This window comes from Adiantum capillus-veneris, chromosome 19, assembly GCF_014529385.1.
Source record: "Adiantum capillus-veneris isolate H3 chromosome 19, ASM1452938v2, whole genome shotgun sequence".
Lineage (NCBI taxonomy): Eukaryota > Viridiplantae > Streptophyta > Polypodiopsida > Polypodiales > Pteridaceae > Adiantum > Adiantum capillus-veneris.
In genome coordinates, this window is record NC_140949.1 from 21,951,225 (window position 1) to 22,095,403 (window position 144,179).

Consider the following 144,179-nt stretch of genomic DNA (forward strand, 5'->3'; position numbering starts at 1 on the left):
CACGAGACGTCATGTGATTAGAGGCACCTGAATCCACATACCAAACATCATCTTGGGTGGAATTCTCTGCAGTCATTGTATTCATTACATGTTGCATAACAAACATGCGCTCGTTTTTGCTGTCATCTGCATCTCTGCTAGTAGATGCATAGTTGCCCTGTTCTCTCTTTCTACTTGCTTTTCCCTTTGGACAGTCACGTGACATGTGACCTCTTTCACCACAAGTCCAACATTCTCTACTATCTGGAGTATGTTGCTGCCTGCTTGATCCTGCACCACGACCTCTTTGACTCCCCCTGCCTTGAGACTGGTTTCCCCTGCCACCTGTATTGTTTTGATTTGATTGACCTTCCAGAAATTGGCCCCTGCAACCCCTTGGGCCTCGACCACGACCTCTACCTCTACCTCTGTTGGAGTTAGAATAGAAGGCCTGTTCAGAATTATTTCTGCCATGAGAAGAAGATGTGTCAAGGTTCTTCTCCTCAAGAATAAGCATAGAAATCAAATCTTGGAACACGGGGATGTCGTCTCTTGTATTCATGGAAGACCTAAAATGTACATACTCATCTCCTAGACCATCCAAGCATGCACGGACAATGTCATCGTCTTCCACTGAGACTTTAATAGATCCAAGAGCCTCAATGATACTCTTGATCTTCAAGGCATAATCATTGATTGAGAGGTTGTTCCTCTTAACCTGATTTAGCTTCGACTTTAGTTGAAGCTTCCTGGCCTTGGTGTTCACCTCGAACACTCTGCCTAAGTTTCTCCATGCAATGGCGGGGGTTTCAGCATCCTGTAGATAGCCCATCATGCCATCTGTGATGCTCATAGACAGCCAATACATCACTTTGCTCTGGCCTTGTTGCCAGTCCCTCAAAGCTTTCCTTTGTTCTGCTGTAGCATTTGCCTCGGGAATCTCTGGTTCCTTTTCATTGTCTCCTTCTACATAGTCCCAATAACCTTTTCCTTTTAGGAAATTTGTTATTCTTAACTTCCATGCAGGGTAGTTATTTTTCTCAAGCTTCTCAGTAACAATCTGACTGAAACCGTCAGACATCTTGAAGCACTAAGACAAAATAGCTGCAATCTGCAAAAACCTGCAAATCTGCTGAACCTGCTATCGTGGTTCCTGTAACGCTTTCTACACTTGTACAGTAAATCTCTGTATACTGCACTTTGGAGACTTGTTCAAAAACTTGTGCGAAAAACCCCTAAAAAAATTGTGGCATCTGGTCGTGGATTGCGAACGAAGGGATTGTGATGCTCTTGCACTCTTAGCCTCTCTTGCCTGCACCAGGCTCTGATACCATGTAAAGAATGAGGATGCAAGAGAGCTACACAAGACAAGAACAAAGCACACAGAGATGGAAAGCTTTTTCTTCTTCTTCACAGAAAAGAGAGTACAAAATGACTAAGTGCTAAAGCTGAAAAGTAGCACATATGTACATGCGGTCACTAAGTGTGAACTCGCTAGAAGCGTACTAGGCTGGCACTATAAGTGTAGTCCAGCTGTAGAATCACTGGCAGAGATCCTCCGTGTCGGTCACCTAACGCGCCAGTGAGTAAATGCCGTAAGCGGCCAAGACCCGTAGTGGATGCCAGCTCAAGGTGTAGAGCTCGACATCTCAACAATTAAGCTGGACAAGCGCTTGGGCCACGTTCCCACCTCAAGCACAGCCTTGCCTAAGGTCAAAGTAATTTTAACACTAACCTTTGGAGGTCTTTAATGAATCTAACCCTAAGGACTTTAAGCTCCATTAGCTAGACTTTCTCTCTGACAAACTATCTCTCATTTGGACCCCTTTAACCTCGGCCCCGTGTTGAGATAGAATCCAAAGCACGTCTATATTCTAACCCTTGTTCCCGTTTATTCTCCCACATTAAATGATCAGTTTAATATGAGAAAATAATTCTGGTTGGTTAGATATTAGATTTTATGACATTACCTCTCTCTTGAAATCATAGTCGTCATCGACTATGAGGTAGAAGAGATAAAGTTTTATTCATTAGTCCATGTTTCTTACCGTGTAGAGGATCCCTTTTTACCCTACGAAATCATTTCAAGATGGATGACAAGTCCATTTGGGGCTTGGGAGACTTAGCTGCCACAAGCATGTCTGCTCTTCAGTCCATTTCATTCTCCCAAAGTAGAGTGACAAATTCTACTTTATGTTTGAGAGACTTCGTCATCACAAACATCATTCTAAGCATGCATACTACTTAAATTTGTGCACAATAAAAACAGATTTAGTCTTATAGGACAAAAACATTGATCATTTAAAATAAATATATATATTTGCTTACTCTAATGTAGCATTGTAAGCATTCACAAGGTTGATACTATCCTTAAGCTGTATTCCTTGCATCCATCTAGAATCTTCAAAAGGATAATTTATGAAGTTAATAAGATATCGTCGGATAATCTTACCATGTCGTAGTACCTTGTCTTCATGCCAAAGGATAGCTTTGAGTTGTAGCATCTCTTCTTGGTCTTCGGTTTTTGGAGGGTCTTGAATAATCAGTTCTCTTGGTGGATCTCCTTTGCAGGGCTTAAGTAGGCTCACATGAAAATCGTTTTGTATAAGCCAATGGTTGGGCAACTTGAGTTGATAAACCATGTCATTGATTGGCTTCAAGATTTGAAAAGGACCATAGTATCTTTTTGCTAGTTTAGCATAATACTTTTGATGGTCCGTAGTATATTTGATTGTCATTTGCCTCAATCAAGCCTTGGGAAACTTAAGTAAGACCCAATCATTTTCTTTGAATGTTAAGGCCCTTCTGTGCTTATCAGCAACAGCCTTTTGCCTTTGTTGAGAGATCGATAAATCCTCCTTAATCTTTTGGAAATATTCTTGTAGGTCACGGCTATACTCATCAGCAGCAAATATCTTCCCATGAACTTTAAGTAGTAAGGGACTTTTAGGTCTTACCTCTATGATCTCAAAAGGCGCCTTTCCCATAGTAGTATGGACAATATTATTGTACACATAATCTACAAGAGGTAAGTACTTTTTCCATTGTGAGCGCTGATCTACTTCTGTAACATTAGTCTTTAGTAGATCAAAAATCGTAAGATTGGCTATCTCACTTTGGCCATATGTTTGTGGGTGATAAGCCGAAGAGAAATTCAATCTTGTACATAGATTTTCAAAGAGACCTTTTAAAAAATTACTCGTCATTCTAGGATCTCTAACTGACACGATGGATGTTGTCAATCCGTGGTGTTTGAAAATATGAGATATGAAGAGGGTTGCCATTTGGTGTGCCTCAATAGTCTTTTTGACAAGAATAAAGTGTTCTTTGCTTGCTAAAGTTGTTGACTATTCTCCATATTCTTATATTCCCATGGATAGACTTGGATAATCCAAAGATAAAATCCATGGATAAACTCTCCCATGGTGAATTAGGGATTGGCAACGGCTGGAGTAATCCAGGTTGCTTCCCTTTATCATACTTGGTCTTTTTGGCATACCACACATTTTGAAACATACTCTTGTATGTCTACTTTTATGGTAGACCAATAGAAGTACATCTCTACTCCTCGAAGAGTAAGTTGATTTCCTCTATGCCCCGCATAGAAAGGAGCATGGGATTCATACATAAATTTCTCATGAAGTGAGTGGGTAACACATAGCCTATTTCCATGAAGAAGATAGCCATCCTACAAGGTGAATGGTTAGTCTTTCTTCCCCAATGCAAGGGATGACATTATGTCTCTAAAGTCGGGGTCAATAGCATACTCATCTATCATAGAAGACATATCATTGTGAGTTGCTATAGACACAGCATTAACTCTTTTCTGTCGTGAAAGTGCTCAGTCACTTGATTATGCTTACCAGCAATGTGAGTAATATGAAAATAAAATTGCAAAACAAAATTTTCCTACCTCATTTGCTTGTCGAAAAGCTTGGTTTGCATCATGAAGTACTTGAGACTTTGGTGGTCCGTCGCAAAATAAATGGAGTCCCCAGTAGATAGTGCTTCCATGTGTCTAGGACATGTAGAACAACTAAAAGATCTTTTTCATATATGCCCAAGACTCGTCCATCGGCATTGAGCCTTCGGCTCTCATATGCTATGGCATGCCCTTCTTGAAGCAAAATTGCTCCAAGGCAACACCACAAGCATCACATTAGACCTCAAATGGATTTGAGAGATCCGGAAGCATAAGGATTGGTTGGGAGGTAAGATTCTCTTTGAGCTTGTCAAAAGCATTTTTCTATTTAGCAGTCCATGAGTACTTAACATTCTTATTTGTTAAGTCATGTAATGGTCGTGCTATTTGAAAGAATTTGGCTATGAAGCGTCTATAGTATGCACACATACCAATAATGCTTCTTAGTCATGTATATTCCTTGGATTAGGCCATGATTTTATTACCTCTAACTTTGATGGATCCATATAGATACCATCTTGAGAGATAATATGACATAAGTATTGAATTTCTTGAAGGAAAAAATCGCTATTCTTTTGATTGATAAAAAGCTTGTTCTTCCTCAAAGCTTGAAAAATTACCTGGAGATGTTGCTTGTGCTCCTCCAAGGATTTGGAGTAGGTGATGATATTATCAAAGAACACTCCATTGAATTTGCGATAGGGTCTAAATATTTTCTTTATCAATCAATTGAATGTGGTCGGTGCATTAGGCAATCCAAAAGGCATGACTAGATATTCATAAAGACCAAACGTTGTACAGAACGTGGCCTTTAGGATATCTTCATTCACTATCCTTATTTGATAATACCACTTTTAAGTTCAATTCTATTGAAGTAGGTTAAGCCTTGTATCTTATCAAACAGATCTTCTACCCGTGGCATGGGAAATCTGTTTTTGATAGTGATATGATTTAGCACTCAATAGTCTACACACATGCGGTATGTACAATCTTTCTTTTGCACTAAAAGGACTGGAGAACAAAACGGAGAGGATCTAGCCCTCACCATCCCTTTTTCTACCAATGCTTGTACTTGCATCATGATCTCCTCTTATTGAGATTGCGAAACTCGATAACGAGGCTTGTTAGGCGGCGAGCTTCCTGGTAGGAGCTCAATTCGATGGTGATCATCCCATCTTTTTGGAGGTTTCCATAGGGATATCATCGATGAACATATCTTGGAATCCATTTAGAAAATTAGACAATTCTAATTCTTCTTGATTCCTAACACTTTGCTTTGTTAAAACATTAGCATCATTTAGGGACTCTTTAACAAAGATCATGTATGCAGAAACAGATCTTTTCATTGACTTAACAAAATCAAGTGAATTTACAAGTGGTATAGTACGATCGGACCCACTAGCATCTATATACATGCTCTTTTCCCTGTAGGTGAATTAGATTCTCCTTCCAGGAAACTTCATTTTAAAAGCCATGCAGTTGAACCATGTTGCCCCTAGGATGACATCCTCATGTTGGAGAGGAGAAATGAAAAAGTCTTCTTTGTCGACATAGCTTTGGACATGAAGCCTCAACTTCCCAATTAAGGGAGTAACGGAGGCTTGTTGTTCCTTGAAAGCTCCATCGGTAGTTACAGTATCGCCCATCTCGAAAGCTTGAATGCCCAACTTAGTAGCCAACTACATTGATATGAAGTTGTGAGTAGAGCTAGTGTCAAATAGGATGAAGGAACCATGCTCCCTAACCTTTTCCCAAGCATAGAATAGAGGTGATCTCCATTGCAATGATCATCCTCTTTTGGATCTTTGATTGTGGAAGCTCTAGGAGTCTCCTTGCGGGCATTTCTCTTGGGGCAAGAGCGATAGCCATGTCCTTGCTCCCCACACTTAAAACATTTGTGGTCCTTATGAAAAGCTTCAAGCTCTTTAGGAGAGAGTTTATTTTTACCTTTGTAAACTCGCTTCTCCTTCGACCGATTGTTGTTGTTGTTGTTGTTATTGGCATTGCCTTGGGAAGAGATTTGGGCATTTTTTTCCCCCTTTGCATCATTTTTGTCTTTGTTTTCCATGGGCTTCGCATTTCTTTTAGCCCCTTGTTGGAAATTGATGCACGAAGCAACCATAGTGTGGTGGACTACTTTGGTGATAGAACCAGGCCGTTTAAGTTGACATGCTCAGCCATTTCTTCAGGCAATCCCGCACAGAATTGTTGCTTTTTCTCAGTGAAGTCTATCTTTGAAGACAGTAGCCTTGAGATGTACATCCCAAGACTTGTCCACATATTTGTGGATAGACTCGTTGGAGAGTAGCTTCAAACTCCACCATTCTGTAAGCACTTTGTCCTTTGCATCCCTTGCAAGGAATTGCTTCATGATGGAAACTCATAGAGTTTTCCATGTCTTTAGGGCATCACCGTTGCCATGCAGGCTAGTCCACCATTGACGAGAAAATTTTTGAAAGTGCATAGCTACATGGTGTAGCTTGGAGGACTCCGTGAAGCCCTCGTCTCCAAAGGCCGCATCAAATTGTTGGATGAAGGCCAATACTTTGTCAATAGCACCAAAGGTGCCATCATAGGTGAGAAAAGAGATACTCTTTTCTTCCTCTTTGAATTTCTTGAGCTTTTGAGACCTTCACCTCTCCTCTCCTGTTGTATTCTCTAGGAGAGTATATGTTTCTTTCATCGGAAGAGGAGGAAGGTGAAGAAGAAGGAGAAGAGGGTGACCTCTTTCTTTCCTTTTCTTCCTTTGTTTCCTCTCTTCCCTTTTGAAGTGACGAGGAGAAGGACTATGGGTTTGACCGTTTCCTTTTGAGAGGAGTTGGCGATTGTTTGGATCGCCGTTTTTGTGGAGCCACATCTTTAGAGGAACTTAGGGATTCCCTTCTTTCTCATTCTTTGAATTCCTCTTCTCTTATGGGAGAGAGCCTTCTTTTGGGAGTCTCATCAAGAGGCCTCCTAAGCTCTCTCTCCTCTTGGAGAAGAAGGGAAATCCCATAAGCACAAAATTGTTGTGAGTAACTTCCGTTTGCAAAGCAGGGTTGCCCATAGCTTGTTGCAACCAAGTAACAAGGTAATTAACAAGCATGGGGGCATCATCATTAGCACCTCGTATACAAAATCAAAGTTATCAATGTTCATTCTACTCTCTCGGCTATTGTCAACCATGCTAATTAAACTTATGTATAGATTAATTTGTGTTTCGTTACCCTCAAAAACCTTAGTCACTACTCTTCTTTACCTTTGAAAATTAGTTCTCAAACAGCCACACCCGTGGTTTAGACACTGTTGATTGCAAAGACTAGTGGAGAGGGTATAACATTGCTCAGTTGATTATGGTTTCCTGTTGAGCCTGCGTGTAGCTCAATAATGGTTAAGCCAAAGGCAAGCCCCGAGATACTCCATTATTAAGACTATAGTTCTCAACGGTGTACCTTGAACTAAGTTCTTCTCAAACAAGATAATAGATCCTTGTTCCACTTACCCTATTGCAATAAACATGTCCAACCTTATATGAACGCCTTAAGGATCTCTCCTATTAAGCAAGAAAAGAGAAACCAATAGCTCTGATACCAATGTAATGGAAATAGTCTATGAACTTTGAGAATAGCAAAATCAAGAAAATTAGAGTGAGGATTTTTATGAAGCTATCTTGAGAACATAGAGGGTGAACTTAATAAGCGGTAGCAACATAATCATTATACTTAATTAGCTTGACATAAACAATAGTTTAGAGAGAGAGAGAGAGAGAGCTTTACAACAGTTGAGGACCATGGATTTATATGGAGCCAATAGGCTTTTGTATTATAGATTCTCCATCAAGAGAGAGCTTGTACAATACAATCTTTGGTGTTCCTTGTGACCTAGGTGATGCAATGAAGATGGAAAGCCTCATCAACCACGAGCATAACATAAACTTTGTAAAAGCATCAACCATCCCCGGCCTCAATCCCAAAGCTTCAAACACCTTCAAAGGTGGAGAGAGCTAGCCGGAAATGAGGGTAGAGAAGAGGAAGAAGTAACATACGAGAAAGATATAGTTCCTCACTTATCGTCACTCTTCTTGCATAGCATAGCATGATAGCATAGTAATGATGATGAAGAAGATGGCAAGCTTAAGCATTGGAGCATGGCTCTTGGTTGGATTTGCATTTCATAGCCAAGAGTGTTGGTGTAGGCTTTCAACTTCTCAACAATCTTGGAGAAGGAGATGGAGCTCTTGCACTTTGGACCTCACATAATGAGAGTGTGTGTGTGTGTGTTGTGGGGGGACGGAGGGGGAGTATACCCCCCAAGCTAGCTCCTAGCTTCCTTGGTCAACCCCCCCTTCTAGATCATGAGAAAATTTGATTGGACCGCTACAAGCTTAGCTAATCACAAGCTTTAGTTAGATCAAACAACCATGCAACCCTTGGGACAAGTGTCCCTCTTTTCCCTTTGAGAGAGAGAACTTGATAAATGTATAAACAATTAATTCAATTAGCCAAATTATCCTTGGACCCCTTGAAAGACCAACCAATAAGCTTTAGACACACCATGAGGACAACATGGAGAGGAACTTGACAAGTGTCCTTGTTGCTTCTTTAGACCAAGCTTGCCTTGTATGAGGGTGTGTGTTCTCTCTCATGCTCCTACAATGAGGCCTCACCCCCCCTTAAGTAGGAATCATGTTTAATTTTGGGAACACCTTGAACCCCTTAAGCACCTTAGCACCTTAATCAGCAAGCATGACAAGCACCTCAAGCACTTTAGCAGCAAGCACAACAAGCACATCAAGCACCTTAGTCAGCAATCACGACAAGCATCTCAAGCTTGGGCCGGGTTCCGACCTCAAGCAGAGTCCTAGCTTGCCTAAGGTCCAAGAACTTTTAACACTAACCTTTGGGGAGGTCTTTAATGAAGCTAGCCTTAAGGTTTTGAAGCTCTATTAGCTAACCTTACTCTTTGACAAACCATCTCTCATTTGAACCCCTTTAACCTTGGCCCCGTGTTGAGATAAAGAAAGCTTCAAAGCTATGATCCAATACTTGAGAGAGATTGAAACATACATCTCATCCAACAAAGATGATGCAACCCCTACATAGCCGATATAATTCAGGGAAAAATCCTTTCAAAATTACGACGACTAATATAACTACTAACATAATGCAAGGCCATTTGAAAAAGGACCTCCAAAACAAAATAAAAATACCTACTACCAATGTACAATCAAAAGATGGGGCCACAAAATAAATAGATGGCCACCTCCAAGGCCAACAATTTTAGCATGAAACTACTGCCTGGGTTGGCCTAGAAAAAAAGAATTATAAGAATGACTACTTTGTGAACATAGGGTCTCTTTGAAGACCCATGCAAATAGAATATAACAAGATCCAACAAAATGTACCACCCCCATGACCATTTGTATGTTGCTTATACTGATTCAAGATTGAGAAAATTGAAGTGTTCCAACACTTTAAAGCTGGAGAGAGGAAAAGTGGGTATTTTGAGTTCATAATCTAGAAAGTTAAAAGAGGGTGTAGACTAGAAAGAGTAGAAGAGAGAGATTTTAATGTCGTAAGAACAATCCCAAGAGACCTCAAAGATCAATACATCAATGCACAACATCAATACATTCAGGCTTCACACCTGCTTTTGGGAATGCACTTTGTTAAAACGCGCGACAGGTCTTCTATGATATATCAAAACCATCCATACCACAGAGATTGTTAACTTGTATTTATTCAAGTACACAAAATCTGGTGATCTGCTGAAATAGAGAAAAACTGTTGATCATCTTCATTAGTTAAGCTCGTCAAAAAGCCACGACGCTCGACCGCACTGCTATGCAGTAAACATGCTCATCATAAACCAGTCCTTTACATGGCTCTCACACACAAATGTCCTGAAATGGCACAAGAAGCAATCCATGCAGTGCAAAATATATCTTGATGCACACCTTTAGAGAGCTCCACATCTAGGCGAACTGATTCTCGTTGTTGTAGATCCCTCTCTCAAGCTCCAACATAGACATGGCAGAAATCTGACATAAAATGTGGCCATTGGATCTTGATAGCAGCATAAAGATGGTCATGTTATCTCTGGGTCTGCTGGCCGCTCCTTGTTCACGGTCTTTGAGAAAGTGGTCAGGCATGGTGCATCACTTACTGAGTAAAATTCTTCACAAGGCTGCCTCCATGTATGGAGTGCAGCTTCAACCCATCTGGGATGAACCAAATGACGGTTCTGCTCTTGTGCCCATCTTGCTTTGTCTGTACCTTTGTCAACTGCCACTACATGCGTGACACTGGCATTCAGAGAATTGGAGCAAATCGCACCAAGACTTTCTGCGAGCCGCCATAATGGATGCGTCTCTGGTGAAGAAAGTCCGGTTGGAAATATTCTGCTAAAGACCAATACACATCCAGCAAGCACCCTCGACCTGATAGTTCGTAGAATCTGAAAAGCAAAAGAGCAAAGGGAACTATGCACCTGAGTTTAAAAAAATCACATTATCATCACGATAATATGTTACAGAAAAATACCTTTCTCACATCTTGTTCCCCCTCATATGTCTGAGTTCCTCCTTTTGCATCCTGTAAGTCACAAATCGCCTTTCAAAACAACACGAGCACATTTCCAGATACTAAATGATACAATAAAAGTACAAATTGACGAAAGCCAATTTATCCTAGGCCAACATTAGGGAGTACACTACTGAGGAGATGTAGGAAAACTCTGACATAGCATACAATTAATAGACAGACAACTCATCATGCCTTGCCCTCTCTCATGTAAATATTTAACTTGGTCTGACAGAAACAATATGATATCTACAGAGAATACATGTACTCAAGAATAACTAGCATCTCAAAAACCTGTGTTGACATCTCTATATTCAGCCTATGCTGTCCGAGAGCGATCCATATACACCCTTGTCAATCACCTGACAGATTCTGCTTTTTCTTCATCAACCGATCCAAGACAATTTGGCAATAAAACGAGAGCATCACCCTTTATTGTCAGGTTTGTAAGCTAGCGTAGGCAAGTTATCCAAGTGCCAGTTTGTCTATCCATTCAGAGCACTGCTTTGGAACCTTAGTCCAAAGCAGTGCTCTGAATTTCACTCCAATTTCAGCTTGCACTTCTACTTTTGAAGACAATGGAACTGGATAATCAGCTAGCAATATTTGGGGCACACATTATTTCACAGTTAGCGATACCAAAACAAAGGTTCCAAGCAAATCAGGTAGAGCATCAAGTTATACCTATGCAAGTTTATACCAAGGACATAAGAGAATGCAAAGAAGACAATGATAAGTGGGTGCTCTCTATGGCCTGTCCTCGAAATGAGGCTAGATGTCTCTGCCATTAATAGCAGAATCTTTTAAAATATAAGACATGCACCTGATAATATCCATCAAAAAAGGCCGTATGTATTTGGCGTAGTAGCTTCAAGGTATTAGCCAAGGTACCATCATCTTCACTCTCGTCTTTCTCTGCTTCCAATAGAGATGCACTGGCAATTCCGAAGTGTTTACAGCTTGAACCAAAGAAGTGATACCGTTCCATCAAGATAAGATTGTCTTTATTCCTTGGCCAGACCTATGAAAATGTAGTAGACTAACCATGTTAGACATCAATCATAACACCCTTGTACGTACTAATGGCGTTCAACCAGAAATTGGAATTCACCTAACAAGGGAAAAACATGATTCGACAAAGTTAACTAACCGCCTCAGTGTCATCCAAAATTATGACTGCTGATTCTGCACCCAATAGAACATCTAGATCTTTTGTGGTTCGACATGTGCTTTCTCCTTGGGAAATGACACGGCTTCCAAACAAATGGCCCAATGGGTCCAGTATTTGTGCTATTGTCTGTGCATAGATTCTCTCACCCATGGTGTATAGATGAAGCTCAAACAGCCTGCTAGCTTCTTTGAGAAAATCATGCACAAAAGGACGCAACTTAGTCCACATTTGTAGACTGTGAAGATTGTAAAGGCCAGTTTCTTTACGTAGCTCAGGTGCTGCAAAGAATACACACATCTCAGCAAATGAGTTATCTTCTATCAAGAAAATGACAGAACATGCAATAGCAACATAATAAGGGGTCTGAAGGGTAGAAAGAGAAGCAAGCATGCTAAAGATGCAAAACACGTAATAAAGCAGGACATAAGCATGTTAAGGGTCCTACATATGCTTTCTTTCACCATGTAAACAGCTTGCAGGTAAGCATCCTCATCTGAAGTAACCTCAATGAATCTTGCTGAATTTAGAAGAGTGTGGTCGAGGTCCAGTACGAGATAGAGTTTTTTCCTAAGAAGGATCTTTTCGAGCTCATTGCTTCTGATTCTATCTGCCTCTTGATTAGAGACCTCCAAACCCTGCGGTAGAACCAATAATCAAAACTTTTAAGGTTAACTGGTATATGTCTACTCAAACAAAGAAACTTTCTAAGCAAGCAAGAATAATCACGGAAGAACAAACAACAAAAACTTTCTAAGAAACTCGTACAAACCGCATGAATATATCGCAGGGCCACATTCCGCTCATCAATGATATCATCAAGCGTCTTTAGAAAGCCACATCGAATACATAGGCCATGTAGATACCCAGGATGGGGCGGACAACGATTTGCATCTATGTTACCTGATATAACGACAAATAAAGTGAGATAATTGACTGCCAAATCTCCAACACGAATGCTTATGAATGCCAAGAAATAAACATACCGTTACACTTATTATCAGCAACAACTTTGCTCGAGAGTGTATGTCTCAATGAGTCATCCAAATCACTCTCATAATGTTTCCGTTTTTTTGTATTTCTGCAAAACACAAATTAAAATCTTCTTACTACACTGAAATTCTCTTTTTTTTAAATATACTTTAAAACATCAAAAACAGCAGAAACAAGTCAGTTCAGAAGCAAGAGATTGAGGCCTAAGCACACAAAAGTAACAAACAAAGAAAAGTCACCATCGAGTCTATCAGACTATCACAGCCCTACAGAAGTGCTCTTATCTTCCAAATTTGTCCACCATACGCAAATCATAGTAAAGAGAGCCTAAGTGGCTTTATCACCCTTTTAGTGTTGACTCAGAGCTCCAGGATCTCCATTTCACTCTTAGCTGATTTTTCTCTCTCCTGCTGATTTTCTTCCTCTGGCTGTTTTTTTGGGAAATCATTGGCACTCGAAATTTTCAGCTGTTTATGGGTTGCCCACCAGCTGGGATTCATAAGGTTGATTTGGTGCTTTTCTAGTAGGCATTTTTGACAGCCCTTGGCACTTAGCACCACAAAAAGCAAGGCTAGGTAAGGTTTGTGTGTGCAGGGGCGTCCTGTTTAGGGCTCATCTAGCTCTCATAAATCTGCAAATGGAATAAAATGCACATGCAGGGCCATTGTGGCCATACAACCATGTTGTGCAACCTAGAATGCCATCTTCTAGTGAGGAATATATCCAACAGAGTAAAGTTATCGACCCAAATCGCTTTGAGTATTTGATTACCCAATATGAAGATGGTCAACCCATTTCAATAATTAAAAGTACTCTTCCATTTGGCTATGGGGTACAACCATGGAGTTATCTGGAAGGCCTATTGGTAACTTCTGTTATTTATTTTCTGAATAAAGACCGTCATGATGTTCATGCAAAGGAACCTGTTGAAATGCCAATCAGATCCTCTTCTCTACCACCCCCTCAGCCCACCCCTCTCGCGGTCCCCCCCCCCCCCCCCCCCCCCCTTTCAGTCAGAAGAAATTTGGCCCTTCCCGCTGCAGAAATTCTGAGAATTCAGATATTGACTGCAGATTTGGAGAATTCAGAAGCACAGACTTTCAGCAGAAGTTTCAGAGTTCTTAGAACTGCAGAGAGTGCAGATAGGTGTGGAATAAACATTTATGTGTGATGTGGGTTCAGAATTGCAGAGATTGTCGACAAATGTGGCATAAAAATGTATGCATAATGTGGAAATAACTCTCTACATAGTGTCTCTCGATCTCTTCCTCCCTCTACCTCTACCTCTCCTATTGCGGTTCTCAAGCATGAAGAAGCAAATTGACAAGGACGACCCTCTAGACCAGGCCATTCAAAAATGCAAAGAAGAAATGTGCGAGACCGTCAATGTCACGTGCGCACTTCACTTGTGTTAAGTGGACATGCTTCTAATACAGTCTAGCGTCAATCAGAGTAAGCTTAGAACCTAGCATGGTTACATACCCTCTCTTGCACAGAATAACATTTCAGCTTGTGGGTGTTTTACCGCAAGTGAACCACCCTTTAGCTTCGTATTTTTTAATAAGTCTTTTTCAGCTTTTTATTTGCCTGGTTGTGAGGGCTGAATTGGTACTGCTTGACCCAGCCTTTAGAGGGTATAAAGGCAGCCCTATGCAGCGCTTAGAACCCAAAAAGCAGGGGGAGGAGAAAGGCCAGCGTTTTGCCTCAGACTTTCCTCAGCACTTCAGCTCAGAAAGGCCAGCATTCTCAGCCCAAGACAGCCAGCGTTTTCAGCTTTTGATCGCTATCAGAATACATCCCTTACTCTCTCCATGGTTGCAGATTCGAGCCATCGGCAGCGCTAGCAGTTTCGGCATTCAGCCATAGCCTCGTCGTCGTCGTCGACACACTACCCCAACACCTAGTACTGTCACAAGACGGGCACCACGTGCCAACAGAAAAGAACAGACTGATAGATTTTTAGCACTTCAATAAATACAGAACTGAGAGAGAGAGAGAGAGAGAGAGAGAGAGAGAGAGAGAGAGAGAGAGAGACGACACGTGACACGGAGTGGCGGGATTCCACCTCAGAGAGTATTGGCCCCAAACCTTGGCGCCCCTTTCGGTATTCTTTACATTGCATCAACACAGTACAAGCCGATACTCGAGACTCTGCACCTTCGCCAGGAAGCATGCCAGAGAATGAGCCCTAACCTCATATTTGAAAGCCCTTGGCTTGAAAAGCACTTACAGTGAAAAGCCTTCAAAACTCAAAAGCTTCTAGTTCAAAGGCAATACCAAAAAACTGCCAGTGCGTTTTGCGGAACTCCATAAAACTGCCACGTTAGCAATCAGCACAAAACGCGGAGCGTCCGTACAGTTGCCACGTCATCAGTTGTTGAGTGAGTTTGTGTGTGGATCCTACTTTATTTTACTTCCTTTATGTCACTGGGGCCCAATCGGACGGGGTTCCCATAAGTTGGTAGGACTTCTTCTTCTGTTACTTGTTCTTCTTAGGGTCTAGGCCCCTCGGTCAGCATCTACAAGTTGGCTCCCTTCTTCAGGGCTTTGACACGTCAGCAGTTGGTGACATCTCCCCTTCTTGAAAGACAGTAATCGTCCGCGATTATAGCATATCTGCAAAACAACTCAAGTTAGCTCAAAAATTTCCGAGGGACAATCAGTTTGCTCTTTTTGTTAAGGAGTTAGCTTCTCCTTTCGGCTGTTTTGATCAAGGAGTTAGCTTCTCCTTTCGTCCAGATCGGAACTCTCGATATTCCGGCGTAGTAAAATTAGCCATCACACCCACACCGTACTCATCTTCCACGGGTGTCTTGATGCACTAAAATTACATATACCTAGATGAATCAAAGATAAGCCCATATTCGCCCTTAGAAAAGTGCAAGGTATAGACCCATGGTAGTCACCCACAAGACAATATAACCATCAGCTCCATCATGCATACTATTGACTAAATACCACGAAATCCCCACTAACGTCGTCAGTGCCCAATAGTGGGTGTAGAACTTGGTACTAGCATATGCTCCCCAACACAACACACACCACATGCACACACACACACATGAGCATACATCAACACAAAGTTCAACGTACTGAGTTTCTGTCATGACTCCGAAGATCAAGGGCAGACTCCGCCATAATGAAGCCTAGCACTAAAAGAAGCATGAAATCCAAAAAATTAGCACAAAAATGAGGAAGTTGATAGGACATACGCACCACAAAAGATAGAAAGAATTAGCACTGTAAATTGGTCGTAACTCGGACGAAAATTTCACAATGTGAAGTCTGCATGTCCGCTATACGACCAAAAAACATACCTAGATGAATCCAGGATAAGCCCAGATTCACCCTTAGAAAAGTGCAAGGTATAAACCCATGGAAATCACCAACAAGACAATATAACCATCAGCTCCATCATGCATAGTATTGACTACATACCACGACATCCCCACTGACGTCGTCAGTACCCAATAGTGGGTGTAGCACTAGGTACGAACATATGCTCCCCAACACAAACGACACCACACGCGCACACACACACACACACACACACGAGCATACATCAACACAAAGTTCAACGTACTGAGTTTCTGTCATGACTCCGGAGATCAAGGGCAGACTCCGCCATAATGAAGCCTAGCACTAAAAGAAGCATGAAATCTAAAAAATTAGCACAAAAATGAGGTAGTTGATAGGACATACGCACCTCAAAAGATAGAAAGAATTAGCACAATGTCAATTGGTCGTAACTCGGACGAAAATTTCACAATGTGAAGTCTTCATATTCGCTATACGACTAAAAACATACCGAGATGAATCCAGGATAAGCCCAGATTCACCCTTAGAAAAGTGCAAGGTATAGACCCATGGAAATCACCCACAAGACAATATAACCATCAGCTCCATCATGCATAGTATTGACTAAATACCACGACATCCCCACTATTGTAGTCAGTGCCCAATAGTGGGTGTAGCACTAGGTACTAACATATGCTCCCCAACACAAAACATACCACACGCACACGCACACACGAGAATACATCAACACAAAGTTCAACGTACTGAGTTTCTGTCATGACGTCGGAGATCAAGGACGGACTCCGTCATAATGAAGCCTAGCACTAAAAGAAGCATGAAATCGAAAAAATTAGCACAAAAATGAGGTAGTTGATAGGACATACGCACCACAAAAGATAGAAAGAACTAGCACAATATCAATTGGTCGTAACTCGGACGAAAACTTCACAATGTGAAGTGTGCATGTCCGCTATACGACTAAAAAATATACCTAGATGAATCCAGGATAAGCCGAGATTCACCCTTAGAAAAGTGCAAGGTATAGATCCATGGTAGTCACCCACAAGACAATATAGCCATCAGCTCCATCATGCATAATATTGACTAAACACCACGACATCCACACTAACGTCATCAGTGGCCAATAGTGGGTGTAGAACTAGGAACTAACATATGCTCCCCAACACAACACACACCACATGCACACACACATATGAGCATACATCAACACAAAGTTCAGCGTAGTGAGTTTCTGTCACTAAAATTACATATCCAAGCAATCTCATGCAATTAGAAATATTCAATAGTTGGCACATCACAATGCAACACAAATGCTCACATCTGCATGTTACAATACATAGAAACATAAAGCTGCCGATGAACAATCCTCCCGCATAACCTAACAAGGTCTGGGCCGGGAGATATTCAACAACTCCCTCATCACTCCTCCCGCATAACCTAAAAAGGTCCGGGCCGGGAGATATAGAGGCCTTTTACAACCAAACGCCCCCCAGTCCGCCACCCTGTGTCGTTTGGAGGTGCTGAGAGGCACCAAAACAAGTTCAAAACAGATACCATCCATTTCAAACAAATTTTCACAAACAATACTTTCTAGCTATAAAGAAAAACAAATAGAGAGAGTTAATTCGAGGTTTTGTTCGAACAACCGAACTTTGAGGACGATTGGCTTGTCCTTTTGCATCACGGTGATGGTTCGGTTTCGAACCTCGAGAGTCGCATCATTCTTGTCGTGCCAAGGCATGCCCAAGAGAACGTCGCAATTGCCCAACTTCATGATGTGGAAATCAGCTTTTCCATGATAATCTTGAATAGTCGCTGGAAGACCACCAATGTGTCGTACTACTTTCTGAGTTTGCCCTGTGGCTAGCTCAGCTTCAATTTCTCCACCCTCTGCATCATAATCAAAGTGCATCTGCTTTAAGAATTCTAGATGGATGAAGTTCTCTGTAGCTCCAGGGTCAAAGAAAATAAGGGCTTTGAAGCCATTGACTTTGACATGTGCTCGATAAAATTCATTTGTACTCTCAAGGCGTATGCCATAAATATCAGGAACTAGTCCAATAGCGGGTCTAGCTCTCTTAGTAGGAGGTGGCGCTAGGGTTCTGTCGACCGTTGGTGTGGGCGTCGGCTCCTCTGGTCTATCAATGCGTTTGGGACAATTAGAATGGTTATGCCCTGTTTGAAAGCATCCAAAGCATCAGCATTCTTGTATTAAGGTGTCTCGTTGTTGAGGCGTCAAACGAGGCCTTTGCGGTTGATTTTCACGAGACTCGAGAATTTGTTCGTTGTTGCCGAGAGTTGTGCTATAGTGGCCGGAGATTCTTCTGTGGTAAACTCTAGCTTTACCTTCACCAGTTTGTAGTCGACCGCGGCATGGTCCATAAGTTCTTGCATGGTGGAGACCTGCTTGGATAGACAGTATTCCTACAATGGTCATGGTAGTTCAATGGTGTATCGTTCGCATTGGACCTCCAAGGGAACAGATCTAAAGGTACACGTCGAGAAACCTTTGGTTATGTTCGTCCATCTTTTCGGTGGCAAGCATTTTCAAGTTGCTCCACTCTGCCAAACTCTGGACTTCAAACATAGAAGTCATGTAACTACGTGCAAAAACTGTCTTGAAAGCTTGCGGTTATGTCGCGATTGAACTTCACCTTTGCATAGCATTACCTTTAAGAAATCCCGTTGCTCAAGAAATCTTGGATTCTTCTATATAGTTCCCTAAAGCATAGATGTTGTCAAATTGTTGTAGGAACTGCAATGTTTTCTTGCCATCTTTCATCCCGGAAAAGGTGAAAAATTTGACTGTCGTGCTACCATCTTTGAAATCTTTGGGTTGTTTAGGCGCATATCCCGGGTATGGATAATGAGGGTATCCATATAGGCTCCAACCATTGTAGGCTGGTGGCAGTGGTGGTGGTGGAGGCAAAGGCAGTTGCATTGGATCACGGTCAGAAGAAATTTGGCCCTTTCCCCTGCACAAATTCAGAGAATTCAGATATTGACTGGAGAAATTTGGAGAATTCAGAAGCACAGAGTTTCAGGAGAAATTTTCAGATTTTCCAGAAGTTTCAGAGTTCTCAGAACTGCAGAGAGTGCAGATAGGTGTGGAATAAACATTTATGTGTGATGTGGGTTCAGAATTGCAGAGATTGTCGACAAATGTGGCATAAAAATGTATGCATAATGTGGAAATAACTCTCTTCATAGTCTCTCTCGATCTCTTCCTCCCTCTACCTCTACCTCTCCTATTGCGGTTCTCAAGCATGAAGAAACAAATTGACAAGGACGACCCTCTAGACCAGGCCATTCAAAAATGCAAAGAAGAAATGTGTGAGACCGTCAATGTCACGTGCGCACTTCACTTGTGCTACGTGGACATGCTTCTAATACAGTCTAGCGTCAATCAGAGTCTAGCATGGCACCTTTGTGAGCCTCTTGCAGGACGTGCATGTCCAAGCCGGTCATAGTTGCCTACCCTCTCTTGCACAGAATAGCATTTCAGCTTGTGGGTGTTTTACCGCAAGTGAACCACCTTTTAGCTTTGTATTTTTTAATAAGTCTTTTTCAGCTTTTTATTTGCCTGGTTGTGAGGGCTGACTTGGTACTGCTCGACCCAGCCTTTAGAGGGTATAAAGGCAGCCCTTTGCAGCACTTAGAACCCAGAAAGCAGGGGGAGGAGAAAGGCCAGCGTTTTGCCTCAGACTTTCCTCAGCGCTTCAGCTCAGCAAGGCCAGCATTCTCAGCCCAAGACAGCCAGCGTTTTCAGCTTTTGATCGCTATCAGAATACAGCCCTTACTCTCTCCATGGTTGCAGATTCGAGCCATCGGCATCGCTAGCAGTTTCGGCATTCAGCCATAGCCTCCTCGTCGTCGTCGTCGTCACACTACCCCAACACCTAGTACTGTCACAAGACGGGCACCACGTGCCAACAGAAAAGAACAGACTGAATAGATTTTTTGCACTTCAATAAATACAGAACTGAGAGAGAGAGAGAGAGAGAGAGAGAGAGAGAGAGAGAGAGAGAGACAACACGCGACACGGAGTGGCGGGATTCCACCTCAGAGAGTATTGGCCCCAAACCTTGGCGCCCCTTTCGGTATTTCTTTATCAACACAGTACAAGCCGGTACTCGAGACTCTGCACCTTCGCCAGGAAGCATGCCAGAGAATGAGCCCTAACCTCATATTTGAAAGCCCTTGGCTTGAAAAGCACTTACAGTGAAAAGCCTTCAAAACTCAAAAGCTTCTAGTTCAAAGGCAATACCAAAAAACTGCCAGTGCGTTTTGCGGAACTCCATAAAACTGCCACGTTAGCAGTCAGCACAAAACGCGGAGCGTCCGTACAGTTGCCACGTCATCAGTTGTTGAGTGAGTTTGTGTGTGGGTCCTGCTTTATTTTACTTCCTTTATGTCACTGGGGCCCCATCGGACGGGGTCCCCATAAGTTGGTAGGACTTCTTCTTTTGTTACTTGTTCTTCTTAGGGTCTAGGCCCCTTGGTCAGCATCTGCAAGTTGGCTCCCTTCTTCAGGGCTTTGACACGTCAGCAGTTTGTGACATCTCCCCTTCTTGAAAGAGGGTAATCGTCCGCGATTGTAGCATATCTGCAAAACAACTCAAGTTAGCTCAAAAATTTCCGAGGGTCATTCCGAGGGACAATCAGTTTGCTCTTTTTGTTAAGGAGTTAGCTTCTCCTTTCGGCTCTTTTGATCAAGGAGTTAGCTTCTCCTTTTGTCCAGATCGAAACTCTCGATATTCCGGCGTAGTAAAACTAGCCATCACACCTAGACCGTAATCATCTTCCACGGCTCTCTTGATGCACTAAAATTACATATACCTAAATGAATCCAAGACAAGCCCAGATTCACCCTTAGAAAAGTGCAAGGTATAGACCCATGGTAGTCACCCACAAGACAACATAACCATCAGCTCCATCATGCATAGTATTGACTGAATACCACGACATCCCCACTAACGTCGTCAGTGCCCAATAGTGGGTGTAGAACTTGGGACTAACATATGCTCCCCAACACAACACACACCACACGCACAAACACACATGAGCATACATCAACACAAAGTTCAACGTCCTGAGTTTCTGTCATGACTCCCAACATCGAGGGCAGACTCAGCCATAATGAAGCCTAGCACTAAAAGAAGCATGAAATCCAAAAAATTAGCACAAAAACGAGGAAGTTGATAGGACATACGCACCACAAAAGATAGAAAGAATTAGCACAATGTCAATTGGTCGTAACTCGGACGAAAATTTCACAATGTGAAGCCTGCATGTCCGCTATACGACTAAAAACATACCGAGATGAATCCAGGATAAGCCCAGATTCACCCTTAGAAAAGTGCAAGGTATAGACCCATGGAAATCACCCACAAGACAATATAACCATCAGCTCCATCATGCATAGTATTGACTAAATACCACGACATCCCCACTAACGTCGTCAGTGCCCAATAGTGGGTGTACCATTAGGTACTAACATATGCTCCCCAACACAAAACACACCACACACACACACACACACACGAGCATACATCAACACAAAGTTCAACGTACTGAGTTTCTATTATGACTCCGGAGATCAAGGACAGACTCCGCCATAATGAAGCCTAGCACTAAAAGAACCATGAAATCGAAAAAATTAGCACAAAAATGAGTTAGTTGATAGGACATACGCACCACAAAAGATAGAAAGAATTAGCACAATGTCAACTGGTCGTAACTCGGACGAAAATTTTACAATGTGAAGTGTGCATATCCGCTATACGACTACAAACATACCTAGATGAATCCAGGTGAAGCCCAGATTCACCCTTAGAAAAGTGCAAGGTATACACCCATGGAAATCACCCACAAGACAATATAACCATCAGCTCCATCATGCATAGTATTGACTAAATACCACGACATCCCCACTAACGTCGTCAATGCCCAATAGTGGGTGTAGCACTAGGTACTAACATATGCTCCCCAACACAAAACACACCACACGCACACACACACGACCATACATGAAGACAAAGTTCAACGTACTGAGTTTCTGTCATGACTTCGGAGATCAAGGGCAGACTCCGCCATAATGAAGCCTAGCACTAAAAGAAGCATGAAATCGAAAAAATTAGCACAAAAATGAGGTAGTTGATAGGACATACGCACCACAAAAGATAGAAAGAATTAGCACAATGTCAATTGGTCGTAACTCGGACGAAAATTTCACAATGTGAAGTCTTCATATTCGCTATACGACTAAAAACATACCGAGATGAATCCAGGATAAGCCCAGATTCACCCTTAGAAAAGTGCAAGGTATAGACCCATGGAAATCACCCACAAGACAATATAACCATCAGCTCCATCATGCATAGTATTGACTAAATACCACGACATCCCCACTATTGTCGTCAGTGCCCAATAGTGGGTGTAGCACTAGGTACTAACATATGCTCCCCAACACAAAACATACCACACGCACACGCACACACGAGCATACATCAACACAAAGTTCAACGTACTAAGTTTCTATCATGACGTCGGAGATCAAGGACGGACTCCATCATAATGAAGCCTAGCACTAAAAGAAGCATGAAATCGAAAAAATTAGCACAAAAATGAGGTAGTTGATAGGACATACGCACCACAAAAGATAGAAAGAACTAGCACAATAACAATTGGTCGTAACTCGTACGAAAACTTCACAATGTGAAGTCTGCATGTCCGCTATATGACTAAACAATATACCTAGATGAATCCAGGATAAGCCGAGATTCACCCTTAGAAAAGTGCAAGGTATAGATCCATGGTAGTCACCCACAAGAAAATATAGCCATCAGCTCCATCATGCATAGTATTGACTGAACACCACGACATCCCCACTAACGTCGTCAGTGGCCAATAGTGGGTGTAGAACTAGGAACTAACATATGCTCCCCAACACAACACACACCACACGCACACACACACACATGAGCATACATCAACACAAAGTTCAGCATAGTGAGTTTTTGCCACTAAAATTACATACCCAGGCAATCTCATCCAATTAGGAATATTCAATAGTTGGCACATCACAATGCAACACAAATGCTCACAGCTGCATGTTACAAGACATAGAAACATAAAGCCGCCGATAAACACTCCTCCCGCATAACCTAACAAGGTCTGGGCCGGGAGATATTCAACAACTCCCTCATCACTCCCCCCGCATAACCTAAAAAGGTCCGGGCCGGGAGATATAGAGGCCTTTTACAACCAAACACCCTCCAGACCGCCAGCCTGTGTCGTTTGGAGGTGTTGAGAGTAACCAATGCTCAGACTTCTTAATACTCCTCCCGCATAACCATCTAGGTCCGGGCTGGGAGTCACAACAACAATACTCCCCCCGTAAACTAACCACAAGGGTTCGGGCTTCAATCATCATCTCTCACTACTCCACCCTGGAGTAAAATTACTAATCATTGAAACCAATATTAAAACCAGAGTCAAAACATTTTAAATCGGCACCAAAACAAGTTCAAAACAGATACCATCCATTTCAAACAAATTTTCACAAACAATGCTTTCTAGCTATAAAGAAAAACAAATAGAGAGAGTTAATTCGAGGTTTTGTTCGAACAACCGAACTTTGAGGACGATGTCCTTTTGCATCACGGTGATGGTTAGGTTCCGAACCTCGAGAGTCGCATCATTCTTGTCATGCCAAGGCATGCCCAAGAGAACGTCGCAATTGCCCAACTTCATGATGTGGAAATCAGCTTTTCCATGATAATCTTGAATAGTCGCTCAAAGAGCACCAATGTGCGGTACTACTTTCTGAGTTTGCCCTGTGGCTAGCTAAGCTTCAATTTCTCCACCCTCTGCATCATAATCAAAGTGCATTTGCTTTAAGAATTCTGGATGGATAAAGTTCTCTGTAGCTCCAGGGTCAAAGAAAATAAGGGCTTTGAAGCCATTGACTTTGACATATGCTCGACACAATTCATTTGTACTCTCAAGGCGTATGCCATAAATATCAGGAACTAGTCCAATAGCGGGTCTAGCTCTCTTATTAGGAGGTTGCGCTAGGGTTCTGTCGATCGTCGGTGCGGGCGTCGGCTCCTCTTGTCTATCAGTTCTTTTGGGACAATTAGAATGGTTATGCCCTGTTTGAAAGCATCCAAAGCATCGGCGTTCTTGTATTAAGGTGTCTAGGTGTTGAGGCATCAAACGAGGCCTTTGCGGTTGATTTTCAAGAGACTCGAGAATTTGTTCGTTGTTGCCGAGAGTTTTGGTATAGTGGCCGGAGATTCTTCTGTGGTAAACTCTAGCTTTACCTTCATTAGTTTGTAGCCGACCGCGGCATGGTCCATAAGTTCTTGCATGGTGGAGACCTGCTTGGATAGACAATATTCCTACAATGGTCATGGTAGTTCAATGGTGTATCGTTCGCATTGGACCTCCAAGGGAACAGATCTAAAGGTACACGTCGAGAAACCTTTGGTTATATTCGTCCATGGTTTCAATGGCAAGCATTTTCAAGTTGCCCCACTCTGCCAAACTCTGGACTTCAAACATAGAAGTCGTGTAACTACGTGCAAAAACTGTCTTGAAAGCTTGCGGTTATGTCGCGATTGAACTCCACCATCGCATAGCATTATCTTTAAGAAATCCCGCTGCTCAAGAAATCTTGGATTCTTCTATATAGTTCCCTAAAGCACAGATGTTGTCAAATTGTTGTAGGAACTGCAATGTTTTCTTGCGATCTTTCATCCCGGAAAAGGTGAAAAATTTGACTGTCGTGCTACCATCTTTGAAATCTTTGGGTTGTTTAGGCGCATATCCCGGGTATGGATAATGAGGGTATCCATATAGGCTCCAACCATTGTAGGCCGGTGGCAATGGTGGTGGTGGAGGCAAAGGCGGTTGCACTGGATCAGGGTCAGATTGCTGCACCATATTCCTAAAAACTCCCCCGATCGGAAAAGACGGCTGAGAAATTTGCCAGTTGGAAGCTCTCGTACTTTCTGATGCAGGAGGAGGAGGAGGTACCACCTCGGGCATCAGAGGGGGTAACATGTAGTTCAAAAACTGTTGAAAACTTTGCAGCATCGGAAGATTCTGCTGAGGATGCCGCGAAAGAATGTCGTGGAGTTCGTTGAGCAAAAACGGAAATATTTTGTTGAATCCATGAATTCCAAGTCTTGGGTTCTTTATGGCTTGTGCCCTGTAAGACACAACGATGAAGATGGGAGCGCGCCCGATGCGCGATGAAGTTAGGGTGGGAGTGTCTAATAAGTCCGGGGTCGGAGGCTGAAGATACCTCAATTAAAATTCCAATAGCTCCATCTGATCTTTTGTAGGACCGGTATGCTTTCAGCAAAGCACACGCCTAATGCTCCGCTACCACTTTTACAAGACGGGCACCAGACGACACATGACACAGAGTGGAGGAATTCCACCCTAGAGAGTATTGGCCCCAAACCTTGGCGCCCCTTTCGGTATTTCTTTATATTGCATCAACACGGTACAAGCCGATACTCGAGACTCTGCACCTTCGCTACGAAGCATGCTAGAGAATGAGCCCTAACCTCATATTTAAAGGCCCTTGGCTTGAAAAGTAGTTACAGTGAAAAGCCTTCAAAACTCAAAAGCTTCTGGTCCAAAAGCAATGCCAAAAAACTGCCAGCATGTTTTGCGGAATTCCGTACAACTGCCACATCAGCAGTCAACGCAAAACGCGGAGCATCTATAAAGCACATCATCAGTTTTTGCGTGAGTGTGTGTGGGTCCTGCTTTATTTTACTTCCTTTATGTCACTGAGGCCCCATCAAACGAAGTCCCCATAAGTTGGTAGGACTTCTTCTTCTGTTACTTGTTGTTCTTAGGGTTTAGGTCCCTCGGCCGGCATGTGCCAGTTAGCTCCCTTCTTCAGGGCATTGACATGTCAGCAGTTTCTGATAGTACACCTTGTGTTCGGCTTGGCTCATGCATAGCTCAGCATAGGGATCCGCAGTATCCCACAGAACCCATCAGGCGACAAAGAGGTGCATAGGTGAGCCGTCGTCGTCATTGTCGTCGACATAGAGCCCATCAGTACCTCGTCATCGACGTCGTCATCATCGCCATAGAACAAGTCGTCATCGTCAACATAGAACCCATCAATATCTCGTTGACGTCGTCATCGTCGTCGACATAGAACCCATCAGTACCTCCTCGTCGTCGACATAGAAGTACCCATCAGTACCCAGCAATACCCCGCAGTACCCTAGATACCCTTCAGTATCTCAATAGTACCCAACATCAGTAACTTCTAAATAAAATAGCATCATCATCTCAACATTTAGTCTTTGTATCAGCATTTGTGCAAGAATAAAGAAAGTACTTCCTTTGGCAACAGAGCAAGGGGGCCCTTGAGGGTTTGGGACTCGACATACTCTCTCTCTCTCTCTCTCTCTCTCTCTCTCTCTCTCTCTCTCTCACATTCAGTTTAGTTTGATTCCTTCAAGTGAAGTAAAGTCTCCCTCATGTTTGTGCGTAGTACTAGATCCGAGCTAAATCCTTAAACCCTTTCACTGCACTTGACAATCAACAAGATTAATTGCAGCTTCCTAGGCACAATAAAGACACTTGAAAAACGAGTGTCGCCTCAGGAAAGCAAGATAAACACACTCGAAGATTGTATGACGGACTAAGATGAGGAGATTGCACTACTCAAGAAGGAGCTTGCAAAGGTGCTCATACGGTTGGGCTGTAAATTCAGGTCATCAGCTAGCTTTGTAGAGATGAAATTGTCTGTACTGTCAGGATCAAACAGAATAAGAGCCCGTTGGTTGTTGATGCTACCCCATGCTTTGAGAAGAGCTCTTTCTTTTCCATCCTTGGTTGTATTCCCCTGTACATCTGGGACTGCATTGGAAGAGGGTGATTGCGGGGTTTTGGTAGGGCAATCACCCTTCATAGGTCCAATTTGTCCACACTTGAAGCATCTTCCTTCGCTAATGTAGGTTCTCAATTCAGCAGGAGAGAGATATTTCTCTTTCTTGGGCTGATTTGGCTTTGCTTCTGCATCGGAGGCGGTTCTTTTCTTCTTTTGAGAAGAAGAAGTAGAGGTAGACCGTTCATGGAGAGCCTTCTGCTTGGCATGATAGGTGCTTTGCTCCCTCTTCCAAGGAGTACCCTTGTCATGTATTCCATCAGCTATGCGAGCTGATTCCATAAGTATCTGCAAGTTGCCTCGAGGGTAAAGCTTCATAGCCTTTTGCAAGGCTTCATGCAATCCTGCTTCAAACTTGCGCATCTTCTCCAAATCTTCAATCTTTTTGAATAAGGTGACTTTCAAGAGAACGTCCCAAAACCTATCCACATAGCGTGGAACAGTTTCCTTCTCTGACTGTGAGAGTCGATCCCATTCTTTCTTTACCTCTTCCTCATAGTCTGCACACTCGAAGAGGGAGAACTTCAACCGATTAAAGAGCAAGTGCGGGCCATCAAAAAGAGGGAAGAGCAACATGAGGAAATGACGACTTCCTGGGTGGATGTTATCACAAAGACTCAATAAAAAGCAAATGAGAACAAGAAATGGGTCGAGGTTGCCAAGAAAATCCCACCATCATTAACTTGACGCTAGAAGCGGAGCAAAGGAGACGCGTGCATGCCTTACATGTGAGAATGTGTGGCCTTGCAGAAAAATATATCTTCATAAGTTCAGAATAGCCTGAACTCACGATTTATAAGACAAAGATAATGTGGCCGAAGAGGTAAAGGAACTCATGACTATGATGGGGGTCAATGAACGGACGCATACAAGAGCTTGGACAGTGGGCAATAAGAAAAGTAGAAGCAATGGGAAAAGTGGCCTTACAGAAAAAGACAATGTGGACGAAGAGGTAAAAGAACTCATGACTATGATGGGGGTCAATGAGCTTGGAGAGTGGGCAATAAGAAAAGTGGAAGCAATGGAGAAACCTCAAAGGAAAGGGCACTTATCCTTCCTTTTCCCTCCATGGAAGCAAAGGACATTTTAAAGAGTAGACCAACTCTTAAGAAGACGGGCATCTCTCTTGGAGATGACCTCACGATCTGGCAGATTTCCCATAGGCAAGAGGTAATGCCGGATATTAGAGCAGCAAGGAAAAAAGGTAAGATTGCCTTTTACCGAGATGGAAGGATGGTGATATTGGAGCGACGCTCTGCATGACGGGGCGAGACCTATGGGACCACACTAAAGATGGCACATGGAAGTGTAATGGGTCACTTCGTCTTGATGTAGGGGCATTTGAGGACGGCCTTATGGGAAGAGACATCGTCTTTTCCTCAGAGACACACTAGGCACCCGGATAGCTTATGCCACATGTGATATAGGTGGGAGACAGCTTGTCGGGCAGAGACGAGATCAAAGCACAGGGGCAGAGAGTCAAGTGGAGTAGGAGTCCTATTCAAAGAGGAGTTACAACCGCTTCTGCACATTGTTCAAAGAGATGATCAAGCTAGATACATGTAGGTGAGATAGAGAGGTGAGACAGGTAGATTCTTGTACATTGCTAGATGTTACTTTGCCCCCATTACATCAGTGTATGCTGCACCTAGAGGACGATCCCCTTCCTCTGCATTAGACAAGGACACATGGGAGATTTCCAGAGATGGTGACATCATTCTCTTGAAGAATTTTAATGCCCGCACAAGAAATCATCATACAATTTTTTATGATACCTCTGATGAGATACTGAGAAAAAATGATATAGGGCTTGACAGACTCTAACAGGATGAGTACACGCAGTACGGGAGATATTTGGTGGAGATGGGGAACTCACATGGATTGGCCATACTTAATGGTCTACAACAATTTCCTACAGCAGTTGGGTTTATTTGCTTCCCACATAGGCATGGGGCCAGCACAATGGATTTGTCATGGCACAGCCGAGCTTCATCCCTTGCATTCAGGATCTCACAGTAGGACCCAGACCACTGGGTGTAGCAGTGGATCGTGCTCTTTTGACACTTTCAGTCTCCTTTCACTACAAACCAGCTCAGGTGTCAGGAAGGAGGACACATATCTTCTATACATTTACACCGGAGACTAACCCTGTCTATACAAAGGAGATCTATGGTCGTCTATGTACAGCAGTCGGGCCACGACTCTCAGTGGAGGAGCTCACCACTTTATTGATTGAGACATTGCAATTTTCATGATGCAACAGAAGCATACCCACACAATTAGCCTGATCAGAGACGTCGTCGTGAGAGCATGCCTCAAAACGATTGGTAGGACAAAGAATGTAAAAAGACGAGAGCATAGCTTCAAAGGGATCTTCTCCAAGGGGTCATCCATCACACGGTCTCTGATAGCCTTCCGGCGCCTTGTGCGACAGAAGAAGCGAACGTTCCTAGCTCGCATGGAGCGAGACATATACCAGTTGTCCTTGCGCACTAAGCAGACTCAGGACATGCATGGCATCTCTTTCATGAGGATTGCCCTCCCCTAGTAATTACTTTCCCTAATGTATGGGGTCAATATGAAGCATCCTTATATACGGTCCCTTGACAGACACCCCTTCCAGATCCTCCTAAGCTATGCCCATCTACAAGTACCTTCTTTACCACTCAGATGGTAAGATGGCCATTGACAGGATGAGGACCAGGAGGACATATGATCGTGATGGTAAAGATATGCTGGCAAAGGTTCTTGCAAATCTGTTCAATCGTGTTATGTGTCAGGGTCTACCTGAGACTTGGAGATTGTCTACTATTGTGCCTATCTTCAAGGCAGGTGATCCTACAAAACCTAGCAACTACCGAACTATTATGATTGGACACACTGGGAGGAGCAACAATTGAGTAGATGGGTAGAGAGTGAGGGGGTGCAGGTAGTGGGATAGGCCGGTTACAGAAGAGGCTTCTCCATTCTCGACCATATTCTGACACACAGAGCCATCATCGAGGAGGGTAGGGCACATGGGAGACAGATAAGTAGCTTTGTGGATTTCCGAGAAGCATTTGACATGGTGCCGAGAGCCAGATTGATGCGTAGACTACAAAAGATGGGAGTGCCCAATGAGTTGATTCCATTGTTGCTATATGCTAATGATATTGTGTTGATATGTGAATCACCAAAGGGTATGAAACGACATTTGAATGCATTACATAGTTTTGCATAGGATAGTGGTTTGTCTATAAAGCTTGGTAAAACTAAGGTTATGGTGTTTAACACCACACCGCATTGGATCCGAAGATCAGCACCTACGCTCACTTATGGTCAGGAGACTGTGGAGTACATAGATGCATACACTTATCTTGGAGTAGTCTTCATTGGACCAAGGTTTTCTTTGAAGAGAGGAGCAGAGACTAGATTGATCTGAGCGTATGTGGTCTTGGGAGGATTGGAGAGGATGTGTTCACAGGTTCAATTCCACGAACCCCAAACAAAGCTCTCGCTCTTTGATACCTTGGTAGCTTCAGCTATGCTCTATGGGGTTCAGGTTTGGGGACCCTCTGTAGGTCAGGATGGGTGTAAAGGTATGGAGAGGCCCTTGGTATCTATGATCTCTTGGCTCATTAGAGCCAAGGCCTCCGTACCACATGAGATCATTAGAGCGGAGATGCACAGTTTATGGGATACTACCAGAGATAGATATGCCAGATTGGCCCTTGAATCCTAAAGACAGTTAGCTTTATAGGGGGACACATCATGCTGGTATGCACAGATGTCTTCATGGTTCCAGATACATGGCTTCAACATGGACAACTTACCCCCCTTCCAATACTCCATTGATGCACCATCGTTGTCTCTTACACAGGTGGAGATTACTAGACTCATCCATGAGGACCTGACCAGTTGGACACCAGGAGAACATGGATAGGAGTCAAGTACAAAGATGGCTTTCTATAAAGAGCATCTTCTCCAACTCAGAAAATGCATCATATATGTCAGTGCACAGTGTACTACGAGATATAAGGCCGCTTCCACTGTCTATTCAGAGACGGCTTCGGATCCTTCTCTAGAGTCGAGAACTATCAGGACCAAAGATGCCTTGGGCTGTATCTACTTGAGTTACACAGACACAAAAACAGTTTATTAAGGCAATCTCGAGAGAGACAACCCCAGAGACAGATTACCGATTTCTTTACACCAGACATTGGACAAATAGAGGAGCAGCCACCACTGCAAAGCTCACCTCATACTCACACCCTCGATACTCTCATTGACCGAGCATTAGAGCTAGGGAGAGCTAGGGAGATCGAGATGCCCGCGACTAAGGAGAGGAGCTTCACAACATCGACGGAGACTACAACAGACGATTCGAGCCATACTATCTCGACATCCAAAGTACAGATGAGGATAGACTCATGACCCATTATATCATCCTCTTGTCATGGGCACCCATTGTATTAGTGATCACACACACCCCACATTGTTCCAGCTAGTAGCACTCCTAGTCTCATTTTAGCATCTCTTTTTTGTACCCAGACATGGTATCAGATTCATTAGTTTGTAACGGTTTGAACTCATAGGTGATTTTGGCCTCTTGCATGAGTAATTATATCATTTAATTTACAGTCACTGGTGCAGGATAGACAGTTAGTTCAGTTAGTCACAGTTGGTCAGGAGTTCACACTGGACAGACTCTCGCCTGGGCAGTGACATGTGGCAAGTGTTACGTGTGGTGGTCCAGTGGACACGGTGGCCAGATCACCACCACCTCGGTTAGGAGATAGGCTTAGCTGGATTGGGATATCTGCCAGCTGTTGGGGCTCTTCACGAGATACATATGAGTGGTTGGTTCCAATCGTGGGTACGCATCATTATCCACTTTGTATGGTTTAGCGCGTCTAGTCTTGAGTTTTGGGTCTAGAGTCTGTCATCTTGAGTTATACACAGCAGGTCTGCACCATCCCTGCACATTGGAGCCTCGACACCCCCATTGTACCTTGAGTACTGAGCTTGGAGCCGCGTATGGTTCTTTGAGCTTGTCGAGTTCCATTGAGTTGAGTTGCAGCTATGTTTTAAGTTGTATCGTGTCTTGAGTCATATCCCACTTCTGTGTTGAGCCAAATTCCTGTGTGATGTTTCTTCTCTTAGAGTGAGTTTTCATGCACACTGCAATGAAGAGCACCCACTCTAGAGAGCACGACATCTTTTCCTCGCTACAGGTGCTCTCATTTTTGGCACGCCCGGTGGGACCTCAACCGAAATCTCACTCCATAAAAAGTCCAGTCGAGGAGCTATTGGGTTTCACCTCTCTATTTTGGTCTGCTGGTTTCGACTGGGTTGGCTTGGGCTGCTTCAGCTTGGTACAGTCTAGTTTCACCTTGTCCTGCTTAGTCTAGACCTGCTGGTCTAGTCTCTCGTCCTAGTCTAGTAGTCTCTTGACTTGGTCTAGTCCTCTCTCATCCAGGTCTAGCCAAGTGGTCCAATCACTCGCCTTGGTCTAGTGGCGTTTGGGCCAATGTCTAGTAAGTTACGGGTCTTCGTACCCAAGGCTTGGGTGGGCTTCTGGTTAATGTATAAGACATACAAGGCAATCAAAAGAGCGAACAAAGCCCACTACCAAGTCCTCTAAAGTACTACCACAGGAAGCGTCAACCCTTCGTGCCAAGCAGAAGTCCACCAACCCCATTACCCCTACCTTCCTCTTTAACCAGTTCTACACCTCCCCAATCCCCCCCATCAATAAACTTCTCATCCCCTGCGTTACACCTAGCTCCAGTGCAACAAGCTCCTGCACAGACAGCCATGGAGGAGCTCACAAGCATTCTAGATAAGGTGAGTATTAAGTTTCGGACTTTCAAGGGTCTCTCTATAAAGGATGCTCAGGACCATGCTCGTAGATTTGTATCCCTCTGAACAGAGAAGACGCCTACTTAATACTCTTTCCATCCACCTTGGATAGCTTAGCCAACAAATGGTACATTCAGTTTGCAGAGAACCAATTTACAACTTGGGCCACATCACGACGACAATTCTGTGAAGCTTTCAGGACAAGGGACTTCCAAGAGAAGGTTCTGGATGAATTGGCCAACCTGATGCTCCAACCAAATGAGAATTTTGTGAAGCTTTCACGACAGGGGACTTCCAAGAGAAGGTTCTGGATGAATTGGCGAACCTGATGCTCCAACCAAATGAGACTTTTGCAGAACTCATGACCAAAACCAAGTCTTTGGTCGCTAAACTTCCTCAACAACCAGGTGAATTTATGGTTAAGAAGTGGGTGGAGAAGGCTCTTCCCAAACCCTCTCAACAATAACTCAGAGAGAGTCTCCAACCTGACCCCACTCTAGAGAAATTTGTAGCAGCGGTTACTCGAATAGAAGGAGCTCGCAAGCTGTTCATCGACTCTCCTCAGGTAGAGACCAGCTCCGTCTTTTTTAGGAAGTCCGTTTGATCAAATAACCTCTTTACGCAGGAAATTGGATGCCCTAAAATTACAGCGAACTTTTCAAGAGGAGAGTTCCTTCTCTCTTAGACAGGAAAAGCCTCCACATCACGACGCTTTGGACCAGATCAAGCACGAGCTAGAAGAGCTCAGGTCTCATCAAGAGATCAAGGCTATGGTTTGGTGTAGCTCATGCCGCTCTCTGGGGCACCCTCCACATGAATGCCCCCTTAGGGTTTACTGCTACTTCTATGGAAAGTCTGGACACGAGGACAAGGATTGCTACTACCTACAGGGATTGCGACAAATACAGCAAAGTCTTGGTCCTAATGTTCAACAACGGCCACCACCTACATCCAACAGGAATCCAAACCATATACCACATTTGTTGACAGCCCCTCCCTTGCAAGGTATGCAAACCACATGCCACATTTGCTGACAACCCATCCTATGCAAGGTATGCAGAGTACTTTTCGCTCTCAGAGCTTTTATCATGCCCATGCTCCCTCATCCCCTCAAAGTTTCTATGCCTCCACCTCCAACTCCGTGCACCAGGAGCAAGGACCACCTTGCACGTGGACTCGCCGAGTGAATGGACCCATTTTCTGCTACAGATGTGGGGAATATCGACATTACCAAAGAAAATGCCCCTTGCTAGAAGGGTCCCCTCCCTTCCTTCATTGCCTGAAACAGTAAGGATTGCCCTAAACTTCGTGCATCCATGGCTTCGAACCCAAGTCAAAGCTAGAATGAATTTACCTTCTCAATTTGATAGCACTTAGCACCATTCCTTAGCCCCCCCTTCTGCTCAAGTGGTTACCCCTCAAGATAAGTTGGAGTTGGTAGAGGAGCCAGCGGGCATCCTCACTCGGGCCTAGAGAGCCGCTCTCAGTCTGAGCATTCCAGCACGTGTCCCTCTATGACGTGCTGCGGCTAGATGCGACTTTTAGAAGTGACACCCTTGCTGTTACTCAGTCGCTTTACCCCGGAGCAAGTCCTAGTGGCGGGCACCTCCCAGTGTGGCCATCAGAGTCCTATATGATATATATATCTAGATGAATCCACCCTTGGAGGAAAGTGCAAGGTATAGACCCATGGTAGTCGTCCCATCCCGCTGTTCCCCTCACTGATTCTAGAAGCCCTCGTCTCACCATGTCTGTCTTGGGGCGGCAATTCTCAGGAGTGATAGTGGATGGTGGATCTGGCCTCAACCTGATGCCCAAATGTAACCGGCATGTACAACGTAGAGGGCGGTACTATTTCAATTACCTAGCGAGGGCTGACAACACAAGTTGCCGACTTGATTTCGGCAACATAACGACGCAAAAACCCCTGCAGGTCAAAAGTACCTGGCTAGGGCGGATTCCCTCGGTATCTAGAAGCTTTCTGGTGAGCTGTCGCAGAAATTCAGCAGGTTGTAATTCTCTGTTTTTCCCTGTCGGGTGCCCATAAGCCTGTACACGCATCCCAAGGCTCTCACTAGGCTCCCCTAGTGTTCCCATGCAGTTTAGGTGCGAAACCCTAAACCTGCAGAAAAAACACAACGGGATGTAATTTCCTGTTTCGGATCGTTTTTAGCGGAGCGAACACTCCTACGCGTGTCCCAAGGGCTCCCGCACGCAATGGGAAAGTTCCCCTGTGAATTGGATGAGTTTTCACGTGAGAAAACTCTCCAAACTCGCAATCTTTCGCAATGGAATTGTGCATACCTGTGGGGGATTAGCAATTAGCTAATCCGGTTCCTGTTCAGAAGGCTCTTGCCTTCGCAAACACGCATAAACCCACAGAACTGTACATATTCATCTGAGTAGCCCAACTAGTGGGGCATTACTATATGTGCCAAAGAAGAGAAAGAGATGCACGAGAGCAAGTCATCGCGCTACATGAGACAGAGGAGAAGGCAAGCTTTTCATTAAAGCTTTAGACCGGCACCCACTACTCACACACACTGTAGGTCACTTGTATGAGCCAAAAACCAGCCCCAGCCTCAAATGGGCGCCTCCTCTTGCTGAGGTGTCCTACAGGCTGCTCTCCTCCTGCCAAGTGTCCAATTTGCCCCTTTGAGTTAATTCCCTAGTTCCCACTCACTTATAAAGTTGTAAGTGACTTGCAGAGTGGCCCAAATTCGTTCTGCGCACACAGGCTTCCATACTCGTTAGAATTCAGTGCTACTTGGCCCCACCAGTGCTAGACTGACAGGCCTGGACTCCCGATGTGAGAAACCTATTCGGTCCCACAGCCGTTTCACACTGGCCATGCAATGTCCACTTGCACCTTTTCAAGGGTTCTAGGAAAAACAAGTAAAAATAAAATAAATAAAAATATCTAGTACTTATTTACGGAAGGCAACAGGAAAAATACGCCTCCTGGTGTCACACCCCACCCTTGAAATACTGCAAGCGACCTTGCTTGCATGCCAATAATACATGCGGTATCTCCTAATATCACATATATTCTATGATGGGAATCCAAGATATACATGCTTCCGGAAATGTAGCGTTGGATGATTAAACAATCCCACCAACCTGGCTACGACACATATATCAAGTATAGAAGTCTTCTAGTGTACTCTCGAGCACAAACTTCTCTAGCTAAATTCTATATGGAAAGAGTAGATATAATTGCTTAACTACTATGTTGAGCATCATGAACTATGCTCTTGCCTTGCTCCAAAAAGGCTACATCAAGTCATTGTGGGTTCCATCTGAAAGGCTTCAAGATACAATTGCAATGGCTAAGGTGAATCAACCAATTCAGACTCTTCCATCCATTTGGCATCCACGATGGATAGTTCTTGAACTTCACCAAATAGCGTCTTGCAACCTTTCCTCTAACCTTTCTTTCTTGATGTGCCAATAAGGGTCTTAGAAGGCTGACATGAAAAACATTATCTATTTTCCAGCCTTCTGGTAGCTTCAACCTGTAAGCTACATCGCTGATCTTTTCGGAAATCAGAAAAGGACCATAATATCGCATGCCAAGCTTAGGAAACAAACATTCCTTGCCTTTTCTTTTCCTTAACCTGGCCTTTTCAAAGCGCAAAAGCACCCAATCACCAAGTGAAAATACAAGTTCACGACCGTGACAATCAGCAGCTTTCTTTTGCTTAGCCTGAGTTATCTCAAGAGCAATCTTTATCTTTCTATATCTTTCATCCACATCTTGTACATACTTGTCTACCTCAAATATCTTGTCCTTAGTCTGCAAAATGGGCGGGACTTTCTTCCCTCCTTCCACTATCTCAAATGGTGCCTTACCTGTTGATGTATGCACAGTGTTATTGAAAGCATATTCAACCAATGGGAGATGTTGTTCCCAAGTTGCCTTGTGCTCTGACACATAAGATTTTAGCAGATCCAGGACAATAGAATTTGCCTCTTCTGACTGTCCATTAGTTTGCGGATGAAACCAAAAAGAGAACTTTAGCGTAGCGCCCATATTCTCAAACCATGCCTTCCAGAAAAGACTCGTCATACGTGGATCCCTGTCATCACTGACAATTGACTGAGGCATCCCGTGATATTTAAAGATATTGCCCATGAATATCTTGACCATGTGTTCTGGCTTTATCTTCTTCCTCACTGGAATGAAATGGGCCTGCTTATTGAACCTACATATAATAGTCCAAATCCCATCATTGCCTGTTTCCGTCCTTGGACGATCAAAAATAAAGTCCATTGCTATGCTTTCCCATGGCCTATCAGGGATCGGCAATGCCTACAACAATCCCAGTTGCTTTTGCCTGTCAAATTTGACTTTTTGGCAAACTAAGCATGATCTTATAAATGTGTCAACATCTTGACGCAAAGCTGGCCAGTAGAAAAATGCCTCAACCCCTTTCATTGTCGCATCAATTCCACGATGCCCAGCATAAGGTGGAGCATAACTTTCCATAAAAATCTTTGGCCGTAACTGTTTAGTAGCGCATAACTTTCCATGCATCACGAGAAAGTCATTCTTAAGCATATAGTGCTCATGATGTTTCCCATTGACAAGCTCGTCATAGATCCTTGCAAAATCTGAATCTTCAGCATATTGTGTCTTCATTTCGTCTAGCTCACAATGGTACGGAATCGACACTGCTGAAATTTGGGGCTTTCGTGACAACGCATCAGCCACCACGTTCTTTTTCCCTTGCACATGCAGAATCTGAAAATGGAACATTGACAAGATGTTGCCCATCGCATGTGCTTCTCAAACAACTTCGTTTGTGTGAGAAAATATCGCAAGGTTTGATGATCCATTTGGACAACAAAATCAGCCCCTAGCAGATAGTGTTTTCAACTAGTGAGAGCATGAATTACTGCCAACAATTCTTTCTCATAGACTTGCAAGTTCCTTTCAGTCTTCAAAAGAATTCTGCTCTCATATCCGACTATTCGGCCATTCTGCATTAGAACTGCGCCCAGCCTATAGCCACATGCATCACACTGAACCACAAAAGGTTTCGAAAGATCTGGCAAAATGATTACCAGATCTGAAGTCAGCTTCTCTTTTAAGTGTTTGAAGGCTGAAATTTCCTTGGCTGTCCACTTGAAAGTAACTGCTTTTCTTTGCAGTGCATGGAGTGGAGAAGAAATCTCAGTAAAATTTCGGATGAACCTCCTGTAGTAGGAACATAAGCCTAGAATACTTCTAATGTCATGTACGGACCTCAAGTCTGGCCATGGTCTTATTGCTTCCACTTTGGTGGGATCCATGTGTACCCCATCCTTTGAAACAGTGTGCCCAAGGAAGTGAATCTCTTTCAAAAAGAATTCACTCTTCTTCGCATTAATGAGTAGCTTGTTCTTACGTAACTCATTGAAAACTACAGTGAAGTGATCCCTATGCTCCTGTTCAGACTTTGAGTAGACAATCATGTCATCAAAGAAGGTACCCACAAAGTTTCTATGTGGTCTAAAAATTTTGTCCATCATTCTATTAAACGTGGCAGGAGCATTTGTGAGACCAAATGGCATGACAAGAAACTCATAGAGACCAAATGTTGTCTTGAACGCAGTCTTATGGACATCTTCTGGCCTAATGCGTATCTGATGGTAGACACTCTTTATGTCTATCCTTGTAAATAATGACGCTCCCTCAAGCCGATCTCATCTATTCTCGGTATGGGGAACCTGTTCTTGATGGTATTCTTATTCAAGGCACGATAGTCAATGCACATGCGCCATGAACCATCCTTCTTCTGCACTAGGAGTACAGGCGAACAAAAAGGGGATGAACTGGGCTGAATAAGCCCCTTCTATAAAAGCTCGCTGACCTGACTCATAATCTCTTTCTGCTGGGCTGTACTAACCCTATATGGTGGTCTATTCGGTGGACTAGAACCTGGCACAAGATCTATGGTATGATCCTCAGGTCTCTCAGGAGGTAACTCCCCGGGCAAAGAGTCCGAAAAACAATCAATGAAACCACTCAAAAAAGTTGACCTGTCTTTATCTAAGGTAGACAAATTAGATACAACTTGAGGTACTTCTAGATCAAGTACGCAGAAAGATGATTCTTTATTACAGATGAAATAGCAGAAATAGAAACAACTGGAACAAACTCGCCTTTAAGCTTTACATCAAGGACATGAGTCTTTCCTCTATGTTCAAGGGTAATCTTTTTGTTGTAAGTATCCACCATAGCATGCAACCTATAACACCAAGGGATACCCAATAACACATTAAGACCCTCAAGTGGCATAATATGAAATTCTTCCGCATCGACATAGCTCTAAATGTGCAGACGAAGCTTCCCCAAAATGGGAGTAACAGGCTCTGAATGACCTGGGCATACCAAACATGCTTCCCCTGTCATACCCCATCTCCTTTGCACGAATGCCCAACTTTGATGCCAATTTTGGTGATATGAAATTTGCACGGGCTCCTGGATCAAATAAAACCAACACTGTCTGGTCTCTAACTTTGCCCCAAGCTCTGCACAATTCCGTGGCATCTATGTTTGGCTGGTCTCCAACCAAATCTGGTCTCCAACCAAATCTGGGACAAGTCCTGCACTCGGCTATGGCTTCTTCCCTTTATGGACTGACTTGTCGTCCTTATCCTGTGACTTCTTTTGTGGGCATTCATTTGCAAAATGTCCATATTCACAAATGTAGCATTTCTTGGCCTCCCTAAGAACTTTCCTTTCTTCAAAGGTTTTGCTAGAAAAATGCCTTTTTTGGCCTTATCCTTGTCTCAAAGAAGATTTAGACTGCTTCTTGGACGTATCAGCTTCTTCAGTGGAGGGCTTCTTTGTGGGAGCTCAGAAGGCTTTGCTACAACATTGCCCTTGGCTGAAAACTGTTTGCCTTGGAACCCTTTCTTGTGGCTACTAAATCAATCGGAATCTCCCTTCGACAGATTGCTGGCCACTCTTGCATTCTCTATCAACTTAAACATTCATGACAGTAGTCTTTGTATAGTAGCCCCTGATTTTCTTGGGCAATCCGCAACAGTACTTCTCAATCTGTTCTGACAATGGCACAAACCTGTAAGAGGTGACTCGCAACAGTGCGGCCCAAAACTATTTATTGTACTCTTCCAGATTCGCACATTGTTTAGCATTCAACTCGTGCCATTCTGTCATCACATCAACTTCAAAAGTGTTTGTCAACCATGCAGGCACAAAACGCTGTTTGAATTGGACCCACGTTGTTGGGGCTTGACCCTGGTTCAGCAATGCGGTCCACCATTGAAGCGCATTCCCTTTCAAGAAAGTGGCAGCTTTGCGTATCTTTGAGGATTCCGTGAAGTTTCCTCTAGCATAAGCTGCATCGAACTGTTGTATGAAGGTCAAAGCCTTCAATTGATCCTCAGTTCCTTTGAAAGTTTCAAACTTCACTTCCTGCCCACCTTCCTTGTAATCCTTAGGCTGACCCAAAGGAGCCACATTATCATAAACAGGTGCATGTAACAATGGTGCTCCATGATTGTTCATTCCAGCACTCGCATCAACTGGCCATAGGCACCCTGAAAACCTGGTTGGACACTCATGTTCGCACACATAGGGTTACCCATGTCTGTTTGCATTGTCCCGAACACATTCCCTGGCATATAACCTGTGGAAGGTCCAGCCATAGCTTGAAACACTGAACCACCTCCAAAATAACCAGCATAAGTATTAGGTAATGGAAGGGTCTAACGCATAGCCTGTTCATTACTCCCTTGACCATTCACAAACGGTTCCTGTCCAACTAAAGCAAGTTGCTTTGGATCATTGGACACCGCTAGTTGCTCAACCACATGGGCTTTCCCTCGAGCATCATGAGTCCTCTGCACATTGGAAATCTCCTTTTCCTGCAACGGCTCAGTCATGCCCTGTGTAGGAGGCTGAAAACCCTGTGTCGGAGCCTGTAAGAACTCCTGCATCGTTGGGTTGCTAGCTAATTGTTGAAACATGTCCATGCAGCAACGCAGTCGAGCTCTAAACAACCTATCCTCTTCTTGAGGAGTTGAAGGAACTTTCTCTGTGCCATGTGAGGAAGATCCCTCTTCACGTACTTGGTCTCTCTTCTCTGCCATAACGACAATCTTTGTGTTTTGCTTTCACCCACAACAATCCACACTGCTTTTTTTGAAGAAAAAGTGACTATCCCATCTAGAACCATGTAACCGGCCTGTACAACGTAGAGGGCGATACTATTTCAACTACCTGTTAACTTTACACAGAGCACTGAGAAGGAAAGAGAACACAGTTGCATCTAGCGACTAGAATGTCACTGCGCACACGAGACCGACACCCTGTAGGCCCCAAAGACTGGCGCCCCTTTCGGTATTTCTTTATTCAATTTAAGGTAGACGATCCGACCACTTAGTACACGCTTTCACAAAGCTGTCCAAACCTAGCGAGGGCTGAAAACACAGGTTTCCAACCTGATTTCAGCAACATAACGGCGCAAAAACCCCTGTAGGTCAAAAATACCTGTCTAGGGCAGATTCCCTTGCTACCTAGAACCTTTCTGGTGAGCTGTCACAGAAACTCAGCGGGCTATAATTCTTTGTTTTTCACTGTCAGGTGCCCAAAAGCCTGTACACGCATCCCAAGGCTCTCACGAGGCTCCCTTGGTGTTCCCTTGCAGTTTAGGTGCGAAAACCTAAACCTGCAGAAAAACACAGCAGGCTGTAATTTCCTGTTTTGGATTGTTTTTAGCGGAGTGAACACGCCTACGCGTGTCCCAAGGGCTCCCGCACGCAATGGGACAGTTCCCATGTGAATTGGACGAGTTTTCACGCGAGAAAACTCTAAAAACTCGCAATCTTTCGCGATGGAATTGTGCGTACCTGTGGGGGATTAGCAATTAGCTAATCCGGTTCCTGTTCAGAAGGTTCTTGCCTTGGCAAACGCCCATAAAACCCCAGAGCTGTACATATTCATCTGAGTAACCCAGCTAGTGGGGCATTACTATATATGCCAAAGGGGAGAAAGAGATGCACGAGAGCAAGTCATCGCGCTACATGAGACAGAGGAGAAGGCAAGCTTTTCATTAAAGCTGTAGACCGGCACCCACTACTCACACACACTGTAGGTCACTTGTATGAGCCAAAAACCAGACCCAGCCTCAAATGGGCGCCTCCTCTTGCTGAGGTGTCTTGCAGGCTGCTCTCCTCCTGCCAAGTGTCCAGTTTGCTCCTTTGAGTTAATTCCCTAGTTCCCACTGACTTATAAAGTTGTAAGTGACTTGCCGAGTGGCCCAAATTCCTTCTGGCGTACACACACTTCCATACTCATCAGAATTCAGTGCTACTTGGCCCCACCAGTGCTAGACTGACTGGCCTAGACTCCCGATGTGAGAAACCTGTTCGGCCGCAGCCGTTTCACACTGGCCATGCAATGTCCACTTGCACCTTTTCAAGGGTTCCGGGAAAAACAAGTAAAAATAAAATAAATAAAAATATCTAGTACTTATTTACGGAAGGCAACAGGAAAAATACACCTCTTGGGGACACCGATTTCAATATGTTAGCTCTAGGTCTACAGCCTACTCGCCCTGCTCCCTTTACAGTTACATTGGCCTAGCGGATAGTCTACCCAGTGGGCAAAGTGGACAAAAAAGCCTCTACAAGTACAAGACTTTACCTTTAACTTGGATTTTGTTGTGGTTCGTCTTCCCCAGGTTGAGGGAGGATTGCCGTTGCTCATCGGTAGACCATGGCTGTGACACACTAACGCAGTTCATGATTGGGGAAACGACGCCATGTGGATACATACTCCAGGCTCTGTATCCACATGGCTCACCAATGCAACCCACTCGCCTAGAAGGAGACATTGATCTCGTCGTACAACATAGTTCTTTGTCCCTACTCCACCTGGCGCGTCAGGCGAAGATCTGTTGGAGTGGTTGGACGCTATCAAATCTATGCCTTGTTCTGGAGTCTCTATTCAATCTTTGCCTGAGGATACACCCTCTTCCAATGTTTCCAGGCTAACTAAACCCAATGAGCCACCTCAATCAGCTCAAAGGGTGGAGGTCATAGAACCTACTCACCAAGCACCCTTGAGATTCATAGTAGCGGAAACAGATCTCCTCTACAGGAGTTCACCCCCCCAATCACCAGCCCCATTGTTGTCTACTTTTCCAACCAAGAATAAGGTCTCCCCTGTGTCTAGCGAACTCCCCTTCACTGAGCTTTCTCAAGGTGGGATACCACAAAAAAATATTGATTTCAAGCTTGATGAGGCAACCTCTTCACCTACAGAGGATTCTTTAGCAATGCCATCTCCATGCCCAGTAAAAGGAAGAAAATTCTGCAACTCTTGTATCCACCACGGCTGCTAGACAAGATACAGAGCAGATTTCTATGGTCTGTGACAAGAGCAGATTGCTATGGTCTGTGTCACAGAAGATAAGGTTAGCCTCATTCAAGGTTACAAAAGCATCCAGCATCTTAGAAGAGACTGGTGTGTAAGACTATTGGGAAGACCAGTGAGTATACTGCTATGTGGACCTTCTGTCCGGAATCAGACTACCACAAAATTAGAATAAGTCAGCTTTAGCTTTGATGGGAGGCTATATATGCATGTGCATCCAAAAAGACCTTCACCCTCACTGCAGTCCCCTACCCACCCCTTCACCAAACCTCCCCTAGACCCTATCCCCTCCTCGCCCCCCTCGCCCCTCACTACTCCCTCCTCGCCCCTACCCACCCCCTCTCGTCCCTCACCACCCCTCTACTCCCCCTTACCTTCACCCCCTCGCCCCTAACCACCCCTCCTCCTTCCTCGCCCTACTCACTCCCCCTCGCCCGTTACCACCCCTCTAACATGCCCCTCACTACCCCCCACTCCCCCTCACCCCTCACTACCCTCTACTCGCCCCTACCCACCCCCTCCCTCCCTCCTCGCCCCTACCCACCCCCCCACTACCCTCTCCACCCCTCTTGCCCTCGCCCATACCTAGAGCCCTGCTGTAACCAGCCCGTGGGGCGATAGGCGTTGGCTTTCACCCAAAATTCTTTACTTTAGACACATACAGAGAGAACGTGCAAAGGAAACCTGTGACGGGAATTAACACTTAAGCACACACACGGCTCGGAAGCTAGAATGCTCCGAGCAGACGCCGACAACCTGTAGGCCCCAAAATTGGCACCCCTTTCGGTATTTCTTTATTTTTTAACAGAGGGAATAAAACCTGTAATCTCCTACGAGCTGCCCCGCATAATCCAGGCTGAGAAACACCTGTTCTGGCCCAATTTCGGCAGCATAACTGTACTAGGACGCTTCACAATCAGTATCCCCACGCAATGGATGACTTTCCCGACGCATACGGACACTATGCGAAACCTGGCGAGAATCTGCAGCATGCTCAATTCTCTGTTTTCTGCCCCGAAAATGCACCAGATTAACTCTACAGCGGTTCCCTCGCGTCCCCGAACCTCCTGGGGGTATTAGGGACCATTTAGGGCCGAAACCCTAAACCTGCAAAAATACACAGCAGGCTGTAATTCCCTGTTTTGGGCTTCGTTTCGCATGCTGGTCGCACCTGTGCAAAACCTCAAGCTCCCGCACCTATAGGGCTACTTTCCATTTGAATCAAACGACATTTCTCGCGTGAAACCTTTGCGAATTTACCTGTACCTGCGGGGGATTAGCCACTAGCTAACCCAGTACCTGTGCAAGAGGCTCTTGCCTAGGCAATTGCGCATGAACCCACACAATTGTACATCAGTCAAATGAAAAGCCCTCTTGTGGGGCATCACATAACTGCACGTAAGGGGAAGAGAGAGAAAGCAGTGTAGCGTGCAGGGCATCACTCCCGGCACCACACTGTACATAGAAGGAAAGGAAGCACTCCATAGCTCTTAAAACTGTGGCAGTTTGCATAATGAGGCCTCTCCCGGGCTAAATTTCAACGCTACCTCTTCCTTTGTGAGGTAAGTGCACAGAAATGTGCCACTTGGCGCATTTACAAGCATTTTTCCGTTTCGGCTTCGCCGCCTAAAATCTCCCGATTGGTTGCTCGGTTAACTTCGCGGCAGAGTTGTAAAATGTTCCCCTAGTCATACATGAGGTAATGACGCGAACACATTTCACGGCCCAAAATAGCAATTCCCTAAATTTTAGGAGATGCTTCCGTTGGGCTCCCACTGGTCTTCTGACCATCTATCCCCATTGGGACCGCATCCAAAAGTGCAATGTTGCCCAACTGTCGGCTACTTTCTGTTGGAAGTCCCACCTTGACTTTATGCCTTTATTGAGTTCACTTCCTAGTATCCACGAACTTGCTAAGTGCGACGGGGGGACCTACATGATCTTGCTCTGAGCCTAGACATCCTCTTACTATACGAATTCCGTGTGGACCACTTTCCGTCTGCGGGTGAAACTACTGTTCACATTGGCCATACAATGTCAGATCGTTTGCTACTTCAAAAAGAGGGTCTCAAAAATAAAACAAAAATCATTGGAAAGAAACCAACAACTAAGGTTAGCAGTTGCCACGTCCTCGTGACATAGTTAACAGCTGCCACGTCCTCGTGACACCTGCCCCTACCTATACCCCCTCACCCACTCGCCCCTACCCACCCCTCTTCCCTACCCAAACCCCCTCGCCTCATCTCGTCCATACCTACTCCCTCTCACCCCTACCCTCCCCCTACCACCCCTTCTCTCTCCCCTCGCCATATCCACTCCCTAGACCACTATCCACCCCCTCAACCCTCCGTTGTTAGAAGTAACTACTACAGGCGCATTCAAGTCAGAGTTTGAGCATTGCCTTGAAGAAAACCGGGAAATTTTCACAAAGTTTTGTTTCGGCGGAGGCTCCATGTGCCGGGAATATTTCAAGTTCTCCCTTATTGTCTTCTATTCGGACAAATACCATTCGTGATACCAAGCTCCTCGCTCTTTTGGCTACGTTTAGACTAGCGTCGGGACTTGTTGGGATTTGTTCATCTTGATCAATCTTCAGTTTCTACCTTCTGGACAGCTTACCACATTGAGGCACAGTTATTCAGCAATAACTGGTGCAGGACAGACAGTTAGTTCAGCTCATCACATTTGGTCAGTAGTACACACTGGACGGACTCTCGCCTGGGCAGTGACACGTGGCAAGAGTTACGGGTGGTGGTCCAGTGGACACCGTTGTCAGATCATCACCACCTCAATTAGGAGATAGGCTTAGCTGGATTGGAATATCTGTCAGCTGTTGGTGGCTTTTTAGGAGATACATATGAGTGGTTGGTTGCTGTCGTGGGTACGCATCATTATCCACTTTGTATGGTTTAGCGTCTAGTCTTGAGTCCTGGGTCTAGAGTCTGTAATATTGAGTTATAAACACCACGTGTGCACCATCCCTGCACATTGGAGCCTCGACACCCCTATTGTATCTTGAGTCCTGAGCTTGGAGCTGTGTGTGCTGTCAGCTAGTGTTGTATGGTTCTTTAAGCTTGTCTAGTTCCATTGAGTTGAGTTGCACCTCTGTTTTGAGTTCTATCGTGTCTTGAGTTATATCCCACTTCTGTGTTGAGTCATGTTCCTGTGTGATGGTTCTTCTGTTCGAGTGAGGTTTCATACGTACTGCACTGAGGAGCACCCACTCTAGAGAGCACTACACCTTTTCCTCGCTACACTCGTGGTTTTGTACAATTCATGGCACCTTATGATTCGCGGATGTTCACTGGCATGAGGAGCATAGCTAGCCTCATTCGCTACGTAACTTATTGGTAGTCTTCTCAGTATTACTACTTGCTTCAAATTATCAAAGCCTCAAACAATGTTCAGCATTCTATCACTGCAGGGTCAGTTCGAAAATGTGAACATTGGACATATGTAGAGTCAGCCAAACAACAAAACAGTGAACAGACAAAAGTGAGAAGTCTGGTATTTTAAATACTCTGTACATACTGGTGACATTCTATTGCATACAATCTATAGCAGTAACATTCATACAGCTGTGTAGATAATGTGCAGACTAACATTGTCATCGGAAGTTTGTGTATCAGATTGGCTATAATTGTTGGGCTGTAACAGCCTGTCATGTATGCTTTGTGCCACTGGTTATCTCTGGTAATACACACAATGCTTCAGTACTTCCTATAAATTGCCTTTGAGTGAGTTTCCTGAATGAACCACACCATGTATAGGGGAGAAACGCCCCAAAAGTGACCAACAATCCCTTCAATATATGCAGAGTTATTCCCCAAGTAAGAGGGTGCCCTAGTGAAATGGCCAAACAAAACCAAACCTAGGAACATGTCCGAAATCCAAACCAGAGACTACCCTCACAAGGACAGGCACAACCACAAAGAAGCCATCACTCCCTACCTCAACCAAAGAGATGACTCTCAAAACTGACTACGGTTAAAGCTTAATGAGCAAACAACTTAATTTAAACTTTAGAACCGCACAGACATACAAAATAAAAGCAAGAGAGAAACAAAAGGCATTACTGTGAAACATAATGTTCATCGCTATTGTTAGCGTTGCCACCATTGTCTAAATGAGATTGAGCATCAGAAGAAGCGGAATCTAACTCTGCATCAAGGAACGTTGCAAAATCTTCGCTCCCACCAGGAGAGGAAGGAACGCTCATGTCCTCCTACCATAACAAACAAGGATATGATTTAACTAATGGGACAAGCACTAGCTAAAAATTGTAGCGCTCTCTCTCTCTCTCTCTCTCTCTCTCTCTCTCTCTCTCTCTCTCTCTCTCTCTCTCTCTCTCTATTGAGATTGTATCACTCATTGTATCAACCCTTACTCATACCCTTCACAGTTTCAATTAGCTGCTTAGCTCACTTCTAGTAGTTTAGGCTATTGTAATAGCCTTTATTTTTAGTATCTCTTAATCCTTTTTGGTACTAAGACATTGTATCAGATTCACCACTTTGTAACTTTTTGGTCCCATATAAAAGAAGTACGGCTTCGCGCCTAAGTCCCTTACGGGAAGGAACGGCCTTGTGCCCAAGCCCTTTACGGGAAAGCACGACCTTCGGGTCTAAGACTACAGAACGGAGAGGTTTCCTCGGGTTCTCGTGCTTGTATAAGAATTCTCCCTGAATAAAAGAATACTCTTAACGGGGGGGGACCAGCCCATCTTCTGGTCCCCAGTACTATGTCGATCTTCTCCCTTCTCTCACCTTTGCAAAGTATTTTATTTTTCAGATTTCTAAGTGCTCGTGTACGCTCCCGTTTTGTGACAGTTCCCCTCCCCCCCCCCCAAAAACCCAATTTTAGTTAGATGTTTTTGTTGTTTTTTCAGCTTTCACAAATATTGTTTTAGATACACCTGTCAGTGAGTGCAGCGGTAGGTGAGAGAGACAAAGAGACAATGGCACGAGAGAGAGAGAGAGAGAGAGAGAGAGAGAGAGAGAGAGAGAGATGACGGGAGACACATGGTGGAAAGGCTGGCAACCCAATAACTCCAGATGGCTACATGGTGATGAGACAAGACAATGAGAAAGAGGGAGCCCCCCCTCCTATCTATGGGAGAATAGGGGTTGGTCGACAACAATTCTCAATATAGCCCAATGACCTAGAATAATGACCCGCCAATATAAATGGGAGAATATGCGACCAAAACAGATCTAAAGTGGGAAATGTGTTGAACAACCCTAAGTGTGTCTGAGATCCCTGTCCACGGGTGGCCAACCCATAACCAAGGGCCAGTGCACGTGAGTGATGAGGAGCCTGTAGACTGTGTGCGAAGCATCTGGAGATAAAGAATCAAAAGAGTCAACGCAAACACATGTACTGTAGCATGTACCTTAACTGCTGCATACAGGATTAACAAGAGTTAGGTGAAGCCGAAATTGAAACTTCCATCCTTACATGGACAAGGAAAAATCAAAGATTATCCTCTGCGTCAAGAAGGAAAGAGATCCCCCTCTCTCATACAATCTGGTACAAAAGTGCAACCGTATCATCAACCTGCTACCCATCGGATAGGTAGCTCCGCACGACAATTCTAGGAAAGACGTGCATTTGCAAAAGGCACAACAAATCTGCCAATCCATCTCCTCAAAGGAAACACAGCGATAGAAACTTGCTCCAGAAGTGATGAAGAAGATCCTATTGCTGTCCAAACACGTCTCTTTGAAGAATAAGCTGGAAAGAATAGCTCCCCCTTTGGATCTAACAATCGCATGCTTGCTCCCCTTGCGGGAAGGCACGGTACATGACTCCATCTGGGAAGAAACCAAAGCAATCCAACATTACTACACATCCTGAAGCCTCCATCGAGTTCCCCTCGGTGAAGAGAGGTCGAGGTAATCAAGGGCAAAGACGGGGAAGTCGTAGACGAGGATCCAAGGCCTCCACATACCCTTATCTGGCCCAAACTTGGTGAAAACCAGGAAAAAACAGCAAGCTTCTTCTCTCTCAATCATGTAAAAAACGGCACCGGATTAGCCAAATCCGAGCATCCATGGTGATCTTATCACCATAGGGCTTTGATACCATTTCAAAGGTGGCAGCGGAAGATGCAATAAAGACAAGAACCGGCTCGTGATCCGGTGGGAACCTCCACTCCGATTTAGAACACTTGCAATGCCAAACACATGAACAAGGCACTTGTGTAGAAGAGAGATCATTGAGGTAGAAAGAGACACGACACATGAGAGAGAGAGAGAGAGAGAGAGAGAGAGAGAGAGAGAGAGAGAGAGATCTGGGAAAGGTTCTCCATGCTGATAACAATATGCTCATACAAGTGACCAAGGGTGGTCTGCCGGCATAGAACTGAGTCAGATTGACATGCCAACTGGATAGACCCAAGGTGCACACAATTGCGACTGCTACTGACACTACCAACTGCTCTGCACAGGAGACCATTGACACAGTCTCCACATGGGCATCACCTCCAACATGTTCATGAGAGCATAGATCTGATGCATCTCCTCCAGGCTAGATCTAGATCTCGGATGAGGAAACCTGCCATTGCATGGTCACAAGGCGTGTAAAAGCCTGCCCTGAGGAGGTATTACACCTTAGAGAGGATGTCTTGACACTGCACCTTTGCCCACCAAAAACGCCAGGGCTGATCTGAGAAAACGCTGATCAGCTGGCCAAAAATGCTAGGTGAAAGGCCTCTATTGACTGCCAGCCAAGTCCAGATGCCCCAAGGACTGCCCCCTCTTGTGGGCTCAACTGCTGTGTCTCTGAGGTGACCTTCCCTTGCTGGATATAAAGGTCCTTATGCTGGCTTCCCGACCCAGCCCTCAGCCCCCAGCCCCCACCACCATGCATTAATGGGAAAAATAGCGAGAGAGTGGAAAGGGGCACCAGATGCCTATGGGGCTCAAGAAAAAATATCACAAGGCTGGGGAATAATATTCCCAGCCTGCAGCAGCACCAATGGCTATAGAACCAAGCCAAACCCAAGGCTAAACATGGCTAGACGCAACCCGACATGAGAAACCTACCTCACACTGGCTGGGGGCATCCACAAAACAGCCCTCACTCCCTAACACTTGTCCCTCAGAGAAAAAGGGACCGATTGGACGAATCCATAGAGATGCTTGAACTCTAACAGTGACATGGATCCATTGGTTCGCTTCTTTTATTTGCTTCTTGGTGCGGACCTTCAGGCTTCTCCTCCTCCGCTTGGATGGTGAGCACTTGCGCTTCAATGGTATTCAGTTCTTTGCAATGGATGGCTAAATTTCTCCTCCTTCAAGTTTGGTCCAAGAACGCATGTCCTCCAACTCTCCCTTTAGTTTGTCCATTTCTTCATCTCGTGCTTCCACTTTGCTTTTGAGAGAGGCACACTTTGCCTCTAGAGTTGTGATCTTCTCCGAGCCGTCTCTGAATAGACAGTGGAAGCGACCCCATATCTCGTAACACATTGTGCACTGACATATATAATGTGTCTCCCTCTCTCGCTCTATATGGCATAGGCGACATATCCTGCTAGCTACTGGTATCCCTATGAATCTACCATTCTCAATCTCAAGCTGTGTGAAGATGTCCGTATCTAACCAATGGCACACCGTAACCCATGAAATAGATGTGTATCCATATAGCTGGGTCGAATCACAAACCCATTCCGTGTGATTTGGGGAATATGCTCTCTATAGAAATCCATCTTCGTGCCCCAACTCTTGTGTCGGCTCTATCCATGTCCTCCTGGTGTCCAACTAGTCAGATACTGGCGAATGAGTCTAGTAATCTCCATCCGTGTAAGAGACAACGATGGTGCACCAAGGGAGTACTGGAAGGGAGGCAAGTTGTCCATGCTAAAGCCATGTATATGGAACCATGATGACATACATGTCCCCCTGTAAAGCTAATTGTTTGGAGGTCAACTGCCAATCTGGCTTGATAGTCTCTGGTAGTATCCCAAAAGCTATGCATATAGGAGACTGATCGGCGACAACCCCCCTTGCCCTTTGCCCACTCGCGACAGCCCGCCTCCTCCACCCCTCCCACTGCCTCAGCTCACCTCTGCCTCTGCCCGCCTCCCCTGTCACAAACTGGTGACGTGGCTGCCCAGTACACACACAGCCTCTGGCAAGGACAAGGATGAGGTGGCTGTCCTATGGGAACCCCCGGAAAAGCTGACCAAATGGCTGACGTGGCTGCACCGTACGGACAGGCCCACAAAATGCAGAAAATCTGACATGTGGCGGACTGTACGGATTCCGCAATTTACAGTGCTGTTTTTGGGCAGATTTGCGTGGACCATTGCTGCTTTAATCTACGCAAGCAGTTGAGGGAGAGAGAGAGAGAGAGAGAGAGAGAGAGAGAGAGAGAGAGAGAGAGAAAAAAGCTTTTTGCTTTATTTTTCATTAAGCCCTGTGAGAGGGAAAAAAATTCAAGTTGCTTTATTATTGAAAGCTTTTGATTTTCAGCTTTTGGGCTCTGCTTTTGGCATCCCTTGTAAACCCTTTAAATTAGTCTCCTGGCTCTCACTTCTCAGAGCATCTGGATGCAAAGTCTGAGAGTGAGTCCCGGGCGACTTACTTGTACTTTGAGTTGCGGATTAATACAAAAAGATATACTGAAAGGGCCACCAGTCTTAGGGGCCATTATCTCTAGGCACGGAACTCCGCCGGGCCAATGTTGAATCAATTATGAACTTTGAACTGTTTTGAAGTGTTTATTGGTGGTGTCGCGGTAGATTCTCGACTTGGAGTGTCGAAGTCTATTATAGTGGTATCAGAGCACGGCCGATTTCTCTCCTACAGGAAATCCGATCCTTTTTACGCGGCACCTATGGCTTCAAGCAAAGATCAGTCGACTTCCTCTGCATCCGGAGATGCGAAAAGAGGTCACAACGAAGATACACGCGAGGAGTACACCCCGCCTCGGCGCAGAGTGTCAAGAGATGGAGCGTCAACAATTCATCGGTGATGCAACAAAAATGATGCTTAATTTTGCGAAAGACCCATAATTTGCAAAATACATGAGCCAGACGTCTTTCGATGAGGTGCACACGCAGTGGCGGAAGACCACAAAACCACCCGGCAAACCCGCTCTCAAGAAACCTCCTACTCCCTGGAAGTATACAGAGCAAGAATTAGAAGAGGTGATTGATGCACGAATTGCTCGGCTTTTTGACGCCCAAAACAAAGCTCAAAAGCACGACAAAAAGCAAACAAAAGGCGCTGACTTCACGGGTTATTTGGGTCGTCAGTCTACATTTGAAAAGGCAAAGAAATGGAAGAAGTGTGTTCGATTTAAAGGAGTACCCAGTTCTTCTTCCTCCTCTTCTTCTGAGAGTTCTTCTAGCTCCTCTGACTCAAGCAAAGAAGATAGAAAAGGCAAAAAGCCAAGCAAAAAGCAACGCTTTGGAAGGGCAAGAAAAAGGCAAAGAAGTCTAAATCTCGCCCCGTGGTTGACACTTCTATAGAGGTCTCGTCTACAGACAATTCTGACTCTGATGACAGCAGCTTTTATGCAAAGAAGAAGAATTTTTAAAAAGCCAACCAGTATGACTTACTGGAAGACAAAAGCAAGAAAGTCCGAGAGTTTAAGGAAGGTGGACAGTCAATTAAATTTGACACGTTTTCTGGTTATAGACTTGCTTCGAAGGCTTTGTCTTTTGTACAACAGTTTGACATAGCTTTCTCAGGAGGGCGTTACTCGGAGCACTCTAAGATTCGGAGAGCTGCCTCTTACTCTAAGGGGAATGCTCGAACTTGGTGGTCTTCTATTAAACAAGACAGCACCAATTAAATGGCTGAAATTCAAGAGGCTTTTTATTTTTTCATGGCTAACTCGAGAGTATGAACGCGACATACGAACCATCTTTGGATGACCAAGAAGGATACAGTGGTTGCGAGAGATTCTGGAGCTCTTTTCTACCTGCCTCTTCATTTAAGAAGATCTCGTTCAAGGAATAGATTGAGATGTTTACCTTGGGTCTTCCTATGGAGATCCGAGATCACTGCTTGGAACAAACGTCAGCTTCCATTCAGGAGTTGATGAGTCATGCGAAATGGGGTTTTGCCATTCACTCAGGCAGTTAGACCTACCCCATAGATGAGATCATGACGCAAAGAGCCGAACAGACTTCGACAAATGAAAGTAGAAAGAGAAAGAGCGACCCAGAAAAGAAAGAGAAGGATGCACAACCCAAACTCACTCTCAAGTGCGGGCTCGCTACATAAAGGAGGGAAAGTGCTTTGGATGCGGGGAAACTGGGCATATCTCCGCGAAGTGCCCTAAAAAGTCATAGAAAGAACAGAACAACAAGGACAACGAAAGGCCTGAGAGTTCGAGAGCAACTGAGGAACGTGGAAGAAAAGGCAAGATAAAAACAGGACTGATTCCAGATTGCGTGGGTACCGATCCCAGCACGATGGACGAGAGTACACAACTTTGCCAAGCTAGGGGTAAAGTGAAAGACCAAGAAGCCCTGATCTTCTTTGATGGAGGATCCAAGGCCAACTTCATTTCACCAGAATTGGCGGCGCGGCTCAAGATCACTCCCGATCAAATGGGACCACTTGCCGAGGCAGTTCTAGCGGCACCCGACAGAGACGTAGCCATTACACCTGTCATTGGCAAACTTCGGTTGCATTGTCAGGGGTATTTGGGGCATCAGGACTTTTACATAATGCCTTTGGAAGGTTGTGATGTTCTCTTAGGAATTCCCTGGTACCACAAGAACAACGCCGTGGTCGACTATCGGGCGAGGAAAGCGACATTGACCACACAGAAGGGCAAAACCATTGTACTCGATGTAAAGCTTAAGGGCGAGTCTGTCCCTATTGTATCGGCTTCGACCATTTCAAAATTAATGAAATCTAGTCTGTTTGTTTACTCGATCTTTATGAAAGAGTTGAGTGATGAGGATAGGACAAATATGTCTGAACTTGATAAAGGACGCCAAGATTTTCTCCACTCTCATGCCGATTGCTTCTTAGAGGGCCTGCCAGACGAGTTACCACCCGCTCATCCTGAAGAGCATACCGTGTGAGCCGAGCCCAGAACGAAGAGATTATGAACCAAATGAGAGATCTCTTGGAAAAGAGTCTTGTCCAGCTTATTGGAAAAGGGTCTTGTCCATCTTAGTACTTCACCGTATTGCTCTCCAGTGTTGTTGGTTTTGAAGAAAGACGGATCTTGGAGAATGTGCATCGATTATAGAGCTCTCAACAAAATCACCATCAAGAACAGATTTCCAATTCCTAGAATCAATGATATACTTGACCGACTTTAGGGATCCTCGTGCTTTAGCAAGATGAACTTGAAAAGTGGATATCATCAGATTCGAATCGCGCCGGGAGACGTCTAGAAGACAGCCTTTCGAACAACTTTTGGGTTATTTAAGTTTTTGGTGATGCCTTTCGGCTTAACCAATGCTTCGGCAACATTTAACCAGATGATGGATAAGATTTTTAGAGAGTACAGACTATTGGTTGGCACTTTCTTTGACAACATCATAGTTTTCTCCAAAGATGAGGTAGAACATAGAGATCATCTGCTTCAAGTCTTTCAGGCATTACGAGATCACAAGTTGGTGATGAAAGCAAAGAAAACTGAATTTATCCTACCAGAGATACACTGTTTGGGACACATTGTCTCAGTAGCAGGAGTGCAGATGGATCCGGCCAAGAAAAGACTATCCGTGATTGGCCCGATTTGAAGAATGTCCAAGAGGTTAGAAGCTTCTTGGAATTGTGTTCGTACTACACGCGGTTCATTCGAAAGTTTGCAGAGGTTGCTTCCCCTTTGCATATCTTGACACAGAAAGGAGTCCCTTTCTCGTGGGGACCCACAGAGGTTACTGCCTTTCAGACATTGAAAGAGAAATTAACTACGGGACCAGTTTTGACTTTGCCGGACTTGCAGAAGTCATTTGAAGTATATTGTGATGCTTGTGGTCATAGTCTAGGTGCGGTCTTAATGCAAGAAGGCCATGTCATTGCTTACAAAAGTCGATTGTTCTCAAGGCCGGAATTGACAGCACAAATCTATGAGAAAGACTTTTGGCGGTTATCCATGCTCTCACTCAGTGGCGGCATTACCTACTAGGAGCAGATTTTATTGTCTTTACAAACCATCAAAGTTTACGCTACTTCTTGTCACAGAAGCAGCTATCGGAAAAGCAGATGCGGTGGGCGAACATCTTGTCACAGTTTCACTTCCAGATTGTCCATGTTCAGGGACAAAAGAATTTGGTGGCAGATGCTTTGTCTCGGAAGCCGTTGGTTCTGGCTATTTCTGCAATACACCATAGGAGCTTCGAGGATATGGTCGACCAGTATGCCACAGATACGGATTTTGCAGACGTTTTCACATGGATACAGGATGGGAAAACAGTAGCGGGATATTACATTCGGGATGGCTACTTGATGAGTAAAACCATGTTGTGCGTTACACAGCCGTTGAGGGAAAAGGTCACGACTAAATGCCACTGTCCGGCAGGTCACCGCGGCATTGCTACCACCTTGAAAGGGGTAGAGAGATACTTCTTTTGGCCGAGACTCAAGAAGGATGTGGACGAGTTTGTGCGCAGTTGCTTCGTATGCCAGAAGGTCAAGTTTGACAGGCATAAAGCACAGGGATTGTTGCAGCCTTTGCCTATTTCCACCCGCCCCTGGGATGTATTGCAATGGATTTCATTTTTGATCTCCTGAGAACACAGAGTGGTCACGATGGTATCACTGTTATTGACAAATTTAGCAAGCAAGCTCATTTCATTCCAGTGAAGAAAACAGTCAAGCCGGATCATTTAGCGAGACTGTTTGTGGCCCAGATTTTCAGATTACATGGCATGCTCGAGACGATTGTCTCCGACACGGACCCCAGATGCACGAGTTTGTTTTGGAAGGCAATTTGGGAGAACATTGGCACGCGGTTTCAGTTCTTCTCATCTTTCCACCCGCAGATTGACAGGCAATCTGAGATTGCCAATTCAATGGTTTTAGATTTATTGAAGTCTTACATCTCGGATCAGAAGACTCAATCGGAAAAGTATCTACCTTTGGTGGAATTTGCCTACAACAACACGATACACTCTTCGACGGGGAAGGCGCCATTTGAGATTATTGAAGGTGCTGCGAAGGTTCCACCCTTCCTAAGCACGAAAGATATGATTTTTGAAGCTGATGAGTACACGCGCGACTTAGACACCGCTTTTGCCAAGGTCCTCGAGGCTTTGCAGAAATCTCAAGAAAGAAAAAGATAGCGGATCGCCATCGTCGCGATTTGAAATTGAAGGAGGATGATTGGGTGCTCTTACGTTTTGAGAAGGCACGCCTGAGAAAGAAGAAGGGAAAGGCTTTTTCCAAAGCTTAGTATGAGATACTATGGACCTTTCCAGATCTCCGAAAAGATCAATGATGTCTCCTTCCGACTGAAACTGCCTGACACTTGGAGGATTCACAATGCATTTCATGTGAGTCTCTTGAAACCTTTTAAAGGTGATGTGCCCGAAGATGGGGAGCCTAATGAGCAACCCGAAGTGGAAGAAAACGCGGAGATCCTTGTTCCTAGACAGATTTTGGCACGTAAGGACAGAAAGAATAAGGGTAAAGTAAGAAGGCGGTTCTTGGTTAAATTCAAGAACTATTCTTCATTGGATGCGAAGTGGATGGAGGAGGAGGAGGACCTAGCAGATACTCCTCAGATTGTGAACCTTTACCTTGAAGCTTTTGGTTTAGCATAGTCTACTCTAAATAGAACCCCGTATTCAGCTTGGCCGGAGATCTAGTGCAGTGGGTTGCACAAGAGGGGGAGTTACTCCGCTCTTTTGTCAACAGAGGCCTCGATTTTTAGAATACTAGAGTCACTATTATCTCTTTGAGCTTCAGGGATACTGAGAGCTAACAGTATTCTGCTGTATGACTCTATGAAATGGAATTCCCAAATATAAAACTGATTTGTTCTTGACTTGTTTTTAAGTGCAGGAACTGATAGACGAAATGACTACAGTATTTTCGTCTTAATGATCTTGATAGACATAGTTGCGATAGGGATTAGTCAATCGGGCATCGACGAGGGCCTGAGTGGATCTAGATGCGATTGCTAATTGCATTGCCGATAAATCATGGTCTAAGATCCGAATGAATGTTGAATGTGATTTCTCATGTGATGTCCTGTGATGTCAAGTGATGTCCTGTGATTTGGTACATGTGCTAGATGTGTGTTCCTAGTGCGTCGGTACTAATAGTCAGTGTTTGCTAAGACAATTTATGGCTTCTCTCTGTTTTGCAGGTGTAATCGAGGGCGATTATAATGCTTTCAAGAGGGGGGTATGTCACAAACTGGTGACGTGGCTGCCCAGTACACACACATAGCCTCTGGCAAGGACAAGGATGAGGTGGCTGTCCTATGGGAACCCCAGGAAAAGTTGACCAAATGGATGACGTGGCTGCACCGTAAGGACAGGCCCACAAAATGCGAAAAATCTGACATGTGGCAGATTGTACGGATTCTGCAATTTACAGCGCTGTTTTTGGGCAGATTTGCGTGGACCATTGCTGCTTTAATCTACGCAAGCAGTTGAGAGAGAGAGAGAGAAAAAAGCTTTTTGCTTTATATTTCATTAAGCCCTATGAGAGGGAAAAAAATTCAAGTTACTTTATTATTGAAAGCTTTTGATTTTCAGCTTTTGGGCTCTGCTTTTGGCATCCCTTGTAAACCCTTTAAATTAGTCTCCTGGCTCTCACTTCTCAGAGCATCTGGAAGCAGAGTCTGAGAGTGAGTCACGGGCGATTTACTTGTAATTTGAGTTGCAGATTAATACAAAAAGAAATACCGAAAGCGGCGCCAGTCTTTGGGGCCATTATCTCTAGGCAAGGAACTCCGTCGAGCCAGTGTGGAATCACTTGTGAACTGTGAACTGTTTTGAAGTGTTTATTGGCGGTGTCGCCGTAGATTCTCGACTTGGAGTGAGTGTCCAAGTCTGTTACATCCCCTGAGCCTGCTCAGCCCGCAGCCCCCTCAACCCGCCATTGCCGTCCACTTCCCCTTTGTGCACCTTTAGCCCCCCCCCCCCCAAAGAAAAAGGCCTCGCTCTGTTTAGCCTTGCAGTGGTGTTCTCGCTGGGACACTACTCGCCGGGTTTCACAGGTGTTTGTCTTCACGCGCCCTCTTTTCATCACAACAGCAGACACAGATGGAGGCTCATCCTCCGCCCAAGAGGGACTCCTTAGAAGCCCCCTCGCCCGACCCTACGGAGCCCACCATCCAACTTTCTCTTTCACCGACAGAGCAAGCGAGCCTCGCAGCAGAGGTGGAGCGCCTTCAGGCGACCTACGTCATCTGCAAGATTCTCGGCACCAGACCCAGCAGAGGAGAGTTGCGTGATCTTCTCCAGGCCCGCCTTCTCGCAGAGGTGGGCAAGATCTTAGATGTTTAGTTCCTCGGACATGGCTACTATCAGATAGAGTTTGAGACCTCCGAGATGGCGTCCAAGGTCATTGCGATGAGCCCGATGACCATCCGAGCAGTTCCAGCCCACTTTCGACAGTGGAGACATGGTTTTGATCGAGCTTCAGATGTTCTCGTAGAGGAGGTAGACCATCCCATCTCCATCTGCTTTCCTGGTTTGAGGAGGGAGTATCTACCACTTTTGTCCAAGATAGGCTCAGAGATTGGGACTGTCTCGCACGATAGCCTCAGTAGCTGCCAAGGCGGCCGGCATTCTCTCCGTACATGTTCTGGTTAGGGACACCCACACTCTCCCAAAGGTCATCCTACTTCCTCAGGTGAGTGGGGGTTGGTTCTGACAAAGCGTGGAGTATTCGGGCCTCCCAAATCAGTGTTTCATTTGTTGACGGATGGGCCATCTTACAAAGGCCTGTCCACGAAGGAGGAGTAAATCTATCTCGGATAGATCGCTTCTACACTAGTGACCACTTCTGTGACTTGGGTGGGACAGTTGGCATTCTGGCAGGGACTTCCTTTTCGGACCATGCACCAGTGATCCTCACAGTGACTAATAGGCGAAGGCGGAGGCAGAGGAGCATGATGCTACGCATCCCTGAGAGGGTCTTGCTGGACTCTGCGCTCAGAGAGCGAGTGGAAGCTCTTTGGACAGAGAGCTTAGACATGCAGGATTTTCCTGCTGACAAAGTGGCCTCAGGACTTGCTCAGCTTAGTCGATTCTTTCTTCAAGAGTCCTCGGCAGCAAGAGAGGAGGAGCACAGTCTCCGACGCGGAGCTGCTTCCTTGCAGAGGATGCAGGAGCAGCATTCAGACAATCCTTGGTTAGAGGAGCAGTTACAGCAGGCTCGCCAGGAGCCAGTCAGCACAAAGGAGAGGCGCCATGAATTTGCTTTCCATCGACAGGCATCTCAGTGGCCCCGGGTGGGTGACAGTGTGACATGCTCTTTCTTTGAGGCAGTGGAACCCCGGCATACGCATGCCAAGGTCACCTAGTTGAGGAGGCCAGATGGGTCAGTTGCTTCTGCTCTTGGTGAGGTGGTGAGAGATGATTTTTTCTTGCTCCTCTATTGAAATCTTGTTTGCTTGGGTGTGGACAATAATACATACCATGGCCATCCTCCACTGCCCGCACACACGGCGGCAATCTTTTAGCAACGTGGATTAAAGGAAATAAAGATGACCGTGTGCTGCTAGATTCGAATGATGTCAACTTGCCTAGAAATGAGATAAAACCTGATTTTGTATAGCAAGTGATATGGCAATAGCAAAAGTGTTTGAAGAGAAGATAGAGAAGATTGATGTTCAAGATTTGGCCAGGATGCATGCAGAGAGCAGGTGTGGGCACAGATGCCTTGTCTTGTGACTAAGGAGATGCGCCAGAGGCTTGAGCTACCTCTTCAGCTAGAGGAGCTACACACGACTCTTAGAGCACTCCCCCGTGGTAGCTATCCAGGTGAGGATGGCTTGACTCCCAACTTTCTCTTGGATTACTGGGACTTGCTTGGCTCAGATCTCTGCAGTGATTTTCAGTTCATCCTGCACACAGAAGAGATACCTGACAGCATGAGTGAGAGCCTGATTTACCTCATTCCCAAGGAGGATGGCACCTTGGATGAGATTCGACAGTGGCACCCCATCACCATCCTCAACTCAGCCTACAAAATTCTTGCCAAGGCTTTGAGTTTGAGGATTCAGCCACTTCTAGAGAGCATTATAAATGGGACACAGACACGTTTTGTCAAGGAGCGTAGTATCCTTGACAACATCTTTACTTTTTGGGAGGCTTTTGCCCTCCCGCGGCTCTGTGGTGAGGATCTAGTGATACTTCTTCTCGATTTTGAGAAGGCCTATGACAAAGTTGACTGGGACTTTTTGGAGGGCACTCTAGGCAGGATGGGCTTCTCAGATGCTTGGATCAGAGGTGTGTCAGCTCTGTACAGACGGAAAAACAGTCGGGTACTTTTGCCAGGAGGTAGAGGTAATCATTTCATGCTCACACGTTCAATCAGACAAGGCTGCCCTCTTGCCCCCTTCCTCTTTTTGTTCTATGCTGAGGCGATGAGCACGTTTTTTGGTTTCACAGCAGGTTGGTTTGCGTGGCTTAGCGCTCCCTATTCGGGGAGATGAGCTACTAGACGCTGAGTTTACAAACGACTCAGCCTTGTACTCGGATGGCCAGGAGGCCAACCTACACAGGTGTGAGCAGGCTCTTGAGACTTTCTGTTGTGCATCTGGCGCACTGATCAACTGGAGAAAGACAGTGGCTTTCTCGGTTGGTAGTGCTCTTACGCCCGATTGGATCCGAGGTGAGGGTTTTAGGTGGATTCCCCCAGGGACTACAGTTCGATACTTTGGCTGTCAGGTTGGTTTGGACTTGTCTCCCGAGCAGCAGATTGCTTCCCTCCTCCTGTCTATCAGGAGGAAGATCTTACATTGGAGCTCCGCACGACTTTCTGTGGCAGGCAAAGTTGTAGTGGCCAACCAGGTGTTGTTGGCTACTATGTGGTACATCACTTCTTGTTGGATCTTCTGGAGTTCTTGTATCAGCCTGGTAGAGAGGCTAATCAAGAACTTCCTTTGGTCAGGGCGTGACACTCAGACAGGCTGGGCCAGAGTGGCATGGCAGGTCATCACTCTTCATTGTTCTCAAGTGCAGCAAGAGAAAGGAGTGTTGGGAGCTCATCAACGGCCTGACACTCTGGTGCATATGGTGGGCTCGTTGTTTCCACATCTTCCACGCTCGCCCAGTACCACCAGCAGAGACTGTTAGGGATCTTTGGCTAGAGCTGATCCATACTCTCAAAGGACAATTCGAGAGACTCCAGAGCAGCTCGACCACATGCGGGAGCGTAGAGAGGCTTTCCTTCGACTCTGACGTCGGGCCTTTTTTCACCATGGTTCAGGGTGTGCTCAGATGGCACTACCGTCCACTTCTGTGGCTTTTCCCTCCTCCCATCTCTTGATTTAGCCTCAATGTACATATGCGTTTTTTTCATTGGGAGAGTCTCCCCATCAGGATTGATGTAGCCCTCTCTTGTAGAGGTGGTTGTAGCCCTATGGGCAGTTTCATTAACTAATAGAAGAATCTTTTTCTCGGAAAAAAAAAAAAAAGGAGACTGATGATATGGTGAGCGCCTCTATCTCCATAGGGGCAGCCACTAACTCCGCTCTAATGATCTCCTGTGGCACGAAGGCCTTGGTTCTAATTAGCCAAGAGATCATAGATACCAAGGGCCTCTCCATACCTCTCCACCCATCCTGACCCTCAGAGGGTCCCCAAACTTGAACCCCATAGAGCATAGCTGAAGCTACCAAGGTATCAAAGAGCCAGAGCTTTGTTCGGGATTCCTAGAACTGAACCTGCAAACACATCCTGTCCAATCCTCCCAAGGCCGCTTACGCTCTGGTAAGTCTAGTCTCTGCTTCTCTCTTCAAAGAAAACTTTGGCTCAGTGAAGACTACCCCAAGATAATCATATGCATCTGTGTACTCCACAGTCTACTGACCGTAAGTGATTGTAGGTGCTGATCTCCCGATCCATTGTGGTGTGGTGTTAAACACCATAACCTTGGTTTTACCAAGGTTTACACACAATCCACTATCCTCCGCAAAGCTATGTAATGCATCCAAGTGACGCTACATACCCTCCTCCGATTCGTCAGAGATCAACACAATATCATTAACATATAACAACAATAGAATACATGTCCCTGCCAGCTGGGCACCTCTATCACCCTCTCTGTCAATGTAATGAGAAACCCCATCTATATTCATACCAAATAGAGTAGCAGACAATAGACAACCTTTTTTCACTCCAATAGTGGAGTGAACTAAATCAGATATCCCCTCTTAAGTGTGTACATGTCCCACCACTGATCTATATAGAGCCATGATCCCCCAAATCAACTCAATAGCCACTCCCATCTCTTGTAGTTTGCACATCAATCTCGCTCTCGCTCTGGCACCATGTCAAATACTTTTCGAAAATCCGCAAAGCTACACATCTGTTTTCCATGTGCCTTACCCTCCTTGATGATGGCTCTGAGTGTCAGAATATGGTCGAGAATGGAGAAGCCTCTTCTGTAACCGGCATGTCCCGCTGCCCACACGCCCTCACTCTCTACCTATCAGCTCAACTGCTGCTAAAGGATAGATGCATACAACCATGCCAGTGTGTGTGCAATCATAATAGTACGGTAGTTTCCATGCTCCGTAGGATCACCTGCCTTGAAGATAGACACAATAGTTGCCTTGAAGATAGGCACAATAGTAGGCAGGCACCAATTCTTAGGTAGACCCTCACACATGACACGATTGAATAGAACTGCAAGAACCTTCGCCAACATATCTCTAGCATGTATAAAGTGCTCTGCTACTAGGCCATCATGATTATACGCGCGCACACACACACACACACACACATAGAAATGAAATGTTATATTAAACGTCTTCAAAAGGCCAAAATGACCTATGAGACCAAACTGATACAATCCTTGTGAATCTAATCCAATGTCTCGGTTCAAAATAAAATGAAGTAAAGTGAGACTAAAACTAATAGACTAAAAATGTTAGATTGATAATCATCATCATCATTATCCATGCCCGAGGATGCCCAGCATTGGGCGTTGTCCGCGAAAGTATTACATCAGTCGCTAAAGAGCTTCATCAATGTCCGCCTCTGTAAATAGTTGTACAGGGCGTCTCCCATGTCGTGCTAGAATAGTCCCGATTCTTTGATGGAGCCTCCGTCAATGTCATGGTTGCCCTTGTAGACGTGGGCGTCTAGCTCTCCCGAGCAGAGTGGCTATGTCCACTAATATACCTCTGGTAGAAGTGGGCTCTGAAGTCTGTTGTGAAGCATGCTCATTCGGTTGCTCAGTCCCTGCTCTAAAGAAGTCAGTGATCTCCCTCTGTGAATGTCTCCCACTACCTAGTCACCTCAAGAGACTTTCCTTGTGTCTATGCAGCTCTAGCAAAAACAATCTGAGGAATCTCTGATCGTGATATCTCATGACTGTAGCCAACGGTCCAAAGCCCTCTCTAAATAGGCAGTGAAAGCGGCCTCGTATCTCATAGTATACCGGACAATGATAAATGTGATGTAACTCTGTCTCTCGCTCTATATGATACAACTGGCATATCCTGGCTTCTGTTGGTACTCTCCTAAATCTGCCAGTCTCAATCTCTAGCTGATGCGATGATGTGCGCATCTGACCAATAGCACATCGTATCCCATAGGATAAATGAGTGTCCATATATGCTGGTCTAATCACATATCCATCCTTTGTTTGTTGGAGGAGATGCTCCCTATAGAAATCCATCCTCGTGCCCAACTCTTGTACCGGTTGTATCCATGTGTTTCTGGTATCTAGTTGAATCAAGTCCGTCTAGTGGTCTCTGTCCGTGTGAGAGAAAGGGAGGGTGCATCCAAGGAGTATTGGAATGGAGGCAATCTATCCATGTTGAAGCCATGTGACTGAAACCATGATGTCATCTGCCCATACCAACATGTTGTCCCCTTGTAGAGCTAGCTGTCGGAATGACTCAAGGGCTAGCCGAGCATATCTGTCTCTGGGGAGGTCCCATAAATTATGCATGAAGGAAACTGCTCTAGTAAGGGCATCAACTACGAGAGGGGGGGCAGCTAGCTCAGCTCGAATAATCTCATGTGGCACTGAGGCCTTAGCCTGAATCATCCGAGAGATCGTAGAAACTAGAGGCCTCTCCATACATCTCCATCCATCAGTGCTACCAGACCTGCCTTGGTGGTCCACTGAGGGCCCCCAAATCTGAACCCCATAGAGCATATACCTAGATGAATCCAGGATAAGCCCAGATTCACCCTTGAAGGAAAATGCAAGGTATAGACCCATGGTAGTTACCCACAAGACAATATAACCATAGAGCATAGTTGAAGCCACTAGAGTGTCAGAAAGCCACAGCTTTGTTAGAGGTTCCTGAAATTGAACCTGTGAACACATCTTCTCCAAACCTCCCAAGGCTGCATAAGCTCTCGTCAATCTAGGCTTTGCTGCTCTCCTCAATGAAAATGCCGGTCCATTGAAGACTACCCCAATATAGGTGTATGCATATGTATACTCCACCGTCCCCTCGCCATATGTAAAAGTAGGTGATGACCTCCTGACCCACTGTGGTGTGGTGTTAAACACCATAACCTTGGTTTTTCCAAGGTTAACAGACAATCCACTATCGTGGACAAATGTGTACAGAGCACGTTGCATGCCCTCCGGGGAGTCGGAAATCAGCACAATATTATCAGCATATAACAATAGTGGGATCCATGTCCCTGCCAACTATGCTCCTCTATCAGCATCCCTCTCATTGTAGTCAGCAACCTCATCCACGTACATGCCAAATAGTGTAGGAGATAGCGGGCAACCCTGTTTCACCCCAATAGTGGAGTGAGCCAAATCAGAAATCCCCTTTGGAGTGAGTACATGCCCCACTACTGACTTGTGTAGAGCCATGATCCCCCAAATCAACTCTTTCGGAGCCCCCATCTCTTGCAGTCTGCGCATCGATCTAGCTTTGGGCATTGTAATGAAGGCTTTGCAGAAATCCACAAAGCAACAATAGAGCCGTCTCCCACGTGATCTCCCTTCAATAATGGCTCTGAGTGTCAGAATATGATCAAAAGTAGAGAAACTTCTACTGAAACACGCTTGTCTTGCTGCCCGTACACCCTCTCTCTGCCCATCTACTCAACTGCTGCTCAAGGATGGATGCGTACAACCGTGCCAATGTGTGTCCAATTATGATAGTGCCGTAGTTCCCAGGCTCCATAGGGTCCCCTGACTTGAAGATAGGTACAATCGTGGACATACTCCAAGTATGAGGTAGGCCCTCGCACATGGCACGATTGAACATCACTGCTAGAAGCTCTGCAAGCAAATCTTTGGCATGTATAAAACGCTCTGCTAGCAGGCCATTGTGATCATATGCTCTCCTAGTCTTCATCCTGTCAATGGATTTCTTTACCGTCTCGGCGGTAAAGAAAGCACATGTGTGTGGGCATGGCTCTAGCGGATCGTGAAATGAAATGAGAGAGAGAGAGAGAGAGAGAGAGAGAGAGAGAATGAAATGAGATGAAATGATATATTAACGTCTTAAAAGGCTAAAATGACCTATGAGACCAAAAGTTTACAATAGTTGGTGATGTTAGATTCTTCAACTCCCGATGCTTCGCACACTGTCTACAAGCTCCTCACCACTCATGTGCATTGGCCCTTGGTTGTGGTGGTTTGTCTATGAGACCAAAAGTTTACAATAGTTGGTGATGGTCTCCTCTGTGTCTAGCGAACTCCCCTTCACCGAGCTTTCTCAAGGTGGGATACAACAAAAAAAAGTTGTCTCTCTGCTCATGGTGTCTCTCTGCTCCTTGACGAGGCAACCTCTTCAACTACAGGGAATTCTTTAGCAATGCCATCTCCAGACCCAGTAAAAGGAAGACACTTCTGCGACTCTTGTACCCACCCCGGCTGCTAGACAAGATGCAGAGCAGATTGCTATGCTCTGTGACAAGAGCAGATTGCTATGGTCTGTGTCACAAAAGATAAGGTTAGCCTCATTCAAGGTTACAGAAGCATCCAGCAATACTGATCTTGGAAGAGACTGGTGTGTAAAACTATTGGGAAGACCAGTGAGTATACTGCTATGTGGACCTTCTATCCGGAATCAGACTACCACAAAATTGGAATAAGTCAGCTTCATCTTTGATGGGAGGCTATATATGCATGTGCATCCAAAAACACCTTCACCCTCACTGCAGTCCCCTACCCACCCCTTCACCAAAACTCCCCTAGACCCTATCCCATCCTCGCCCCCCTCGCCCCTCACTACTCCCTCCTCGCCCCTACCCACCTCCTCTCGTCCCTCACCACCCCTCTACCTCCCCTTACCCTCACCCCCTCGCCTCTACCCACCCCTTCTTTCTCCTCGCCCTACCCACTCCCCCTCGCCCCTCACCACCCCTCTACTCGCCCCTCACTACCCCCTACTCCCCCTTGCGCCTCACTACCCTCTACTCGCCCCTACCCACCCCCTCCCTCCCTCCTCGCCCCTACCCACCCCCACTGCCCTCTCCACCCCTCTTGCCCTCGCCCCTACCTAGAGCCTTGCCCCTACCTATACCCCCTCACCCGCTCGCCCCTACCCACCCCTCTCCCCTACCCAAACCCCTCGCCCCTACCCACCCTCTCGCCTCCACTCGTCCATACCTACTCCCTCTCGCCCCTACCCTCCCCCTACCACCCCTTCTCTCTCCCCTCGCCATATTCACTCCCTAGACCACTATCCACCCCCTCAATCCTCCATTGTTAGAAGCAACTACTACAGGCGCATTCAAGTCGATGTTTTAGCATTGCTTTGAAGAAAACAGGGAAATTTTTACAAAGTTTCGTTTCGGCGGAGGCTCCATGTGCCCGGAATATTTCAAGTGTTCCCTTATTGTCTTCTGTTCAGACAAATACCATTCTTAGTAGCCAGCTCCTCGCTCTTTTGGCTACGTTTACACTAGCGTCAAGACTTGTTGGGATTTGTTTATCTTGGTCAATCTTCAGTTTCTACCTTTTGGACAGCTTACCACATTGAGGCACGGTTATTGCTTCTTCAGCAATAACTGGTGCAGGATAGAAAGTTACTTCAGCTGGTCACAGTTGGTCAGGAGCACACACTGGATGGGGACTCTCGCTTGGGCAGTGACACGTGGCAAGAGTTACGGGTGGTGGTCCAGTGGACACTATTGTCAGATCACCACCACCTCAATTAGGAGATAGGCTTAGCTGGATTGGGATATCCGCCAACTATTGGTGGCTTTTTAGGAGATACATATGAGTGGTTGGTTCCACTCGTGGGTACACATCATTATCCACTTTGTATGGTTTAGCGTCTAGTCTTGAGTCCTGGGTCTAGAGTCTGTAATCTTGAGTTATACACACCATGTGTGCACCATCCCTGCACATTGGAGCCTCGACACCTTATTGTATCTTGAGCCTGAGCTTGGAGCTGTGTGTGCTGTCAGCCAGAGTTGTATGGTTCTTTGACCTTGTCTAGTTCCATTGAGTTGAGTTGCAGCTGTGTTTTGAGTTGTATCGTGTCTTGAGTCATATCCCACTTCTGTGTTCAGTCATGTTCCTGTGTGATGTTTCTTTTGTTGGAGTGAGGTTTCATGCATACAGCACTGAGGAGCACCCACTCTAGAGAGCACCACACCTTTTCCTCGCTACACTCATGATTTTGTACAATTCATGGCACCTTATGATTAGAGGCTGTTCACTGGCATGAGAAGCATAGCTAGTCTCATTCGCTACATAACTTATTGGTAGTCTTCTCAGTATTACTACTTACTTCAAATTATCAAAGGCTCAAACAATGTTCAGCTTTCTATCACTGCAGGGTCAGTTCAAAAATGTGAAAATTGGACATATGTAGAGTCAGCCAAACAACAAACAGTGAACAGACAAAAGTGAGAAGTCTGGTACTTTAAATACTTTGTACATACTAGTGACATTCTATTGCATACAATCTATAGCAGTAACATTCATACAGCTGTGTAGATAATGTGTAGACTAACATTGTCATCGTAAGTTTGTGTATCAGATCGGCTATAATTGCTTGGCTGTAACAGCCTATCATGTATGCTTTGTGCCACTGGTTATCTCTGGTAATACACACAATGCTTCGGTACTTCCCACAAATTCCCTTTGAGTGAGTTTCCTAAATGAACCACACCATGCCCAAAAGTGAACAACAATCCCTGCAATATATGAAGAGTTATTCCCCAAGTAAAAGGGTGCCCTAGTGAAATGGCCAAACAAAACCGAATCTAGGAAAATGCCCGAGATTCAAACCAGAGACTACCCTCACAAGGGCAGGCACAACCACAAAGAAGCCATCACTCTCTACCTCAACCAAAGAGATGACTCTCAAAACTGACTACGGTTAAAGCTTAATGAGCAAATAACTTAATTTAAACTTTAGAACAACAAAAGAGAAACAAAAGGCATTACTGTAAAACATAATGTTCATCACTATTGTCAGCATTGCCACCATTGTCTGAATGAGATTGAGCATCAGAAGAAGCGGAATCTAACTCTGCATCAAGGAACGTTGCAAAATCTTCGCTCCCACCAGGAGAGGAAGGAACGCTCATGTCCTCCTACCATAACAAACAAGGATATGATTTAACTAATGGGACAAGCACTAGCTAAAAATTGTAGCGCTCTCTCTCTCTCTCTCTCTCTCTCTCTCTCTCTCTCTCTCTCTCTCTCTCTCTCTCTCTCTCTCTCTCTCTCTCTCTCTCTGTTGAGATTTGTATCACTCATTGTATCAACCCTTACTCATACCCTACACAGTTTCAATTAGCTGCTTAGCTCACTTCCACTAGTTTAGGCTATTGTAATAGCCTTTATTTTTAGTACCTCTTAATTCTTTTTGGTACTCTGACATTGTATCAGATTCACCACTTTGTAACTTTTTGGTCCCATAGATGATAGGTCACCTTGGCTTTTTGATGACCTTAATATCTCATTTCATTTCTCTCTATTGTTCCCCTCTCCCCCCCCCCCCCCCCCAAAGCCCAATTTTAGTTAGATGTTTTTGTTGTTTTTTCAGCTTTCACAAATATTGTATCAGATACACCTGTCAGAGTGTGCAGCGGTAGGTGAGAGAGACAAAGAGACAATGGCACGAGAGCGAGAGCGAGAGAGAGAGAGAGAGAGAGAGAGAGAGAGAGAGAGAGAGAGAGAGAGAGATGGTGGAAAGGCTGGCAGCCCAATAACTCTAGATGGCTACATGGTGATGAGACAAGACAATGAGAAAGAGGGCGCCCCCCCTCCTATATATAAGAGAATAGGGGTTGGTCGGGCAACAATCCTCAATATAGGTCAATGACCTAGAATAATGACCCTCCAATGTAAATGGGAGAATATGTGATCAAAATAGGTCTAAAGTGGGAAATGTGTTGAACAACCTCAGTGTGCCTGAGATCCCTGTCCACGGGTGGCCAACCCACAACGAAGGGCCAGTGCACGTGAGCATAGTTACAGGGGACGGGGGGGACGGGCCCTAGGGCCGGGGGACGGCCGTAACCGGGCCGGGAACGTCTGGGAACGCCGAGGGACGGACGGAAAACGGGCCGGACGAGCGGGTCGCAAGGGGGATAGACCGGGGTCGGACGGACCGGACGGGGTCGGACCGGAACAGATTCAAAAATATGCCCGTTTTTAGCCGTTTGCAACGGCTCTGTGCAACCCCAACTGCCATATTTTTGGAGCCTTGGCCCTTGGGAGGCTATAAAAGGCTCCCTTGGGCCTCTTAATACTCATAGTCTCAATGCTCAATGCTCATTCCATTTCCCTCAAGCTCAAGGCTCAAGCTCATTCCATTTCCCTCAAGCTCAAGGCTCAAGTTTGAACTTTGAAGCTCTCCTCTCCCTCTTCTACCCACTTTGAAGCTCTCCTCTACTCTCTCTCCACACAAGCTCTCCTCTAACTCTTCTAACTTCTAAGCTCTACTCTCTCGAGTCTCTAACCATCATGTCATCTCAAGCCAACTCCTCTTCTCAAGCCGCTTCTTCTCGAAGGAGGCCCGCCGTGCAAACGTGGTCGTGGTGGGATGAAGTCGACTTTAGCTCGCGTGGCAAAGGTGGCGGTGCAAGACCATGGTCGTGCAAGCTATGTCCATACAACAGATCGGGTGGTTCAAACAAAGTGCGAGCCCATCTTCTTCATGAACCCGGTCACGAGGTGATGTTTTGCCCTCATGTAGCTCCCGAGAAGAGGTTGGATCTTCTTGAGAAGCTCAAGGTGTATGACGTTGCGGAAGCGGCCAAGAGGGGCCGTTTTGTTGCCGTTGATCCCTCCGCCACGGCGACACCGCGAGAGCAAAGGGACGCAAACCTTGACGACATCGCTCGAACCTTCAAGAGCCATGGATCTACACCGTCCTCTTCTGTTCCGCATCGCCAAACCACTCTCAACGAAAATTGGAATCCTAAATTGAAGGAAGAGGTGGATAGGTCGGTTGCCCGATTCTTCGTCCACAACCACATTGCCTTCCATGCTTCGCGGTGAGTTTCCCTTGGCATATGCACATTGCAATCTTCCATTTTGTATTCATAATGGGTTATAACTTCTCGACTCTCGACTCTCCATACTAACACAACATGCTCTATTTTGTGTGGATAGGTCTCCATACTTTCGAACAATGGTTACGAAAATAGGGGAATATGGCTCCTCTTATGTGCCACCTTCATCGGAGAGGCTTCGCACCACCCTCCTTGACAAACAGAAGCTTGCCGTGGAGCAAGCGGCCCAAGCAACAAAGGATTTGTGGGAGACCAATGGCGTCTCTCTTCTTGTAGATGGATGGAGCGACACCCGCAAGCGGTCCATCCGGACATGGGAGAGTTACCCATGAGGGTAGGGGTAGACTGCTTGGAATGGTCTTCACACATCAAAACTCCAAGGCTGATTGCATCATTGTGTTAACCTCTGTCAGGCCACACATGGGACACATCTAATTCTTCTTGAAAAACCAATGACGGCTTTTCATGCACAAGATCCAATGTCGTGGTACAAACCACCAAGCCATGGTTAGAGCTTTGCAAATGTAATCCAAAAGAAATTTTGCGAGCCAACAGCCATGACGACCTCAGATGGAGGACACACAATAGGCAATGATAGAGCATGAGCTGTGACCATGAGCAACCATCACATAAGGCCTAGGAGCAATGGGGCTTTGCGATAATGGTGTGTGTGCGCACAAAACACACACACATACACACACACACACACACAGAGCAATATCCATTGTCAAGATTTTAACAAGAAAGTCTGAGGCAAAGAATAGATTTCAATTGCCATCAAAAATGCCCTTGGTCATCTATTTAAGTATTGCATCCTCCATGATCGTAAGGGTGGTATATTCACTTGTAGCAAATCACTCAAGCTTCGATCTGCATTGCACTAGGACTCCTATGGACTTCACACTTGTTTATAGTTTGTACTTGAGGTTCTTTCTATCTTCATTGAGATCAACATATACATGAAACTATCTAGACTGGGAGAAAATGAAGGCCGTTCTGCAGTTAATTTGTCCCTCACCATCACCTTGTGGTGCAAAAGGAGTTTCTATAGTCATGGATACTTTCCTCTCTTATTACCTCCAAGGTCTACCCCATGTCTGGCCATATAATTGCTCTTGAGATTACATTGGACTCCAATGTAGATAATCAATTTTCTATAATTATGAAGGCATAAGGGAAAGTAAAAGTGCCCTCTCTCTCTCTCTCTCTCTCTCTCTCTCTCTCTCTCAATGTAGACGCTTTTGAAAGAGCATACATGCGTCAAAGCAACTGTGCTTCAGGCTGCCTTGGCCTCCAATCCATGCCCCTCCCTCAATGCATCGCCCATTCAGCCTTTGCTTTTTCTAAGTTGCTCATAGCTTTTCTCTCAATCAATTAATTAGGAGCCTAAAGACACGCCTTTACAAAACTGAAGATAATTGCTACTGCCCTCCCCCTTTCCAATCTCCATTAGTTGTAATAGGCAGGCCTCGTGATTTTATCACTTGTTTACACGCGAAATAGTTGGCCCAAAGTTATGCTGGAATGCGACCCATCTACCAGGAAAAGCCCCGCTTGAAGGTTTCTAGAGTTAACCAGAGAATTTGAGAAACTCTACACTGCGTATGATAATCAAAGAAAGAAAGTGCCGCGCACTGTAGTATGCGTACCTGCGCACGAGGCAGTGGAATTAGGGACCAGCTGCGTACGCATCTGCAGGGTTTGGTGACCTGAGCAAGCTGCCTTGATTGAGCAACCTGGATGGACCGAGGGACCTTGAATCTGCAAGCGTTAGTGTTCCAAGAGGCAACCAACAATGCATAGAAGCCAAGATTTGGACTGAGTTCTGAGTGTCTTTTGGAAGCCAGGTAATTTTTCCTTCGGAAATTGGTTTAGTGTTTTCGTCACAATAATCGTAAAAGGACAGTGGAATTTATTTGGTTTTTTCATGTGAGAATTGAGATGCTTTGAATCATATTCATATGAGAATTAAGACGCTCTATCGTTTGATTATAGTTCCATGGGCTAAAACACACCATCCAAAGCCGTAAGAAATGGCAAGGAAACCAAGGACTAGAAGACAATGTGCATGACACTCCGCTGAATGGAGCACCGGTAGTCAACTAAAGATAATAACCTGGAAGTCCCCTCTGAAATAGAATTAGCCTCAAAAGGATAAGAAATAAGTACCACCAGAAAAAAATCTGAGGCAACCTCAAGTAAAATTGCTTCCTCTGTAATTGAATAGCATAACCTAAATCTCAAAGAACTTGAGACTCAAAAAAAAATCATACCATCAGTAAACTCATACTTCTAAGAATAGGAAGACGTGAGAGGTCGTCACCTACGGATAATGTTTGCCAAAGAAGCTGTCGGGTTCAAAAAAAGAACCTACCTACTCAAGCAAACTCCTTGAGGTCAACCCAAATGTTCGCTACTCCTCTTCATCTGCAAAGATCAAAACATGTGGGTACAATCCAATACAATATGCCAAACTGCATACAAACTCGAAAGAGTACATATACTCAACTTGCTATAACTTGTTCTTTCCACTTGTGCTAAGGGAATATATCCACCACTGAACTGTGCAATGAATATCCGTTACACAGCATAACGCAAATACTCAAGGGAAGAGTAAAGGAACCACCTTGAGGAGGTGCAACAAGCCCATGAAGAATGCTAGGGCTCATTTGTAACGTGCTAGAAAGCTGGGGATAAAACCATGAGGAAAGAACCTGCTATACTTGTCGGCCGTGCCAGATTTGCCCCGGAAGGATTGCCCCCAAGGTTGGAGCTCTCCAAATTGATGTATGGAAGAAGCATCCAAATGTTAGCGATTGCAAGAGTAGGAACTAGATGTCCCCACTAACTATCGATACTACGTGTAAACCTATCATTCAAAGGATCTCGATAAATCTGTTGTCAAACATTAAGACTACTATCCATAGAAGGTTGCATACCTGTACCATAACTCATGTTGGCTAAGCATGTAGCACCACATGCTCATCTCTACACCTCATCTAATGAAGTCGAATGATCAAACAAGAAGTGGCTCTGGAGATGGAAGTATCCCGTTCTACCTGTCAAAGCCAACTCCAACACATGCACTGAAACATGCATCTAAACTGATGCATAATGGATGAACAAGAGTCAACTGAAGCGGAAAATGTAACTTTTATCCTTAGAATGACAAAAAAAATCAAAGAGCATCCTCTCTCTCTCTCTCTCTCTCTCTCTCTCTCTCTCTCTCTCTCACACACACACACACTTCCATGGCACCACATTGAGAAGTACAAAGAATCATATTAATGTACATAGCTAGCATTTTCGGACAGTATTTGTAAGTAAAAATTTTGAAACAGTCAATGAGCTGTAATACAAATTCTAGAGATAAGGGATCAAAAGTCATGCTTATGACCTTCAAACCCGATGGATCTAGCAGCCCCTTATGGGGTGTGTCATCTATCAACAAAGTGTTGATATCATCATATGGGGCATGGATTTGATAAAAAGGTTTATAGTATAGGTATACATCTGGTTTGGTAGGGTGGTAGTGGCTGTCAATGTCAACACACTCCTTTTGGGAATACAAAAAATCAAATTGCCAACGTTCGATTCCCGCTACGTTGCAAACCATGGTTACAAGGGGTTTGAGGTTTCTCTGCTGCACAGAAGACCATATCGCAACCCAGAACCTTGGAAGTAGAAATTGTATAAATTCCTTGGTTCCTGGCCGCACAAGGCTCTGCGAGTGGCTATCCTGAAGTTGCACAGGTTGACAAGTTCTGCGTTGGGATCATACGGCTCCCGAAACAACAACAATCGGTGGACGTCCAAAATAATTAGTCTCTATAAACATTTTGTAAAACAATTAAGTAGTTAGACAATAGGTTGATTTTCATATTCTTTTACATTGGTTATCACTGAAACAATCATGTCAATGTGTAACCTTGAAACCAGCCCGTGGAGTGGTAGGCGTTGGCTTTCACCCGAAATTCTTTACTTTAGAGCAATTTGCAAAAAGAACCTGCGACAGGAATTAACACTTAAGCACACACACAGCTCGGAAGCTAGAATGCTCCGAGCAGACGCCGACAACCTGTAGGCCCCAAAATTGGCGCCCCTTTCGGTATTTCTTTATACTTTGAGAGGGTAAATTTACAAAGTAGAGTCCTGGGAATCCTTTGTCTATATCCAACTAGATACCACTTGATTTGGCCAAATTTCGGTAACATAACAACCCCAAAACTTGCGCGAAACCAATTCCGCTACTGGAACTCACTTCCATTGGCATAAACCCTCTGATTCCTGCCTAAAAACAATAAATTCAGCACGCTGTATTTACTGGTTTTTGCCATGTTTTTAGCACCAAACAATCCCCTAACTGTCCTTTGCCAGTGGGGCACTATTCCCAATGGTTCTGGCGTCCGTATGGCTGAAAAACAATCAATTTACAGCGCATACACAGCGCTGAAAACGCACCTATACGGTGAGGTTATGACCCTCACCGGTGCCTACTTTGGAGTAGCAGTTAGCTACCCCTGTTCCTGCTCAAGGAGGCTCTTGCCTCAGCACAAAAGCATGAAACCACACAACTGTACATCAGTCAAATGAAGAGCCCTCTTGTGGGGCATCACATAACTGCACGTAGGGGAGAGAGAAAGCAGTGAGTAGTGTGCAGGTCATCACTCCTAGCACCACACTGTACATAGAGAGGAAAGCAAGCACTCCATAGCTCTTAACCTGTCAGGTTCTCAATGAAGTATCCCCCCAGCATAAATCGAGCGCCCCCTCTTCTGCCCTTGACCTATAATGCATATGTGACCAAATAGATGCAAAAGGAGAAGATTTCCATGGCTGCCAAAACCTGCGTATCGCTGAAAACGCAGCAAAACAGCCCTGTAAACACGCATCTAACGCCTTCCAATGTTGAAAATGAGCTCCTTGGTCCTAGGTAAAGTCATGGGAAGCTCAAATGGCTGAAAATCACAGTTAACAACCTCCAAAACTGCTACAAAAAGTGAGTTACGAGTTTTGGTGAATTGACCAAAAAGTGCCACTTTGCACTCATACATGCAATTTCCCCGCATTCGACTTCTTGCTTAAAAATCTCTCAACTGGTGCATCAGTTGACTTTGCAGCAGAGTAATAAAAAGTCTCCCTGGTCATACCGAAGGTAATGACGCGAACACATTTCACGGCCCAAAATAGCAGTTTCCTAAATTTTAGGAAATGATTCCGTTGGGCTCCCTGTGGTCATCTGACCATCTATCCTCATTGGGACCGCATCCAAAAATGCAATGTGGCCCAATTGTCGGATATTTTCTGTTGGTGATCCCACCTTGACTTTATGCCTTTATTGAGTTCACTTCCTAGTATCCACCAACTTGCTAAGTGCGACGGGGGGACCTACATGATCTTGAACTGAGCCTAGACACCCTCTTACTATACGAATTCCAGTGCCGACCAACTTCCCGTCTGCAAGTGATCTGCAGGTGAAACTACCGTTCACATTGGCCATACAATGTCCGACCGTTTGCTACCTCAAGAAGAGGGTCTCAAAAATTAAACAAAAATCATTGGAAAGAAACCAACAACTAAGGTTAGTAGTTGCCACGTCCTCATGACAGTAGCAAAGGTCCATACTGGATTTGGCTGTCCTGGAGGTTGTCTTGTCCAGTGTTGACATCCTCTAGCTTTTTCTCACCACTCCCTTGTTCTTCTACCGTTCGAGACTCTTGTGTCTCTAGTGTCAAGTGCTCCATTGCACCTGAATTAGCTTCTAATGTGCTATGCTTTGTTTGTGAGTCATGCATAAATCAGTGTTAATTTTCAAGCTTTATAGATGGAATTGTGGGAGAGGTGTGCTCTGCTTGAGGGTTAGGATATTCTTTCTCAGCCCCTCCCTTTGCATAATCTCTTCCTTTTGAAACCCTCCAAGCGCAGAGGGAGTTTCAATCTTTATTTCTTCCTCAATCCCTATCTATATGATCTGGCTTCTCTGCAGTGGCAGTGCTCTTCCCCTCGTCTTGAATTTTCTTCCTGTCAAACTCTCCCTCTGTATGATTCCTCTTCTCAGTAGTCCCCCCTCCTCTTCCTCGTTTCCTTTCTCAACTCACCTTACGAAATCTGTTTGCTGTTGTCCCTCATAGTCATCGTTATCTCTGCAGTGTGGTCATCTAATAGAAAGCATATGCTTGATTAGGGTGGCATGGTATCGATGCTAATATTGTCACAAAGTGATGACGTGTCTACCCGAGAGCATGCGGAAAACCCTAACCCTAATTGTTGCTGAAAACCCTAATTCTGCAAACCCTAACCCTAAAATCTGCCAAAAACCCTACCCTAACCCTAACCCTAACCCTAGCAACAGGTTGAAAATCCGAAAACTGCGCTGGCTGAAATTGCGTCAGCTTTTCAATTGCTTTTGCGTCAATATTTCTTTATTTTCCTATGCATGGGAGAGAGAGAGACACTATGGCCGAGATCTTGTTGGCACCCTTCACACTTGCAGAGCTTCATGCTGCTATTGAGAGTCTCGATCCATCCTCCTGCCCAGGAGAGGATGGCCTGACTAGAGGTTTCTTTTTGACTTATTGGGATGTATTGCATACACAAATGCTTCGCGGTTGTCAGGACATCTTTGCATCAGGATATATGCATCCGGATCTTTGCTCAAGTCTCATATCTCTTATTCCGAAAGGGGGTGACACCACTCAGCTTCGCCTGTGGAGACCTATTACCCTCCTCCCTTCGGTCTATAAGATACTAGCGTTACTGATCAACCATCGCTTGCGACCGTTCTTGCGAGATATTATTCATACTTCTCAGACAGGCTTTGTCATGGATCGATGCATACTGGATAATATCTTCACTTTTTATGAGGCAGTAGAGTGGGCCAGAACATCTTCTGAACCTCTCGCTTTTTTCATCCTTGACTTCGAGAAAGCATATGATCGTGTTGAGTGGGACTTTCTCGAAGGATCATTAGCCCGGATGGGTTTCCCTTCGAGATGGATCACAGGCATTTCCGCTCACTTTAGGACTGCCAGCAGTGCTATTACTATTGGTGGTCGTGTCAGTCGCAGTTTTGAGCTTTCTCGATCTGTCCGTCAGGGATGTCCTTTAGCAGCATATATGTATCTATTTGTCGGAGAGACTATGTCTGATTTTCTTCGTGCTCAGAGTCATGCATTTCGTGGCTTGACCATGCCAGTACCTTCAGCTCCGGACCTTATCGATCAGGAGTTTGCTGATGACACTATGCTGATGTTGCGCTATTTGCTAGCAGCTCTTGATGCCATGTGGGAGGCCCTGGAGGTTTTCTGCATTGCCGGTGGTGCACGCATTAACTGGCATAAATCCTATGGGTTACTGGTTGGCAATGATGACTGCAGCCGGGCGAGACATGCAGATATCTTGGCTTTCAGGTTGGATTTGACGTTTCCTCGCAGCAGCAGTTTGCACCCGTACTACAGTCTATTCGCAGTAAGCTATGTCATTGGTCTTCTCGTCATCTGTCGTTGGCTGGCCGTGCTTTGGTCGCCAACCAGGTCATTCTGGCTACAGTATGGTATACGGCCTCTTGTTGGATGCTACATTCTGGAGTGATAGCCTAGCTCCGCAGACTAGTGCGGAACTTTTTATGGAGTGGCACAGATGGGACTACTGACACTCGTGCTCGTGTTCGTTGGTCCACGATTATTCGTCCTAGGTCAGAGGGAGGCCTTGGCATTATTGATCCACAATTACAAAGCCGCACCCTTCTTACCAAGCTTATTGTTCGGGGTCTTTTTCCCGGCCACGAACCTTGGAAGATGCTTCTTCGGGCCGCTCTTTGCACAGCAACTCCATGCCTCGGCACTAGAGATGGTCATACTTGGCATACAGGGTATCGTTTTCTCTTTACGGATGCACCCTTGTTCACCAGCACTCTCTCACCCTTCATCCGATCACTCCTTCAGATTTGGGTCTCCATGCGAAGGGCTATCATACGCTCACCTCCCTCATGTCGTGAGGAGATTGAGCGCCAACCTCTCATTTGGAATGATGCAGTTCTTGATTCTTCGGTTAATCCACCCCGTCAGCTTGGAGAGAGGACTCACATTGATTGGCCGGCTTGGGACACTGGTCTTGCTGCCTCTATGCGGTTGTTTCATGAGACACGTATGCTGGATGCAGATTTTGTGGCAGAACATTATGACATTGGTCGTGGGGTGACAGACAGACTGCTTGAGATTGACTCCGCCGTTCCGTCATAGTGGGACGCAGTCATGCGAGGCACGGTTCAGATGCCTCCACATAGTGGCTGGGAAGGTCTCTTTGCTCAGAGCACTCTCTTATTAGTTCGTTTAGACACCATGCTGTTCACACTTGATACAGACTACTCTCAGGGGATTCATGCTAGATTGACATATGCTTCCACCTCTCCGCACCTTGTCTACCCCGGCGCTCGATGGGAGGCCATACGAGTAGTTGGCTCCCGCGGGAAGCGTCGTGTTGACCCCCGTTTCGCTTCCGCTGATGCCGCCCTTTGGAGGCTTTGGGTGTGGGAGGGTCGTGCACTATCTCAGCTTTATTGGGACCCAGGAGAGTGGCATTGGCCTCACTCTAGCCCCACCGGTGCACCTGTATCATTCTTTGAGTACACTATTAGAATTGGAAGATTAGCATTGATGAGACAGCACCCAGAGCAGCCCACTCGTATGCGTTTCTGGTTACATTCAGGTCTCTCCCATGCCTATCTACAGCAGTTTTGGTCAGCCATCTGGGATTTACATGCGGCTCGTCGTATTTCTTTTTTCATGTGGATGATTGCACATGCAGGACTTCCAGTTGGGACTTGGCTAGCTACTATGTGTCACGATCCGTTATGTACTCGATGTCCTCTGCGACTACCTGAGTCCCCTGCACACTGTCTTTGGTCATGCTCCTCTTCCCATATAGTGTGGCTAGCACTTTGCTTTTTACTTAGCAGAGCCGGTGTTCAGCATGGATTTCTCACTTGGGGATCTGTCTCATGGTTGATGAGGATGCCCGGGCCGCATCTTTTCTACGAGGGCTCAGACACAGATCCAGCTCTTATGCTTACCTCGACTGGTTATCGGCGAGGGACTTTCGCTATGTTACCACAGATCGCTTGGCAGGGAGATCCTCAGACCCGTGATGAAGTTTTTTCAGTCATCACTAGAATTACACTATGGAATATTTGGAGAGCTCGTTGTCTTCACATTCTCAGTGCAGCACCACAGCTCCTTCAGGATACCCTCACGGCCATTTGGCTGGACATCATTCACACCCTCATTTGGCAGTGGGATTCTTCTTCAGGTACATCTAGAGAAGCCGAGGCTCGTCGATTTGCCTTCCTTCGGCGTTGGGCCCGATCACCACTCTTCTTCACACTTACAGGTGGCCAGATTGCATGGCATTATGCCCCCCCTTAGTGGTTTCTCCTCCACTCATCACACAGACCACCATGAGATTGTTCTAGTAGAGTTGTCACTATAGTGGCTCTCACCCTTACATTCAGATTATACACCCCACGTGATAGGCTATTTTGGCATCCGCTGGGGATTATATTGTACTCAGTAATATACAGCCCTGATTTTTCCAAAAAAAAAAGAGAGAGAGAGAGAGAGAGAGAGAGAGCACTATTGCTTTATTTGATTAAAAGCTCAAGAGAGCTTGTGTGAGAGAGAGAAAAAAACCTTGTTTTTTATTGGAAACTTTTGGGGCTCTGCTTTTGGCAACCCTTATAATCTAAATAAGCGATGAGTGCACCCACTCTGCAGAGAATCTGGACGCAGAGCCTGAGAGTGAAACCCTAACCGCACTCTTGTACTGTGAACATTGATTAATACATAAAGAAATACCGAAAGGGGCGCCAGTCTTTGGGGCCAATATCTCTAGGCACGGAACTCCGCCGGGCCAGTGCAAATCTATTGTGAACTGTGAACTGTTTTGAAGTGGTTATTTGGTGCTGTCATGATTTATTCTTGACTTGGAGTGTCCAAGTCTGTTACCGTGGTATCAGAGTACGGCCGATTTCGCTTCTACGGGAAATCTGATTTCCAAATTTATTTTGCGCGGCACGTATGGCTTCATGCAAGGATCAGTCGACTCCCTCTGTATCTGGAGATGCGGACAGGGATGACAACGAAGCATCTGGCAGAGAGTATGGCCCGCCTCGACCTACTCAGGCGGAGCAACAAGAGATGAAGCGTCGTCAATTGATCGGCGATGCAACAAAGATGATGCTCAGTTTTGCAAAGGACCCGAAATTGGCAAAATATATGAGCGAGACTTCTTTTCAGGAAGTGCATGCGCAGTGGCACAAAACCACAACACCACCCCCGAAACCCGCTCTCAAGAAACCTTATGATCACAAGCAATATTCAAAGAAGGAATTAGAAGAGGTGGATGATGCACGGATTGCTCAGCTTTTCGACGCGCAGATGCTTCGAAGGCTTTGTCTTTTATACAACAGTTTGACACATAGTTACAGGGGACGGGGGGGACGGGCCCTAGGGCCGGGGAACGGCCGTAACCGGGCCGGGAACGGCTGGGAACGTCGAGGGACGGACGGAAAACGGGCCGGACGGGCGGGTCGCAGGGGGGACGGCCGGGGCCGGACCGAGGTCGGACGGACCGGACGGGGATGGCAGGGGTCGGCCGGGGTCGGATTCAAAAAAGTAACCGTTTTTGACCGTTTGCAACGGCTCTGTGCAGCCCCAACTGCCATATTTTTTAAGCCTTGGCCCTTGGGAGGCTATAAAAGGCTCCCTTGGGCCTCTTAATACTCATAGTCTCAATGCTCAATGCTCATTCCGTTTCCCTCAAGCTCAAGGCTCAAGCTCATTCCATTTCCCTCAAGCTCAAGGCTCAAGTTTGAACTTTGAAGCTCTCCTCTCCCTCTTCTACCCACTTTGAAGCTCTCCTTTACTCTCTCTCCACACAAGCTCTCCTCTAACCCTTCTAACTTCTAAGCTCTACTCTCTCGAGTCTCTCCACCATCATGTCATCTCAAGCCAACTCCTCTTCTCAAGCCACTTCTTCTCGAAGGAGGCCCGCCGTGCAAACGTGGTCGTGGTGGGATGAAGTCGACTTTAGCTCGCGTGGCAAAGGTGGCGGTGCAAGACCATGGACGTGCAAGCTATGTCCATACAACAGATCGGGTGGTTCAAACAAAGTGCGAGCCCATCTTCTTCATGAACCCGGTCACGAGGTGATGTTTTGCCCTCATGTAGCTCCCGAGAAGAGGTTGGAACTTCTTGAGAAGCTCACGGTGTATGAGGTTGCAGAAGCGGCCAAGAGGGGCCGTTTTGTTGCCGTTGATCCCTCCGCCACGGCGACACCGCGAGAGCAAAGGGAGGCCAACCTTGACGACATCTCTCGAAGCTTCAAGAGACATGCATCTACACCGTCCTCTTCCGTTCCGCATCGTCAAAGCACTCTCAACGAAAATTGGAATCCTAAATTCAAGGAAGAGGTGGATAGGCTGGTTGCCCGATTCTTCTTCCACGACCACATTGCCTTCCATGCTTCGCAGTGAGTTTCCCCCAATGCACATTGCAATCTTCCATTTTGTATTCATAATGGGTTATAACTTCTCGACTCTCGACTCTCCATACTAACACAACATGCTCTATTTTGTGTGGATAGGTCTCCATACTTTCGAACCATGGTTACGAAAATAGGGGAATATGGCTCCTCTTATGTGCCACCTTCATCGGAGAGGCTTCGCACCACCCTTCTTGACAAAGAGAAGCTTGCCGTGGAGCAAGCGGCCCAAGCAACAAAGGATTTGTGGGAGACCAATGGCATCTCTCTTCTTGTAGATGGATGGAGCGACACCCGCAAGCGGTCCATCCACGGGGTGGTGGCCTACTCTCGGGGGGAGATGTACTTTGTGGAGTCACATGATGCATCCGATAGTGGCAAGGCCGCCGAGATGCTTGCTGCGGAGTGGACAAGCACCATAGAGATCACCGGCCCGGAGAATGTCCTTTGTATGGTTGCAGATGGAGAGGCGTCAAATAGGGCAGCCGGAGCTATCATTGAGGGCATGTATCCCAGCATCCATGTCACATTTTGCATGGCGCATTGCCTCAATAACCTCCTCAAGGACATAGGAAACTTGTCATGGATTTCACCCACCATTGGTGACGCCTCTCGAATTGTCTCCTTTGTGCTCAACCATCAAAAAGTGCGCCATGAATTCTCAAAGAGGAGCCAATTGTCGTTGCTCAAATATTCAGAGACAAGATTTGCATTCAATTGGCTTATGCTAGGCCGCTTGTCTACATGTGGCGGAGCCTTAAGGGGCCTCTTTCTCAGTGATGAGTTCCAGGCCATGCCGGAGTCTACATCAGCAGTAGGATTGAAATGCCGAGAATGGGCTGACGACGCCGCTTGGTGGGAGGAGGTGAAGACTCTTGACGCCATGGTCAAGCCTATTCTACACCTACTTCGAGTGGTGGATGGCTTGCAGCCATGCATTGGCAAAGTCTACGAAGCCATGGATCGGATGATAGAGGCACTTGAGAAGCTTGTGCCTGACCCTGTTCAGTATGCGGAGATTCATGGCTTGTGTGAGTCGAGGTGGAATGGATACTACTCTCCACTTCATGCGGCGCTTATGTGCTTGACCCTGAGTTTCAAGGAAGGCGTCAAGAGACCGACAAGGAGGTGAGCAAAGGATGGCGGCTTGCATTGGAGCGCCTTGAGCCTAGCAGTGACATTAGGCGCAAGATTAGAGACGAGCTACTCAACTACAGGCAAAAGAAGGGCTCCTATGGATGTGTAGATGCACAGCTTGATCGCAACAAGATTGGCTCGGTTTTGTGGTGGGAGGACTATGGAGGAGATGGCCCACATTTGCAGCGCTTGACTGTTCGTGTCCTTAGCCAAGCATGTACCACTAGTTGCTTGGAGCAACTATGGAGTGTGTACAGCCACATTGCCTCTAAGAAGAGGAATCGCCTTGGCGTTCAGAGGGCCAATGATTTGGTGTTTGTGAGCGCTAACTTGCGCATGCTTGCCAAGAGCATCACACACAAGGCAGATCCTTTCACTGAGTGGGAGATGGCACAAGAGAATCCATCTATGGCCGATACTCTTTTGGAGGAGCTAGAGGAGGATTTCGAGCCTCAATGCGAGCCTCCCAAGCCGGAGCCCTCATACGTTGCTGACGACCTCGACTACGACGACGATGTGGAGATTCAGTAGGCGAGCACTTCTTGAGTTTGATGATCATTGATCACTCGACTCTCGAGTCTAGACTCTTGAGTCTACGACTCTACCTACTACATAGCCCTTTGTACTTTTTGTTATCCTTGAGGCCTCAGGCTTGTCCTAAGTCCTTTAGGCTTTTTGACTCTTGAGCCCTTGTGGCATGCACTTCTCATTTTGTATCCATCGATCATCGATGTTTTATTAGCACATTTCAGCCTATATGACTCGTGTTCTTTGGTCTATTTAGTGTAAATTTATGGTCAAAGTGATGCTCTATGTGTGTGGCATGTGTGTAGGTCAAAAAATGCCCAAAAAACTCTCTCTTTTTTTTTGCCGTTCCGACCCCCGTCCCCGTTTCCTGACTTTTGCCGTCCCGACCCCGACCCGCCGTCCCATGTAACTATGGTTTGACATCACTTTAGCAGGAGGATGCTACTCAGAGCACTCCAAGATTCGAAGAGCTACCTCTTATTTTACGAGGAATGCTTGAACTTGGTGGTCCGCGCTTCTTTTAAACAAGACTGCGCCAGTTAAATGGCTGAATTTTAGGAAGCTTTTTATTTCTTCTTTGTTGACTCAAGAGTATGAACGCGATATACGAGCTGCTTGGAACCATCTTCGGATGACCAAGAGAGATACAGTGGATGCTTATTGCGAGAGATTCTGGAGCTCTTTTCTACCCGCCTCTTCATTCAAGAAGATCTCGTTCAGAGAACAGATTGAGCGGTTTACCTTGGGTCTACCTACAAAGATCCGAGATCACTGTTTGGAACAGAAGTCGGCTTCTATTCAGGAGTTGATGAGTCATGCGAAACGGGGCTTTGCCATTCACTCTGGCAGTCTGACCTACCCCACCGTTGAGGTCATGACATAACGAGCCGAACAGACTTCAGCGAATGAAAGTAGAAAGAGAAAGAGCAACCCAGAAAAGAAGGATGCACGACCCAAGCTTACTCCTGAGGAGAGAGCTCGCTTCATCAGGGAGGGAAAGTGCTTTGGATGCGGGGAACATGGACATATCTCCGCGAAGTGCCCTAACAAGGCACCGAATGAACAAGATGAAGAAAGGCCAGAAAGTTCTAAAGCACCTGAGAGACGTGGCAGAAAAGGCAGATAAAAAACAGAACTGGTACCACATGCCGTGGGACCTGAACCGAATCAAATGAATGAAAGTACAAACTTTGTCGTTTTTGGGACAAAGTGAAGGATCAGGAAGCTCTTTTGAGGGAGCCAAGGCCAACTTCTTTTCACTTGGAATTGGCGGCTCGATTTGGAATTACGCCCGACAGGCTGTGGCCGCATGCGGAGGTAGTTCGACTGGCAACCGGACGGGATGTTTTGCCATGACACCGAGCATTGGCAAACTTCGTTTGCAATGACAGGGGTGTTCAGGGCACGCGAGTGACGTTCTACTCGGAATCCCTTGGTACCACAAGAACTACGCCATGGTTGACTACCGGACCGAGAAAGCGACTTTGACAAATGAAGGGCTCAGAGATTGTACTTGATGAACTTCAGTTTCTTTACTCATCCTTTTGGGAGAGAACTGAACGATGGATAAAGGTCGAATATGTTTTGATCTGAACAAAAGAACGCCAAGATTTTTCTCCACACTCATGCCGATTGCTTTTTAAAGGGCCTGAAGATCATACCATTGATCTGATACCTGGAAGCACACCACCGAACCGGCCACCTTACCGTGTGAGCCTAGCATAGAATGAAGAGATTATGAATCAAGTGAAAGACCTCTTGGAAAAGGGTCTTGTCCAGCCTAGTGCTTCACCGTATTGCTCTCCACTGTTGTTGGTTTTGAAGAAAGACAGATCTTGGAGAAGGTGCATCGATTATAGATCTCTCAACAAAATCACCATCAAGAACAGATTTCCAATTCCTAGCATCAATGATATACTCGACAGATTACGGGGATCCTCGTGCTTTAGCAGGATTGATCTGAAGAGTGGATACCATCAGATCAAGATCGCGCCGGGAGACGTCTACAACACAGCTTTTCGGACGACTTTTGGGTTATTTGAGTTTTTGGTGATGCCTTTTAGCTTAACCAATGCTCCTGCGACATTTAACCGGATAATGGACACGATTTTTCGAGGGTACAGGCTATTTGTTGGCACTTTCTTTGATGATATCATTGTTTTCTCCAAGAATGAGGCAGAACACAGAGATCATCTGCTTCAGAGATACACTTTTTGGGACACATTGTCTCAGCAGCAGGAGTGCAAATGGATCCGGCCAAGATAGAGACTATACATGATTGGCCTGATTTGAAGAATGTCCATGAAGTTAGAAGCTTCTTGGGACTGTGTTCGTACTACAGGCGGTTCATTCGAAAGTTTGTAGAGGTTGCTTCCCCTTTGCATATCTTGACACAGAAAGGAGTCCTTTTCTCGTGTGGACCCACAAAGGTGACTGCCTTTCAAACATTGAAAGAGAAATTGACTACGGGACCAGTTTTGACTTTGCCGGACTTGCAAAAGTCATTTGAAGTATATTGTGATGCTTGTGGTCGTAGTCTGGGTGCGGTCTTAATGCAAGAAGGCCATGTCATTGCTTACGAGAACTGATTGTTCTCAAGGCCGGAGATGACGGCATAGATATATCAGAAAGAGCTTTTGGCGGTTATCCATGCTCTTACTCAGTGGCGGCATTACCTTCTCGGAGCGGATTTTATTGTCTTTACAAACCATCAGAGTTTGCGCTACTTCTTGTCACGGAAGCAGCTTTCGGAAAAGCAGATGCGGTGAGCGAACATCTTATCACAGTTTCACTTCCAGATTGTCCATGTGCAGGGACAAAAGAATGTGGTGGCAGATGCTTTGTCTCGAAAGCCGTTGGTTCTGGCTATTTTCCGTGATACATCATAGGAGCTTCGAGGATATGGTCGACCAGTATGCCACAGATCCAGATTTTGCAGAAGTTTTCACACGGATATGGGATGGGGAGACAGTAGCGGGATATTCCATTCGGGATGGCTACTTGATGACAAAAACCATGTTGTGCCTTACACAGCCGTTGAGGAAAAAGGTTATGACTGAATGCCACTATCCACCTTTTACGGGTCACCGCGGCATTGCTACCACCATGAAAGGGGTAGAGACATACTTCTTTTGGCCGAGACTCAAAAAGGATGTGGAAGAGTTTGTGCGCACTTGCTTAGTATGCCAAAAGGTCAAGTTTGACAGGCATAAAGCACAGGGATTGTTACAGCCTTTACCCATACCCACCCGCCCCTGGAAAAGCATTGCAATGGATTTCATTTTTGATCTCCCGAGAACACAGAATGGTCACGATGATTTTCCGATTACATGGCATGCCTGAGACGATTGTCTCCAACAGGGACCCCAGATTTCCGAGTTTGTTTTGGAAGGCAATTTGAGAGAACATTGGCACGCGGTTGCAGTTCTCGTCGTCGTTCCACCTGCAGACTGACGGGCAATCTGAGATTGCCAATTCAATGGTTTTAGATTTATTGAAGTCTTGTATCTCGGACTCAATGGCAAAAGTACTTACCTTTCGTGGAATTTGCCTACAATAACACGACACACTCTTCGACGGGGAAGGCGCCATTTGAGATTGTTGAAGGTGCTACGAAGGTTCCACCCTTCCTAAGCACAAAAGATAAGATTTTTGAAGCGGATGAATATACGCGAGACTTAGATACTGCTTTTGCCAAGGTTCGCGAGACTTTGTATAAGTCTCAAGAACGACAGAAAAAGAGAGCGGATCGCCATCGTCGCGACTTGAAATTGAAGGAGGATGATTGGGTGCTCTTACGTTTTGAGAAGGCACGCCTGAGAAAGAAAAAGGGAAAGGAGAGGCTTTTTCCAAAGCTTAGTATGCGATACTACAGACCTTTCCAGATCACTGAAAAGATAAATGATGTCTCCTTCCGACTGAAACTGCCTGATACTTGGAGGATTCACAATGCATTTCATGTGAGTCTCTTGAAACCTTTTAAAGGTGATGTACTTGATGATGGGGAGCCTGATGAGCAACCCGAACTGAAAGAAAATGAGGAGATCCTTGTTCCTAAACAGATTTTGGCACATAAGGATACGAAGAAAGGTAAAGTCCGAAGGCGGTTCTTGGTTAAGTTCAAGAACTTTCCTACATTTGATGCGAAGTGGATGGACCTAGTAGATACTCCTCGGATTGTGAAACTTTACCTCAATGCTTTTGGTTTAGCATAGTCTACTCCAAATGGAAACCAGAATTCAGCTTGGTCGGAGATCTGGTGCAGTGGGATGCACAAGAGGGAGTCACTCCGCTCCTAGTAGATACTCCTCGGATTGTGAAACTTTACCTCAATGCTTTTGGTTTAGCATAGTCTACTCCAAATGGAACCCAGAATTCAGCTTGATCGGAGATCTGGTGCAGTGGGATGCACAAGAGGGGAGTCACTCCGCTCCTTTGTCAACAGATGCCTCAATTTTGATACTAAAGTCACTGATGTCTCTTTGAGCTTCAGGGTACTGAGAGCTGACAGTATTCTGCTGGATGACTTTATGAAATGGAATTCCTGATTATAATATTGATTTGTTCTTGACTTCTTTTAAGTGCAGGAGTTGATAGACGAAATGACTACAACATTTTGGTCTGATTGATCTCGAATAGACATGGTTGAAATAGGGGTTAGTCAATCGGACATCAATGAGATCCCGATTGGATCTAGATGCGATTGCTAGCTACATTGACAATAAATCATGGTCTAAGATCCGAATGAATGTTGAATGTCATGTGATGTCTAGTGATGTCCTATGATGTGACTGTCGATTGGTACATGTGCTAGATGTGTGTTCCTAGTACGTAGGTACTAACAGTCAGTGTCTGCTAAGACGGTTTATGGCTTCTGTATGTTTTGCAAGCGTAATCGAGGGCGATTACAATCCTTTCAAGAGGGGGGTATGTCACAAAGTGATGATGTGTCTGCCCAAGAGCATGCGGGAAACCCTAACCCTGATTGCTGCTGAAAACCCTAATTCTGCAAACCCTAACCCTAAAACTTGCAAGCCCTAAAATCTGCCAGAAACCCTAACCCTAAAACTGTCCTAAACCCCAACCCTAACCCTAGCAGCAGGTTGAAAATCCAAAAATTGCGCTGGCTGAAATTGCGTCAGCTTTTCAGTTGCTTTCGCGTCAATTGTGCTTTATTTTCCTACGCATGGGAGATAGAGAGAGAGAAATGAAATGAAATGGTATGTTAACGTCTTCAAAAGGCCATAGTGACCTATGAGACCAGAAAGTTACAAGGTGGTGGATCTGATACAAAGTCAGAGTAACAAAATAACAACAGTACAAAACAAAGATATATACTATGGGATCCTAGACTGGTCGATGTGAGCTAAGCAAAAATGGGCGGCTTGCTGGGATAGCTGAATCACACAAGATCTAGCATCGGTCGTTGGCGGATCTCATCAATCTCCTCCATGGTTAGTAGTCTGACAAGGCATCGTGTATGCTTGGCCAGAGTGCTCCGAATCTTTTGACGTAGCCTCCGTCGATGATGTGTAATCCTTCGCAGTCGTGGGCGCCTGGATTTCCCCAGTTCAGTCGCTCGGTCGATCAGTGTGCCTCTGGTGTGAGACGAGGGGGAGCTCTGCTGTGGGAGTGGCTCTTGCGGCTGTCCCGTGTCTGCTCTGAAGAAGTCTGTGATCCGTCTTTGAGACTGGCTAGCCTCGCCACTCATCAGGCTATCTTTGTGTCTGCGCAGCTCGAGCAAGAACAAACCCAGGCATCTCTGATCCTCGTATCCCATGACTCTTGAGAGTGGTCCAAAACCCTCTCTGAACAAGCAATGGAAGCGGCCTCGCATCTCGTAGTAGGCGGGGCAGCGGCATGTATAATGCAACTCTGTCTCAAGCTCCATGTCACACAAGGGGCATGTCCTGGCCTCTGCTGGTATTCCGCTGTATCTCCCAGTCTCAATCCGCAGCTGGTGAGAAGATGTGCGTAATTGGCCAATAGCACATCGTATCCCATGAGACAAGTGGGTGTCCATGTATCTGGGTCTCGTCACAAAACCATCCTCCATAAGCTGGAGAAGGTGGTCTCTGTAGAAAGCCATCTTCGTGCCCAATTCCTGTGCTAGCTGTATCCATGTCCTCCTGGTGTCTAACTGGGTCAGGTCTTGGAGGATGAGCTTGGTGATCTCTGACTGTGTAAGAGTGAGAGATGGTGCATCCAATGAGTACTGGAATGGTGGTAGCCTGTCTATGCTGACCCCATGCGCTTGAAACCATGATGCCATCTCCCCATACCAGCATGTTGTATCTCCTTGCATGGCTAACTGTCGAGAGGACTCAAGTGCAATGCAAGCATATCTGTCTCTAGGAAGTTCCCATGTGCGGTTTATGAAGGAGACTGATCTGGTGAGCACCTCCACCACTAGTGGAGGGACCGCTAGCTCTGCTCGGATAATGGCTCGTGGTACTGATGCTTTGGCTCTAATGAGCCGCAAGATCATAGAGACGAGAGGTTTCTCCATGTTCCCCCATCCATCTGTGCGACCCGGCCTCCCCTGGTGATCCACTGAAGGTCCCCATATCTCAGCTCCATAGAGCAATGCTGAACCCACCAGAGTGGCAAAGAGCCAGAGCTTCGTCCGGGGCTCCTGAAACTGAACCTGCGAACACATCTTCTTCAATCTACCCAATGCTGCGTGGGCTCTAGTCAGTCTGGTCTCTACTGCTCTTCTGAGTGAGAATGCACGTCCGCTAAAAACCACTCCAAGGTAAGTGTAAGCATCTGTGTACTCCACAGTCTCCTGGCCGTATGTGAATCTAGGTGCTGACCTCCTGATCCACTGTGGGGTGGTATTAAACACCATAACTGTCACCAGCGTGTGACTACTATCTATCATTTTTGTTGATTTCTTTCCTATTATTTATTTACTCACACTTTTTGGAAACATCCCTCGGGAAATCTAACTGCCCTGCATTGCATAGTTAGTGTGGAACTGACTAAGGTTGGACAAGGACTATGGTTAGCCAAAGTGGGGTCATTGACTAGCCAAAGTGGAATCCTTTGCTACATAGGCTACATTTCAGTTTTTGATGTGGCAACAGTGTACAAAGAGGGTTGGATGACCTAGAAAGATACAATGGCAGCATCTCCTAAAATTTAGGAAACTGCTATTTTGGGACCTGAAAATGTAATCGCGTCATTACCTCCGGAATGGCAAGGAGAACATTTTATTACTCTGCCGCGAAGTCAACTGGGCAACCGGAAAATGCTTGTAAATGCGCCAAGTGGCTCATTTCTGTGCACTTGCCTCCTCAAGGAAGAAGTGGCGCTGAATTTGAAGGGAGGAGGGCTCATTTGGAGCTTCTGTCACAGGTTAAGAGCTATGGAGTGCTTCCTTTCCCTCTTATGTACAGTGCGGTGCCAGGAGTGATGCCCTGCACGCTACGCATTGCCCTCTCTCTCCCCTATAGCAGTATGTTATGCCCCTCTAGTGGGCTTTTCAATTGACCAATGTACAGTTGTGTGGGTTCATGCACGATTGCCGAGGCAAGAGCCTCTTGCACAGGTACTGGATTAGCTAGCGGCTAATCCCCTGCAGGTACAGGTGAATTCGGAGAGGTTTCACGCCAAAAATCTCGTCCGATTCAAAGGGTAAGTAGCCCTACAGGTGCGGGAGCTCGAGGACTTGCTACGGATGCGACCGGCATGCGAAACAAAGCCCGAAACAGTAAATTACAGCCTGCTGTGTATTTTTGCAGGTTTAGGGTTTTGGCCCTAAACGGACCCTAATACCCCCAGGAGGTTCGGGGACGCGAGGGGACCGCTGTACAGGTGATCTGGCGCATTTTCGGGGCTGAAACAGAGAATTCAGCGTGCTACAGATTCTCGCCAAGTTTTGCAATGTGCCCGTATGCATCGAGAAAGTCATTCAATGCGTGGGAATACTGACTGTGAAGGGTTTTAGTACAGTTATGCTGCCGAAATCGGGCTGGAACAATTGAAATTCAGCCAAGCTTGTGAGGGGCAGCTTGTAGGGAACCACAGCGTTTATTCCCTCTTTTAAACAATAAAGAAATACCGAAAGGGGCGCCTAAGTTAGGGCCCAATCTGGTGTCGGTCTTCTCATACAGGTGCATTCTAGCAGCCTGTATCCCTTTCCCCTTTGTTGTGTCTTGAAAGAACAGGTAAAGTGGGAGACAAATTAAATGGGTGAAAGCAAATAAGGTTTAACTCTAAGGTCTACCGCCCTTTTTGAAAGTACAGGCCAGTTTCATGGTTCCATCGCCGGGAGTAAATCACTTTTTCCCATAGAAGTGAGCCTTGGTCAGTTTGGGCTTGAAGACACAGGGGATCATAGACCAAACACAGGGAATTGCAATTATGGCTGACAGACCAGATGATGTGACTGAAGAGGTTTCCTCCTCACAGGGTCAACAGACACATGAAGTGGGTGAGTCTTCAAGACCACCACAAACGGATGATGATATTTTCTTGACCCAATTGGCTACTGCTGTGGCTATGTTCACACAAGTAATGCAGAACCCGAGGTTTTTAGCCTTTCTGCAACCTCCTCTTCCGTCTCAGCAAGTTGGGTCACTGGATCATATTCAAAAGCTTGTTAAGGCTCAAGCACAGGTGATTCATACTGCAGAGTCAATGGAAACACCTGTACACTTGACGAAGAACATGCAGTCTCCACAACCTGTGACTAAGGTGCAAGAACAGGTGGCTGAGATGTCAGTCTTTCAAGTTATACCAGTTCAGCCAGCCACTTTTCAACAGCCTATAGCTGGTTCTAATGGGCAGGGAAGCAACCTACAGGCTATGCAACAACTCTTCCCACCACCTTCAGTACACCCTGGCTATTTTGGAGGTGGATCAGTATTCCAGAGCATGGCTGGTCATGCACCTAGAAATCAATTTTACACGCCAGGAACAGTGTTCGGGGGTGCTCAAACGATGATGCCTAACCCCATGTATGGTGTCACGGGCATGCTACCAGGGTTTCAAAGCACTCAGGGCCAATTTGAGATGCCACCGGTAAATTTTGGTATGGCTGGAATTATAAATCAGCGGCCAAATATGGCATTTCCAGGTCAACTTCATTGCGATCAGGGAACACAAATGAACCCTAATAGTGTTCCCATGTTTCAGTCACTTCCATATGACAACTTAACGTTGCTGGAGAGGCCAACTCCGTACAAAGAAGGTGGCAAAGGTGTGACATTCACGACCTTTACAGGGTTTGATAACAGGAAGAAGGCTCTCTCATTCCTCCAGCAGTTTGACAAGGCATATGCCGGGGGAAACTTTACAGAGGCTTCAAAGGCCCGCAAGGCAGCCACTTTCTTGACAAGGAATGCAGGACAATGGTGGACAACTTTATTGCTGCAAGGGCAAGCTCCGTCCACATGGATTTACTTCAAGCAGATTTTTGCAGCAACATGGTTATCTGATGACTTTGAGGCAGATGTCATGACAGAATGGCACCAGCTTAATGCTGCCACTTGCAAGAATCTCGATGACTACAATCGGAAGTTTTGGAAAGCTCTACTTCCAATAACTTCCTATGAGTTTGTGCCATTGACAGAACAGATTGAAAAATATTGTTGTGGCCTACCCAAAGGATTGAGAAAGTACTGCACGAAGACCAAAGTCACTACTTTGACGCAGCTCATCGAGGTAGCAAACACTGGCAATGGTTTGCTCAAGGGAGAAGATTGTGAATTTAATATTGGCGTCAAGGAAGGATCAGCCAAGAAAAATTCAGCGAAGAAGTATGTTCCCAAGGAGATTCCTAAAGTGACTCACGAGCCAGCCAACACAGGGAAAGACACAGCTAGGGCTGAATCAGAAAAGGGACCAGCGAAGAAATGGAAAAGACGTTTTCCTCGCAAGTCGGAAGAGCAAAAGAAGGTCCTGAGGTCAGAGAACAAATGCTTCATTTGTGAGCAGCCTAGCCACATTGCTTACAATTGTCCTACAAAGAAAAGGCTAGTTGATTCTGAAGACAAGGAGGACAGGAAAGGAAAGAAGCCCATGGCTGGTCTAGTGCCAGATATGGTGGGCAACAAGCCAAATTCAGATGCAAGTGAGCTTTGCAGAGCATGAGGAAAGGTCAAGGATCAAACAGTGCTTATCTTCTTTGATCCAGGTGCCAAAGCCAACTTCATTTCCCCAGAATTGGCTTCAAAGTTGGGAATCAGACCTGAAGAGATGGGGTATACAGCAGAGGCAAGTTTGGCATGTCCTGGCCATACAGAGGCTGTGACACCCATCATCGGAAAGTTGCGCCTACATATCCAGTCCTATGTAGATGCTGAAGAATTTTACATCATGCCACTGGACGGATGTGATGTGTTGTTAGGTATTCCTTGGTTATTTCGTGTACAGGGAATCATGGATGCCTACAACAAAAAGATCATTGTACATAGTAGGGGAAAGACTCACATTCTGGATGTAAAGCTAAAAGGGGAGTCTATTCCCACTGTATCAGCTTCTGCTATTACTTCTGTAATGAAAAACCATCTTTCTGCGTACTTGGTTTTTGCACGTGAAGTGTTAGATCGTGATGAATCAAATTTATATGTGCTAGATAAAGAAAGGTCAATGTTTTTACAATAGTATAGTGACTGTTTTTCCGATTCATTACCGTCTCAATTACCGCCAGAGAGACCCGAGGACCATGCGATAGATTTGGTGCCAGGCAGTAGCCCACCAAATAAGCCTCCATACAGGGTTAGTATGGCTCAGCAGAAAGAAATAATGAGCCAAGTATAGGAGCTGTTAGAAAAGGGGCTGATTCAACCCAGTTCATCCCCATTCTGTTCTCCAGTGTTGTTGGTGCAGAAAAAGGATGGCTCATGGCGTAGGTGCATCGACTACCGTGCACTGAACAAGAATACCATCAACAATAGGTTCCCTATACCTAGAATTGATGATATTCTGGACAAATTAGGAGCAGCTATGTTTAGCAGGATAGATCTAAAGAGTGGGTACCATCAGATCCACATTAGATCAGAGGATGTGCACAAGACTGCTTTTAGAACGACGTTTGGCCTTTACGAATTTTTAGTGATGCCCTTTGGTCTCACAAATGCTCCTGCTACGTTCAATAGGATGATGGACAGAATTTTCCGTCCACACCAGCAGTTTCTTGGTACATTCTTTGATGACATGATAGTCTACTTAAAGAATGAAGAGGAGCATAGGCATCACTTGGCCATTGTGTTCAAAGAGCTACGCAGTCATAGGTTGCTCATCAATGCAAAGAAAAGTGAATTTTTTCTCGAAGAGTCTCACTTTCTGGGACACATTGTCTCGAAGGATGGTGTCAGAATGGATCCTGCAAAAGTTGAAGCGATCAAGTAATGGCCACATTTGAAGACGGTGCACGATGTCCGAAGTTTCTTCGAACTATGCTCCTATTACAGAAGGTTTATCCGAAATTTCGTTGAGATTGCTTCACCTTTACATGCTCTTCAAAAGAAGGCAATCACCTTTAGATGGACATAGAAAGAGATTTCAGCTTTTAATCTCTGAAAGGAAAAGATGACTTCAGATCCAGTCATTGTGTTGCCAGATCTTAGGAAGTCATTTGTGGTCCAGTGCGACGCATGCGGTAGTAGCATTGGTGCAGTGCTAATGCAAGATGGCAGGGTAGTAGCCTATGAGAGTAGAATCTTGCAAGGGCCAGAAAAGACTATGCAAGTCTATGAAAAAGAACTGCAGGCCGTGATTCATGCGCTCTTAAGTTGGAAACACTACCTGCTAGGTGCAGACTTTGTTGTCCAAACGGACCATCAGACCTTGCGATACTTCTTGACACAGGCAAAGTTATCTGAGAAGCATATGCGATGGGCAAATATCTTGTCCATGTTCCACTTTCAGATTGTGCATGTGGAAGGCAAGAAGAACGTTGTGGCTGATGCCTTGTCAAGGAAGCCACAAATTTCAGCTGTGTCAATTCCTTATCATCATGAACTTGATGATATGAGGGAACAGTATGCAAATGATGAAGATTTTGCAAGGGTCTTCGAGCAGCTAATGGATGACAACGTCATGAACACTATCTTCTCAAAGATGGGTTCATGATGATGCATGGCAGATTGTGTGTCACAAAGCCATTGCGACGCAAAGTTATGGAAGAGAGTCATGTCCCACCGTATGCAGGGCATCGTGGTATCGATGCTACAGTTAAAGCGGTTGAGACATTCTTCTACTGGCCTACATTGAGAAGAGATGTGGATGCCTTTGTGCGAGAATGCCTAATTTGCCAGAAGGTCAAGTTTGACAGGCAAAAGGCACCACGGTTATTGCAACCACTACCTATTCCAGATAAACCATGGGAAAGTATTGCTATGGATTTTATCTTTGATCTTCCGAGAACGCAAACAGGAAACGATGGTATTTGGACCATCATTTGCAGAATCAGCAAGCAGGCTCATTTTATTCCTATTAGGAAGAAGATAAAGCCAGATCAGATGGCACACTTGTTTATGAGCAATATTTTCAAGTATCATGGCATGCCACAGTCGATTGTTAACGACCGTGATCCACGCATGACAAGTTTGTTCTGGAGAGGCTTGTTTGAGAATATGGGCACCACGCTCAAATTCTCTTCGTCATTTCATCCTCAAACAGATGGGCAGTCAGAAGAGGCAAATTCTACTGTCCTAGATCTGCTAAAGTGCTACGTGTCAGAGCATAAAGGAAAGTGGGAGCAGTATTTGCCATTGGTGGAGTATGCATACAATAATACAGTGCATTCATCAACTGGCAAGGCACTTTTTGAGATAGTTGAAGGTGGCAAGAAAGTTCCTCCCATACTCCATACAAAGGACAAGATATTTGAGGCAGATAAGTATATTCAGGACATGGATGAAATGTACAAGAAGGTCAAAGTGGCCTTGGAAAAAACTCAAGCAAAGCAAAAGAAAGCAGCTGATCGTCACCGTCGTGAAGTGGTATTTTCACTTGGTGATTGGGTGCTTCTACGCTTTGAAAAGGCAAGGTTAAAGAAGATGAAGGGCAAGGAAAGACTGTTTCCAAAGCTCAGCATGCGTTACTATGGGCCTTTTCAAGTATGCGACATAATCAATGATGTTGCATATACGCTGAAATTGCCTGAGAGTTGGAAGATTCACAATGCGTTTCACGTGAGTCTTCTCAGACCCTATGTGGGTGATGTGCCACAGGATATGCCAGCTAAAGATCAACCGGAAGTCGAGGAACTTGACGAGATCTTGGTCCCGAAACAGATCTTGGCACATAAAGAAAGAAAAGTGAAAGGCAAGGTTGCTAGGCGTTACTTGGTGAAGTTCAGAAACTATCCACCAATGGATGCTAAGTGGATGGAAAAAGGTGAACTTGCAGAGTCACCAACTCTGTTATCACTTTACCTTGAAGCCTTCGATTTGCAACCTACCTTGACCCCTTGAGTTTCAAAGCTACATGGATTGTCAGTGTGACAATGGCTTCTGAAAGAAATGTACACGGTATTTAAAGTGAGCTCAAATGAAATACCTGTTACATGAATGATAGAGCTGTACACATTGCCAGTTTGGCAATTGCTCTTATGGAATGTCCAAAAGTTTGGTTAGGGCTATAGAAGTGAGTATTTCTTGTCAGTTTGTCAAGGATACAGTAATTGCTTCTATTAAAGGATACATGTGTAACTGCATTCTTAAACTGTCGGTTAGGGTATGCTCGAAAGTGTTACTGGGCCCAACATGTACTATAAGACAGTGGCAAAATATGTAGCTACCATTTTGTCATTGGAAAGTTACTGACTCAAAGCAATGGCACAGTGCGAAGCTACCACTATGTCATTGGGACAGGATTCACACGCAAGCAATAATGTCACCAGCGTGTGACTACTATCTATCCTTTTTGTTGATTTCTTTCCTATTATTTATTTACTTTAACTTTTTGGAAACATCCCTCGGGAAATCTAACTGCCCTGCATTGCATAGCTAGTGTGGAACTGTCCAGAGGGAGTCCAGGCTTGAGGGCAAGAGAGCACCAAGGTTGGGGACAAGGACTACGGTTGGCCAAAGTGGGGTCATTGACTAGCCAAAGTGGAATCCTTTGCTACATAGGCTATATTTCAGTTTTTGATGTGGCAGCAGTGTACAAAGAGGGTCGGATGACCTAGAAAGATACAATGGTAGCATCTCCTAATATTTAGGAAACTGCTATTTTGGGACCTGAAAATGTATTCGCGTCATTACCTCCGGAATGACAAGGGGAACATTTTATTACTCTGCCGCGAAGTCAATTGGGCAACCGGTCAGGATATTTTTAAGCGGCGAACCCGAAACGGAAAAATGCTTGTAAATGCGCCAAGTGGCACATTTCTGTGCACTTGCCTCCTCAAGGAAGAAGTGGCGCTGAATTTGAAGGGAGAAGGGCTCATTTGGAGCTTCTATTCACATTTTAAGAGCTATGGAGTGCTTCCTTTCCTTCTATGTACAGTGTGGTGCCGAGAGTGATGCCCTGCACGCTACACTGCTTTCTCTCTCTCCCCCTTAAGTGCAGTTATGTGATGCCCCACAAGAGGGCTTTTCATTTGACTGATATACAGTTGTGTGGGTTCATGCGCGATTGCCGAGGCAAGAGCCTCTTGCACAGGTACTGGATTAGCTAGCGGCTAATCCCCTGCAGGTACAGGTGAATTCGGAGAGGTTTCACGCCAGAAATCTCGTCCGTTTCAAAGGGCAAGTAGCCCTACAGGTGCGGGAGCTCGAGGACTTGCTACGGATGCGACCAGCACGCGAAACGGAGCCCGAAACAGTAAATTACAGCCTGCTGTGTATTTTTGCAGGTTTAGGGTTTTGGCCCTAAACGGACCCTAATACCCCCAGGAGGTTCGGGGACGCAAGGGGACCGCTGTACAAGTGATCTGGCGTATTTTCGGGGCTGAAAACAGAGAATTCAGCGTGCTGCAGATTCTCGCCAAGTTTTGCAAAGTGCCCGTATGCGTTGGGAAAGTCATTCAATGCGTGGGAATAATGACTGTGAAGGGTCCTAGTACAGTTATGTTGCCGAAATCGGGCCAGAACAGTTGAAATTCAGCCAAGCTTATGCAGGGCAGCTGGTAGGGAACCACAGCGTTTATTCCCTCTTTTAAACAATAAAGAAATACCGAAAGGGGCGCCTAAGTTAGGGGCCAATCTGGTGTCGGTCTTCTCATACAAGTGCATTCTAGCAGCCTGTATCCCTTTCAGCTTTGTTGTGTCTTGAAAGAACAGGTAAAGTGGGAGACAAATTAAATGGGTGAAAGCAAATAAGGTTTAAGTCTAAGGTCTACCGCCCTTTTTGAGAGTACACGCCGGTTTCAATAACCTTGGTTTTACCAAGGTTGACAGACAAACCACTTTCGTGGGCAAACCTATGCAAAGCATCCAATTGACGTTGCATTCCCTCTGGAGATTCGGAGATCAACACTATATCATCAGTATATAACAAAAGTGAGAGAGAGAGAGAGAGAGAGAGAGAGAGAGAGAGAGAGAGAGAGCACTATTGCTTTATTTGATTAAAAGCTCAAGAGAGCTTGTGTGAGAGAGAGAAAGAGAAAACCTTGCTTTTGATTGGAAGCTTTTGGGGCTCTGCTTTTGGAAACCCTTGTAATCTAAATAAGCAGTGAGGGCACTCACTCTACAGAGCATCTGGACGCAGAGTTTGAGAGTGAAACCCTAACCGATCTCTTGTACTGTGAACATTGATTAATACATAAAGAAATATCGAAAGGGGCGCCAGTCTTTGGGGCCAATATCTCTAGGCACGGAACTCCGTCGGGCCAGTGCAAATCTATTGTGAACTGTGAACTGTTTTGAAGTGGTTATTTGGTGCTGTCGTGATTGATTCTTGACTTGGAGTGTCCAAGTCTGTTACAAATACTGTAGTGTGTACTTCTCCAATGCACTTTGCAAAAGACAATGTCACAAATGGGTGACGTGGCAGCAAAACCCGGACACAAACTGACATGTGGTAGCAGTACGGACCCGCGCACATTGCATTGGTAGGCTGATATGGTCGTTGTACAAATTTCCGGATTTTGCGGCACAAAACGCGGAACTACTGACGTGGCACTGCGTACGGATTTCCTGAAAATCCATTGGCTGATTTTGGCAGCTTTTGGGCCTGGATGCTTTAATTTTTGAAAAGCTTTTGGGGATAATTGCTTTTGTGAGAGAAGCTTTTCACTTACTGCTTTTGGGCATTCCTTCTATCAATAAATAAGTGGGCAGGCCTCTCTTCTCAGAGCATCTAGACGCAGAGTGTGAGAGTGAGCACCTACCCTTTCTCTTGTACTTTGAGCACAGATTAATATAAAAAGAAATACAGAGAGGGGCGCCAGTCATAGTTACAGGGGACGGGGGGGACGGCCGTAACAGGGCCGGGAACGGAAGGGGACGCAGTGGGACGGCCGGATTTCGGGCCGGACGGGTGGGTCGCAGGGGGACGGACCGGGAACGGCCGGAACGGCCGGGGTCGGACGGGAACGACAGCAGTCAGGCGGCCGAAAGTTACCGTTTATGACCGTTTTAAACGGCTCTGTGCAGCCCAACTGCCACATTTTGGGGGGCCTTGGCCCTTGGGAGGCTATAAAAGGCTCCCTTGGGCCTCTTAATACACATAGTCTCATTCCAATTGGCAATTTCCCTCAAGCTCAAGCTTTCCTCTCTACTCAATGCTCATTGCTCGAGCCTCATAGCCTCATCGAGTCATTGCTCAAGGCTCAAGCATGACCATTGACTACTCTACACTCTAGTATCTACCCTTGAGAGTTGAGTCTCCACTCTCAAGTCTCTCCCTCTTCTACCCACTTTGAAGTTTGAAGCTCTCCTCTCCCTCTTCTACCCACTTTGAAGCTCTCCTCTACTCTCTCTCCAGACAAGCTCTCCTCTAACTTCTAAGCTCTACTCTCTTGAGTCTCTCCACCATCATGTCATCTCAAACCAACTCCACTTCTCAAGCCGGTTCTTCTAGAAGGAGGCCCGCCGTGCAAACGTGGTCGTGGTCGGATGAAGTCGACTTTAGCACGCGTGGCAAAGGTGGCGGTGCAAGACCATGGACATGCAAGCTATGCCCATACAAGAGAACGGGTGGTTCAAACAAAGTGCGAGCCCATCTTCTTCATGAATCCGGTCACGAGGTGAAGTTTTGCCCTCATGTAGCTCCCGAGAAGAGGTTGGAACTTCTTGAGAAGCTCACGGTGTATGAGGTTGCAGAAGCGGCCAAGAGGGGCCGTTTTGTTGCCGTTGATCCCTCCGCCACGGCGACACCGCGAGAGCAAAGGGAAGCCAACCTTGACGACATCTCTCGAAGCTTCAAGAGACATGCATCTACACCGTCCTCTTCCGTTCCCCATCGTCAAAGCACTCTCAACGAAAATCGGAATCCTAAATTCAAGGAAGAGGTGGATAGGCCGGTTGCCCGATTCTTCTTCCACGACCACATTGCCTTCCATGCTTCGCAGTGAGTTTCCCCCAATGCACATTGCAATCTTCCATTTTGTATTCATAATGGGTTATAACTTCTCGACTCTCGACTCTCCATACTAACACAACATGCTCTATTTTGTGTGGATAGGTCTCCATACTTTCGAACCATGGTTACGAAAATAGGGGAATATGGCTCCTCTTATGTGCCACCTTCATCGGAGAGGCTTCGCACCACCCTCCTTGACAAAGAGAAGCTTGCCGTGGAGCAAGCGGCCCAAGCAACAAAGGATTTGTGGGAGACCAATGGCGTCTCTCTCCTTGTAGATGGATGGAGCGACACCCGCAAGCAGTCCATCCACGGGTGGTGGCCTACTCTCGGGGGGAGATGTACTTTGTGGAGTCACATGATGCATCCGATAGTGGCAAGGCCGCCGAGATGCTTGCTACAGAGTGGACAAGCACCATAGAGATCACCGGCCCAGAGAATGTCCTTTGTATGGTTGCAGATGGAGAGGCGTCAAATAGGGCAGCCGGAGCTATCATTGAGGGCATGTATCCCAGCATCCATGTCACATTTTGCATGGCGCATTGCCTCAATAACCTCCTCAAGGACATAGGGAACTTGTCATGGATTTCACCCACCATTGGTGACGCCTCTCGAATTGTCTCCTTTGTGCTCAACCATCAAAAAGTGTGCCATGAATTCTCAAAGAGGAGCCACTTGTCCTTGCTCAAATATTCAGAGACAAGATTTGCATTCAATTGGCTTATGCTAGGCCGCTTGTCTACATGTGGCGGAGCCTTAAGGGGCCTCTTTCTCAGTGATGAGTTCTAGGCCATGCGGAAGTCTACATCAGCAGTAGGATTGAAATGCCGAGAATGGACCGACGCCGCCGCTTGGTGGGAGGAGGTGAAGACTCTTGACGCCATGGTGAAGCCTATTCTACACCTACTTCGAGTGGTGGATGGCTTGCAGCCATGCATTGGCAAAGTCTACGAAGCCATGGATCGGATGATAGAGGCACTAGAGAAGCTTGTGCCTGACCCTGTTCAGTATGCAAAGATTCATGGCTTGTGTGAGTCGAGGTGGAATGGATACTACTCTCCACTTCATCCGGCAGCTTATGTGCTTGACCCTGAGTTTCAGGGAAGGCATCAAGAGACCGACAAGGAGGTGAGCGAAGGATGGCGGCTTGCATTGGAGCGCCTTGAGCCTAGCAGTGACATTAGGCGCAAGATTAGAGACGAGCTACTCAACTACAGGCAAAAGTAGGGCTCCTATGGATGTGTAGATGCACAGCTTGATCGCAACAAGATTGGCTCGGTTTTGTGGTGGGAGGACTATGAAGGAGATGGCCCACATTTGCAGCGCTTGGCTGTTCGTGTCCTTAGCCAAGCATGTACCACTAGTTGATGTACCACTAGTTGCTTGGAGCAACTATGGAGTGTGTACAGCCACATTGCGTGTAAGAAGAGGAATCGCCTTCGGGTTCAGAGGGCCAATGATTTGGTGTTTGTGAGCGCTAACTTGCGCATGCTTGCCAAGAGCGTCACACACAAGGCAGATCCTTTCACTGAGTGGGAGATGACACAAGAGAATCCATCACTACGACGACGATATGGAGATTCAGCAAGCGAGCACTTCTTGAGTTTGATGATCATTGATCACTCGACTCTCGAGTCTAGACTCTTGAGTCTATGACTCTACCTACTACATAGCCTTTTGTACTTTTTGTTATCCTTGAGGCCTCAGGCTTGTCCTAAGTCCTTTAGGCTTTTTGACTCTTGAGCCCTTGTGGCATGCACTTCTCATCTTGTATCCATCGATCATCGATGTTTTATTAGCACATTTCAGCCTATATGACTCGTGTTCTTTGGTCTATTTAGTGTAAATTTATGGTCAAAGTGATGCTCTATGTGTGTGGCATGTATGTAGGTCAAAAAATGCCAAAAAAACTCTCTTTTTTTTTTGCCGTTCCGACCCCGTCCCCGTTTCCTGACTTTTGCCGTCCCATCCCCGTTCCCGACCCCGACCTGCCGGCCCATGTAACTATGGCGCCAGTCTTTGGGGCCAATACCTCTTGGCACGGAACTACGCAGGGCCATGTCGACTCAAGTGTGAATTGTGAATTGTTTTGAAGTGAATCTCGAATGTGCGCGGTAGAATCTTTACTTGGAGTGTCCAAGTTTGTTACAGTGGTATTAGAGCATCACGCATATGCTTTGCTAAAAGCATACCGGTCCTACAAAAGAGCAGACAGTGCAGACTAGAGACTACTGGAATTTTTTTTGAAGTAGCTTCGTGCTCCGACCCCGGACCTATTAGTCACTCCCACCCTTATTTCATCGCGCATCAGGCACGCTCCCGTCTTCACCGCTCATGTCTTACAAGGCATAAGCCATAAAGATCACTTGCAAGAGAAGGATCCAAGATTTGTTTCGAGCTGCTGTTTTTCTCAAAGGCAGTGCCATGCAGATGTTGATGTCTATAGCTACCAAGCCGCACACTCCTAGGACTTTTGGCAAGCTTTCAAGAAAATTTTTGCCCGAAGTTTTATGGTTTCTGACATCTTCCTTCGGAGTGCAACTTCTGGCAGAATGGGGTATCCTGTGAAACTGGCCCGTAGGGCAGTAGTCTTTGGCTTTCACCCGAAATTCTTTACTTTAGACACGCACAGAGCCCACTTTAGAAAGATAACCTGCGACGGGAATTAACACTTATGCACACACATGGCTCGATAGCTAGAATGCTTCGAGCATACGCCGACAACCTGTAGGCCCCAAAATTGGCGCCCCTTTCGGTATTTCTTTATTCTTTAGGAGGGTAAATTACAAAGAAGAGTCCTAGGAACCCTTTAACTGTATCCCGCTAGATAGCACCTATTCCGGCAAAATTTCGGCAACATAACAACCCCAAAACTTGCCCGAAACCAATTCCCCTGTTGGAACTCGCTTCTTCTGGCATAAACCCTCTGATTCCTGCCCAAAAACTTTTTGCCCTGTTTTCAGCCCTAAACAGTCCCCGAACCGTCATCTAATAGTGGGGCACGGTTCCCAATGATTTTGGCATCATGGCGGTTGCAAAACAGTCCAAATACAACGCGTACACAGCGCTGAAAACGCACCTATTTGGTGAGGTTATGACCCTCACCGGTGCCTGCTTTGGGTAGCAATTAGCTACTCCTATTCCTCCTCAAAGAGGCTCTTGCCTCAGCACGAAAGCATGAAACCACAGTTGTACATCAGTCAAATGAAGAGCCCTCTAGTGAGGCATCACATAATTGCACGTAGGGGAAAGAGAGAGAGAGAGCAGTGTATGTTGTGCAGGTCATCACTCCTAGCACCACACTGTACATAGAGAGGAAAGCAAGCACTCCATAGCTCGTAACCTGTGACAGTTTTGCAAAACGAGGCCTCTCAGCTACAAATTCAGCGCCACTTCTTCATGCATGAGGAAAGTGCACAGAAATGTGCCACTTGGCGTGATTACAAGCATTTTTCCGTTTCGGGGTTGCTGCTTAAAAATCTCCCGGACTGGTTGCCTAGTTGACTTCGCGACAGAGTTTTAAAATGTTCCCCTTGTCATTCCGGGAGGTAATGACGCGAATAGATTTCATGTCCCAAAACAGCAATTCCCTAAATTTTAGGGGATGCTTCCGTTGGACTCCCACTGGTCATCTGACCATCTATCCCCATTGGGACCGCATCCAAAAATGCAATGTGGCCCAACTGTCGGGTACTTTCCTTTAGTGACCCCACCTTGGCATTATGCCTTTATTGAGTTCGCGCCCTAGTATCCACCAACTTGCTAAGTGCGATAGGGGGACCTACATGACCTTGAACTGAGCCTAGACATCCTCTTACTATACGAATTCCAGTGCCGACCAACTTCCCGTCTGCGGGTGAAACTACTGTTCACATTGGCCATACAATGTCCGACCATTTGCAACTTCAAAAAGAAGGTCTCAAAAACAAAACAAAAATCATTGGAAAGAAACCAACAACTAAAGTTAGCAGTTGCCACGTCCTCGTGACATAGTTACCTATTAATAGTTGCCACGTCCTCGTGACATAGTTACCTGTTAATAGTTGCCACGTCCTCGTGACATACCCCCCTCTTGAAATCGCCAAATGTTCTCGATTGCATACCATAAATACACGCCACTGATGATCTTGTGTTGTTAGCACTCTTTTATCATCGCATGTATCCGCAAGAAAGGTGGTAACACATAGATACAAATGATTTAATGAGGCCTTCATACTTTTGCCATTTCCATCTATTACATTGAATTCATATGTACATTTGATGTGCTAGCTCTATCATTACCCCTCCTTTGCACATGTTGGGTTGGGGCATAAGTAGGTTGTAACCCAAAGGCTTCAAGGCAAAGCTGCAATACATTTGGTGACTCTGACAGTTCTTGCTCTTCCATCCACTTTGCATCCATAAGTGGATAACTTCACCAAGTAAAGTTTTGCAACCTGTCCTTTAATTTTTCTGTCCTTATGTGCCAAAACTTGCTCAGGTACTAGGATCTCATCAAGTTCCTCAACTTCTGGCTGATCCTCATCTGGCATATCTTCTGGCACATCACCCACGAAGGGTCTTAGAAGACTCACGTGAAACCCATTATGAATCTTCCACACAACATCGCAATTTCAGCCTGTAAGCCACATCGTTGATCTTGTCAAGCACTTGAAAAGGCCCATAGTAACGCATGCTGAGCTTAGGAAACAGCCGTTCCTTGCTCTTCATCTTCTTTAACCTTGCCTTTTCGAACCTTAACAGAACCCAATCATGAGGTGATAACAACAATTCACGACGGTGACAATCAACAATGGGGATGTCGTGGTATTTAGTCAATACTATGCATGATGAAGCTGATGTTATATCGTCTTGTGGGTGACTACCATGGGTCTATACCTTGCACTTTCCTTCAAGGGTTCCTTCAAGGGTGAGTCTGGGCTTATCCTGGATTCATCTAGGTATATTTTTTAGTCGTATAGCGGACATGCAGACTTCACAATGTGAAGTTTTCGTCCGAGTTACGATCGGTTAATATTGTGCTAATTCTTTCTATCTTTTGTGGTGCATATGCCTATCAACTACCACATTTTCGTGCTAATTTTATCGATTTAATGCTTCTTTTAGTGCTAGGCTTCATTATGGCTGAGTCTGCCCTTGATCTCCGGAGTCATGACAGAAACTTAGTACGCTGAACTGTGTGATGTATGCTCATGTGTGTGCGTGTTGTGTTGGGGAGCATATGTTAGTACCTAGTTCTATACCCACTATTGGGCACTGATGACGTTAGTGGAGATGTCGTGGTATTTAGTCAATACTATGCATGATGGAGCTGATAGTTATATTGTCTTGTGGGTGACTACCATGGGTCTATACCTTGCACTTTCCTTCAAGGGTGAATCTGGGCTTATCCTAGATTCATCTAGATATATATAACCTTTTTCTGCTTTGCCTGAGTCTTCTCCAAGGCAACTTTAATTTTCTTATACATTTCATCCATGTTCTCAACATATCGATTTGCCTCAAAGATCTTGTCCTTTGTATGCAAAATGGGAGGACCTTTTTTGCCGCCTTCAACATCTTAAAAGGTGCTTTGCCAGTTGACGAATGCACCATATTATTGTACACATACTGCATAGGCAAATACTATTCCCACTTGCCTTTATTATCTGACACATAGCATTTCAGCAAATCTAAGACAATAGCATTAGCCTCTTCTGACTGCCCATCAATTTGTGGATGAAACGAAGACGAGAACTTGAGCGTAGTGCCCATGTTCTCAAACAATCCTCTCCAGAACAAACTTGTCATGCGAGGATCACGATCACTGATAATCGATTGTGGCATACCATGGTACTTAAACACATTATACATGAACAAGCGTGCCATCTAATCAGATTTTATCTTCTTCCTGTGACAGGGATAAAGTGGGCCTGCAGACAATGGTCCATATACCATCATTCCCTGTTGGCATTCTTCGGCAAACTATGCATGCTCGCACAAAGGCATCCACATCTCTCTCAAGGTAGGCCAATAGAAGAATGGCTCAACCGCTTTAATTGTCGCATCAATACCACGATGCCCTGCATACGGTGGGACATGACTCTCTTGCATGACCTTATGTCGCAATGGCCTAGTGACACAAAGTCTGCCATGCATCATCATAAAATCATCTCTGAGGAGGTAGTGCTCATGATGTTGCCCCTCTTGTAACTGTTCAAAGATCCTTGCAAAATCTTCATCAGCAACATACTGTTCCTTCATGTCATCTAGCTCATGATGATAAGGAATTGACATAGCTGAAATTTGTGGCTTCCTTGATAACGCATCAGCCACAACATTCTTCTTGCCATCTGAGGAGGTAGTGTTCATGATGTTGCCCCTCTTGTAATTGTTCAAAGATCCTTGCAAAATCTTCATCAGCAACATACCGTTCCTTCATGTCATCTAGCTCATGATGATAAGGAATTGACACAGCTGAAATTTGTGGCTTCCTTGATAACGCATCAGCCACAACATTCTTCTTGCCTTCCACATGCATAATCTGGAAGTGGAACATAGAAAGAATGTTTGTCCATCGCATATGCTCTTCGGATAACTTTGACTGTGTCAAGAAGTATCGCAAGGTCCGATGGTCTGCCTGGACAACAAAATCAGCACCTAAAAGGTAGGGCTTCCAGCTAGAAAGTGCATGAATCACGGCCAAGAGCTCTTTCTCATAGACTTGCATGGTTTTCTTTGGCCCTTGCAAAATTCGGCTTTCATAAGCTACTACCCATCCATCTTGCATTAGCACTGCTCCGATGCTACTGCCACACGTGTCACACTGACCACAAATGACTTCCTAAGATCTGGCAAAACAATTACTGGATCTGAAGTCAACTTTTCCTTTAAGAGACTAAAAGCTGAAATCTCTTTTTGGGTCCATCTGAAAGTGACCTCTTTCTTTTGCAAAGCGTGAAGAGGTGATGCTATTTTTGCAAAATTCCTGATAAACCTTCTATAGTAGGAACACAATCCCAAGAAGCTTCTAACATCATGCACAGTCTTCAAGTCTGGCCATGTTTTGATAGCTTCGACCTTTGCGGGATCCATTCTGACACCATCCTTTGAGACCATGTGGCCAAGAAAGTGGATCTCTTCCAAGAAGAATTCACTTTTCTTAGGATTGACAAGTAGCCTGTGCCTATGCTCCTCTTCACTCTTCGAATAGACTATCATGTCATCAAAGAATGTCCCAACAAACTATTGATGCAAGCGGAAAATCCGGTCCATCATTCTGTTGAACGTGGCAGGAGCATTTGTTAGCCCAAATGGCATCACTAGAAACTCATAAAGACCAAATGTCGTTCTAAACGCAGTCTTGTGCACATCCTCTAGCCTTATACGAATCTAATGGTACCCACTCTTAAGGTCTATCCTGCTGAAAATTGCAACACCCTCTAATCGATCGAGAATATCATCAATTCTAGGAATAGAAAACCTATTTTTGATGGTATTCTTGTTTAACGCACGATAATCAATACATATGCGCCATGAGCCATCCTTTTTCTGCACTAGGAGCATTGGGGAGCAAGAGGGTGAAGAACTAGGCTGAATCAGCCCCTTCTCTAATAACTCCTCAACCTGGCTCATAATCTCTTTCTGTTGCACTGCACTAACCCTGTAGGGAGGTCTATTTGGTGGGCTACACCCTGGCACCAAATCTAACCGATGGTCCTCAGGTCTCTCCGGCGGCAATTGTGACGGTAATGAATCAGAAAAACGGTCATTAAACTCTCACAAAAATGTTGACCTTTCTTTATCTAGCACAAATAAATTTGACTGACAATTATCTGAGACATCACGTGCAAAAATCAAGTACACAGAAAGATGATTCTTTATTACAGAAGTGATAGCGGAAGCAGATACAATAGGGACAAACTCCCCTTTGAGCTTTACATCCAAAACATGAGTTTTCTCCCTATGTTGAAGGGTGATCGTCTTGCCGAAGGCATCCGACACGCCATGTACTATGAACATCCATGATCCACGGAATTCCAAGTAGTGCATCACACCCTTCCAATGGCATGATATAGAACTTTGTTGTGTCCACATACAATTGAATATGCAGACGCAGCTTTCCAATAATGGGAGTAACACACTCTGAGTGCCCAGGTCATGCCAATCCTGCTTCTGCGGTGTACCCCATCTCTTCAGCTCTAATGCCCAGCTTCATAGCTAACTCTAGTGAGATAAAGTTTGCTTTGGCACCTGGATCAAAGAAGATGAGTGTCATCTGATCTCTAACTTTATCCCATGCTCTGCATAACTCGCTGGCATCTGTATTGGGCCTATCACCCACCATATCTGGCACCAAACTTGCCGCGGGTTTAGGCTTCTTGCCTTTCTGGTCCTCTTTATCATCTGAGTCAGCTAGTCTTTTGCTTTGTGGACAATTGGTAGCGGTAGCGAAGTGACCAAGCTGCTCGCATATAAAGCATTTGTTTTCAGCCATTAAGACCTCCTTTTCCTTGAGCGACTTACGCACAAAAGGCTTCCTTTTCTGCTTCTTTACCAGCGCTCCAGAAGTCCCGGCTGAATCCTTATCTTTGGTGGCCTTTTCTGACCCCTGTGACGCTTCAGGAGCCGTTTTCACAAAGGGCTTCTTCGTTGAATTTTTCTTTTGCTGCCCTCCTTCTAAATTCAGAATCCCAAATGATGATTGCCTTGTTTGCCCACCAAAAACGCAGATCTGTAGAGACGATGCAGGTGACTGAAAACACGTTCTTCGTGATGAATCTACTCCTGAGGTGGCTCCAAGTACGGCGATGGCAGATTAGCACCCTTGGCTGCGTTACCATGTCAGAGTGTGGAGCGGAAAGAGAGGAAAAAGACAATGGTACATGAGAGAGACAAGAGACAAGAGTGGAGACAAATGGCGAAAGGCTGGCAGCCCAATAACTCCAGATGACAATCCCTAAAGCTAAAAATGAGATCTGAAAACATGTCGTAGAAAGCGCCACCAAGTGCGGATAGAGGGTAGAGACCTGTTAAGCAAGAAGGGAATGCGAGGAATCAATGACAAGGCAAAGGGAAGGTGTCCATGCCAAAAAACGCAGCAAAAGGGGGCTGAAAACAGAGAATTCAGACATCCACTAAGTCTCGGGAGACACATAACGCCGGAGGTCTAGGGAAGAGGACAGGGGGGGCACCAAGAACCGGCTGAAAATCAGCAAAAACAGTCCCAAAACTGAACGTGGAAGGTCAAGAGTCGGTACGGGAAGCAATGGAGAACTTCATGCGAAGCCAAGAAGAGCCAACTCCAACAGGTGAGCATGTACAAAACTGGAAAACGGTGGTGTAGGGGCCTCCTTTCTGCAGAAAATGCCGAACCTACAAAAAAACACAGGTGTTTGGAAAAACGCAAGCAAAAGGAGGGGTTGTGGGGGATTGGCGCTTGGCAAAGAGGAGACTAGTCTGAGGAACAAAATGGAAAACGCTGAAACAGCATCCAAAAATGCAGATCTGTAGAGAAAATGCAAGTGGTTGAAAACACATTCTTTGCTATGAATCTACTCCAGAGGTTGCTCCAAGTATGGCGATGGCAGATTAGCACCCTGGCTTTGATACCATGTCAGCGTGTGCAGCGAAAGGAGAGAGGACAGAGACAATGGTACACGAGAGAGACAAGAGACGAGAGTGGAGACAGATGGCGAAAGGTACTGGCAGCCCAATAACTCCAGATGGCAATCCCTAAAGCTGAAAAATGCGATCTAAAAACACGTCGTAGAAAGCGCTACATCGATGCCTATAGAGGATAGAGACATGTGAAGCACGAAGGGAATCCGAGGAATCACTGACAAGGCAAAAGGAAGGTGTTGTCCGTGCCAAAAAATGTCGCAAAAGGGGGCTGAAAATAGAGAATTCAGAAATCTGCTAAGTGTTGGGAGACACCGAATGCCACAGGTTTGGGGAAAAGGACTAGAGGGCCACCAAGAACCGGCTGAAAATCTGTAAGAACAGTCCCAAATCTAAATATGGAAGGTCAAGAGACGGTACGGGAAGCAATGGGAACTTCAGGGGAAGCCAAGGAGAGCGAACTCCAAAAGGTGAAGAGGACCAAAGCTGAGCATGTACAAAACTGAAAAACGCTTGTGAAGGGGCCTCCTTTCTGCAGAAGAACGCAGGTGTTTGGAAAAACGCAAGCAGGAGGGGTTGTGGGGGATAGGCGCTTGGCAGAGACGAGACTCGTCCGAGGAACAGAACAGTAAACGTTGAAGGAGCATCCAAAAACGTAGATCTATGATTCTGTAGAGAAAAGGCAGGTGGTTAAAACACATTCTTCGTGATGTATCTACTCCAGACGTTGCTCCAAGTATTGCGATGACAGATTAGCACCCCTGGCTCTGACACCATGTCAGAGTGCGTAGTGAAAGAAGAGAGGAAAGAGATAATGGTACACGAGAGAGAGATAAGAGACAAGAGTGGAGACAGATGGCGAAAGGCTGACAACCCAATAACTCCAGATGGCAATCCCTAGAGCTGAAAATGCGATCTGAAAACACGTCGTAGAAAGCGCCACACCAGTGCAGATAGAGGATAGAGACCTATGAAGAAGAAAGGGTATCCGACCAATCATTGTGAAAACAAAAAATGCAGAAATTCACTGAGTGTCAGGAAACACTGGATGCTGGAGTTTTGGGAAAGAGGACGGAAGGGACACCAAGAACCGGCTGAAAATCAGCAAGAACGGTCCCAAATCTGAATGTGGAAGGTTACGATTGTTTTAAGGTCATATGGATCAGGCCTTGGTATATTTCAAACTTGTAAGTGGAGGTTGTGGCATTAACCTTACAGTTAACAACTACAACAGTCTTTTCAGTAGTTCAGGCCACTTTGGCAATTCGACAATGCATCATACCGTATTGGGTGCTTGCTGAGGACCCAACATGAAGCTTCAAAGATGGGGATCTTCAACATATCATTATACATTAAATCTTCAACATAGAATGGCTCCTTCCTTGCATAAATCTCAACAAATATGCTCCCAAGTGCCCGAGTTAAAGCCAGACAGGAAGCTTAGGGCATGTACATATTAAGCTTGGGCCTTGTACATATTACCTCAATACTAACCTCATGCAAAGAGAAAAATCTTGAAATAAAACCACAAACATAGTGATTAGTAGGGCACTTGACATTACTAATGGTAAGACCATAGAATGCCAAAAGAATGTAGTGTCAATGCTTTAATCTTCCTTTGCATTAACCCATTCTCAGGACCAATGTTTATCCCTCTCCTCCATTGACATCAGCCTTGGCCCTTCTTAACTATTTTCTAGCCGATCATCCATCTCCATCACCATTTGTACGTTGATCCCATACTTCCAAAGAGTCTGAGAGCCAATCGGAGACAAAGAACTCTCCCGACTCCACCACAGAGAAGTGACAAAGATCACACACCACTACATCAGGAGATGGAAACGAGGATCAACCAACTACGAGCCGACCCCTATCGCTTCTAGATATCGTCTTATACCCCATCATTGATACAGGATGGAGATAGGTGCATGTCAAACTTTGTACACACCAGACACATATAGAGGTGCATTACTTCTAGTGATAGAGCTCCATCTTGCCTCCTCCCTAACACATTTTGAGTTATATCCACATCATTGTACATCAGATATTGCATCGTGTCATAGCTATAGCTTCCCCAGCTAGTAGTTAGGAGTTCTCATGTTTTTTCAATTCGGTTTTCATTTTGGGATACCAAAGAACAGATCATTGTTGTACATAGATAGTCTCATAGGCCGATTGCAGCTTTCCGTAGGCCTTCATATACTCTCTCTCTCTCTCTCTCTCTCTCTCTCTCTCTCTCTCTCTCTCTCTATATATATATATATATATATATATATATATATATATATATATATATATATATATATATATATATATATATCGTTAATGACCCTTCCTCCCCCTCTCTCTCTCTCTCTCTCTCTCTCTCTCTCTCTCTCTCTCTCTCTCTCTGAGTCTGAGTACCACACACTACTAGAGTGCTCAGCTTTTGATCACATCCGAACTTGCTTCTCTCATATTTTCAGCCATAACTTAGACCTACACACTTTCCTCTCCCAGCCAAAGTGTGGGCTCTCCATTGCGACTCTCATCACTACAATTTTGGAGCATCGAGAGTCACTCATCAGCCATACACATACTACATCACATGTAACTTTTGGTCCCATAGGTCATATTTGACCTCCGAGGACGATAATAAAATCTCTCTCTCTCTCTCTCTCTCTCTCTCTCTCTCTCTCTCTCTCTCTCTCTCTCTCTCTCGTTAATGACCCTTCCTCTTACCCTTTCCTTTGAATTTTCAATCAAGAATTTTTATCTTAATTATAATGCACGTTTTCCCAAAGCTCTCTCTCTCTCTCTCTCTCTCTCTCTCTCTCTCTCTCTCTCTCTCATACACACACACACACACACACTTTCAAGTAGATACAACTCTCTCTCACACACACAATACATACACACATATTCAAGTGGAAAACTCTCTCTCTCTCTCTCTCTCTCTCTCTCTCTCTCTCTCTCTCTCAAAGAAAGGTGGCGAGCTCGAGGACTCACCTGTGCAGATCAGCGAGCACAGACGATGGCGAACAGGCACAGAAGGAGAAGCTGGAGAGCGAACATGCACAGGAGGAGGAGCTCGTCTCAGCGCTCGCGGGTCAGGCGAATTTCTAATGCGAGAGCAAAATCGCGGCAATATTTGATCCTCAGCCAAGAATTAGAACAACATTCGATCCAAATTTGCTTTGCCGAGAGGCTTCCTATGAGTCCTATCTAGGAAATAACTTTTCCTAAGTCCACTTTCACTTAGAGAAAGAGCATTATTTTTTATATAAAAATATGTTTGAAAGTCCTTGTGATGGACAGATGGTCGCACAATAATTCTATTTACATTGCTCTCGATGTAATGTCACTTGTGAAACAGCTTCCCTTACTGGATTAAGGATAGATAAAGGGAATCACAATAGTTTTTGCAATAAAGGACTCAATTTGTCAGACGCTTGGAAGCCTAGAGCTGCCACAATGAGGACTTTGGCACTGTACCTATTGATTGTTGGATAGGACTTTGGTCCCATTCTACAGAGTGAGTGAATGTGGAGCATGAGGGAGTGTTGCAATACAGGTGATTGCAATTTGCAGTGTTGCAAGACTTAGCAAGGAGGGGCCGAATGGCACATTGCTGCCATTTACATTGTTCGTTCCCTATCCACCTATCATTGTTGTAGAGTACCACTGCCTCCAGTTTCAGCCCACCCTGCAAATGTGCTCTCGCTATTGTACCTGCTGGCTGATTACTGGAAGTACTCGGAAAAGAAGTCGACAGAAGCTCGCATTGAAGTTGGGCTTGGATAAGGAGTATTTACTTCAACTAGTGTTCTCGCAAGGACAATCGAAGTTTGCATGTCTCCTTGTTCTGCATTTTGCTTGACAAGAAAACAATAGGCACATAGAAAATCTTTATACACCCACGCACACACATCGCATGCACACTTGTCAGTTTGTAGCTCTTCACATGCGTAGGCAATTGCTACTTCTATATTTTGGGCACAGGATAGAGCGCATGCCATAGCTTTGTTCTCTTCCCCTTTTGGCTCCGTGCTACAATTGTGAGCTTTCCTTCACACCTTCACCTCGAAACAAGTGATCTTGAGTTTCCTTTCCAGGATTATATTTCTTTGTCTTTGTAATGATTATTTTTTATCTCCTCCAACCAAAATTTGTGTATTTTTAACTAGAGTCCACATCAAGATGTCAAATAGTGCTTCATCATTTTCTTGATAGCGTTCCTCCCACATTGAGTGTCCACTAACTTTTCTACCAATAAAAAAATCGTACAATGAAAAATGCATATGCCATTCTTCACTAACAAAAAGGCAACACATCACTATGGTCTTAGCCCTTGGGCAGGCCAAAAAATTAAGTTCCAAAAGTATGTGCCAACGATGCACCACATAGACTCGAACATGTGCTCTCAGTCAATAATAATGAAATCAAATTTGAGCTCATTAACCACCCCACCAGATGGTATTTTGTATTGTAGAATTGACAACCTTGAATATTTTCATTTAGGTCGTGCGTACGTCTTTGTATAGGCATTATTGGCCCTTGTACCTTATACCTACATAGCCATTGAGATCGCTCTCTCATACCCCACGCACATGCATTGGGCTCCTTTTATAATTTATTGCTTATCATCTATAATTATATCTATATCTATATCTATATCTATATCTATACTATGTATAAATGGGGAAGAGGGGAGGGGGATTTTGGTCACGTGGTTCTGCTTCCGGTTGCCCCTCAATGAGTTGCTCTGCAACCTGGTGATACAGGAGAAGAGGGCGTGCAATATATTTATTTATTTATATGTATACATACATACATACATATATATATATATATATATATATATATATATATATATATATATATATATGTATATATGTGTATGTATATATATATATATATATGTATGTATATATGTGTATGTATATATATATATGTATGTATATATGTATGTCCATATGTTTTGGTTTGCTGCTGTGTCTCTGTGATGATTTGTTGTTATCTATTGTTTCCTTGTTTTCATTCTGTTTGAGTTAGATGTCACGTACATTACACTGAGGAGCACCCACTGTAGAGAGCACAACACACTATTGGTGCTACATGTGCTCTCATTTTTGGCACGCCCAGTGGGACTTCAATTGAAGTCTCAATCTCTGTTGAGGTACAAATCGAGGAGCTAGCTGGTTTTTACCTAGCCTCACCTACTTCACCTTGCACCGTGCAGCCTGCTGGTCTAGTCCTCTCTTGCCCTAGTCCAACCAACTCTCGTCCTGGTCTAGTCTTCCTTGTCCTTGGTGACAGCCAAGTGGTCTAGTCACTCGCCCTGGTCTAGTAGAGTCTAGATTGGTGTTGAGCCAGTTAAAGGTCTGCTTGCCCAAAGCGTGGTTGGGTTTGTGGTCACTGCATGACAAATACAAGGCGATCATTAGATCATCAAAGCGCACTACTGAGTCCTCTGAAGTACTACCACAGAAGGCATCAACCCCTGCACCTAGTAGAAGTCCACCAACCCCATCACCCATACCTCCACACACGGCATCATTTATTCCTCCATACGGTTCTACATCTTCCAAGTCACCTTCCCTAGTTAAGCCTTCTCCCATTTTTTTACAGCAAGCTATTAAGCAAAAGGTTCCTGAGCAAGAGGCCATGGAGGAGTTGACCAATGTTTTGGCTAAGGTAAACATCAAGTTTCCTACTTTCAAGGGACTCTCCTCAGAAGATGCATACGACCATGCAAGGAGGTTTGTATCTCTCTTTAGAGGTCGTGGTCTTAATAGAGAAGATGCTTATTTGGTGCTGTTTCCATCAACCTTGGATGGTTTAGCAGACAAGTGGTATAGTCAGTATGCAGAGAATCATTTTCCAACTTGGGTTGCTTTAAGACAACAATTTTGTGTAGCATTTAGGACAGGTGACTTCCAGGAAAAGGTTTGGGATGAGTTGGCCAACATGGTGCTCCAGCCAGAGGAGACTTTTGCAAAACTCATGACTAAAACCAAATCTTTGGTTGCCAAGATTTCTCAGCAACCAGGGGAATTTATGGTAAATAAGTGGGTGGAGAAGGCTCTTCTCAAAATTTCCCAGCAAAACTCCGAGAGAGTCTCCGACTTGATGCCACTCTGAAGGAGTTTGTCACGACTACTACTAGGATAGAGGGAGCTAGGAAGCTATTCACCAACTCCCCTCAGGTAGAGACCCCCTCAGTGTTTTTGGAAAGTCCTTCTGATCCGTTAACTTCTTTACGCGAGGAATTCGAAGCCCTAAAGTTACAGCGATCTCTTCAAGAGGAGAGGTTCTTCTTTCTTAGACAGGAGAAGCCTTGACATCACGAGGCATTGGAACAGATCAAGCACGAGCTAGAAGAGCTCAAGTCTCAGTGAGAGACTAAGGCTATGATTTGGTGTAGCTCATGCCGCTCTCCAAGGCACCCTCCACAAGAATACCCCCTGCTTCTGTGAAAAGTCTGGACATGAGGACAAGGACTACTACTTCCTCAAGGGATTGCGACAAATACAGCAAAGTCTTGGTCCTACTCTTTCTACAAGGGCCAGTTCATGCATCCAACATGGTTTCTCCCTGTGGCCATCCACACCACATGCCACCTTTATTGTGTGCAAAGTACTTTTCCGTCTCAGAGCTTTTATCATACCCATGCTCCCTCATCACCTCACAGCTTCTATGCCTCCACCTCTAACTCCATGCACCAGGAGCAAGGACCACCTCGCCCATTGAATTGGCCCATTTTGTGCTACAGATAATATGGGGAATACGGTCATTACCAAAGCAAATGCCCTCTGCCCAAAGGGTCCCCTCCCTGCTGTCATTGCCCTGAAACGAAGGATCACTACAGTAAGGATTGCCCTAAAATTTGTTCATCCATGGCTTCAAACCCAAGTCAAAGCTAGAATGAGTTTACCTTTCCCAAGCTCAATCTGATAGTAGTTAGCACCGTTCCTCAGCCACACCCTTCTACCGATGTGGTTACCCCTCAAAATAAGTTGCAGCTAGTAGAGGAGCCATCAGGCATCCTCACTTGGGCCCAGAGAGCCTCTCTCGGTCTTAGCATTCCAACAAGTTCAATTCCCCCACACGTTCTCACAACAGTGGATACCCTACCTTCAGTTGTTGACAAGCCATCCCCGGTGCCAAGAAAGAATTCAAACCTTTGCTCTCCGATATTGATGAAGCTTTCTTGGAAGCAGTTTCCAATCTACAAAAGATCAAGATACCAGAGAAACCACGGGTAGAAAAATAAAAGATTACAACAGAGACAATCTTGAATAACACCTTCCAACAAGTGTCCCTCTATGACATGCTGCGACTAGATGCAAGTTTTAGAAGTGACACCCTTGCTGTTATTCAATCACTTTACCCGGAGCAAGTTCTAGTGGCGGGCATCTCCCAGTGCGACCATTAGAGTCCTATATGATATCCAATCCGGCCGCTCCCCTCACTTATTATATAAGCCCTCGCCTAACAGTGTCCGTCTTGGGTTAGCATTTCTCAGGAGTGATAGTGGATGGTGGATCTGGCATCAACCTGACGCCCAAGTTCACTATGTTAGCTCTAGGTCTACAGCCTACTCGCCTTGCTCCCTTCACAGTTACATTGGCGACTAGTGAACAGTCTACCCAGTGGGCATAGTGGACAATGTACCTCTGCATCGTCTTCCCCAGGTTAAATCAAAAGACTTTTAACACCAACCTTTGGAGGTCTTCAATGAAGCTAATCCTAAGGTCTTAAAGATCCATTGGTTAGGTTGAGGACGGATTTCCCTTGCTCATCGGTAGACCATGGCTACGACACACTAAAGCACTTCATGATTGGGAAAACGATACCATGTGGATACATACTCTTGGGTCCACGATGCAACCCATTTGCCTAGAAGGAGGCATGGATCCCGTCGTGCAACATAGTTCTTTGTCCCTAGCAACCAGTGGAAAAACCTACTCCACCTGACGGGTCATACGAGGATCTATTGGAGTGGTTGGATGCTACCAAATTCATGATCTATTATGGAGTCTCTATTCACTCTTGGCTTGAAGGTACACCCTCTTCCAATGTTTCCACAGTAACTAAACCTAATGAGCCACATGAGCCACCTCAAAGGTTGAAGGTCACAGAAGCCACTCTCGATGCACCCTTGGTGAAAGCCTTTGAATTTATTGAGCCTATGAAGAATCATAGAAGCGGAAAGAAATCTCCTCTACAAGAGTTCACCCCCCTCAACATCAACCCCATTGATGTCTTCTTCTCTGACCAGAACAAAGCTCTCCTTTGTGTCTAGGGAACTCCCGTCATAGAGCTTCCTCAAGACCGGATACAACAAAAAAATATGTTGATTTCAAGCATGAGCATGCTCCTTGACATTCCAACCTCTTCACCTACAAGCACCCACTACTTTGGAGTGTCATCTCTAGCCTCTCTCTTCACTACTCCTCTCTCCATACTCATCCTTACCACCCCTCCCCTTCTACTCGCCACTACCCTTTCCCCCCTCCCCCTATCTTCTCCCACCTCATCCCCTACCCACCCCTCGCCCCTAGCACCAGTCCTCACCCACCCCTCGCCCCCTCTTCACTGCCCCTCGTCCTTACCACCCCTCCCCTTCTACTGGCCACTACCCTTTCCCCCCTCGCCCCTATCTTCTCCCACCTTGCCCCCTACCCACCGCTCGCCCCCCCTCACCAGCCCTCACCCCCCTACCCACCCCTTGCCCCTAGTCCCTACCCTCGCCCCCTACCCAGGCCTCGCCCCTACCTAGGCCTCTACTCGTCCCTTACTCACCGTCTCCATGCCAATGTATTCTGCACCTAGCACAATGAGCTAGATCAAAGGCCTTGCTTGGAAATGGAAGTCTCTGAGTCCCCATCACTGGTAAAAGGGCAGGTATGCCTCATTCGAGGGCAAGCTGAATATGTGCTTCATGCCCATCCTTCGGTGCAAATGACATCATGAGCACGTCTCTATTAAAAAGGAATCATTCAAAGCTTGCTACACCATCGCCACATCCCATTATCTTTCCTTGAAGGTTCGGTCTGAGTGGCATTGACTGTAAATGCAGTATAGTTTCATCATTCTCTCCTCAGTATTAATGGCTATCTCCTCCTGTGATTCAAATAATTTGAGTGCTCCAATTTCATGACTTCTCCTGATTTTCCATACTAAGCTCTAACTCTGCAGTAGTTGTAAGGGAAGGTTTTCATTGTAGTCCCCAGTTGTTGTAGCGGTCCCATTTTCCTTGTGCTTGTCCCAATTTTCCTTGAACAGATCTTTCTCCTCAGTAGGTTCAGTATGATCACACTGTGCATCCTTTCCAAGCGCAGGCCCATGCTTTCTCTCTAGCTCGAGGTCTTTGTTCGTTATAGATTCCTTACCTTTTGGAGAAGCTTGGTCAAGATTTTTGTGAGTATCTTCAGGCTCAAATGGTTCCTTTTTCAAGGCATCCTCAACTTCCTCATCAGTTTTGGTGTTTTTGCGAACTGTTTTGTTGCAATTTTCTTCAAACTATAAAGTAGACTCTTCTTGAACTACCTCAGAAGACAGGAAAGTAACCAGAAACTAAGCAAAAAACACCCCAAAACAGCTCCTATGACCCAAAAGTGCCATGACACCTTTCTTTCTCCTCGAAAGTGTACTTCGTTTTTTCTTGTGTTTTTCCTGGTGTTCTCTCTAGTCTAAGTATTCCTCTCATTGGGATGGTGAGCGGTCTTGTGGCGGGCAACCTGTAGCAGGCTACAGTGTCACTTTCACAGGACACACATTAGTACAGTTGGTGTGGTTCACACTAGACGGACTCTTTAGGCTGGGCAATGACACATGGCAGTGATACGGACATTGGTCTAGTGGACATCATGGCCAAGTCACTACCACCACTCAATTTGGAGATAGACTTAGATGGCTAACATTTATGAGCCATTAGTGGCTCTTTATGACGGTTGGGTCATCGAGAACATCTTCTTCATATATGGTCCAGCATTGTCGTCTAGAGGGGTGAGTCGATACAGAGAGCACGTGTGCACCATCCCTGCACATCTGAGGCTTGACACCTCCATTGTACCTGTGAATTCTGGGCTAGAGCTGAGTGTGCTGCCACGCCAGAGTCTGTATTGGTTCCTTTGAGAAACTCGAGTCCAATATTCTTGTTTGCTGTTGTGTCTCCATGTTGATTGTTGTTATCTATTGTTTCTTGTGTTTTCATTCTGTTTGAGTGAGATGTCATGCACATTGCACTGAGGAGCACCCATTGTAGAGAGCACGACACATGCTTTGCTCTACAAATGCTCATTTTTTTGCACGCTCGGTGGGACAAACTCTCTGCGCTGGGCAGTGACACGTGGCAGGGATACGGATAGTGGTCTAGTGGACATTGTGGCCAGGTCACCATTACCACTTAGTTTGGAGATAGACTTAGATGGCTGACATTTATGAGCCGTTGGTGGCTCTTTATGGCAGTACATATGAGTAGTAGTTGCTGGGTCATTGAGATCATCCTCTTCATATATGGTCTAGAGTCATCGTCTAGAGGGGAGAGTCGATACACACAACACGTATGCACCATCCCTGCACATTTGAGCCTCAACACCCCCATTGTACCTGTGAATTCTGGCTGGAGCTGAGTGTGCTGTCATGCCAGAGTCTGTACTGGTTCCTTTGAGATAGTCGAGTCCATATGTTCTGGTATGCTCCTGTATCTTTGTGTTGATTTGCCGTTATCTATTGTTTCCTGTGTTTTCATTCTGTTTGAGTGAGATGTCATGCACATTGCAATGAGGAGCACCCACTGTAGAGAGCATGACACACTATCTGCGCTATAATAAGTTTGATTAACATCTCCATAGTTGTGATCCTTGATGTTGACCCTTGTTGTTATGCCCCTATGCATCAAGCAAACGTGGTTGCAACCCCAATCTTGCACCATTTTGAGTTGACTCAGAAATGGTCGCCCCAAAATAATGCCCCAAATAACGTCAAAGTTGTTGTTCTTACAAAATTCCACTAAGGAAAAAGTATGCTCATATTCAATCCCACAAGACGATATAATTATATGTTCCTGCATACCCAAAGGTATTTCAACAAATCCATCTGCATGTTGCAATTTCATTCACGTCTTCTCAAGATCTGGTCTCCCTACTTCTCCCATATTTCTTTTGGAGTGCTTATTTTTTGCAAGCTTCTAATTTAGAGCTTTTTAGGAGAATTTAGAGCTTTTTTTGTGATGATTATTTTCCATTATAGCACCCATTAACTTTTGAGCTTTCACTTGCAAAAAAAGCACACCTTCATCGAATCCATTTTAGACCCGTAGAATCCATTTTAGACCATGTATAGACAATTAGTTGCATTCATAAGGAATCCTATTCAAAATAGAAAATTTCATGGCAAAGAAGTTCTTATGATACCTAAAAGAATTTGCACTCAATGGAGTGTTAATCATTATACACAGATAAAGTTGGATTCAAGTCAAAAAACCATAACTAATCTTATCTATTATTCCTATAACAGAACTTTTTACAGTCATCTTTGATCATACAAGGATTGGCACCAGACATGTGTTATGATTAGCAAATTAAATGTCATAAACCATTGTTGTAAGTGCTTAGTTGTACACTCTATTAAATTAGTTTTCACATGACCAAGATACTACCTTTGTAATAAGCAAGGGAAAACTACTTAAGATGCAATTGTAACTACATGTGCATCTACCACGCTTAGAAGGAGAACACCTTGGACTAGTAGTGGTCTAAACATCACCTCTATTGTGTCATTCACAACCAAGCTATCCCTTCTTATATACCATGAAAGTTCACTCTATGTTCTCCATGCTATGCACTAGGTTATGAGTGTACTAAATAAAGCCAAATTGTTAGGAACGTCAAGGTGTGCATGCAACATTTTGTGGTGTTTTTATCTTCGTCTCTCTCTACACTCTTTATTTCTTTCAACTCCCCTCTAGCAATATGCACAAATGTGAGCTCTCTCGTCTCAACAACAAGTCTTACCCATACATGGTATGTGGAGACTTGTCTTGATGCTACATACCCTTAATAAAACTACTCAATTAATTCAAGTTTCCAACAAAAGTGGTGAACACACTGAGGAAAAATCACAACCCTTACAAAAAATAGGAGCCCCTTTATTGTTTACTACCTTTATTTGTTCATTTTATTTCATCTCTCATATATGAGTCAACATTCATTTCAATAAGAATATTAGGCACTTTTGACACCATTATCCTAGGGAGGTACCAAATTGATAGTAATCTACTTTAGCCTATTTTAGGACGTAGAGAAAGACTTTACCTGTCTTATGTGATCAAAACCATTGAACAATATATATTTTCCTTAAACCATATGGATCAAAAAGAGTGCATACAGAACATGGTTTGGAAAGTAAAATCTTAGAAATGTTTTCGTAAAATCTTAGTACATGTGATATCAACAAGCATTTTTTAAAATCTTAGTACATGTGATATCAACAAGCTTTGTATTTTTCCATGTGATTTAGCAGTAGCCCAAGCCTTGGATAAATAAAAATTGTAAAGCTATGTTGCACAAAAATACGATAGAAATGTACTATCATCAAGCACATGTCCGTGGGGGTTGAATGTAGGGTTTTGACTATTGGCAAGTGTGCACAAGTTGGGGGTTGAGCAAGCTCCTCTTTACATACAACAAAATCAAAATAAATACAAGAATATTTTACTAAATTTTGATTGTATATAAAGGTCAGGAGTGGGGCCTACAACACTCTAGAGGATATTTATACATATTAAAATACATTGTACATATGCTATCTTAGCTCAAAAAAATAAATACCTCCTAGTGCATACCCTACATATGTATGCATCATAAAAAACAACATTGTAATAGCAACAAAATTCTCCTAAGGTACTAGAGGCATTAAAAGAAGGTATACCTATATATAGGAACACTATCTAGTGTCGCACCTAATTTAAAAAATTACCAAGTGTGACCTTGGTGGGTTCCACTGTATGTTCATGTTAATCTACCAAGTGAATTTGATAGAAAGGGTTTTCTGTTTTTCAAATTTCAAACAATTTAGAGAAGATACTATAGCAACTTGGTGTTAATATAATGGATCCCTTGAGAGTGTGACACATGTTATCAAGCCTCATACCTCTCATCACATTGTTTACAAATTAAAATGGTAATTGGGCATACTTGAAATGCACATATTGGACAAGCATAAGAATAGCCTTGTTATAGGCAAGTGTAGAGAAATTTGGTCAAAAGAATCCTAAAATCATTTAAACAAGTACAAATCAAGTGGTCTCTATATAACAAGCGCTCTTAGAAAAATAACAATTTTTACATTGTAGGAGCACTTCCAAGAGACCTCAAAACTATATTGCATAACTGTTGAGCAAGAAATAATAGTAAAGACTTGGGTCAAAATGTTTAGAGTCTATGAGTCAAGACGTAATATTTATGGCTTTGATTACAATGAGAGTATGCTAGCTAGGAGCCTCTACAACTGTGTTTATTCACGATGTCATTGGCTACTCATTTTTAGGGGTGTGTCCAAACCTACCATGGTTGTGCTAGATTCTTTGCTATTGTGCAGCTTAATCCGATTCATTTGTCTATGAGTTGTGTATCACCAACTCCATACTCAATTGCTTCTCACCATCTTGGCGTCTAAACCTATTATCCAACTTCAAATCCTTCCACTCACAAGTAGCAACACCATTCCTGAAGGTTTCCAAAGTCAAAAGAATAGGATTGTCCTAACTTTGGTCAAATCATTATCTAACATACTAGGCTTAAAATTGTAAGAGAAGAGCTCACTCACCGAGATGGGCTATCATTATCTAACATATCAACCTTAAAATTGTAGGAGAAGAGCTCACGCACTCAAATTGACCAACATTATCTAATGTATCCACCATAAAACTATAGGGAAAGAGCTCGCAATTCGTCCGTGCGCGCGCGGACTAGCTGCGAGCTCTCAAAGACATAATGAGTAAAAACAATATTGTTGTTGCGGGCTTACTACAGTAGGACACAATTGGTGAAATTGTTTTTTTTTCTTAATTATGGGGCTTATTGCAATGGAAATAGATATAAATAGTGCGAAGTCAAAATTATGTTGATGTCTTCACGAGGTCACATTCCGTCAACGTGCACGCAGAGGGACTTGGGCTCTTGAATGCATCAACAAGGAGAGGTTAAATTAGCCAAACATGTATCTTGCTAGCACAATATGCCGCACGCATAGGGCAATCGTCCTTAATTTTTGGCTTAAGAAAAATATATAGAAAAAGATTCTTTTTTGCTGATAAAAAGAAGAGGCCATGAGAGCACTCAAACAGTTTACGAGCTCTTGATCTCAATTTTTGAAGTTGTGTGGGCTTAAAGTTGTAAGAAAAATGACTCTGCTAAGCACTAGAAAAGCCCATAACGTAAGCTCGGTGATCGTCTGTGCGTGCGCTGACGGTCAGAGAGCTCCCCAAGTCACCACTAATTTCCTCACCCTCGAAGGTTTGTAACGGCTGATAAGGATTCAATATCAGGGATTTGGCGAGAGAGAGAGAGAGAGAGAGAGAGAGAGAGAGAGAGAGAGAGAGAGAGAGAGAGAGAGAGAGAGAGAGAGAGGTGCAGGACGACCTGAAGGGGACTGTGATATAGGGTTTGCTTGGTTGCCTTTTCAACATGCGATGGTGATGGCGAGCTTGCCATTGATGCAAGCGGTCTATTTCGACTGTCTCCATGAATTTGGGTGCAGACATTCATGGGCATCGCCTCGGCATCGCATGGTGCAGATTATTATTCATGGGCATCGCATGCTTTTTTGCTGATGTAGCTACTCGAGCGTAATTGGGGTTGCAATGGAAACAATGAGCAACATGCACACATTAACATTAGCTTAGGCCTGCAGCTACCTTCCTGCCAGTCGCAACTCTTGCTGCGTCCTGATCAGTTAATCTCAGAGTCTACAGTAGCAGAGGCGCATCCATGCATGCTCTATAGTACACCGGGCAGCTTGCTCTATGCTGCAGCCAAGAAGACAAATTGTAGGAGCTTCAAGGAAGCCTCACACAAGAAGATTTAGCGAGAGGAATTAGCCATGGTGTACTGCAAGCTGCGCGTAAGAAGCAATATGGTTGGCGTCCATATAAGGTCGAGTATCTGACATTTTAGAGGTAGCCAGGATATTCATACTATGCAGACAGGAGACCGAACCTTTTAGTGTCTTAACCCTAAGAGTCCTCCACTTAGCCATTTCTAGCGAAAGAGACCAATTGAGGTCACGCCATTGATTTGGTACTTGTAAGCAACACGAAGCTTATGATGAAATAAATTCCAATTTCTAATGTTATACCCATGTGGAATTCCTTGATAAAGCCTCCAATCTAGACAAAAGTAGTTATGAAAGATCAACCGTTGATGACTACCAATATCTCGTTTAGATGGAACTTGATTTTTGGACCAAGAAAGAGGTTTGTAACAAGTACCTAGACAAGGAATACAAAAAGTTCTCTCTCTTAGAGATTTGTTTAGAGTCTGTAAGTCCAATTTATTCCCGGAAGATATTTCTCCATGATGCGTAAAGGCTCTATTATCATTAAAATGAATTGTGTGCTCGTCTTTCAATGGCCTTCTTGCAAGAATCACCATAGCTGCCCCTTGTCTTGAAATGGTATTAGGGCCATAGAATTTGTGCACTTATTTGGTTATTCGTTTACCTTGAATAGGCAGATCTCTACAAACTCAAAGGGCACACCTTCTCAAGAGCATAACCTTACTGTGTCTTCCATCATTTGGCGCAAAGGTACATGAGGCTTTGTGTCTTCCATCATTTGGCGCAAAGGTACATGAGGCTCCCTAGACGTGTACATCGCACTTGAATGGATAGCTCTTCAATTGCATCCACACCAACCTACAAAAAAGGTAAAAAGGTGACAAAAACTTGATGGTTGGCTTGAGGTTGGTGACACTTTGGTTCTTTTCTTGTGGCATGGCTTTTGATACGATGTATATAGGTTATGCTTTTAGACCTTTTAAGCATGTTAACCAAAGGTACTACATCATCAAGTTCCTTGGTTAGATCATACAATTGCATCATATACCAATTTAGAAAAAATTTGACTTACGTGCTATACATATGCTTGAGGATATCCCAATCTTAAAAGGTAGTTCTTGATTCATCCACATATTGAATAACATCATCATCAAAGTTCAATGATAATAATGCATGATGCCTTTTCTTGCTAGGCCTGGTAACATTTTCACTTTGGCTTAGGCACTTGATTAGTCCCTGTAGGGCTTATAGGACTTTCTAGCTGGTTACGCTATGCCAGAATGGAGGTGGACCGACACACACAACATGGCTTATCCCTTATCCCTCCTGCGCCATCGCGATACTGATTAGGGTCAAGTCCCAGCACTAAAAGAGAGAGGCCAGATTAGAGGGCCGCTACTGTGCTCACTTTTCCCCAAACTGTGCGTTCCTACGAGCTGCTCTACCTCTCTCGTCACGTTGTGGTGCACATACAGTCAATCAACAAGAAATCCGGAACCGGAACACAGGAAGACAATGACACATAGAGAGCTGTGATGGTGAGCTGTGTTTTAGATATGCAGGATAATCATGGATCATATGTAGAGAGAGAACGAAAAAGTGGGGGGACAAAGAGAGAGAGAGAGAGAGAGAGAGAGAGAGAGAGAGAGAGAGAGAGAGAGAGAGAGAGAGAGAGAGAGAGAGAGAGAGAGAGAGAAGGGCAAGCGAATGAGAGTCGCGCTATCTGTGAAGGCTAGGGCTTCATTAAGAGAAAATCATTGGCGCTCTTCTAGGACTCATTAAGAGCACTTTAGCGCATGCAACAATATCATCATCAACTATGCATTGAAATCAACGAGAGAGAGGGAGAGAGAGCATCGTTTTGCCGTAGGAAACTATCCCAAGAGACCTTAAATATCTATCCGACGAGGAGAGTTGAACTCAAGACCTATTATTCAAGAGGGAAATGGCATAGCCAATCTACCACACTTGGGTGATAGAAAAGTTATACCATTTTCCTCTTTTTATTATCTCTCTCTCTCTCTCTCTCACACACACACACACACATACCCGAGAAGAATATATTTTTAACGTCGTAAGAAACTATCCCAAGAGACCTTAAAGATCTACCGGACGAGGAGTTGAACTCAAGACATGTTATTCAAGAGGGAAATGGCATAGCCAATGTACCACACTTGGGTGATAAAAATGGTTATACCACTTGAGAGAGAGAGAGAGAGAGAGAGAGAGAGAGAGAGAGAGAGAGAGAGAGAGAGAGAGAGAGAGAGAGAGAGAGAGAGAGAGAGAGAGAGAGAGAGAGAAGTTCGGACGACAATGTTACCGTTAAAAGACACGCTGCCATTGTCGATCATGGAAGCAATACCTTGCCATGCAGGGGAGCACACAAAACAAACATAATCTAGGTCAGATGGCAGCATAATTCAAAGAAGCACATGAATATGAACGCAAAAGCCTCATATAAAGAGAGAGAGAGAGAGAGAGAGAGAGAGAGAGAGAGAGAGAGAGGGTATGTGTGCTCACCACCTCACCAACGTGACCAAGACCCGTTGTTTCCCTCTTCACTATGGATGCTTCTCGGGCAAGATTCCCCTTGCCTATAGTCTATTTCTTTCTCTACCATCATCATTGTCCTATCGTCACGTGGATTTGTGTGTGTGTGTGTGTGTATGTGTGTGTGCATGAAGTACACGCACATGCGCGCACACACACGCGCGCGCATTACTAATTGCAAGGAAACCTAAAACTATGATCATAACAATATTGTGTATAACCTTTGTGTGTGTGTGTGTGTGTGTGTGTGTGTGTGTGTGTGAGAGAGAGAGAGAGAGAGAGAGAGAGAGAGAGAGAGAGAGAGAGAGATTGCAGTAGCATAGGCTTCTGGTAAAAAAAAACACTTGAGAGTGCTAGTGTTAATTGATACCTAGCCAAGGTCCAAGGGGGGTTGGCCTAGCAGTAAAAGAGAGGGGCTTTAAGCATGCCTCCTATGCTTCAAATAGTGTGACATAGGGACAACGATGTGTACTAGGCAGTAAAACAGAGTGGCTTTAAGCATGCTTGCTATGTTTCAACTTGTGTGACATGGGGGTGTGTGGGTGGAATCCCAAAAAATCTAGTGGATGTGAAGCATCAGATTGCCAAAAAAACACATAATTAATACCATTTTGCAACCTTTGTGATATCATTGAATGCCACTTAAATATAACTAAGTAAGATCGAAGGTGAAGTGACTTCCTATAGTATTGTATGGATCTATGAGTAGTTTTATAAATAAGTAGGGTTCTTCTTACGAACTACCAGTAGAGGGTTTATTTAAAATTTACAAATTAATGTTTAGAGAATGTGTCTAATGTTAACGAAGTGATGTTTTGAGGATTTGTTTTACCGTAACGATTCCTGTTACCCTCCTTAGCAATCACACACACTTTGGCCCATTGCCTTGTACTTTTCCTCGAGGCTAGCACCCCACCCCTTTAGCTATGGTCTTTCAATGTTTGTTATTTTTGAGATAATTGTGCCCCATGCATTGTCGCACGAGCGCCATTACATTTATCTTACATGCAATTACGCAAGGCCTTATACAACTATGCAAGGCCTTAGAAGTTCTAAAACTTTGGTCCTATAAGTTGGTCCCTTACTCTCATAGCCATTCATTGGGGTTTCTTCTAACTAAACATTGAAAGCCCATCCCTATTCAATCCCAACAACCTCTCAATTACTAGAATACTCTTTATTTTTGTATTGGCCCTTTACTCTCATAGTAGCCATTCATATGGGTTGCTTTTAGCTAAACATTAAAAGTCCATCCCTATTCATTCATAGGGGTTGCTTCTAGCTCAACATTAAAAGCCCATCCCCATTCAATCCCCACAACCTCTCAATTAGTAGAATTCCCTTTACTCGTGTATTGACCCTTAATTAGTTGGTCCCCAAATTTCTTGATCGGTCCTAGATTTACCTCTAACTAGCTAGTGAAAACCCATCGCTATCCAATTCTAAAAAATCTCTCAGATATGAGATGGTCTTTAGTCCTATAGTGACTTCTAATATCACTTTTAGGAGCTCTGGCATGCTTATTCTCAAAATATACCTAGCTAATAGGTATGGTCTTTACATCATGGCTCAATCTTCATCACTAGCTAATGGGTATGGCCTTTGCATCATGGCTCAATCTTCATCACTAATAAAAATGGGCAATAAATTCCCCTCAATGTGAATACTGCAAATATTGAGTGAATGAATCTTTTTACAACTGTATGTTGAGTGATTAAAGAAAGTTTAGAGCGCAAGGTATTGAAAATTTAAAAATTCTACTTATGTTTGAAGAGTAAAACCTTCAGAATTCCACTCAATTTTGTGTCTTTAAATTATCCAATGAGCTTCTTGTTGTAACACAAACGTAAGTTTATCTATAGACATTGAGATCAAATAGACTGTAATTGTTTCTTACGAGATCAAACCGTCACTTGTAGTATGACATGGTTCAATTTTCTTGGATAAAATTTGTATGTCTCTCTATCACAATTTTGTAAACAGAAACAAATAAACATGTAGCTACATCAATTAATATTATTGGAAATTAATACCTTACACGCGTAAAAACGTGAATGGAATCTTAAAATCAAAATTTGTTTTTATGGAATAAAAGTACTTTACACAGGTAAAAAAAGTAAAATGAAGCTCGCAAGCAAAATAGCTCTAAATTTCTAACAAAAAACTCTAAATCGAAAGCTCACATTTTTATCATCCCCTTTCTTTTGTAGCTATGGCTACTCCAGCCCGGCTAGTGCTCTAGTGGTAAGGTGTTGTTTCCTTCTTCACATTTGTAGTAATTGTCCACCTTGTTTACTAGCACACATTTGTTAAGTATGGAGCCTGATTTACCCTTGTAATTTTCTGTGGTAAAAGCGCACATTTGTAAGGCCTCCATTATGAGGAGAAGCCATCGTGCGTGAAGGAAAATCACTCGTTGGAAACCAAAATTTTCATGACAAAAAATCAGGGGCATCCCTCGCTGGAATATTCCTTTTCGCCGGAATATTATGGCCGGCTGGCGGCTGGAAAGTGGTCGAAAAACAACCGTCGGTTGGCCGGTGGTCGGAAGTCAATGGCCGGTGGCCGAATTCAATAGTGGACTTGTCTTCTCAAGGGCGGCCACACATGGGCGGATTGGCGGGTCCGATTTGGACTTATCTACAAAAGGGCGGCTACACATGGCTGCCTCTCATGAGAGAGGGCAGCCCTTTTGGCCTATAAAAGGAGGCCATTTCTACACACATTTCATATAGTGTGAAGTTGATGCAACAAGGTGAGTGTGAGGTGGTGAGAGTGAAGCAAGGCGGGAGCTCCATTAAGGGTATAATCCCTTTGTAAACTACTTCTTGTTTTGAAGTACTAAAGCCATTGAGTGGCTGCTTTCCCGTGGATATAGCCCACATTGGGTGAACCACGTATATCGTGTGTACTCTCTCTCTCTCTCTCTCTCTACTCTATAATCTCGTGTATGTAAATCTGTCTCTCTCCATTAAGTAATCTACTCAATTATCTATTTAGCTACGTCTTATTTCCTAACAACTGGTATCAGAGCAAGGTTTGCTCATAGCTAAATTATCTCAAGGAAAGGATTCCTTGAATTGAGTGGGAGTTATGGCGGAGGAAGGGAAGCTCAAGATTGAGAAGTTCAACGGAAAAAACTACCAACATTGGAAGATGCAGATTGAAGACTATCTCTACCAGAAGGACCTCTATTTGCCACTAGGCGGTCTTGCGAAGAAGCCCGCAACAATGGCAGATGAAGCATAGATTGTCCTTGATCGAAAGGCACTGGGAAAAATCCGGTTAAGCTTGGCGTCAACGGTGGCCTTCAATGTTTCGGAGATGAAGACCACGGAGGACTTGATAAAGTCACTTGAGGACTTCTATGAGAAACCATCGGCATCCAATAAGGTATTTCTTATGAAGCGTTCGTTCAATCTAAAGATGGCAGAGAATGGTTCAGTTGCAGAACACCTAAATGACTTTAACACAAACATAATTCAACTTCGATTGGTGAAAATCAATTTCGATGACGAAGTGCGAGCTCTCCTTATACTATCATCTCTATCGGATAGTTGGGACAGGCTTGTGATGGTTGTAAGTAATTCTATTTTTGGCACAAATACTCTTAAGTTTGATGATGTTGTGGGTGTTCTCCTAAGCGAGGAAATACGAAGGAGAAGTACAGGAGAATCATCAAGTGCTGCACTGTCAGTGGAAACAAGAGGAAGGCCTAAGGAGAGGTTCAAAAACCAAAAGGGTCGTGATCGCTCAAGGCGGAGCAAGTCACGCACAAAGTCAGTTCTTGAATGTTGGAACTGCGGCAAGAAGGGCCACGTCAAGAAGGATTGCTGGTCCAAGAAGAAGAAGGAGACTGAGTCTCAAGACAACAAGCCAACATCGGAGGCCAATGTGGCAGGTAAAGTAGAGCAAGATGCTCTAATTCTCTCATTAGACAATGTGTCTAATTCCTGGATAATAGATTCCGGGGCTTCATTCCATGCGACACCACACAAGCAACATTTCCAAGACTACACCAAAGATAATTTTGGGTATGTATACTTGGGAGATGATGAAGCTTGTGAGATTGTCGGCAAAGGTACAGTTTCTATCAAAACTGCTAATGGAAATGAATGGAAACTTAAAGATGTTAGGCATGTTCCTTCTCTTTGCAAAAATTTGATCTCTACAGGACAATTGGACGATAAAGGTCACAACATTGCATTCGGAAACAAACGATGGAAGATCTCAAAGGGATCTTTGGTGGTTGCCAAGGGAGAAAAGGTCGGTACACTTTACTTGTGTACTGTTAGCACGCAACCTTCAGCTTGTGCAGCAACTACAGAAGTTGACAGTGCGGTCTGACTTGGGCATATGAGTGCCAAAGGAATGCAAATCCTTCAAACAAAGAAGCTTCTACCAGATTTGAAAGAAGTGGACTTGGAGTTCTGTGAAGATTGTGTTTATGGTAAACAAAAGAGGGTAAAATTTCAAAAATTAGGAAATGAAAGAAAAAATGAAAAACTTGAGTTGGTTCATTCTGATCTTTGGGGTCCTGCAACAAGTACACCATCACTTGGTGGGTCATTGTACTATGTAACATTCATAGACGATGCGACTAGAAAAACATGGGTCTATGTAACATTCATAGACGATGCGACTAGAAAAACATGGGTTTATGTCATGAAGAATAAATCCGATGTATTTTCCATATTTCAAAGGTGGAAAACCTTTGTGGAGAATGAAACAAGTACCAAGGTTAAATGCCTCAGATTCGACAATGGAGGCGAATATTGCAGCCACGCTTTTGAAAGATTTTGTGCTAGCAATGGCATTCGGAGGCAAAGGACAACCCCAAGGACACCTCAACAAAATGGGATTTCGGAAAGGATGAACAGGACAATCATGGAGCGAGCACGAAGCATGCGGCTACATGCAGGCCTATCGCTTGAGCTTTGCGCGGAAGCTGTAAGTACGTCTGTGTACTTAATCAATCGGTCACCCTCAACGACATTGGATTGGGGAGTTCCAGAAGAGGCATGGACAAGTAGACCGGTGAATTCTGCATTTCTCAAAGTGTTTGGGTGTGAGGCTTTCATGCACATAGATAGAAGCCTAAGATCAAAGCTAGATGCAAAGTCCAAAAAGTGTTTCTTCATTGGCTATGGATAAGGTGACTTTGGGTATCGTCTATGGAATCCTGAAGATGGTAAAATCTTAAGGAGTAGGGATGTAATTTTTAACGAACAAAATATGTACAAAGATTACTTGGAAAGAAAACAAACAAAAGAAACAGGTGATGAGTACATGGAGCTTCAGGACGGTGAAGACTCAAGGACTGCAAACGGTGACAATGTGCAACAACGTCAACCAAATGAGGAGCCTCAACCTATTCCCCGAAGATCTACAAGAGCAAGTAGACCTCCAGAAAGGTTTTTTCCTTCCTTCAACCATCTCTTGGTCTCAGATTCTGGAGAGCTGGAATCATACGAAGAAGCTACGCAACATGAATCCAAAGAAGAATGGACGAAGAGCATGCAAGTGGAGATGGACTCACTACATCACAACCAAACATGGTTGAGTTGCCTAAAGGTAAGCGGGCACTTCAAAACAAATGGGTGTACAAGTTGAAGGAAGAAGAAGGTGGGAAGAAAAGGTACAAGTCTAGGCTTGTGGTAAAAGGGTTTTCTCAAAAGAAAGGTATTGACTTCAATGAAATATTTTCTCCTGTTGTAAAAATGAACTCAATTAGGCTTGTCTTTAGCCTTGTGGCTGCTCATGATCTAAATCTCGAGCAAATGGATGTAAATACGGCATTCCCTCACGGTGACTTAGAGGAGGAAATCTACATGCTTCAACCAAAGGGGTATGAAGTAAAAGGTAAGGAGAAAATGGTTTGCAGATTAAAGAAGAGCTTGTATGGTTTAAAGCAAGCATCAAGACAATGGTACTTGAAGTTTGATCGATGGATGTTGGATCATGGATTCACAAGATGCAACTTGGATCACTGCGTCTACACGAAGAATTTGGGAGATGGGAAATTCATCATCCTAATGTTGTATGTTGATGACATGTTGATTGCAAGTGCTAACATGCAGGACATCAAAGACCTAAAAGAGGACCTGTCTAAATCTTTTTCAATGAAATGTTTAGGTGCTGCAAAGAGGATACTTGGTATGAAAATATCAAGGGACAGGACGAAGAAGACAATAAAGCTATCTCAAGAAGATTATAGCAAGAAGGTACTTGAAAGGTTTGCAATGCAAAATGCAAAACCAGTTTCTACACCTTTGGCTGGTCACTTTAAACTAACGAAGGATATGTGTCCAAAGACACAAGAGGAGATAGCCTATATATCTAAAGTTCCATATGCTACAACGGTAGGTTCTCTAATGTATGCTATGGTCTGGACAAGGCCAGACATTGCACATGCAATGGGAGTTGTGAGTAGGTTCATGGACAACCCAGGTAAAGAGCATTGGCAAGCTGTGAAGTGGATACTTAGGTATCTAAAAGGGACAACAACAAATGCTTTGTGTTTTGGAGGAACTGATATTTTTCTAGAAGGGTATGCTGATGCAGATATGGCAGGTGACAAAGATACTCGAAGGAGCACTACTGGTTATGTGTTCATGGTTGGAGGCACAACAGTAAGCTGGGCTTCAAATCTGCAGAAAGTGGTTTCACTTTCTACCACGGAAGCAGAGTATGTAGCAATGACGGAGGCAAGGAAAGAAATTCTGTGGCTTCACAAATTCTTAGAAGAGCTTGGATTCAAACAAGACAATTGTGTCTTGTACAGTGATAGCCAAAGCGCTATCCACCTTGCGAAGAACTCAGCCTTTCATTCAAGGACAAAGCAGATTGAGGTGAGATTTCACTTCATATGGACTCTTTTGGAAGAGGGACAGCTAAAGCTAGGAAAGGTGCATACAAGTCAAAATCCTGCAGACATGTTTACAAAGGTGGTTAACAAGGAGAAGTTGAGCTTTTGCTCATCTGCAATCGACATTCAAGGATAAGAAGCTAGGATGGAAAGCAGTCACAGGTTTGGTTTGGAGATCAGTCTCCAAGTGGGAGATTGTTAAGTATGGAGCCTGATTTACCCTTGTAATTTTCTGTGGTAAAAGTGCACATTTGTAAGGCCCCCATTATGAGGAGAAGCCATCGTGTGTGAAGGAAAATCACTCGCCGGAAACCAAAATTTTCACGGCAAAAAATCAAGGTCATCCCTCACCGGAATATTCCTTTTCGTCGAAATATTATGGCCGGACAGCGGCCGGAAAGTGGTTGGAAAACAACCGTCAGTTGGCCGGTGGTGGCCGGTAGTCAATGGCCGGTAGTCAATGGCCGGTGGCCGAATTCAATAGTGGACTTGTCTTCTCAAGGGAGGCCACACATGGGCGGATTGGCGGGTCCAATTTGGACTTATCTACAAAAGGGCGGCTACACATGGCTACCTCTCATGAGAGAGGGCAGCCCTTTTGGCCTATAAAAGGAGGCCATTTCTACACACATTTCATATAGTGTGAAGTTGATGCAACAAGGTGAGTGTGAGGTGGTGAGAGTGAAGCAAGGCGGGAGCTCCATTAAGGGTATAATCCCTTTGTAAACTACTTCTTGTTTTGAAGTACTAAAGCCATTGAGTGGCTGCTTTCCTGTGGATGTAGCCCACATTGGGTGAACCACGTATATCGTGTGTACTCTCTCTCTCTCTCTCTCTACTCTATAATCTCGTGTATGTAAATCTGTCTCTCTCCATTAAGTAATCTACTCAATTATCTATTTAGCTACGTCTTATTTCCTAACAACGTTTTGCTTTTGGTTTCTTTGGTGTAGTTTTACCCATGTTTTCATCTACAAAATCATCTTGAGGAGGGATTTTCAGCCCATTCTTTCCAAAATTCTCCCAACTGCCCCCATAGATGTGGTTTGATCTACATGAGTTCCAAGAGAGTGATGGTACATCTTACAGGATATGACATCAATTCGTGGAGGCTCTTTGTGTCCATCATCTATGGAATTGGTCTCCATTTAGAAGATACAATCTTGACCTTTTACTGTCTTCAACGTTTTAGGTTTTCTCTCTACCAACACTTCTGTCCTTGCATTCCCATACAATGACTGTATATCCCCAGGATAAATCTCATAGTCCATATTGATTTATGGGATGGATGCACACTTGAAAGTGACATTAGCATCTTTGCGGTTTCTAATTGTTTCCCGCAAGACTTGCGGCCACAGCTCTTTTGCTTTTGAATAGGAAACATTTCTTGGGACTTGGCCTCATCAATCATGATTGTTACTACCCTTGTATCCAATGGTGTTTCATTTTTAGGTCTCATTAATTCATCAGTTTTTCTCTCTTTGTGGTTACTTTCCTCCTCCTTTTGAGGTATCATCACTTCTTGTTTAGGAATGTTTAATGTTTTTGGATGCATTAGAGATTGAGCACTCTCTATGAACCGTTTGCACATTTTTTATCTTCTCATTTCAATGTTGGGTTGCGAGTACGCCAACCATCTTTTCTCTAAGGTTTGTTCGTTCTTCAGTCTTGTTTTGTAGGCTTGTATAAGAGCATCTAATGGATCCAGTACCTTTTTCACCAAGATTTAACTGCCTAATAAACTTTTGGATGCTTCCACTCCTTCCACTTTTCCTTTATTTTCCATCTAAGGCTATTTTTTCCCTTAACCACTTAGCTTTCATTTTGTCTTTTTTTGCTTTTTAGGATTTTCTTTGAGTCTTGACCTTCGTTAAACTCTCAAATTCAATTAGACCAGGCAATTTTGGCTTGTCCTCAACCTGTATGTTTCTTGCAGCTTCATGAGTCCGATATCTACTCACCACATTGACAAGGATAGCGGGCTCGATTTTAGATCCACACGAACAAGCCAAAACCCCAATGACAATCGCATTTGTTTTTCCCTTATTTTATGGGTTTTTTGAGCTATGTGGAGCTAGATAATCTATTGCACAACTCTCACAAAACCCAAATATCTTTGTTCTCTTTCCCTTATGTAGACAAACTTGTGCCTAATGGTTACCTCCACATTTATAGAAAGGACATTTTGGCTAAGTGGATTGCAGTGCCCCCCTTGGCTATTCTGTCCTAGGAGGATATCCTCTCATTTTTTAGTTTTGATTCTCTATGCATTGAGCATGTTTTCATCCATTATATAATGTTTTTTGTTGGCTGAGAAACATATGAAGGTTATGTAGCCTCATTTGAGCTTAGCCAAGTAGGATAACTCTCCTTGACATAGGTTGCTCCTTCAGGCTCTTCCCCATAGGTTTCCAATCACTGTTGATTTGTGAGTGCCTCTACATGCTATGTATATTGAACAATATCCATGTTTTCTTGAGGCAAAGGAGGTTATTGTCCCAATACAAGCCGTGTCTTATCTCCCCCTTGTGCTGCATTGTTCAAACCTATTTGGTACCTTAGTGGTGGTGGAAAAGGTTGCACCCTCTAAGGTATATATGGCATTTTCCTCACATTATTTTGGTTGTAAAAACGCTCATTCATCTCATGGTTGGTGTATTTTTTCTTGATTGCACACCACTTCAACGCTCTAGGTAGATTGCTACGTGGGGTGGTTGTTGTCATGGAATCAAATTTTGTTGATAGGTCTAGTTCATACTTTGGATCACTTTCTCGACCACTTGATCTAAATTTGGTGTGATTGAAGTAGGAGCACTATGTTATATTGATGGATCACTGATGGTTGAAGAGGCACTACTGATTGTTGTGTCTGCATCTTCTTATACATCTTTGTAAGTTTTGCAATTGTCAACTAGATACAATGCTTCTCTAGTGACTTGTTCAAACGTGGTGCACGTCTTCAAGTGCAAATCCTTCTTGAGAGATTTTTCAAACCCTCTATAAAGAAATTTGACAACTGCTTGTCTTGAGGTAAGTCTCACACATAACATCTCTCGATGTATTGCTTGAAGCGACGCAAAACTTCCTTTACCTTATCATTCTCTTTTTTCTTTTAAAGGCGTAGATCTAGAAAGTTGTATTGTGTTTGATTCCTCTTTTAGAGAATTTGTCCACAAGATCTCGTAGGAGTTTCTTGATATTTGGAAAATCTCTGTAATTCAAAGTCCGAAACCATGTTAATGATGTTCCCTCCAAAGCTAACCAAAATCCCTCGTACTGAATGTGGAAATCTGCGACTTGTTCAACTCTAAAGACTTGCTTAAAAAGTGAAACACGTGTGTAAAGGTCCCCTAACCCATTGTACTTTTTGGCAACACAATTTTCCACTTGAAATGGTCACATTTGTTGTGTTTCAGCTACCATTCTCATTACTCATGACTCTCTTAAAGCATCATCTGTAGCTTTCTATCCACTATTAGGAACTCTGGTGGGAGTTTTCTTTGTCATTATCTAATCGGGTTGCCTATCCCTAGCTTCAGTCCAAGTGTTTGGAACTTGTGTATAGTATGGATAGTGTCAGGAGCATCAGTGCCCCGATGTATGTCTTCAGTGCCATGTAGGTACTATTTTTGGTTTTTTGGTAATTTCTATGCTTCATTTGGTACTATTTTGAACTATTTTGGTACTGGTTTAAAACCTTCTTGTGAGAAGTTACTAGGTATTTTTGGGTATATCTTGGGGAATTTTTGGTACTTTATTGTACCAATATAGTGCTATTTACAATGGTTTTGGTACAATTTGATCTATTTTGGTACTGTGTTGTCACATATTTGGTACTATGTTGTTACAACTTTGGTACTACATTGTTACCTATTTAGTACTATTTTGGTATTGCTTGGGTTTGTTTTGGAAGTTTTTAGCAGTTTGTTGTACTTATTAATTGTTGTTTGAAACTATTTTGGTACAATTTGACCTGTTTTGATACTGTTATTTCCCTATTTGGTACTATTTTGGATTTCTTTTGATACTATTTTAGTGCCCATCTAGTACTATTTTGGTACTTCTTGGGTACGTCTTGGGAGTTTGTGGTACTTTGTTGTGCCAATTTAGTGCTGTATAGAACGAAAATTTGACCAATTTTTATACTGTTTTGGTACCTATTCGGTATGGTTTTGGTATTTCTTGTGGGTAGATAAGTTAATAGAGTATGTTTGGTTTGCATATGAAGTGCCAAAGTCTACAATGAGTTCTTGGAAACCCAAGACCATTATGAGTTCGCAAGCAAGTTGTGTGCTAATGTAAAGAGAGGGTGACATACACATTGAATCCAAGGCCTCATGTAAGGATCGTGAAAACACAATTCATGCATGTAATTTGTACTTGTGTTGCCTGTGGGGAGACTTTGGAGGCTTCTTATGTGGTAAGTACCTTCATACTTTGTTGTGCAGACATCTGTACCATCCATTGTGTTTTTCAAATGTTTTGAGAACAAAGATATGTGCATAAAGGCACATTGCAACACCGCATCCCTTCGGAGGCAAAGGCCTGGATGTCAAAGGAGGTTATTATTGAAGACTGCGTGAAAGTTTGTGTTGGACACTCATGACAAGGGAGGTCATTATTGAAGAGAGTGAAAGTTTGTGTTGACCAAAAGGATTTCCCCGGTTAGGAGAGGACTTGGTAAATTGCATACACAATCAATTAAATTATCTAAATTATCATTGGACCCCTTGAGAGGCCAACCAGTAGGCTTTAGGCACCTTATGAGGGCAACATGGAGAGGAACTTGACATGCATCCATGTTGCTTCATTAGGCAAGGCTTGACTTGTGTGAGGGTGTGTGTGTTCTCTCTCTAGCTCCTACAATGAGGGCTCTCCCCCCCTTGTGTGTAGGGATGTGCTTTGACTTTGTGAACACCTTAAGCCCCTCAAGCATGGAGCCACCTTAGTCATGGAGCACCTTAGCACCTTAGTCATTAAGCACCTCAAGCACCTTAGTCAGCAAGCACGCCAAGCACTTCAAGCTTGGGCTGGGTTTTCATCTCAAGCACAACCCTAGATTGCCTAAGGTGAAAGGACTTTCAACAATAACCTTTGGAAATCTTTAATGAAGCTAACCCTAAGGTCTTTAAGCTCCATTAGCTAGCCTCAAGGATTTCAAATTCACTGATCACGTGTGTTTTTTTTGTAATCACACTGTTAATTAACAAAATTCTCAATTCACAAATCTTCAAATTCACAAAAATTGGCATGGTGGCTTGAAGAAGACCGGGAGGCTTGGTGAGATTTGCCCGCCGGGATACCTTCTTTGCCCGTTGGGCCCGGACGAGATACCATAGATACCCGGAGGGCTGCGGCCTCGACGATCCCGCTTTGTTGCCCGGTGGGCTCCCAAGGTACCTATATATAGGGCCCCTAGGGGCCCCATTCTCTTCACAATTCTATCCTCTAAGTTTTGATTTGCACATGTATCCAACCAAAGAGTCCTCACAAGGAACAAAGAGAATTATGATATAAATTTTAGTTTACTTTTGTACGCTCTTTTACTATTTTGTTTTTAAACTGATATACTTTTTTTTAATAACTGTTTTTTGTAGTTTTAAAAGTAGGTTGATCTTGATTTTCACGTCGGTATCGGTCCTGCTATTGGATCGGAAGTGTCGTTGTGAAATGCTAGACCAGCTAGTATTGTTTTATAACGTGTTGATTGTGTTCACTTCGGCATGGGTTCTATTTTGGACCGGAAGTGTCATTGTTGAACATAGTTGGTTACGTTCAATTTATAGGTAGTTCTATTAACCTTGTTTTTGGAATCAGTTCTATTATTGGACTGGGAGTGTCGTTGTACAAGCTAATAGACTGCTTTCTGTGTTTTATTAGTGATGTATGTGTTGATAGGCTAGTTCAATGTTTCTTTCGGCATCAGCCCTACTATTGGACTGGAGGTGTCGTTAGATTCATTGAATGATGCCCTTGCTTTGTAGGCTAGTTTGGTGTTTCTTTTGGCATCAGCTCTACCATTGGGCTGGAGGTGTCGTTAGATTCATCGAATGATGTCTTGCTTTTTAGGCTAATTTTGGTGTTGCTATCGGCATCAACCCTATCATTGGGTTGGAGGTGTCGTTAGTTGCATTGAATGATGCCCTTGCTTTTAGGTTAGTTTGGTGTTTCTTTTGGCATCAGCTCTACCATTGGGTTGGAGATGTCGTTAGTTCCATCAAATGATGCCCTGTTTTTTAGGCTTGGTTCGATGTTGGTATCTGCATCAACCCTACTATTGGGTTGGAGCTGTTGTTAGTTGCATTGAATGATGCCCTGTCTTGTTGGGTAAGTTTAGTGTTGGTCTCGTCATCAACCCTACTACTGGGTTGGAGGTGTTGTCACTCTCATTGAATAATTGCCTACTCTTTAAACTAGTGTTGTCGTTAATTTCAATGCATGATGCATATATTTGTTATAAAATTTAAAATTATGCTGTCTTTAAAAATCATAAAATATGTGTTGATTGTAGCAAACATGGATCGTGTGGAAATGAAGGAGTTAAAAACCAAGAGCAAATCTCTGTTGGTCACGTGCATATGTGCCCTGACCACGGAGGACATCACCTTTTTATTGGAGAGTGAGATGTGTAAAGATCGTTTCTTTGATACGATAATTGAAGCAATTTAGGGACACTTTTCAGCTGTAGAAGCAAAGACTATCCATAGGCTAATAGATAGTATTGTGGGCAATATGACTTGGGTGTTGATGCACCAACGGATGCAAAGCTAGCCAAGCTACAACATTGGACTAATATATGGAGTGTAGAGAGGTCAAAATAAAAAAGAGCGCGCAATATTGATGCTCAAGATGTCCATAGCCACAAAGTTAGAACCATCTTTATCCTCTCAAGATACAATAGGTGCAAGATCAGATTTAGAAGCTGGGATGGATCATTTGCTACATACGTGCTTTATGTCTCAGTGTGCCATTGGTGTTTACCTCACACCCGAAGCTATCGAACGTGGTCAAAATCTTGGGAAAGGATTCTATGGAGTACTGTCAGAGTGCACAATTGATGGAGTCACTTGGTTGCCGCAAGAGGTACAGTATGTGGTCAAAGACTTCAAAGGAGATGCAGCAGAGAGTCGTCGATCTTTTCGCTCTAGAGGCGAGCATGCAATTGTTCCACAGGGGCATTGTTAGATGCATTGCACAAACACACCAAGAGCCATGGTCCCTTGTTTTTCCTCACTACAATGGAATGGATCTGGGTGACATGTTAGAGTGTGTTCCACCACCCAAAGGAAAATTCTCTAACATACTGACGGCTCAAAAAGAAGATCCTAGACGCCCTCCCACAGAGCAAGAGTTAGAGATGTGGAAGCATATGCTCAACTGGGTGCCTTCTTTTATGGATGCTCTGGTCAAGACCATGGCACATGCACACAATAAAGGAATTATACATTGTGACTTGCACCCATGGAACATCATGACCGACTTCACTAAGGAAGGTGTGCCACGTGTGGGTGTCATTGATTGGGAGTTTGAACTGCGATTTGGCATTGAGAAGCAAGAAACCAACATCAAAGACCCCACAAAGCATGCCCTGCGTCCTTGGAGGGCTCCCGAGCTTTGCAACCCAAAAGCTGCTTGTCCGTATTCAAAATCCATTGACACCTATGCAATTGATTTTTGCATTGAGCAACTATGTGATTGATGCAAAGATTTTTCAAAGCATTAGAATGTGCCATGGCAAAAGTGAAAGCAAACTCATTGTTGCATGATTGCCTCTATAATGCGTAAAAACTACTTACAGCCACCACCTAGGCAGAGAAAGACATTGTTGAATATGAGTGAGCATTTAGATATGTTAGAGCTCAACTCGGAGGTGTGTTTGTGTCCGCTTAGTGAGATCATGCCTAGATTTTAGTTTACTCTGATCACCTTTGTAAACAATAGTCTCTTTTGGATTATCTGACATATGTAAATGGAGCTTTTTGTATATTCATGGACCATAGAGTTAAATTGTACCATTTTATAATGATGTAGTCATGGGGCAAAGCAATTAATACACAATGTAATGTGTCATGATATTTTATGTTGAATTTGTGAATCTGTATGCAAAAGTAAAGTATTTTTGTAATAATGGAGCAAAGCGATCAATGTGGTGTGTTGTTATAGTTTTAGTTGAAATCTGGACATTGTATTTGCAAATAAAGTCATGGTGCACAATGGTTAATACAAAGTGTGGTGTGCTGTGATAACTTAAACCAAGGTGTATCAGTGGATTTGCAAACGTATTTGTGATGAAAACTTAAGTTCTATCACACATTGAGATATTGTAATTGTGTTTGTGACAAGCACTTGCTGATGCAACTAGCCCAAACGACCAAGCAAGAGTTGCTGCAAGGACCAGTGAGTGGGCGCCGATGAATGGCAAAAAGTGGAAAGACATCAACAAAGACGTCACCATAGAGATGGTGAAGGAAGCATGGCCAAATTTGTTTGACTTCTCTATCCGCAAGGGAAGATGGAAGCTGGATAAGTGTGTTGTGCCAGCCATACACACGCATGCCAAAGCTATATACCTTGCCTGCACAGGGAGTACACTAAACCACACAGACGTCCCTTGTGGTTTGCAAACATGCTATATGTCCAATTTGTTTGGAATGAGCCAGTGGACTTCAACAGCAGAGCCCCCAATAAGAGTGTAGTGGATATCCGAAGTGAGACAATCACAATATCACGAGAGGAGCTTAGATATGCATTGGATGGATCCAC

The 144,179-nt window shown here is 44.6% G+C and overlaps 1 protein-coding gene across 5 annotated transcripts; it reads right to left on the reverse strand.

The window, feature by feature from the left end:
• Positions 1–9,444: 9,444 nt before the first annotated feature.
• On the reverse strand, positions 9,445–114,114 carry LOC147433684 (RNA polymerase II C-terminal domain phosphatase-like 4). 5 transcript variants are annotated; one of them, XM_086490321.1, is made up of 12 exons: positions 113,942–114,114; positions 73,609–73,728; positions 73,179–73,538; positions 72,319–73,096; positions 68,592–68,740; positions 12,616–12,710; positions 12,402–12,532; positions 12,078–12,267; positions 11,612–11,910; positions 11,285–11,482; positions 10,423–10,473; positions 9,445–10,336 (listed from the first exon to the last, which is right to left on the reverse strand). In XM_086490321.1, the coding sequence occupies exons 5-12, from the start codon at positions 68,732–68,734 to the stop codon at positions 9,968–9,970; spliced, it is 1,476 nt and encodes a 491-aa protein (XP_086346447.1). In that variant the 5' UTR covers positions 68,735–68,740; positions 72,319–73,096; positions 73,179–73,538; positions 73,609–73,728; positions 113,942–114,114; the 3' UTR covers positions 9,445–9,967. The 5 variants fall into 5 exon arrangements, with proteins under 5 accessions (XP_086346447.1, XP_086346448.1, XP_086346449.1 ...); XM_086490322.1 differs by having other exon boundaries at positions 73,609–73,773; XM_086490323.1 differs by lacking the exons at positions 73,179–73,538; positions 73,609–73,728.
• Positions 114,115–144,179: the final 30,065 nt, after the last annotated feature.

Bases quoted from the DNA above. Each gene is read 5' to 3' on its own strand.
- LOC147433684 (XM_086490323.1), bottom strand. From the start codon at position 68,734: ATGAGCGTTCCTTCCTCTCCTGGTGGGAGCGAAGATTTTGCAACGTTC. The intron at 12,711-68,591 runs GTAATGCCTTTT...TGTGTTTTGCAG, and splicing joins GATGAACATTATGTTTTACA to AAATACAAAAAAACGGAAAC. The intron at 11,483-11,611 runs GTTAGTTAACTT...ACATTTTCATAG, and splicing joins TTTTGGATGACACTGAGGCG to GTCTGGCCAAGGAATAAAGA.